General features: G+C 28.1%; 9 protein-coding genes across 14 annotated transcripts; 4 read left to right on the top strand and 5 right to left on the bottom strand.

The window, feature by feature from the left end:
• Positions 1-305: 305 nt before the first annotated feature.
• ths (thisbe) lies at positions 306-64,932 on the top strand. Of its 2 annotated transcripts, none has more exons than XM_035094508.1 (5): positions 306-423; positions 57,829-57,874; positions 59,413-59,545; positions 63,039-63,145; positions 64,125-64,932. In XM_035094508.1, exons 1-5 carry the CDS (start codon positions 410-412, stop codon positions 64,581-64,583), a joined length of 759 nt encoding a protein of 252 aa, XP_034950399.1. In that variant the 5' UTR covers positions 306-409; the 3' UTR covers positions 64,584-64,932. The 2 variants fall into 2 exon arrangements, with proteins under 2 accessions (XP_034950399.1, XP_034950398.1); XM_035094507.1 differs by lacking the exon at positions 306-423 and adding an exon at positions 32,771-32,902.
• Positions 64,933-82,025: 17,093 nt separating this feature from the next.
• ZnT63C (zinc transporter 63C) lies at positions 82,026-88,869 on the bottom strand. 5 transcript variants are annotated; one of them, XM_035094503.1, is made up of 9 exons: positions 86,252-86,297; positions 85,995-86,007; positions 84,762-84,955; positions 84,457-84,679; positions 83,891-84,152; positions 83,468-83,585; positions 82,842-83,057; positions 82,641-82,751; positions 82,026-82,312 (listed from the first exon to the last, which is right to left on the bottom strand). In XM_035094503.1, exons 3-9 carry the CDS (start codon positions 84,936-84,938, stop codon positions 82,139-82,141), a joined length of 1,281 nt encoding a protein of 426 aa, XP_034950394.1. In that variant the 5' UTR covers positions 84,939-84,955; positions 85,995-86,007; positions 86,252-86,297; the 3' UTR covers positions 82,026-82,138. The 5 variants fall into 5 exon arrangements, with proteins under 5 accessions (XP_034950394.1, XP_034950393.1, XP_034950396.1 ...); XM_035094502.1 differs by lacking the exon at positions 86,252-86,297 and adding an exon at positions 85,731-85,855 and having other exon boundaries at positions 85,995-86,013; XM_035094505.1 differs by lacking the exons at positions 85,995-86,007; positions 86,252-86,297 and adding an exon at positions 88,845-88,869.
• LOC118073795 (mitochondrial inner membrane protease subunit 1-like) lies at positions 86,626-88,137 on the top strand. Its single transcript, XM_035094506.1, has 3 exons — positions 86,626-86,860; positions 87,090-87,287; positions 87,394-88,137. Exons 1-3 carry the CDS (start codon positions 86,762-86,764, stop codon positions 87,547-87,549), a joined length of 453 nt encoding a protein of 150 aa, XP_034950397.1. The 5' UTR covers positions 86,626-86,761; the 3' UTR covers positions 87,550-88,137.
• A 134-nt stretch (positions 88,870-89,003) lies between the features above and the next one.
• Positions 89,004-91,848, top strand: egh (beta-1,4-mannosyltransferase egh). Its single transcript, XM_035094524.1, has 3 exons — positions 89,004-89,125; positions 89,655-90,457; positions 90,735-91,848. The coding sequence occupies exons 1-3, from the start codon at positions 89,110-89,112 to the stop codon at positions 91,308-91,310; spliced, it is 1,395 nt and encodes a 464-aa protein (XP_034950415.1). The 5' UTR covers positions 89,004-89,109; the 3' UTR covers positions 91,311-91,848.
• Positions 91,849-92,411: 563 nt separating this feature from the next.
• Positions 92,412-95,857, bottom strand: LOC118073787 (cytochrome P450 6B5-like; the record flags this gene model as incomplete). Its single annotated transcript, XM_035094495.1, has 7 exons — positions 95,364-95,857; positions 93,926-94,092; positions 93,606-93,860; positions 93,343-93,523; positions 93,053-93,271; positions 92,649-92,900; positions 92,412-92,581 (listed from the first exon to the last, which is right to left on the bottom strand). Coding segments are annotated over exons 1-7 (1,548 nt in total), but the record flags the coding sequence as incomplete, so codon positions are not given.
• A 225-nt stretch (positions 95,858-96,082) lies between these two features.
• On the top strand, positions 96,083-101,934 carry LOC118073806 (nose resistant to fluoxetine protein 6-like). The gene is made up of 10 exons (XM_035094520.1): positions 96,083-96,404; positions 96,992-97,358; positions 97,992-98,274; positions 98,348-98,508; positions 99,296-99,464; positions 99,523-99,716; positions 99,802-99,925; positions 99,998-100,187; positions 101,296-101,438; positions 101,516-101,934. The coding sequence occupies exons 1-10, from the start codon at positions 96,092-96,094 to the stop codon at positions 101,780-101,782; spliced, it is 2,211 nt and encodes a 736-aa protein (XP_034950411.1). The 5' UTR covers positions 96,083-96,091; the 3' UTR covers positions 101,783-101,934.
• Positions 101,902-104,248, bottom strand: LOC118073808 (esterase FE4-like). Its single transcript, XM_035094523.1, has 6 exons — positions 103,981-104,248; positions 103,777-103,914; positions 102,981-103,686; positions 102,720-102,913; positions 102,511-102,655; positions 101,902-102,436 (listed from the first exon to the last, which is right to left on the bottom strand). Exons 1-6 carry the CDS (start codon positions 104,194-104,196, stop codon positions 102,129-102,131), a joined length of 1,707 nt encoding a protein of 568 aa, XP_034950414.1. The 5' UTR covers positions 104,197-104,248; the 3' UTR covers positions 101,902-102,128.
• Positions 104,249-104,529: 281 nt separating this feature from the next.
• Positions 104,530-106,977, bottom strand: LOC118073807 (esterase E4-like). The gene is made up of 6 exons (XM_035094522.1): positions 106,710-106,977; positions 106,506-106,643; positions 105,728-106,433; positions 105,476-105,669; positions 105,254-105,398; positions 104,530-105,178 (listed from the first exon to the last, which is right to left on the bottom strand). Exons 1-6 carry the CDS (start codon positions 106,923-106,925, stop codon positions 104,871-104,873), a joined length of 1,707 nt encoding a protein of 568 aa, XP_034950413.1. The 5' UTR covers positions 106,926-106,977; the 3' UTR covers positions 104,530-104,870.
• Positions 106,978-108,591: 1,614 nt separating this feature from the next.
• Tsf2 (transferrin 2) lies at positions 108,592-112,596 on the bottom strand. The gene is made up of 4 exons (XM_035094498.1): positions 112,353-112,596; positions 110,567-112,011; positions 109,878-109,966; positions 108,592-109,785 (listed from the first exon to the last, which is right to left on the bottom strand). The coding sequence occupies exons 1-4, from the start codon at positions 112,423-112,425 to the stop codon at positions 108,804-108,806; spliced, it is 2,589 nt and encodes an 862-aa protein (XP_034950389.1). The 5' UTR covers positions 112,426-112,596; the 3' UTR covers positions 108,592-108,803.
• Positions 112,597-112,621: the final 25 nt, after the last annotated feature.

The raw sequence follows: 112,621 nt of genomic DNA, 5'->3' as shown, positions 1-112,621 counted from the left end.
ACGACGAGGCGTCGCGACGTCAGTAGAGCGCCGCGCTATCGACCACATCACGAGAGAGTTGTCCTCTTGTATGTCCTTACAACCAATGTAAATTGATTTCAATAAAAATTCAAAAAAGTTATCACTTAAATTTAAAAGTTTAATTTTTTTTTTCATTTTCTATTTTTCATGTGATCTCTGATTTATTAAAGTGCAATTAAATTACTTTATCTATTAATTAGTGAATTTATTTAATTTTATTATTTATTTTACAGTTTGTTCATAAATATTATCAACATTGAGAAAATTTGGTATTAATTGTACGCGGCACACGCCGCGTCTTGCGGTGAAGTTGCGTACATCGTCTGACGAAGAAGAAGACTACCCTCTGAGACCCAATGACTGTCCAGCGAGGGCTTACGGGATACACATGTACGTTATAAGGTTAGTTTTACTTTTTATTTATAATTAAAATTTATCAATTAATCATTTAAATAATTACTTCACATAGCATGGCATTTTTTTAACTTAAACTATTATTTTGTTTTTCATTTACATCTCTGTCTATTGGTCGAAAGGCTAAGACTAAAAAGAGGAATTTAAAGTTTCTATGGTTAAGCATATGATTCACATATTGACACCTTTAAAGAGCAAAATTACATAACAATAATAATACTTCAAAGATAATTAGTTTATGATTATTATTATTATTATTGCAATAGTAATGTTCAGTGCCAATCCAATGACTGATTTATTCAGTGATAGGATTGGCATTGGTAGTCAGTGAATATTCACTGATTCGCAGTAGTTTTCACTGATTCAGTTTAAGAGAGTGCTAGTATTACTAGTATTTTTAACAAATACAAAAAAAAACTTTGTATTATATAGGTAAAAAAACGAGAAATAGTTAAATAAGGAAATAGTTTACAAATGACGAAAAAACAATTTTTTTTTTTACATTAAAATGCGTCGCGACATAACCGGCGCCAAAGTCAAGAATTTATAGAGACGTAAGGATTTGAGGATTTAGAATAAGGAAATAAGAAAAATTTATGATTAAATCAGTTGAATGTTTTTCAGCTTTCGTTATTCTTTTAAGTTACTACTAGTTAATTAGATAAAAAAACAATACTATTTGTTAAGATGTAGCATTAACAAACTTTATGAGCTAAAGCACATGATTATAGTTTGGATAAAAGAATGAACTGCAATGAAATGTAGAGGAAAAACAAAAAATTATTCGTGCGAAAATACTGCTTTAGACACACTTGTTATATTCATTTAAATCTAACATACATGTATATCCTTTGCGAAGGTCTCCCTATCCATTCAGCAGTGGTGACTTGTAAAGTTGAGAGAATGCACTTGAGATGTTCAAACCCCAAGTTTAAAGATTATGTTACAGAGGGAGGTATGATTATATTACAAAAAAAAAATCAATGATTAACCAACCAAACAGTGAATTTGAAAGTAAAATAATCGTATACTTGACCTAAAAGATCAAGAAAATTTATCAAAAGTATTAGATCAAAGTAAAAAAAAAAAATAAACTCACCTGAAAAGTCGTAATGAAAGCATCAAGAATTGGCATCATTCCAATGGCGATTTTATTTTCTTCATTTGTACCTGATGCAATCCAAGTTCATCCTGCAATTTTTTTAACGAACTAAAAGCAAGATAGAAATTATATAAATAAATGAAATTTTCATTAAAGCCTTGACTTGGTAACCCCAAAGTTTTGAGACTATTTATTTAATATCATGAGGGTTCGTGACGGTGCATGAAAGTTTTTGTAATTTCGCGTGAGTTACTTCGCATAATTATCTACCTCTCTTCGGCCTATGTCGTGAGTATACAGAATACTACGAGTCAATATCACGAATAGAAGAGACATATAGACATTTGGTCGCCAGTATCGACAACACAGGTTACATTATGCATCTCCCCTTTTACACTTCAACCATAAATCTACTGACAATGGTTATTTATTTTACCTGGAATCCTAACGACTGTTTTATGTGCCGAAAAAATTATTCAATCTCCAACGATTAAATTACAATCAAAATTTTAATAAATTGTGATTATTAAAGATGGATGATAGGTATCTATGGTTGCAAGGTGAAAAGAATAAGTTGATCAAATGTTTTAAGGCGCCTCGAGCGGAAAAATATAGATATATGAAAGTATATGGACGTTTGCGCACTAATTTTAGGCAAATAAATAGATTAACCCTTAAATGCATGATTTTTTAGACAGCTACTTTTTCAAATTGCTGTCCGCCAAAAAGTTTTAGCTGTCAAATTTAAATTTGAAATGAAATTCCAGTACCCCCAACATAAGAATTTAAAAAATAAGTCTGTTCTCAATGGACAGGTGAAATATATTTTTTTATTTCCCGAGTCAAAAAATTGGGACTCGTTTTATCTTGAAGTAAACTATGTAGACGGAATTTGGTCTGATTTAAACATTCTTTTATTCTAAATGTCTCAATTAGTCTTCATAATCCTATTTACATCGAATCTTCACTAGTCTCATTTTGTCCGAAATATTTTCAATCATATTAAATTGATTTTATTCTCAATGTTTTCGATCGTACTATCTTCATTTTGTATTCATTTAACATGTCTTTACCTCAAATGTTTTATTTAGTTCTCATAAGCCATCATTAACCAAATCCCACTTAGTCTCAGATAGGCCTCAATGTTTCTTGTCACACCAGCCTTTTTTTAAACTCATTTTGCTTACTCAATAAAGTCCCAATAACGTTTCATGTATCTCATCCTGCCCTCATTTAATGGACCAAACAATTTTCAAGCAGAACTCATTTTTTCCTCAATAACAACAAAATGAGACTTTTTTGAGGACAAAGTGAGATTAAAAAAAAAATCTAAACTTCTCAAAAGTCTCAAATTGTCTTAATAATGGAAAACCGCGGATAAAATACGACTTTTTAGTCCTATAGTCTCAAATATATATTGAAATTCGATTAAAGACTAATTGAAGACAAAATGAGTCCCAATTTTTTGACTCGGGTTAGGCAAAGGGGCATGAAATTCAGCCATCGGAATATTTTGTAGTCTGCATCCTACATTATGAATTTAAGGGTTAAATAAGAAAATACCTACGGGAAAAGATTCGCACAACAACGATCTATGGAATGAAACGAGATAAGGATGATTGGTTGAAGAATAAGCAAAATAACCGAAATTAGAAGTCTACAGCGATTTGACAGATTGTTTTTCATATTTCTAACTCTCTTGCTCGTTTACATATGGCCGACCAAATACTGTCTAGACTTTTAATTTCGGATATTTTCCTTATTCTTCTGCCAATCATTCTTATCTCGTTTCATTCCATAGATCGTTATTGCGCGAATCTTTTCCCGTAGGTATTTTCTTATTTAATCTATTTATTTGCCTAAAATTAGTGCGCAAAAGTCCGTATACTTTTATATATCTATATTTTTCCGCTCGAGGCGCCTTAAGCAATATTGTTTGTAAGACTATCTTAAAAATTTGATGTAACGGCAGACTTCCAGTTAGTGTCGCTCATTTCCTCTAATCCTAGCCTCCTGCGCCAATTCTACCCCCCACTCCTGCCCAACGTCAAGACTTCTCTTGTCGAAAGAACTCTGCCATTTAAATTTCTAGGAAAGTAAGCCTCGAAAAATGTCAGAGTGGGGATTGTTGATAGGTTGGATATTTCTGAGAACTAGAAGTTGGTATTGGTATTATGTCTTGTGGTATTATGACGGCAAATTATCAATTGATTCTGGGATGGATAATTTGAAAAATAAAAATATCAATTACTGAATAATTATTAATATACATAATAAAATTATCAATTACTGCATTTTTTTTTAAAATTGTCAATTCATCGAGTAATTAATATCATCCTAACAATTGATTAATGATTAATCGATACTTTTTTTTGCTGATCACTAATAGGTTCTTATTAGTACCGAAGATTTTTTTTTTCTCACGAAGCAAAAGTTGTTTTTCCACGAATACATTTATTGATATTTTTAGTTTGCTTTTTATTAATTCTTCAAAACCATATCTTTCGCTCACTTAAATGAAGCATTTAAATTAACTTAAGGAGGTTCTTGCACGACTAATGGTATAGTGTAGGAAAAACCTCTGTTAAAATTTAATTTAAAGATAAATGACAATATTTGATGTTAAATAAAACTCGACACTTAAAAATGATTTATTACAAAATTATAAAACTTTCGATCGTTTTGTTTACAAGAAATCTGAATTATTTGTGCCATTGGGTTTAGTGTTTAACCTAACTTTCAACTCAACTTCATACATTTATTATTGCTAAATTGAACAGTGAAATCTATTGATAATGCGAACTTGATTACTCTGAATTATTAATTATCACTTTTAGAATTTTTATAAATTAATTAACTTCCCAGTGGGAAGTTTTAGTAATGAGTCCGATTTTGCGAATTCAAAATTTTGACATATCTCCATGTTTCAAGGTCCCCAGAGTCGAATACAATAGTTTTTAAGTGGACGTCTGTGTGTGTCTGTACGTATATTTGTACGTGCGTTCGGAATTATTTTTCGTCTCGATTATCTCAAGAACAAAAAATGATATCGACGTGGAACCAATTGCATTCGACGCATAATTACGCAACTTAGAACTGATTAGGTTTTCAGCAAAATTGGTCCAGCCATTTTTTATGCAGAATCAAAAAACTGGAAAAAAGCTCAATCCTATCATTCTTTCCACTGGGAAGTTAATCGTGGAGACTGATTTTGTTTAATGCAAGAACACCTCTTCAATGATCTATGGCACTTAAAAAACAACTTTAATTATTATTAATTAATTGTTAGTTAAAATACTAGACATTTATTCTTAAATGAACAAATTATAAAAGATTTTCTATTATACTAAAGTGCATAGCACGAAGAGAAATCAGCTGCTTTAGTTTGATTGTTCGAATTTGACGTCATTCGTATCATTTTTATTATAAATTTGATTGGCTCTCTAATCGCATACAAAATTTACTGAGTCGAGATAATTTTAGTTAGTTTTAGTATAATAAAAAATAAAATAAAAATGATCTTTGCTCCTTTTATTTCTATCTCTACTCACTACTAGCTATTAATAATTAAAAATAAATACCAAATATACATTTTTTTATAACAAATTATTTTTTGTTCATTTTTTTTTTTATTCAAAAATTAAAAAAAAAATCAAATTTATTATCAAGAAAGTGTGCCTTAAATTTACTAATATGAATATTGAAGTAATGAAAAAATGAAAAAAATTAAGAGTTCATTTTTTTTGGACATAATTGAACATAATGGATTAAGAGCTCAACTGAAACATGACATCTGTTGGAAATTAACTATCTTACCATCACTAAAATTGTTGTAAATCAACTCATAGATAGTAAATCTACATTTTTGGGGCTTGATTATTCATCCATAAAGGAAGTAAAAAATATATAAAATCAAAAAATGAACTATTGAATGTTTTATTTTAAAATTCTTGTTAATTTTGTTACTAAGTCGTACTTTTCTCACGCGTTATCTATAAGCCATTGTAAACGAGTAACTCAGAATTCAAACCTCTAATTATCTCAAAGAATAACTGCAACTGTACAACTTTCTCACGTCTGCAATCATCACAGGTATTAGTTTTCACTGAAAACCTAAGTGTTTGTTGGAAAAAAAACGAAGATTAGATCAAGTTTTTTTTTTTGGAAGTAATCTTGTAAGTATTTAATTTCGAAACACTTCTTGATATCTTTAAAAGGAAAAAATATGAATTAAAAAGATACACTGAAGAAAAAAGATAGATGATATGACTCCACAGGTGCTTTAACGTTCATTCTTTAACTATTTGCCAAGTATCTTATTTAATCAATCAATTTATTTAAATCCCAATTAGGTGAGTTCATATGTAAAACCAACATTGAATAATTATTTGTTTAAATAAGATGTCAATATTAAATTAATCATACTGAGGTCTAGAAGTTGAAATGTAAAATGGATGAAAAGTTGATCAGGATCCATAGGAACATTTGGAAAGGTGTTATAAATTTGTCGAGTGAGAAAACAATTGGGTTTTGAAAATATCTATATAGTCTAGTGACTTTTTTGAGTCTTTTACTACTTGTTCTTGTTCTTCTTCTTCTTTGCTTCCCACTAGACTTTTCAGTAGTTTATACCACGAGCTTTGAAAAGAGTGGGAAAAGTCAGTAAATGCATCCATGCACGCTTATTTTATAGCCACCCTAAGATATTTTCGTGAGAATAAATTCTTTTTGGAGAATACTTGAAACTTGGGCGATTCGTCGTCAGATACTTGGGTTTAAACTCGATAGCAGGATCCCAAGACTTATTGACTTGATACTTACTACTTTGTTCAACAAGATTTTTATTTTTACCAGATAAGAAAACTACCAAAACTTGATTATATAAAATTTTCGTTCAACTTTTTTTCCTATTTGTGATGATGAGTTGCATCATCACAGGTCAAAGACCGTCCACCCAATTGGGCCATCAATATCGAGGAGAATTCCAGCCAACCTAATGTCAGATATCCTACCGACTAGTTCCATTCATCAAATTGATCAAGTTTCAATCAAATTCTTGGAGACTGTCACACATTGCCCAGCTCATACAATCCACATACATTTATTTTTTAATAACTAAACTTTTAATTAATTTAAAGGAGTAATGTTAATAAATACATTATCATATACCCAAGCCAAGCATGATTGGACCCATGACTGGACCTCTATTGGATCATTGCTGAATGATAACACCATCAATCATAGCCTGATCATGTTCACTTCTGTGTGGACAACTGGATCCCTAGCAGTAGGAGATGATTGTCCATTGTTAGCTTAACATCGAACCAATCTTAGTCAACCATAGACCAATGTTAGTCTAAGTATAACTGGTCCTGCTATCCTAGAAGAGTTTTCCTAGCAGGAAGTAAAACTGGCCAATCCCTGTTTCAACACTGTACCAGTTCAAGTCAACCAATGTCCAATGTTAGTGTAGATATCACCAGTTTGCTGTCCTACTAGGGGTATCACAGCTTTCCTAGCAGGAAGTAAGACTGGTTTATCATTGACCCAGCACTGTACCAGTCAATGTTGGACATAAATGAGCTTCTTCTGTTTCCTGCTAGGGTTTCTTGTAATAAATCATGTAATCTTCATCAAAGTCCATGGATAAAAATCGACTTTGATGGTCAATATCTTGAACAATAGCTTCTTAAGTGATAGAAACAAAAATAATCTTATAGATTGTAATTACTTTGACACTCATCAGCACATACTTGGCTTGATTTCTCAACATTGGCCAAAATTAAGACAAGAATTCAACTTTGAAGAACAGTCCATTTGGCATCTCTTGACTGAAAGGCTAATAGTTCCGGTTTCTGTCTCTTTCTGCCAAGAATAATCGTCAACAATTTATCCCAACAGTCGAGAAATTATATCACTAAAGAAGCCAAATGGACTTGCTTACAATCAAGTATCTATTTTTCGAGAATTACGAGGGTGGAATAGCTAGAGTTTAACCACCAGAATTTTTATCCTAAACCATAACACAGCTTTTATAAGTATTTTTATGTCCATAATTAAATGTCTAAGGTCGGAAAGGAAAAAGTCTGAAAGACTCAGTAATTTCAAACTAAAGTCACACGGGACAATGAAAACAGCTCAGTAAATCAATGTAAAAGTAAGATTAGTACATCTCCAAGTACTTCAAGTTTCAAGCTTCTTATGTTTAACCACTCGTAAAACTATACTTTATCACAATAATTTACTTGTTGGATTTTTATCACATCTATCACAATTATTATTGAAATTTCTTTCCCTTTAACTCATTTTCATCTAGACATTTTTAGCTCAACCTTTCATCTATTGATTGACAATGAGAATCACTGGTTCGTTAATGATGACTATAGATTTTTTTTAAGGGATGAATCTCTTTTCCAAGTCGTGCGATCTGGTTAATGAGCGACGACCCAACATTCCATTCTCACTTGGCACTCGTTCTCATACGTGAGTTTCGAAAGTTTTATGAGAAGAGCCTCTCTTTTTTTTTTATTTCACATTCATCACATAAGAATTAAGATATAAAAGATTCGTAAAACTCGTAAATTTAATTTGATCCTTTAGATATTTAGACTATTCAATTTAAATGAATATTTTATTATTTATTATTTAGCTGTGATAATTGATTAGATATTCATGTATTATTTTTTTTTCTTTTAAATATTATATTGTACCTGATCTCCATATTGTGGAGAGAGTCTGAGTCATGTTGAAAAAAGTGTCGACGTATGGAAATCAATTGTAAGTTCTTGGAACATCAACGTTTGGAATGCAACCAGCGCCTTGCCCAATATGGGGTCCAGTGTTCTAGTCGTATAGTAGACACGAGTGTATTCATATCTTACAAAATTTTTTTGCAGGACAATTCGTGCTGTCATCGAGAAACAACGTGAAATCAATTTAAATCCATAATCAAATTTAAAATCATTTTTATCTGATCGATTACTATTTTATATCTTTGGTGATTCATCTAGGGATATAATATTGTTAAATACAGCGAAATGAGAACTTAAGAGATTCATAAAAATTAATTACAAGTTTATTTAATATGAGAAAGACACAAATTATGACTGAATAAGAAATGATGTCGAGACTATAGTCTCAGTCGTCAACTAAACATAAACAAATCAGTCGAGCTTTGCTTACAACGAATTCGAAGAGAAAAATATTTCTCAGTTTTTTTTTAAGGATGTATGTCTAGTCGAATCCCGCAGTACATCTAAAAAATTTTGGAATAGGTTTTTTTTTAAATTATGTGTACCTAAATTCTTTTTTTAAATTTTAAATAACGATTAATTAGTAATAATTTAAATTGTACTGATTTATAATTATTTATTATAAATAAAAGTTTCCATATGACTGCTGTCAGCATCGCATTCAACATGTCGGACCACCCATTATTCCATTTTGTCAACGGTTTTATCTAATTTTAGAAAAATAAACTCAGTAACGCCTATTTTTGATGCATAAATAAATAAAAAAACGTTAAAATTTTCTAGAAGTATATTTTTTTCCATAAAAATGGATGAAACATAGCAAATTTTGTCATTTGCTTCCAATTTCACATACTTCCGGTACAAATAACACGTAGTTTAATGAGACCACTAAGTTCAATTGTTTCATGAAATATATCAGAAACGGTATATATTTTTTGATGAAAATCAATAAAGTATTATTTACTTTATTATGTATCTCAAATTCAAGCTTTAAAAATGAAATTTATAAAAGTGTCATACATCCTTAAATGACTCTAGTGACCAGCTTCTAAAAATCTTTTACTAAATATAATATCAGGATCTAACTTTAAATGTTACAATAAATTAGCTAATAACAATCCCAATTATTAAATTCGTTTCAATGTAATTATTTTTGTATTTAAAAGTCTTTGTTTTATTTTCCCTTATTGATATTTCTTCGATTTTATTTTTTTTTCAATCTCTCTTTTTTTATCTAAAATCATTGCTACTATTTATAACAAAGTACACAATTATTCTAACTATAAATAATCTATTTAATTCTAATGAACACAACACACTTAGGAATTGAAATACTTGATTTATAATAATTTGAGGATTTTTTGTTTTAGTTTAAATAACCCGAGTCAAAAAAGTGGGACTCGTTTTATCTTGAAGTAAACTATTTAGACTGACTTTGGTCTGATTTAAACATTCTTTTATTCTAAATGTCTCAATTAGTCTTCATAATCCTATTTACATCGAATCTTCACTAGTCTCATTTTATCCTAAATATTTTCAATCATATTAAATTGATTTTATTCTCAATGTTTTCGATCGTACTATCTTCATTTTGTGTTCATTTAACATGTCTTTACCTCAAATGTTTTATTTAGTTCTCATAAGCCTTTATTAACCAAATCCCACTTAGTCTCAGATAGGCCTCAATGTTTCTTGTCACACCAGCCTTTTTTTAAACTCATTTTGCTTACTCAATAAAGTCCCAATAACGTTTCATGTATCTCATCCTGTCCTCATTTAATGGACCAAACAATTTTCAAACAGAACTCATTTTTTCCTCAATAACAACAAAATGAGACTTTTTTGAGGACAAAGTGAGATTTTAAAAAAATCTAAACTTCTCAAAAGTCTCAAATTGTCTTAATAATCGAAAACCGCGGATAAAATAAGACCTTTTAGTCCTATAGTCTCAAATATATATTGAAATTCGATTAAAGACTACTTGAAAACAAAATGAGTCCCAATTTTTTGACTCGGGAATTCCATTGCAAATCTCAAACTCATAAGTGTTTCATTTTAATGCACTTGAAACAACGTCATATTCAAACACATTAAGTGCATTAAAACAAAACACTACTATTTTCAGTGCAGAAATAAAAATACTTTGCTTTTAACGATTTTAGAACTTTTTGTATTTTTTTTTAAATGTTATAGTTTCATGAAAATAGCATTGTATGAACAATAATTATTATCCTCATTACTTATTCTTAAATTAACAATTAATTAATTGATATAAAGTATTATTACTTACCATCATAGTCAATTCCATGAAAATAGAATTTTATGAGCAATGATTATCATCCCCGTCATTTATACCTGGTGCACAGTTTTATCAAGCCCACAGAGTTGTTTTTATTTAGATTTTTACAATAATACTTATGTTTATTCTTTCACAATACTTCAATGTTAAATAATGAAAATTTCCTAAGGCTACTTTCAAATGTATAATTAAAAAACAAAAAAAGAGAAATCTTTTTTTTCGAATAAATATTAAATGCTTTTCTTGCATCAATTCTCACCTAAACGACCACCTAAGCGATGAAATTAAAGAAACAAGATGACGATTGTCGGTGGAAAATAAAGAAGAAAGAAAAATAAAAATCATTGACAGAGTGGCGCCAGAATCTAGAGAAAGATGAGAAGTAGACGTAACATGCGACGAGAACGTGTGTGTAAGTCGAAAGCCGATAAGATCGGCAAGGTGTAGCAGTAACAGCAGCTGAAGGCAACCAATATATGTTCACAAACTGATGGGAACCGGACTGAAAAAAAGTCTCTGACTTAACGGAGATATGAGTTACAAAGCTCGTTTCATCAACGATTACTAACGATACAACAACCCTCGGCTTTGTCGATAATCATCCAATGTCTCTCTGATTGTAAAGAATTCTTAGTTGAAAGAGAATTCGAATGAGATATAAAAATGTTTGTGCATTAAAGTTTTCCTTTTAACTTATGTACTTGATAGGATCTGTAATAACCCTTTAAAAGAGTCAATGATAATAACAATAACATTTCTTTATATGTTATTTGCTATCACGTTAGCAAAATTGGTCTATCTTTACTCTTTGATTATCATCCATTACTTTTTCATTTATTTGGATTAAAATTACTTTATATGAAATTATTTTATTCATTTTTGTCTTTCGTACGACGAAGAATAAAACACTGATGGACAAAAATATTTTTTTTGCAATGTTTTCAAAATAAATTACAGATTACTCAGAAAATTTTAGTTGATAAGTGAAAAATGTCAATTAAAAATCAATACAAAATCAGAAATTACATATTGAAAAATGATGGAAAATCGATCCCCAGGTAAGAAAATATAATTGGTTAAGCCTTAAGCCAAGCTTGTCCCAAAGCTGAAGAAAGTTGGGACAATATTGGAAGTAAGTATGGTCGAACATTGTTCCAACCATGGAGGATAACCACGTTCCAATATCATTTCAATTAATTGGGACAATATGTAAAAATAATTCTGACCCAATCCCGAAAAAAAAATCTTCATAATTTTATAATTTTTATTCGTTTATTATAAACAAAAAGTACAAAAGACAAAATTATTTAATATTTTATTGATCAATTAAATTATTGAAATTACTAATTGATGTGCAATGAAAAATGAAAGTTCAGAAATTATAGAATAATTTGATACTAAATAATGAAATTTTGAAATTACTAATTGATTAAAAATAAATAATTAAAGCTCTGAGAGTTTAGATTACTTAATTAATGACTAATTCAAGCACAAAAATTTTGAATTACTGAGTAATTAGTAACATAAAAATAAATATTATAATGAAAAAAATTAATTATTGATTAATTAATTCAATAATATTATTAAAAATACTTTTATATGCACGGGAAAGATTGGGGCAATATGGGACACTGAAACAGTTAAATTTACTTTCATGTTTTTCATAAAGTATCCCATTTTACCCCATGCATTTTTTTATTGGAAAATCAACTGTATTTGTTGGTAGTAACGCTTGATTTATTTGTTTATTTATTTGTAATTTAATTAATTTTAATATTAGTTGATTTATTTATAATCCAAAGGCTTGATTTAGAGCCATTTTGTTTAATTTATTCGCGTTAAAAGTAGGATCAAATAAAATAGAAAAACTATATTGAAAATAAGGTTTCGATAGGAAAGTATAAATTGATAGACACACTCAGGTGGTCGCACAAAATGTAACTGACTCCAATGAGTCACACCAAATTAATCCGACTAAAGTCTTAACTACACACACACATCGAATTATTTGATATCACAAAAGTGTAAACGAGCAAGCATTTAAATTTCAGTGTACAAACGTGAATTAGACTACATCTAACAATTATATCGTCATACCCGAGTAAACATGATCAGTTTTTGGGCGCGCCTAAAGGAGACCCAATTCGAGCCCAAATAATTTTTCAGGCTCTCAACGCGCCCAAATCAAGCCCAAAAATATTTTTGAGGCTCATAGTGCGCCTAATCCAAGCCCAAAAATATTTTAACAATCTAGAAAAGAAAAAAAATTCTCATAAAAACTTATCATCAAATTAACTTTCGGTGCTACAAATTTACATTTGTAATAATTTATTGTCATCATTGTCGAATATGATCTTAGAAAATGGGCTTGAATTGGGCGTGTTTTAGGCCTCGAAAATATTTTTGGGCTTCAATTGGGAGTGTTTTAGGCCTGCAAAATAGTTTTAGGCCTGATTTGGGCCCGTTTTAGACCTGCAAAATATTTTTAGGCTTCAATTAGGCTCCTTCAAAATTTAGGCTTGTCATGGGCTTGTTTTGGGCACTGAAAATTTCTCTAAGTCAAGATTGGACTTCAATCAGGCCTGTATTGGGCTTATTTTTCATTTTAGGCGTGTTTTGGGCTTCTTTTGGGCCTATTTATTTTTTCTCGGGTAAGAAAAAATTATTTTTAATTATTTACATGGCTCCTTTAATTAGAATTTTGTTTGCTTTAATACCATTCTTTGCCCTTTAAATTTAAAAATTAAATTTTTCTTGTCCTAACAAATTTTTTTCTACTTGGAAGATTCGAACCTACAACCACTCTTACACATACGACTTGAATCTATACATTTTAACTCGCTCAACTATTTTGATACTTCTTTTGTAAACAAGAATATTGAAATAAGAAAAGAAAAAACAACGATCGAATTAATTTATCGACACACAGCTTTTACTTTACGACGAGTGATGTTCACTTTCCAATTTCCACGAATCTGTACGCCAATAAAAAATTCTTAGAACTGAATATGAGACAAAACAAATTCCTTTTGGTGCAAAATTTTATTTCAATTGACTAAGGTGATAAACCTTAGAATATTTTTCTGTTATTTCTCAAGGTTTTATAACTTCACAATAATATCAATAATTCTTTAAAGACGATTACAATTCATAATATTTGAAGTAAAATCAACATTACTATTTTTACTCGCTAAGGAAAGCGTGACGATCCTTACTATTTTTCTCCCTCAGACTATAAATTATTATAATTAGGTACTTTATTATTTATTAATTCTTTTTTATAAATTGTTTCATTCCTAATTCATTTTCATTACAATATTTAATCAAATAAAAACACTTATAGGGAGCAGATGTTTTTCTCTAGAAGCTTATAACCATGTTGGCAAAGAAAAAAAGCGGCTTCTTCACCAAATGAAATTTCGCCAAAAAGGGTGTGTCAAAGTTGTTAGATGAACTAGACACCGACACGTCAACCCTACAACTGATCTTTGTGATATTTAGCTAAAGAGGGAGAATGAACACGCCGTCACGTTCTGGACAGAGAACGCTGGCGGTAAATTTGGTTGATTAAAAAGTGAAACGCATCCCAGGAATTTCTATAATGGGTACCGATTAACGGCCTATCCTTACTGCAGCTCAATCTGCCAAAAAATTAAAAGATCCAAAAAAAAAAATCTTAATTTCATTTATTTTAAACTTATTGTTGTATTTCAGTCCTATTATATGTTCTTTCTTTTATTTTTCACTTTTTTCCGCGTGTAAAAACGATGTATAGCCGTGTGCCGGCACTCAAAGAAGCCGAGAGGGTAGGAAGAGAACGAGACCTACGTCACACAAACCGTTCAAGAATGTAATATCCTGTAATTACAGACTCGTATGTACGTGTCCCAATTTATGCCTATGTTAATTTTTTTACTATTTTTTATTTTCGATTTTTCGGCTCTTTTAATATCCAACCTTTTCTTTATATATATATATATTTTTTTTTTTGTATTTTTTTTTAACCAATGAAAAATCTCAATTAAAACTTATTAAATACCGCTAATAAATAAATAAATATTGTAAAATATTTAAATCTCTACACTCTTGAGAGTTGATCTGATGAAGGTCTTATTTGACCCTTTAATTGTCCTGTCATAATTACGATCTTTCAAATGTATCAAAACGTAAAGATATGAAAAATTACGAATTTCAAAAATCGATACCATTATAATAAATTCATAATAGGGAGTTAGATATTAATTACTGAATAATTATTAATGTATAGAAGTAAATTACTAGGTTAATTGATAATTTTGGAAATAAAATTATCAATAAATAAAGGAATTTGCAATTTCATGAGACAAATTATATTTAATTCCAAGGAATATCAAAATACTTTGCTTTTAATAATTATAATTATTAAAAGCAAATTTGAGGATTTTTTGTTTTTTTTTTTAATTTGATAGTTTCATGAAAATAGCATTATATGAACAATAATTATTATCCTCATTACTTATTCTTAAATTGCTAAAAGTTCTTCCGCTTACACTGATAGAAGAATATATTTGGTGGGACTGAATGAATTCATTAAAATTATTTTTCAGCATTTATTTGATACAAATAAAGATTTATTTGTAGGTAATAAATCTTCTTTGCAAAGAGCTGTCTGATGTCATTATATTTATAAAACCATTAAAAATTCACACGAAATTAAATGGTTATGATGTAATTGCTCGTCGAGCTATTGTTTAAAAGAAAATATTAATTTTAATCATTACGAAACCGTTATTTTTTATTTAAAAATTTTCAATAAATAAAAGTTATTTCATAACATAACCTAACATTTGATTATGCTTTACCGTCATTCTACCTTACCATCGAGCCCAATCATAGTATTTAGATGAGAAATAAATATTTGTTTGCAGCTAACAAATCATTCATTGAGCCAAATAAATCTACTCTAATAAATAATTTCTTAACTGTTAACAAATGTTCACTCGATTTCTTTTTCAAATAACATATTTTTTAGCTGCTAATAAATTATGTTAGATACAAAGAAATACTTCTATCAGTGTACACTGCAAATCCCAGGATTTCACAAACGTGTTAAAATAACACACATAAAGTGTATTCAATGTAAAATGCCTATTAACAAACTATGCATGATTTGTAGACTTTTTACACGTTTCGTAGTGTGTGAAAAATCTATAGTTTGTTTATGGCATTCAACATTGAAGAGGCTTAGCGTTTTAAAAGTGTCTACAACTTGAATTTGCAGTGTTTATCTGACCAATCACAGCATACTTCATGTATAAACTATTGCTGACTTATTTTTCTCATGTTTGTACTACTATTATGTATCTGTGCCCTAGTCTGGCCTTGCTGTTGGACCTGTGTAAATGTTTAAATAAATGAATAAATTAACAATTAATAAATTGATATAAAGTATTATTACTTACCATCGTAGTCAGATCTTCGACGTCTCCTTCTAATAATTCCCTCGTTGTTATTTTATCCTTCGCTGCAATACGAAATAAACTAAAATAAGGCAGTTATCAAAATGACGATCAATTGATTAAATCACATCGAGCATTCGTCGTATATTTTTATTTATTTTATTTCGTTGTGTTTTTGAAGTGCGGTAAAAGCCAAAAGAGTTGTAAGACGTATTTTTTATTTTGCCCACCCTCTTTGCTTCACAGTGGGCATATTCGTACAAATTTATAGCCTCTGGTTATTATAGCCGAGGATATTCGGACTACAAATTGCCTATGGGCTTTATATGGTTTTCGTAGATCGTATAACTGCCATATATCAAGTATTATCACCAAAGTAAGAGGTTCCGCAAAAGCCACTAGTATTTTTGAAAGGATTCCTTTTGTTCAAGGCGTCCTGGATATTTTTATTGGTATTGTTTGACTATCGAAAGAGACTCTATATACAGCCAATTATTTTTACAATGTCCTTATTTCAACCAGTATATTTCCTTTAAAGACTAACGATATTGCTGATAGATGTTCAAATATTCCTCTCATCATTACCCCAAGACTCATAAAAAAAAAAAGCTAGTTGATGAAGAACATGAGAAAATGAGAAACACTGAGAAGGTATAAAAATTCAATACTTATAGTCTTAAAAATTCCTCTTTGCATTTATGACACGACACTACTATCGCGGTCTCATTCAATCGAAGGTCGTTGTTGATTTTACGAATATTTATTGAGACGTTTAGTGGTTTGGTTCATTTAATGCTGGTCGCAAGTATAGGGAAGATTTTTGAATTTATTCAATGGTGAAATTTAGAATGCTAAATTTTAATTTAATCTTTGGCAAAATAAAACCATAATAAAAATAAAAGTGAAGAAAAGCTACCCATACTAGTCTGTTCCAATCTAAGTTTACCAATGTTATCAATTAATTATGCATGTTTTGGATTACTTTTACCTCGTTAGCATTCATTTACGATTCGCTTTTTTGCTCGGTAGGTATTTTTGTTATTGAACTAGTATTATTAAATGTAATTAAATCGAATTTATTTATTTTGCACAGTATTGTCTGCATGAAAAGGAAATATACTTAAAATCTATAAAAATTGCCAAAAATTACATGCATTTTTTTTTCCTATAAAAATGTGTGTTAATGACAGAGTAAAAATATTTAATTTATTAAATTAAACATAAAAAAAATTGTCATTCTTTATGTACAAGTGAAAATTTGGAATAATATTTACATTGAAAAAGCAATACTCCTGAATTAAGAATAATTTCATCTTTAAGGTTATGTTGTATTGAGGTATTACCACCTCGAATTTTTTTTTAGAGAGTATAATTGATTCATTGATTGTTTTTATGTAAAAGACGATTATAAATATTCTAAAAAATAGCACAAATGGTTGTGTACAAACTTTTGTGTCAAAATTATAGTCATGGAGTTGTAATAACGATTTCATAATAACCAGCTGGTAATAATCCGGGGAAAAAAGATCAAATCCAATAAGATGTGATGAGAAAAAAAAATGACAGGATAAATCCTGTTGTGTGAAAAAAGTGTAAGAGTACTGCTCCATAGCGACGAATTCAAATAATCAACAATTAAATTATGTCAATAGCTAACAATTCATATTTTGTACTTGGACCCTACAAAAAAGGGTACTTGGTTATAAAGTAAATAAATTAACGCTGCGTTATGTTCAAGTGCAATACGACAAAACTTATGCTGTGACCTACGTGTATTTAATCTGATAATTTTGATTATTAGATCAGATTTCATTGGATCTCTGTATTGGTTAGATCTAAGTAGATCTGATAAGATCTTTTGAGATTTGATTTTTAGATGTGATCAGATCAAATCATGTCTATGCAAATCTCATTAGATCATGCCAATTTCAAGATCTAATCAGATCTGATCATTTTTTCCAGGAATTAGGTTTACCCATGACACCTAGTGGTAAATAACTTTCCATATGTTTTTCATTTTTTTTTAATTACTACAATTCTATTTAAAATGATAAAAACATGAATGCAACCCTAGAAAAAAATCTCGCTTTTTGATGAAGATTAAAATTTTTGCAAAATATTCATTTTTCACAAAGTAATCTCCCGGGAAAAAATAACCAGATCTAATCAGATTTGATCAGATCGGAAACTTTAGATATAATTAGATGACAAAATTGGCCATATCTAATAAAATCCAGATAAATCTGATTAGATCTTAATAGATATGATTTGTCGAGAAGAAGTAATTAAATCTAATTAGATATAATTAGATCTGAAATATTAGATTAGAGTAGATCTCAATTTTTTTATCTAAACAGCTTCAATTAGATTTATTTTGATCTAGAATATTAGATGAAATTATATCTGGAATTGGCATGATCAGAACAGATCTTATTAGATATAGCTGGAATTAACATATTAGATCTAATAAGATCGAAAATTGATCCCACAACTGTGAAATACACGCAGCGAAATGTATAGTAAAAATTACCCTGAATTTTATAGGTATTTGATGACACTGCAGGGTGAGGGTAAAAATTACTATGCAATATGGTAATTTTTAGAATGTGCACAGCAATTTTTACCCTCACCCTGTAGTGTCACTAAATTACTATAAAATTCAGGGTAATTTTTACTATACGTTTCTCTGCGTGTACAAATTTCCCTTTCTTTCGGGTCAAAATTCGAGTACAGTCCAGCTTAAAAAATGAAATTATTTTCAATCTAGGGCCATTATTTCTTTCAGTGTAGCTCAAATAGGGGCTTGAATTATTTTTTTTTTTATATACAATCCAAAAATATTTGAATCTTTTGATAACTGTGTACAAATTACATACTAAAATAAGTTGAGCAAATAATTTTTCTTGTTCTCATGCATGAGTTAGTTATATTGCGGCTGAGCTAAGAAGCGATCAGCTTTCCTGAAGAGAAGAGAGACGAGATAGTTTGAGGCTAAATTCTCATACACAACGTTTTCTCTTGTTCTTACTCCCTCTACTTTTCTTCTCCGGCTATTTTTCCCATACATCATATTTCCTTTCTTCTCTTTTCAAACACATCCTCCTTGTCTTGCTATCTGTCTATCGATCTCCACAAGTTCTTTCTGGTCTTGTCGAACAGTCTTTCATGCAAAAAAAAAAATCTCAGCCAAACTTTCGCAACTTTCTCTTAGACAAATTAATTTATTAAACTTTAAATTGATGCTTTGGCGTTAAGGAACGAGAAAAAGGTGTACAGGTGTCCGTTCAAATGGCGCCAAAGTATAGCTTTTTTTACTCCTTTATTATCGTTATTATCCCTTGTGAGTATTTTTGGCCATTTTAAACTGTAATTGGGATGATTTTCGTAATGCCTTAAACCAAATGTTATCTCAACGTCTTTATTATAACATAAATTTAATTTTAAGATGATACTCTCTTAAATTTAATAAGTAAATAGTTACTGAGACCATCAGTACGATGTGCATTACTGAATTTCAGTAAAAATGTACTTAAAAAGTCAGTAAAATTAACTGGTGAATGTAGGAGACATTTACTGATGTCCAGTGAAACTATATTTTCCAAATTTATACAAAAAAATGACTAATTTTGATTATAAATACTTTTTATTTATTAGATATGAACCACAAACGTGTTATATTTATTATATTAAAAATAGTTTTGAGGTTAAGTCATAATAATAAATAATAAAATTGTTATAAAATGTATTGTGGAGGATCTGAGCAATTACTGTAGTAATAATATGAAACTTAAAAGCTTTGATTGAATGAAAAAACAGTTTTAGAATAATATTCATATATAATAAACAATTTTAATTTCACTGATAATAAAGAATAAAATGTATTACTTACTTATTAAAATTAATTCGCACTTCAATCCATGCTAACCTCAGATAGATAAATATGACGATCAAACAACACTAGCGAATTTCTAATCGGTGGCGAAAAATGGAATTAATGTTACTGCGTAGTTTGTAAAATGACGGAAAACTACTGAGTCTTGAGTAAATTTTTATATTTAAAAGTGTAATATTTAAGAAATTTAATATTATTTAATTGAGATAAATAAATAAATTAAATGGAAAAAAGGTTTGATTTAGAAAATAAATTGTCATAATTGATAAAAATAAAGCTGCATGGATTGTCTGAAATATGAACACAATGGACCACCCATAGCTTTTTAATATACTCTCCCCTATATCTTTTTCAATCGTTTTTTTTTCTCTTCATTTTACTGTCCTTGAAACCATCTTTAGGACTTCCTTTTACTCAAATACATACTGCCTATACAGCGAAAGGAATTTCTTTTTGATAGAAGATATATATCTTTTAACAGAAGGGCGAAATAAACTGCTAGCTGTCGAGAGCACATAGTCGATAGCTGACAGACAATGACAAAGGTGAGCCGCAGTGAGAACTGCAAACCGCATAGAGAATTGCCAGACCAGAAACAATTAACTTGCTATCTTGCCTATACCACACGAGAATTTAACTTTTTAATAAATCTTTTGTATTTTACTTGTATATTACAATTTTAATCATATTTTACTCTCATTTGAAAAGATAAAAAATATATTATTACCCATTTAAATTAATATTGATTCTCTTGGTATTATAAATACCACTCAAATAGTACTTTTATTATTATTTTTCTTTTTTTAACCCATCTTCTGTTAATTAATATTAAATATCCTTCTTTCTTTAATTTTACTTTACTGCCCTAGTAACCAGTACGTACGTACCGTACGTACGTTATTAACATCAGCTTTCCGTACATCTGCTATGTTTCTTGGAAGCAATCGTACGTAAAATTGTCATTGGAATCTTTTTGTGTCCTAAACTTTTATAAAATAAATAAATTTAATAGTGAAAATGAAATGTAATAGTCATTTTGCAGGGAATTTAATTTTCTACAAATATCCGTTGGAATTTATTTTATTTTCCCAACCAATCATCAGATATTAGCGAAAAAGTCATTTTTGCACCGGCAATTTTAGTATATTAATCTACGAACAGTAACGGAAATTTTCGCGTTGGTTGCAGATCATCAACTCAAAATAGCAAAGTTTTATTAAACGCAACGTACGACTAATTTGGACTCTTTCCTTGTCATTAAGACTTTTCAATTGATTTAATAAACGTTTTCACTCTTTTCTTTTTTTTTTACAATATACCTATATAAATGAAATTATTTAAAATAAAATAGCTTATATGTAGAATTTAAATATTAAACACACTTAATATGCATTACTTTAATTCCCATAATCATGTAGTGTGCGTGCAACATAAATTTAATTAGGCATATAATTACAATCCTTCCTCTCCCCCTCTCTTTCTCCTAATTATTCAACAATTATGTTAAACCCATTACAAAGACCCGACACCACAAAAATAAAATAAATTCTAACACTAAAGTGACAACTTAATCCCAAGTTTATAAACCATAAGCTGATTAAGTGTAGATTAGTTTACTCAGCTGGTCAGAGGCTCAGTAGTCTTTAATTAGTCTACCTGAAAATACATTCCCACTTATAATAATTTCATGGGTTTAAAACATTTTCTATTAATAAATTTAATAATATTATGACCTCCCTGAAAAAAATTCCAAACCTCCACCTTCACTTATATAAAATAACTCCGATCGTCAAAGAGGAATGCTCAAAACAATTGGTCCACGCCAGGAGGTCGAAGTGGTAAAACACTAAACTAAAAAGCGTGCCTATTACATTCACTAACAAGCGTCGGTATTCCCCAATTTATGCGCGACATGACGCCAACGGGGTGTAAAGAAAAAATGACAAACATAATAGGATTTTGGTTTTAGGTCAATTGTGTTCATGACTTTAAACTGAATTATTGACAGACAAAATATTAACAACATGTCTTTTACCGAGACAGAATTTAAAATATTTTTTTAACCACAAAGTTTTCAATTACAATTTGTTGTTACGTCTTTTTTTAACAACATTGAGGTTAAAAATGGATTTTATAAAATTCATTTCTAATTTCAAAAATGTATCAATACTATACAAATAATGTTATAAAAATTTATGATGACATTGATGGCCAAAATAAGATTCTTTAGATCACTCTAAGACATCGAAACCTTTAATGAGGTTAGGGATGTCTAAAATGAAATCAAATTATAGGCAGCAATTGGAACATTGAAGGAATTGAAGATTTTGAAGTTGAAACTGAACTTTAAATTTAGTCTAGGGTTCATTATGTACAGTAAAAAATCCAAGTTAAACATCATCTAGGAAGGAAAACAAATTTCAACAGTCATCTTGATTGCCTAACCAAGTTATCTTTTTCGAGATAAAATTGAGATGATTTGTAGATAATAAAAATTAAGTATCTATCGGCATCAATTAGAACAAAAAAAAGGTGTCATCTCAAAGACATCAATTAACAATTAAAAGTTGTAGATAAAGGGAAAACAGTTTGATTAGAGGAGAGGGTAAATAAGATGAAAAACTTGAGAGTTTTGAAAAGTATAATTGAAAGAATTTTATCTAAAGTAGAAAGCTTCTGGACACCCGTTAGTGTTTCAAAGATACTATTATTCATGGATGGACGTTTCTCCATCCCTCTTATTATAGAGAGAAACCCTCGGTTGAGGTCCTTGCACCCGGCACAGGATCGATAATCGATAGAAAAAGGACAGAATTTGTTTACAGTTTAGTAACCCAAATAGCAAAGTGTTCTCTAACGCTATATTCTCATCTCTTTCTCTTTATATTTCGCGTTTATTTTTCCTCTCTGGTCAGAAACACGAGTTTACTCAACTACTTGCTCATCCTTACAGAGAATGCATTTGTCAAAGGGATGAAACAAATTGGTAGACACACAAATACTATGCTTATCTTTCAGCAAAGTTGAAATATACAAGTTTTTGAGTAATGTGTTGTTCCCCGATACGCCTCATATACTTTGACTTTTCTATTATTATTTTTCCACATATTTCGTTATTATGTCAATGCTTTTTATTGTTATTATTGATTATATCATATTTTAACACAATTTATTTACACATTTGTAATCGATGATATTGTAATTATTATTATTTCATTATTACTACACTATTTATTATTTAAATATTATTTATTTTTTAAGTAGTTAATTTTCATGTTTGCGACATACTGGACACTTGTTGCGTCAACGCTTCTAGGAATACCACTAACAAGAGTATGTTTTCATTTTTACTCTTTCAAGAGGATTCTATAGGTGACCGAGAGAAGATAAGTTTGCTCCTTTTCAAGAGTTTAAATAACTGACACATTCAGAATAACATTTTTCTTCAAGACTTAAATAAATTATGAAAACTATTATTTTTCATGTTTCAAAAATATTTTACCCAATATTTATATGAAAAAAAAAATATATATATATGTATATTTAATATGAATATTTTAAGATTGAATATATTAATATATATTATAATAATATAATTATATAATATAATATAATCTTAATAATTAATATATTATATCACTAATATTATTATTAAATATTAATATATTTCATCACATAAAAAATAATATAATATATTGATGATATTAATATATTAGTTGACCCGTGCGAAATTTTCGCACAATATTGTGGTTTAATTCTCCTCCTACACTGTAAATCCCAGTTTTCCAAAATGCATTATTTTAATGCGGATAAGTGTGTTAAATATGACGTCACCCATTTCATTAACATTGTAGTCACTTTTAACGCAGATCTAAGTGTGTAAAAAGTTACTACAATGTTAATCGAATGGATGACTTCATATTTAACACACTTATTCGCATTAAAATAATGCATTTTGGAAAACTGGGACTTACAGTATCTATTAAAACTCATGACTTACTGTCAGGCAAAGAGATACAATTACAAAAACCGTTCGTGTGAATGTAATTAAATATTTATAATGTTTTTTCTTTATAAAATCATAGAGATTAAAATTCAATAATGATAATAATAAAAAAAAATTTTCAATTACCGTAATAAATACCAAAAAAAAAATTAATCAAAGAATACAAAATTAATTAGACCAATCAGAAAATCGTTACCATTTTATTCGTGCGCTGATTGGTGAATTTTATTTCCAAATTTTCGAAATGAATAAAAATAAAAATTAAATAATTTTAATGGTAAAATTATAAAAATGTTACAAGTGGTGTATGGATGACTGAATTTTATATTAAGTTTAAGGATTCCAACTTAAGTAATAAGGCAGTGTTGTTAACTACTCGTATGGGAATTATTGTAAAACGCCATGATTCAATTGGCATACAGTATAAATAAATAAGTTTATTATTATTATTTATTTAAAAACCATTTAAGAAGGAAATATTTAAACGAAATAGATACTGGCTTTGACAATTTTTTTAAAAATTTATTTTAGATTTTTTGTCTAAGTAGAGACCATAACCTTCAAAATGATAAATAATAGATTCACTGTGAATCGTAGTGCTTTAATTTAAAACACTTAAAGTGTTTTAAAATGACGTCACCTATTTGATTAACATTGTAATTACTTTAAATGCACTTGGAAGTGTTTGAAAAGTTTCTACAATAGTTAATTAAATAGGTGACGTCATTTTAAAACACTTTAAGTGTTTTAAATTAAAACACTACGATTTGCAGAGTTATTTATTTTGGTTATGTATTTACAATGATCTAAGCTCTCCAGGAAAAAGCATTTTTTAGACAAAAACTATATGATATTATACCAAATATATTTTTATTTGTTATAAAAAAATATAATAAAATATATTAAGCAGCAAAAAAGGCGTATATTTTAAACAGTAATGAGTTTAAATATTTTTTTTAAAATAAAATTGTGAATTACTGAGTAACTTTTAGTGAAGGAGTGACAAGGATAGACTGAAAGTAATAAAAAAATCAGAAATTTCATATTGAAATTACAAATTGACGAGTAATGAAAAATGAAAGTTCAGAAATTTTAGAATACTTCAAATATTTGCGAATAAGTATTTTAAAATTACAAATTATTTTAAAATAATATATTTTATTTTAAATACCATTGATAATTAAATTAAATTAATTAATAATTAAAAAATGAATAATCAATCAAATTAATAAATAATTAATTTACCAATAAATATTTTTATGCAAATTAAAACAAGAACAATTATTATTTAAACTAATTTATAATTATAATAAACTAAAAAAAAAAATTTTTTGTACTAAGAAATTTGTTTGCAGCTGCATAATAATTTATTTTATTGTAATATCACTATTGTTTGAATAAAATAATATCATGTTTAAAACAAAGTAATTTTTAAAGCCACAACTAATCACTAAAAGGCGGAAAAATAAACAAAAAATAAATTGACACCAATTGACGTGTTTTATCAGGTTAAAAGACAAAACTTTATGACGAAATCAATATCAGTGAGTTATCGAAAGGAATTTTATTGATAAAGGGATTTGTTATTTTTATATAAACATAACAGAAAAGAGTTTAATGAAGAAATGAAAGGTAAGAAAGAGTGAGAGAAAGAAGGAAAAAAACATTAACTGGTAAAGTAGTAAAAATAAAAAAAAAAAAAAGAAAGAAAAAGAAGAAAGATCATTGCACAGCTACATTGGAATGTTTTTAGCAAACATCAATGCAAACAAGAGGCTACAACGTAAAGAGAGCTCGAGGATGACGAAGAGACAGAAAAGTTGGTCCCACAAGCGCTAAAAGTGTTTACACAGAGGCCAAGAGTCGTTCGTCCGCGATATATTGTAAAGTTGTCTGATTATCTTTTATTTCTTAAGAGATTTAACTCAAGAGTTAAACGGAAAACCGGAAGTGCACCAGACACTCAGCGCCACCTGTAAAATATTTAATATTCTTTTTGTTTTAATGATAATAACAATCGTATTAATGTTATCACTATCCGGATATATTTTTTTGCAATATGCACATTCTTGAACGATAATTTGTCTTGATAACAAATTAATCTGCTATATTTAGTTTTAAGTGGACCAAATGGAAAATTTATTGTTATTGCTTATAACAAGGATAAATGTTTATAATTATCAATACATAATGACACTTGGTGTTAATATATTTAATAATAATAATAATATTTAACTTTATTTATTTATTTATATACATATATATATATATAAATATATATATTTTTTGTTTCTTATTTTTTGAGAATAAATGTTCTAGTTGATTTTTATCAATTAATTTTATAAAATTTACTTATAATTGGATTAAAGTCTCACGAGTAAGATTATGTTATGAGATATAAAATTATCATTCATTTCTCAGTGGAATCTATATAAAACCACATATATCTCGATAGTATAAGATATCATTTCTGATATTGGCTTGTTATTCAACGATGAATATGCTCAAGTTTTCCTAGTAAAATCGAAAAAAAAAAAATTTTTTTAAAAACTATCACATACTTATTTTATTAATATTATTAAATAATCACATTATTATTATTTTTTATATTGTTTTTTCTATTTTATATTCAATTATTATTATATATTATTATTTATTAACATTGAATATAATTACATTTAATATATTAATATATATCATATATTATATATCCTTTTTTATTACCAAATATATTTTATTATAAAAATATATTACATATATTTAATAAAATATATAAATATTCAATATTAATAGTAGCTGTATAATAGTAATGTAATATATTATTATAAAATATATATATATATTTAATCTTAATAAATAAATAATATTATTAAATAATAATGATCACATAAAAATATAAACATTAATTATATAATTTTATTTATTATTTATTTTTTTTAATAATTAAAATAATAAATTGATTCCAATTATTGAGAATAATTTTAATTTATTATATAAAAATATATTCAATTATTATCTTTTATGTTTTAATGTTATTTAATGATTATATAATTGAGTTTTGTTATTGAATGTGTTGTAAAAAAAATTTACCACAGGAGTGAAAAAAAATTTTTTTTATTTTTATTAAAAAATTGTAATGATATGAGTACCACTGGTAGGCCACACATGCAGTATTATTGTTGCAGAGTGGATTTCTCTTGTGTTTTAAAAAGACTCCGGCATGTTATTCTCAACATCACATATTCAGTGTTATTGCAACAACCCAATCCTTTAGCCACTCAAAAAAGAATTAAAAATAAATTAAATAATGAAATAAACATAAATAAATTAATCACAAGGACTATTAAGATATTTGTCGTTAAGAATCCAACAGATAAAAGATAAATGAAATGAAAGAAGTGCTAACCGATGTCATGGTAACACTTTGTTAAAATTTTTTACTGATCATTATCATTTCAAATTTTTTACACCCCAATGTCAAGTTGGATCGTGTGTTGATGAGAAATGAAATCCGATCGTCGCAAAAATTAAATAGCCTCACTAATATATTAAATATTCTTTTTTTTTTTTTTTAATTTTTTTTTTTCATTTCCAAAATTTGTAGAATACTGGATAAATTATAAGAAATATAGATACATAATTTTTGAAGTTTAAAAAAAAGTCTAAACGATATTCTTAAATCAAAACATTAATTAAATTTAACCCAAATTTTTTTTAATTATTAAAATATTATTTACAATATTTTATTTATTTTTGATAATTCATTTATTTGATTAAATTATTTTTTGCACATAAAGTGAGATTATATTTTAGAGATTAAAGGTCAGCGTAATTTTGTTTTTAATCTAGTGGAAAAATTACTTCCATTTGAAACCACCAGAGGGCGCTTTTTTAACCTCAAAGTCATTTAGTTTACATTTTTACAGATTTTTTATCCCTTTTTATTTATTAAACTGTAAGTATTTGTTGGTAATTTTACTGCAAATAAATATTTCATGTCAATGACATAGAAATTGCATGGTATTAAGGCTATTTAAGTTGGTACCACTGTCTCTGGAAACTCCAAATGTCACTATTTTTCTCACTAGATCAGAAACATAAAAAAACACCATAGCCCTAGTGTTTTCTTAATCTATTAAATCACATCCTGATTCTTTAAATTTTCTATTTAATCGTTTTCGATTATTTTTTTATAAATAAATTGAAAAAAAAAATAAATTCCCTAGTGAAACAAATTTTTCGTTTCTATAATCAATTGATTCCGTTAGGGTATTGTTTAGTTACTTTTTTTTATTCTTATTACCAATTAATTATTAACTCATTTAAATCGTTTTAATTAACATATTTTATTCCAAATAAAAAGGAAGAAAAAAAAGTTCCAATAATCATTTAATTATTACTTTATTTTCGTATATAAATTTAAACTTGCATAAATCAATTAGTCGAGGATGAACCGTAAATTGTCGATTTTACAACCGCGACGACGGCATCAGAAACAAAAATGAAAAAACCTCACAAGAACTTGCATACTTGAAAAATTCACATCAAAACGGAATATTTCTATTTTATTATTTTTTTATTGTTTAAAAATTACTGGAAAAAAAATGTGTTAAAAATTTTAATTGAATATCATAAATTTATTTTTATCAATTTCTTAAGTCATTGAAACGAGAAAAATAAAATTTGATCATTTCAAAATTAGTTTATGATTTTTTTTCGTTTTTTTTATAACATATATTTATTTCTTTTTTTCATGTAAACGATTGATTGTAACATTTGAAATAGATTGTTGGCAAAGATGGATTACTAACGACCTACATATCATACACACGGCTATAGAGAGATAACACCTGCTGAGAGCTTGGAAAAAAAATTTTGGGGTCTAAGGTCGGTTGTGATAAAGCTATGGAATCCGATCTTCTAAGATAAAAATCCTGAACAAAAATAGTATATATTACTTTTGAAGATGTCTTCATTTTTTCATTTGAAATTTTAGCTTGTTAAAGAATGTATTTATTCAATTAAAAATCTTATTTAATTTTTATTTTGACCAAAGCATAAATTATCTTAATGTAGTCAATTCGTCATAGCGGATGTGGTTAATCCTTAGGATTCGTCATTTTATGAATCGTTCAGTATCATTTTCAATTCACTTACTCCAAACTTAATCAACGATGATTGATTCTTTATCACTATTTTTCACTTATTTTTGACAATACACCCAAAACCCCGAGATTTTAAAAAAAAAATTCATCCACAATAAATCCAAGAAAATTCAAGTGTTTAGTAATAAAACGTCTAAAGTGTTTAATAATAAAATACTCAAAGGTTATAATGTTGAACACCATAAACAAATTTCTCCACTTTACTTAACGTCTACGAAATTACCTAAGTTTGTTCATGGTATTTAACATTGTAAACACTTTAAGTGTTTAATTATTCAACGCTTGGATTTTCAGTGATATTACAGTAGTCTTGAGATTAAGAGTGAACTCGTTGAGCTAACAAAACTATTTGTCTTTTTCTACACTGCAAATTTAGACTTTGAAAGTGTCTTATTTTAATGCACTTAAAGTGTTTAGATATAAAGTCACCGATTTAATGAGTATTGTAGTCACTTTTTAGATACTTTAAAGTGACTGGAATATTAATCGAATGGATGAAGTAATTTTAAAACACTTTAAGTGTGTAATAGTCACCTCACAAACTGTTTATTTGCTGAAATTAAACAATGAAACCGTCGGGATGTGTATAGTCGGTATTGTAGATTCTAGTGTTATTTCCTAGTGACAAATCCTGGACAACTGAGCTTAGTAGCATAAAAGGAGACAAGAAAACTGTGTTTTACAATTAAACTCTTTTCTATTACAATAATTAATAATAATTAATGAGTAATTAAATCATCTGATAATTGAATTTTTAACATATCTAAATTTTCACTGCTTACAACTAGGAATAAACCGTCACAAATGCATTAAAATAAAACACTTAATTATAATTACTTACTAATAATAATTATTACTAAATATAAACAATTAATTTGCATTAAATAAAAAAATTTCACTTCAATTGCTGTTAGTTTTTGACTGACTGATCCTTTTGTTTTTATTATTTAATATTATTATTTTTATGTACAAAATAAAATAAAAATATCTAGAATTACAAGACCTCACAGAATTCTAATAAATCCGTCAAACTAATAAAAACGTGTAAAAAATTAGCATAAAGAAAAAAATATGCAGAAATGTAAATTTGAGTAAAAACTGTCGCCTGATTAAGAAGAAGAAGAAGAAGAAGAGGAGTAAGGGAAAAAAAGAGAAACTTAAAGCCTCCGAATTTGAACATGAGAAACTAAAATGTAAGAGATGTCTTTGTTATCTTAAAAGTTAAGAGATACAGCACCTGTATATCATCGCGGCTGATTTATCTGTGAAGATATCCAGGCAATCCAGTAGGTGCGAGGCTTGTTAAACGGAGTTTAAAAGAAGAAGGAAGGGAAGGATAGAAAAAGATGTGTGCGTGTGGAGGCTAAAGAGATCCTAAGTAGTTAGAAAGAACAAAAGAGTCGGAGGGACTATTGTTCTATGATTTAGTGTGTAGAGAAAGAAGATGACCAGGTATGTTTAAACGTTTACTATATACCTACTAAGAAGCCGCTTGTCGCTTTGACGATGGAGTAATTAAGTCTCACTAGACCCTACCGACTTCCTGGCACCATTCAAGATCTTGAACTCTTTGTCAAGATCACTGATAAAAAGATCTTTTCATTTGATCAAAAGTTCCGATCAGTTTTTTCGGAAGTCTTGACTTGTTAAAGACTTAACGAAACACGAAAAAGATATATATATATTAAAAAAAAAACACACACATTTTCTAAAACCAATGAATTCCACTAAATCTAAAAGCGTGCGTCAGAAAAAAAATAGTCGGGCGTCGATTGATAATTAATTATCTAAGGCTTGTGTCGAGTATACACATATATATAAACTGAGAACATGCTTTTGTCACCAGATTCATTGGACTTCGTCTCTCGTCACTTCACCACCTCTTCACTTACTTTTAACCTCGACAACATTTTTTTTCTTCTTCCATTTCCACTACTCTTTATTATACTTCCCTATGTATATCTATATATATACACACACATAAATAGTATATACATTATAATTTGCAATAATATATTGTCATACGACCACACAAGCGTTCAGTAATACGCCGGTGGCTTTGCCGCGCGGTCAATCATCATTTTAAACTGACATTGGTCTTTTTCTCAGTTGCGCAATCGCTTGAAACATGACAAACAATGAGCAATCACTGGCAAGATTAATTTACTTGAGTATTCAAACAATTTTTTTTTCTTTTATTCACAATAAGTGACAATTTGTGAGTGATCCGTTAATTCAACAACAAAATTTTGATATTGGTTTTTTTTAAATAAAAATTTCTTTTTTTTTTGTGTAATAAATATTTTATGATGTAAAATTGGATTAAACCAATATATTCTACGTTAAAAACTGAACAAAAAATTCCTTTACAAAAATACAATCGGACAAATACTTTCTGAGATATAAGCATTTGAAGTTGACCAATCACGTGTGAGTATCTAGTGAAAAATGACGGTTATTTTATTGAGATAATTTTTTTTAGGTTAATTGGAGCTGATTAACTGAGACAATGTGTGAATAAATAAATATAAATGATTACTAAAAGAAAAATCCCTAGATGAATAGTTTGAAATAAACTAGGAAATTGAATAGAGTTAAGCTTGTCAACAGCGACACACAAATGTAAGGAGGATTTTAGAAAAATGGGATTTCAAATGTAATAATGAGACCAATTGGAGCCACCCTACAGGCGCCAGGAGGGGGTGAATCATCTGAATGCTAATCCCGGCACGCGTCTATAAGCCCGTCTACTATAACGGCACCAGGAGTTTCTCTCTGATGCAGCAGTGGGATAGTGAGTGGTACACGCGTGCATTAGCGTATGCTGTGAGTGGTGGGGGAGAATTTAATACCGACTGGTGGGGCAGTCTCGTGTATGATACCGGTAGAGGGATGTCGAGAGTACAAGAGTGGGGATGGAGTCGTAGAGAGAAGCAAAAGCCGCCAGGTAAGACTAACACTAGTGGGGCTGACTCATGCGCCTCGAGACTTACTGAGCGCCATATCCTGTAATTTTAAATAATTTCGTCAAGTATAACAAAGTGCCAGAAGCTCGAAATTATTATCAAAAATTGCATTTCTACAGATATTCATTTTTTCTGGATTATTTGATTTTTTTTTACAAGAAAATAAATTTTGAAAAAAGTAAGAGCTTTTTTTTTATAGACAGCCCATTTTCCTGAATGTTGGGCCATAGATAAGGGTGTGAATCTCAACGATGAAATTGGCACGCGGCCAGTTGTTACCAAAAGAATGTACAGGAATGAGTAAAACGTTCACGTGTAACGATTGAGTGGTGTAGAATCAAGTCGAGTGGAAGACACAATTTTAGGTCGATAGGGGATCGACCTCGAGAGGTTCGATAAGGGGTTGATTTTATTTGCGAGTCTGCGCAGATTATCAAGATTTTTTTTTTTATTTAAAATGAATTGTGCTAAAAGTGTTTAATTGTGTGACAAGAAAAAAAAAAATGAAAAAAGTGAAAATCGTTAGTTATTATTGAGAAGAATATTGAGAATTGTGAATAAAGTTATCTGCTGTAAAATGAAGATAATCATTTTCATTACAATAATGAAAACAAAATGAATAAATTAGTGAATTAATAGTGATAATAATTGTGAAGGTTGTAAATAATATATATATATATCAAAAATTGATCTGTTAATGAGACTAGTGTTTTAATGAAGAAAATTGACCATAAAGGTCGACTTTGGTGGATGTGAAGATTTTAAAAGTAGTTTTTTGAAGGCCAGCCCGACGCAATGCGTCGACGCTGCTGACGCAACGCGTCTGGATGCGTCTCACTCTAAGCACGTGAGTTGAAATTTTTTTTTTTCAAAGAATTTTTTTAAATGAAAATAAATAAATTTCTTTTTATATAAAACCGAACATTAGAAAATTGATTAAGGTGTGAAATTTATGTTTTCTATACAGTGGTAAATAACAAAAAAAAGAAATTCAAGTCAATAAAACCCCCTGTTGAGTATCGACCGTATAACGACTTTTAAAAGAAAAAACACCCTGTCTTAAGTTAACGGTTGTATTTAGGGTAGAACTATTATACGCAATTTTATCCATTCTTTTTTTCTTATTCATTTTTACACTCGGTATACCAAAAGATTCTTTTTATTTTTTTTCGTCTAATTTTTTCAACTCTTTCTCTCTACTACTTTGTATTTTTTCTCTTTTATTCTTACAACAGACTTTGATCCTTACTCCTCAATACATCAAAAAATTTCGACCCCTTTTTTTTACCTGAGTCTTCAAGTGTTATTTATTTTAGGCGGCTTTTTAAATTCTTCAAATTCATTTATTATCAAGTGAACCACTTAATTATGATTGTGTTAGAAAAAAAAAAAAATGATCAAAAATTTACTTTTCTTTTAAAATTTATTCAAGAAAGTGACGACAGTTTAAAAAAGATATACAATTTCCGAGTAACATTTTCATTTGTAACTTTCTAATCGTTAAAAATTTTATTTATATAAATATTTTTCAAATAAATTTAGATTTTTTTCTCGTGGGAAAAAAATATGTGATTATATGTTTGTAGCTAATTTCATACATAGTGAAAATTATATAGTATTTTTTTTACTATTAAATAAATCGCCACAATAGTGTGTTGTTTTTGAAATATATTCAGTAAAATTTGGAACAGAATCGAAATAGTTAAATTCACTATGCTGTGTTAATTTTTCATAGTTAACTATGAAATGTTAAATAGAGAATTAACACTGCATAGTAATTCCAACTATTTTGATTATGTTTAGTGATCCTGGAGAAAACATTCTTCATCTTATGAGACAAAAGACAATTAAATTATGAATCAACTATGAGCCTTCTAGAGTCAAATATTCTCTAAAAAATTAATAGTTAAATCCCATAGTTGGAGTTATCTATCCTATCTTAATTTCGCATTTGACAGAAAATAGTTGAGTCTTTTTCGAACTATTAATAGTAAATGCAACTATATATTCCTATAATATTATATTTAAAATTACATAGTTAAGTCTTTTAATAGTAGAAAAATAACTCAACTATGAATCGCATAGTATTTCGATTTTTTTTTTTTAGTGTAAATATGATAAGATAAATTTAGATTGTTATATAAAAAATTAGATTCATTTAAATATTGATAAACTAAATACTACACGGAAAAAAGGATTTATTTATAGTTAAAATTCTACATTAACTGTTAGTAAATCTTACTTTAATTAAACATGATCTTTTTTAGTGTACATACAGATCCATAAAACATTAAATACTATAAGAAGTAATGCTTCCAATAAAGATCTTGTCATTTTTCTAAAACAATGAAGTAATTTTTACCGAAGTAATAATTCTCACTGCACAAAAAAAAATCAAAATAGTTAAAATTACTATGCTGTGTTAATTTTCCATTTTACATTTCATAGTTAAGTCTTTTCATAGTTAAAAAAAAACTCAACTATGAATCGCATAGTAAATTCAACTATTTCGATTTTTCTCAGCATGCTTTAGTGACAATAAAATTAATACTTCTATCATTATTAATCTCATTTAATAATAAACAAATATATTTTAATAGTTTAATCTCATAGTTGGATTTACAATCCTCATTCAACAAAAAATAGTTGAGTCTTTTTTAAACTATTAATAGTAGATGCAACTATGCATTTCTCTTCGTGTATCCAATACCTACTATTACAACTATTACACTATGTGTTTCAATAGTTAATATGAAGGAATTTCAAGCACAATTTAAGTAGAATTATATTTACAATTTTATTTAGAAAATATTCAGAACAAATCAAAATAAATCTTGTTAACTATTAAAAATGTCTTCTATCTTGAACTTTTTTCATCTGAATATTTTCCTTATAGAAAAAATTAACACACATATATATTTTCGACAAATATTTCTTCCCCATGGAGGTTAATTATTCAAAATAAATACTATGCTGATCTAGAAAGTCAAGTGAATTAATCTTTTCTACTTACATATGTGTGTGTGTATTTCTTCATTCTCTATTCAGCTTATTGTGATGTGGTTTGAAAATGACCTGTTGTTTAATTTAGCATCATTAAATAATTCTTTTTAAATCGTTAATCAGAATACCAATGAAAGATTTATCAAGTTATAGTCCGTTATCTTGACTCCACATGCGTGACAACTCGTACCTAGAATAGAAGGACATTGATCTCGAAACGACATTTCGACGACACGTGGAGATGAAATTTTTATTTCCAACTAAGATGAGAAAGAGAAATAAATAATTGAGATACAAGTTTATAGTACATCTTATGATAATCAATGAAATAGTTTCAAAGTAAACATTTGATTATAAAATTCTTGTATTTGTTATCGAACTTGGTCCGATTGTCAGCCGGGAAATCAGTCGATTGGTGATCATGATAACTAAAAGCATCCGAGATAAGAAGAATACGCAATTAAAATACCATGTTGATGAGTTTAATTAATTAAACTCTCTCTCGAATTAGTCTTTATAGGAATACATATTTTTTTGTTTTCCTTCCTTTTTCTTTCCTGAATATAAAATTATCGTGTTTTGATGACGTCTTTAACGAGGACAAGACCTACGACATGAAAATATTGTAAATTTCATAGACGCATGTGCTAATTTGAATAACAAGCTAACATAGGAAGGATTTTAGCGTTAATCAATATACGATGTTGTAATCGAACATTTTATATGAAATATTTCTTTCAGGATGTAGGGAAGTTTTTATTCACTCTTATGAGAAGATTTCTGGATTAGAGATGATTGCTATCCATGGGGTAAAATGAATTTTAATGAAAAATTACTATAGTAATTGCAGTCATCTCTGAGGCAGAAATCTTTTTTAAAAATCTCTACAGGGATTCTGAGTACACGCAGAGAAATGTATAGTAAAAATTACCATGAATTTTATGGGAATTTGGTGACACTGCAGTGTGAAGGTAAAAATTAATCAGGGATGATTGCAATTATTATAGTAATTTTTCATGAAATAATTGTTCATTGAAAATTATTTTACCCCATGAATTGCTATCATTCCTGAGCCAGACATCTTCTTCAAAAATCCCTATAGGGATTTTGAGTATACGCAGAGAAATGTATAGTAAAAATTACCATGAATTTTATGGGAATTTGGTGACACTGCAAGGTGAGGGTAAAAGTTACTCAGGGATGATTGCAATTATTATAGTAATTTTTCATGAAATAATTGTTCATTGAAATTTATTTTATCCCATGGATTGCAATCATTCCTGAGGGAGAAATTTTTTTTAAAAATCCCTACAGGGAATTTGGTGTCACTGCAGTGTGAGAGTAAAAATTTTTACAATGTATATAGTAATTTTTTACCCTCACACTGCAGGGGCACTAAATTACTATAAAATTCATAGTCATTTTTTTACTAAAATTCGTTTCCCCACAATCATGCCTGAGTCATTTTCATTAACTTCTCTCTGTCACGTCACTTTAAAAAACCCTGTTATATTTCAAAATTACAAAATTTCCATAAGAATGTATGTGAATTTATTTATTTAATATTTCTCACACTATTCTCCTAATGATCGTGAAATTTTGTCAACATTTCTTTTAAACAAAAGTTTGATTGTTTACAAAGTTTTATCAAAATATCTCTGTTACTTTCTATGGTGTCAACCTTCTTAAAAATCTTCAAAACATTTCTTATAAAATTCTGTAGCTGCCAATTTCTCTTTTTTATTGTTTCTCAAGAAACATTATAATTAAACATTCCATAATTAAACATTATAATTATAATGTTTAATTATATTTACATAGTACATTAAAAGCTCTAAGCTAATTATACCTTCCAAAAATACAACAAAAACATTAAAATAAATAAATAAATAATAATCCAAAATTATATTAAAACATTTATAATTTTATGTCGAAAAAATTTCTATTAAAAAAAAAAAAATTATTCAAACAAATTTTATGTCACCATATCAAACTGTATTTTTTATTAATTATTTATGTTTTGATATAATTACATATAAACAAATATGGCCAACAATTTTATATATATATTTTGATATATTTACCAAAAATTGTATAAAATTTATTATTTTAATACATTTTTGTACCAATTATTTTGAATAATCAATATTTAATTTGTTTGCAGTATTTATTCAATTATTAAAATATTTCATTAATTATTAAATAAAGAATTTTCAGTCCTGATAAATATTTTGAGAGTAAAATTTTTTAATACAATTTTATGAGTTACATAAAAAAAATTTAAAAAAAAAAAAAAAGAAATTTTCGATGTTTCCTAATCATAATTTTTGTAATATATAAATAATAATTTGCATTAAAAATTTAATTATATATTTTTTTTGTAATGATTATTACCCTTTTTACGACAAAAATATTTAAGCTAAAATCCATAAATTGTTTGAATAAAAAAAAGGAATGCTTACAATTTCATTAATCAACATTATTCTTGCTTTACATTATCAAAGACTGTACTTACGTGATTTTTCAGCACACCAACAGTCTCTTGTATGTAAAAATACTCGTGTTACAGTGAAAGAAACGATAAGAGTCGAGTTACCTGTTTATATTTGTGACCCTTTTCTTCCTCTCTCTTTCTCTTCACATTTCTTGTTTTGATGCTAAATCCTCTAGTTGCATAATTTAATGGACTTAAATGTTGCAGTTAGTAGGTAATTAGTGGAATTGATATGCTGCAAGATGAATGTTTCGAGTTTTCCATCGGACACATTAGATGAGGATGAATACCTCACCTAAAGAAGTCCAAGACGCTCAAGATAGCAGTAATGGATTTTCGATTAACGACCAGTTGGTTGCCAACTGTTTCTCTACGTTTTCACCGCCAAAGACAACATTATTTATTAGTTTCTTTTTTTTTCTCTTTTCTCAACCTATAATATTATGTTTTCGAGTAATTCGAACATCATTTCCCAAAAGAAAAAAAATATATCCTCAATAATCATTTTCTTTTTTTAAACCTTGAAGTCTCGTTGGTGTTTTTATGGAGATTTTTCATTTATATCATTAATACAAATGTCATGAGAAATGATCAATATTCTTAAATCATTTAAAAGAAGTTCCTTCAGATGTATTCCAATCCAATTAGTTCAATTTATTCATAGGAAATTTTATTCACCAGTTTTTGGTGATTATTATTATCATCATTTTCATCATCAACATTACCATCATCACCACCAACATTATCATCCTTATAATAATCATCATCATCACCACCACCATTACCAATCATTATTATTAAAGCTACCACTACCATCATCATCATCATCATCATCAACATCACTATCATCAAGTGAACTATCCCTTGTAGCCATTAGGAAACAGACTGTCTTCAAACTTACGTATGTTGCTGTCTTTTGATTTCTTAACGTAAGATCAACGAAAGATTGGACGTCAGATGCTGCTGCAGAAAGGAAGCAAACGTACGTAAGGCTGTCGAAAATTCTAACGTCAAATCTTTGGTTACTAGGGTATGAATTCATGCATTAAGTTGCTTTACATTAACAGCAATCTTGAAAGAAATAATTATATTAAATAATCTCATGTTGATGTTAAGCCAATTTGTTGGAGCAATATATAGCATTGTTATCAAAGAAAAAAAAAAGAAGAAATTTAATGCATTGTGACCAGGAAATGTTGAACAGCAACAATTGGATTCAAGTGGTGTTCTGATATGGATTTTATTTAATCTTGAATGCAGCCAAAATTGAATAGATTGAGAGAAGAAAACATTGTAACCTTAAGAGATCAGAGGCTATTGCACTTTTAATGCTTACTTCCTGGGTATAGTCCAAAAAAGGAGCATATGTAGCAAGTATTTACTAAGAAAAGGATCCATAAAAGGAACACTTTAGCATAAAAGAGTATCAGAAATGGATCATTTTAAAAAACATTCATTCCCAATTTCTCTCTCTCTCTCTTTCTCTAGTTGTCTTTTGATCATTTAATATTGATCATTCACTTAAACTAGTCAAAGTTTTGATGGTAATTCCTGCTTTTGGATACTTGTTTGAAGATGATGGAAATACCACATAGAACAAATTTATGATGAAAGTAGTAGAGTGTTGAGAATCAGTTGGTAGATAATTACTGAAGCTGGTTCAATTAAAAAGTCAATCAGGTTGATGGTGAGGTTGTCTCTGATGATGGAGTCTTGGTGATGTAGAACACGTATAGTCCGACGCTTGAACGTGTGATGACTACTCTTGATCATCATATATTTCATGGTTGAGATGCTTGTCGTGGGAAATTGTCAGATCGATCGATCAATCTAAGTAACGAGTATTATCGTCTTCACTCTTCTTTCTCATAAGAAATTTACCATTTTATCATGATTTTAAATAAAAGTATCTTCAGCCACTGAATTGATGTAGGACTTGGACTAGAAAGATTAGTTGAAGCTGTTGTTGATGATTTGGATGATGAGAAAAAGGTTATATTAATTTTAATTCTAAATATAAAAATATTACAAGTAGCTGGTAATCTTGATGTTAATAAATTGTTGATAAATTAAGACTTTGGTGATTATGTTCACAATGATACAGCATTACATGACCATATAAGATGGTGAGTCAAGAGACCTGTGAAAGTACCAATCTTGACGTCAATGGACCAAAGCCTGGTTTGAAGGCGAGATAACGATCGTCTGATCTTACGGCGGATCGATGAGAGTCTCTTACGTTAAAGCGAAACGCAGATTAGCGTTGATGTAAACACTTGTTGGTGAAGGAGAACGTGAGATGCATACGGATTAAATATATATCGCACCTTCATTCCTTGTTAATAATTTTTTTTTTAATGAGCATCCAATTTATCTCCTTTCGAAAAAGATTGTCATCAATATTGACATGGAAATACTTTGTATTTAACTTCAAAATTTTATTACCCCAATTTTTGAATTTAATTATTTACACTGATAGAAGAATATATTTGGTGGGACTAAATGAATTCATTAAAATTATTTTACAGTATTTATTTGATACAAATAAATATTTATTTGTAGGTAATAAATCTTCTTTGCTTAGCTGTCTGATATTATTATATTTATAAAACCATTAAATATTCACACGAAATTAAATGGTTATAATGTAATTGCTCGTCGAGCTATTGTTTAAAAGAAAATATTAATTTTAATCATTACGAAACCGTTATTTTTTATTTAACAATTTTCAATAAATAAAAGTTATTTCATCATATAACCTAACATTTGATTATGCTTTACCGTCATTCTACCTTACTATCGAGCCCAATCATAGTATTTAGATGAGAAATAAATATTTGTTAGCAGCTAAGAAATCATTCATTGAGCCAAATAAATCTACTCTAATAAATAATTTTTTAACTGTTAACAAATGTTCATTCGATTTCTTTTTCAAATAACATATTTATTAGCTGCTAATAAATTATGTTAGATAGAAAGAAATACTTCTATCAGTGTAGGATTAGTTTCTGAAGTTGGGTTTTATGTCTTTTAGAAAATTCTGAGGTAGGGAAGGGACTCATTAATTAGGCTATTTGCAATTATATCCACTAATTTTGGGATCAAAATAAAGTTTGTTTCATGTAGAATACTGCTAATGGAATTTTAATTTTGTTAATTAATATTTTGATAGAATTTAATTGAAGAGAAAATTGGTATTGAATTATCGTTAGGTTTTTCATGATTTATAATTGATTATTTATTTTATATTGAAATTTTGCTAAAAATAATTGTCTACCATTTTCTAGATTATAAATAAAATAATTTCAAATATGTGAATTTTGAAATTAAATTTCTACCATTGTTGATAAATAATTGAGTCTATTTATTTTAAAAAGTAGTCAGTGGTTTAACAAAACTAGGAATTTTCAATTAATAATAATTAATAAAATAATTATAAATATACTAAGAAAAAAATTAACTGTGAATAAGATTTTTTTTAATCATCAAAATTTCAAATAGTCGTGATAACTTTTTCACGGCATCTGAATGATTTTGGATAGAATTGTCTAGAGTGTTGGTTTGTTATCATTTTTTTATTGGATCCAATGTATTGATTACTTCCGAGTCAAGTCTTTTCTAACATCAAGGAAAAATAGATCGATCGAGTTGAAGAATTAATTGAATGAATAATTATTTATTAAGACCCATGGAGTCTGGAAGAATAACAATCAAACATCATTTGTATCTAAACTTATCATACTATTTAACTAAATATCTTTTCCAACCAATTTTATTGCCAATATTCGACATTTTTTTCATGAATTAAATCAACAATTTTTTCATCTAACGAAATTTTTATCTCACTGTATATAAATAATAATAAATAACAATAATTATTATTATTTTTATTATTTATTATTAGTATTATTTAAATATAAAATTTTTCATTTAACAAAATTATCATTTCACTATAAATAAGTAATAATAAATGATAAATATAATAACATTTAGTTTCATTATAAATATTACCAATCATAATGATTATTACTATTGTTATTTATTATTATTATTAATAATAAACTATCAAGTATTATTGTAAATAAATAATAATAATTAGCAATAGGAATAATAATTTTTTTTTTTTTATTATTTATTATGAATATTATTGACCATAATGATTATTACTATTGTTATTTATTATCATCAAGACTAATCGATCATTCATAATAATAAATAGAATGAAATTGCTCTCATAATATAATAAAACACAGTAATCAAAATATATTTAGCAGAATTTTGCAGTTCATCTTTAAATCAATTTTCCATGATTCGTTCAATCAAATAAAAAGAATGAATAATATTTTCCCCTGAAAAGAATGTATAAACTATTAAGCCAATTGAAATGCTTAAATTTCGAAAGCGTAAGAAAAAAAGAATATCCGAATCGGCGTCTCGAAGTCGTCTATAGGTCGCTGAGTCATCGCATTTTCCAGTTTGCAAACACTTTTCTCTTTTTCTCAAGCAATTCAGAGTACTACAGAGTAGTTCATGTCACTATTCGCCTTCCTCTTGACTCCCTCTTTTGCCGAAGCTTTCGTCACATTGTTCGGAACTGTATAAAGCTTCGTCGGGTGTAACAATCTTCTATTATTGAGAGACCTGTTTACAAATTGAACTTGTGGTGATATCACATCTAGTCTAGGAGTAGGTGATAGTGGTAGTAGTTGTTGTTGTAGTAGTAGTAGTAATAGTAATAGTAGTAGTTTTGCAGTTTTACCAACTTTTACGTAGTTGGCTTTTCATTCTCATACCACCTTAACCCATCCTACCGTTAACTCGACGCCGGGAAAAACTTTATTCCGCTGACTTGTCGCGAGAATTTCGGTGTTGTTTTGTCGGTTGGTACTTTACTTCCATGTTGTCTGGTCGTCGAACTCACTTCTGTCATCTAACTCCCTTTCTAGAGCTTTATCAAAGTGATGAACAATCCGATAGACTTGATTTCATTCAAACTTTCTCTTGTTTTTGAAGTTTTAAAGCATTGATAAAGAAGAAATGTTACCTCCTTCAATACTCTTTAACTTTATCATAGACGTAACTTAAATGATACTCTACTTCTTACAAAGTGTATAGAAGATATTGGCTTTGCAATCATAAATCTCTTAAGTTGATGGATAAATTGGTCCAACTTTTATCCTATTTTTTTTCATCCAACCATAAGGGAGGGTATGCAGAATACAAATACTTTATAATACTAGTGTCGTGAAACTAAACACTTAAAGTGTTTACAGTGGTAAGTTTTATTAACAAATAATAGCAGTTTTGTTTTGATGAATTTGAAAAATTAGTAACATAATATTCTGGTAATTAAAAATTCCTCCTGTCATGCTTTTTTAAACTGAATCAGTGAAAACTACTGCGAATCAGTGAATATTCACTAATTACCAATACCAATCCTATCACTGAATAAATTAGTTATTGGATTAGCACTGAATATCAGTGGATATTTACTGATTTTTAATACCAACCGAATTACTAATTCATTGGTAATTGGATTAACACTGAAATTCAGTGAATTTTCACTGATTTGTCAACATGAGTTTAGCCACAGTATTAGGGTAATATAAATTCCGATAGACACTCTAATAGGGAGTTTTTTTTGACATACTTTTTCAAACGAATCAGTGAATATTCACTGATTTTTAGTCCTAATTCAATTATTAATTTATGCAGTGATTTGATTGACACTTAAATTTAGTAAATAGTCATTTATTCACAATAGTTTTCACTGATTCAATTTAAAAGAGTAGGAATTTTTTTTAGGGATATTATGACTGGTTAACCAATTTATCCCTAGATAAAATAATTATTTTATCTAGGAATAAATTGTTTTATTCTTAAACATTTTAAATATTTTATTACTAAACACTTTTTCGGTTATATTTTTAGTAAATTTATTAGTTATTTTTTCCTTATAAAGTTACCAGTATTTTAGTTATAAAAATTTTTATTATTTAAATGCATTTTCTGCTCAAACTATTATAGATATAAAAAAATTGTTTAGACAAAAAATATTTCTTGTTTTAAGACGAACAATTTTTGTTTCAACCATTTTTACGTAATTTTGATTATTTTGAGAGTTATGAGTCATAGTTTAGTTTTAAAAAAGGGAATTTTTCATTTTTTTTTTTTTAAAAAGTGATTTTAAAATTGAAAAAATTAATAGGTTGAATAATGAAACGATGTCATGAATAATTTAGACTCTCACACGAAATTACCGACACTACAATTTTCCGTACGATTCATTTCACACGTATGATTATTAGCAGTTAGAGAACTGATATATTGGTTGGAGAGGAATGATTATTTTATAATTGAATATATAATTGCACAAAATAACAGTCTATTAGTTGATCACAGTGTACGAGACTACTTTGTAATCAGTTAATATTCGATTTATGATCAAAAAGTAGCTATTAAAATGAATTCCATTTGAGAATTGATCGAAATTTTATTGAAGATTCAACTTATCAAAAGAATATTTTTTTATTTCATTCGAGAGATGACAAGAGTACAAGCTCAAGATGTTTGTTTGGCTTTCCCACGAATACTCGTCAAGAATACTCTAACGTCAAGGCATTCTTGTCAAGTGGACAAGCATTTAGGACTCTGTCATCTTTTAGAAATGTTTTTTTTTTCTTCTTACATTTATACAACTATACATCAATTAAAATTAATGGCAAATAATTCTAGAAAAAATTATTAATTTAAAAAAAATTAATTTGAATTTTAAATTTTTCTACTCTCTAAAAAGAAATTAGTAACTATTTAGTAATTCCAGGTGAATATTTACTATTTGTAGCATTGCTCAGTGACGCGATGGGAAATAGTAAAATTTCACTGGTTGAACCAGTAAAATAATACTTTACTAGTTGAATTAGTCTATTAATAACAATCGAACGAGTAAATTTGACTAATTGGAGTAGTGAATAAGAAGATATATCTATACATTCATATATGCACCAATACATGGACATAATCCGATGATTAGAGATTTCATTCATTCATTCTTATTTATTTCATTTAAAAATATCCATAATTATTCATCAAATGACAATACAACTTATCTCATCTTTAAAATATCTATCGAATAGGAATATTATTTATCTTAAAAAAAAGTCACTCACAACCTAAGGATTATTCTGGTGATTTCATATTCATCATATTTACATGCAGAGACGACACACAACTTTTTGTCTTGATGTTCATCTTGAAAATATATTTATCAATGAATCCATAGAAATAATTTCATTTCTTTGGGTAAACTATACACACTCGAGACTGCACATTGATAAATAATCATAAAACATCACGAAATGCGTGACATCATCAGCCACAACCCTGGAATGAATTTTCAAGATTTTTCCAGGCTTAATTAGTAAATGGGCCCGAAATAACTAATTTTCCAGTAAAATTATAGCTCACTGGATGAACCAGTAAAATTTTTACTCATTCTTTGTCAGAGAGTAGTATTTTAATAAATAATTATTTTTATTTGTCAAAACAACACTAAATAAATAAAATTTCCAAAATATGACCTTATTTATCAAATAATAATTTAATATAACTGATATTGATAAAAAAATTGATATTAAACGATTATTAACACAGTCACATGAATAAAGATAATTCTTGATAGAATGTAATACCATGCAGTCTGTCAAGTGAAAGATATAGAGCATGAGAGAAGATAAGATTTGAAGATGTTTTAAGACCAAGCAGTACAATGAATATTTAAAATATCAATATCTGTAAAGAGTAAGTGTAAAAAAAAGTTAACTCGTGGCTTATGAATTGTTGATAGCTTGCAGGTCATCGTCACGAGTCGATATTTTCTATGTATCTACCATAAAATATATCTCAAGATCCATTTTATCAAACCCCATATTTTATGGTGAGACATTTTTTGGACCAACTACATATACCATTGTACTAATAAAACACCATTGGCATTTTGATTATAAATCAGCAAATACATCATAACATTGATTCTTAGAAATCTCACGATTGTAACGTATCGAATTGCAGGCCATTGCCCGTTATCACGCGATCAATAGTCTTAATATTTAGACTAGAGAACTGACCTGTCTCAATTCAATAAAAACGATGTTAATCTATATTACTTTTCCTTCGATGTTAATAGATAAAATTGTTAAACATTTTTATGTCATCGTTTTTATTTATTTAATCATTTGCATCTGGAAATGAGCTTTGGTTTCATCTAACTTTACGACTCTCTAAAAATGGAACAGTGAAAATAATGAAATGGACAGCAGAATCAGTGAATATAATACAACTTATTTAATCAGTGGTTCAATTTACATTGAAAAATTAATGAATATTCACTGATTTTTCAGTGTATTTCGTTTTTTTCATTGTTTCATTTTTAGAAAGTGTGGAATTAATGAATGTAATTCAAATTATAATTGAATAATTAGTAAACATTCACTGATTTTGAAGTCATTTTGATGATTTTCTACTGAATATTTACTAATTTTAGAGTCATTTTTATGATTTTCACTGAATATTCACTGAATTAAAAATCATTTTTGTAATTTTTCACTGAACATTCATCAATTTTAAGGTCATTTTTATATTTTCATTGAATATTCACTGATTTCAAAGTCATTTTTATAACTTTTCACTAAATATTCACTGAATTTGAAGTCATTTTTATGTTTTTCACTGAATATTCATCAATTTTAAGGTCATTTTTATGATTTTCACTAAATATTCACTGAATTTGGAGTGATTTTTATGATTTTTACTCTTTCGTCTCAAGAGAGAAAATTAAATGAACTTGAATTATACTCTGATAGCGACTATCAACTGATTTTTCAGTGTTAATTGGACTATTGATTCCCTCAGTGATACGTTTTAACACAGTATCTTATCAAAAATTGAAAAGCCAAGTGGATAAAGATGTTACGTAATTAAATCGAAATTTTAGAAAATTTAAAATAAAAGTATTTTCTGATTGTACAAACTTCTACATTATATGACATTTTTCATATTCAGTCAATATCTAAGAAAAAAATTGTATGTAATTGTAAATTCAAACTTTCTTTTCATATAAAAATATTTATTGCAAAAATTTATAAATAAATAAATAATAATTTTAAAAAATTTATTATGTTATAAATTTTCATACTTTTTTCTATAAATTCATAATTTTTAGTTAAATATTAATAAATATTAAATATTAATATTATAATTATTAAATATTTATTAATATTAAATATTAATATTATATTAACCTTAAAAAAAGAGCTACAGTTTAAAAAAGATATTTATTATTTACTTATTTATATTTTTTTAATAATATTTCGAAATAATAGAAATAAAAAAAAAGAAAAAAAATGTTTCTCCATTTCTATTTCTCACAGTAATTAAACCTGACATTTCATTGAATAATCGAATGTATTTTTTTCAAATCTTATGAGCATTAATTAAACGTGGTTTAGCACGAGTCTAAAGGATCATATTCCTAGTGGTCTGTGTGATACATAACAGAGGGATCATGATGAAATCGAGAAGGATCAAACGATCCATCTAACGAAGGTCATCACTCATCAGTATTTACGGCAACTGCATCAGTCATGCAAGAGCAAAAAATATTCAGAAAAAAAAAGTATAATCATGACAAGAACAAATGGATTACTTTCAAAAGGTCCTAGACATTCAGGATCACGCGCCGCTGACTCAGTAACTCTTCAAGACTAAAAGGAGTTGTATGGGGGTAGGAAGAAGAGGCATTGAACATAAATAGAGAACAGAATAGAGAAGAGGGAAAATTAAGTTTATTCAATGGTAAACAGTATAAAGTAAAAAAAAATATAATTAAAAAACAATTAAATACTATTATTTATCTTAAAAGACTATCGATGCGCTGTTTGTTCATTTTAAGTATCAAAATAAAAACTTCAGGTATAAATACCCATCGAAATTGCTCACTCGTGCCTGCGTATTTTCCTTGTAACTACCAGGACGTATATCACTACTTTATCGTAGCCATTAAGACGACATTAAGACGCACGAGAAGTTCTGATACATAATTCTTAATGAAAAAAAAAAAATCAATTAAAAGATGCAGCATCAATGTCGATAGATTTGTTCGAAAATAAATAAACATGTTAGAGAAATAATTATATTTAAATAATAATTGAAATTAATTTAAGTAAAAAATAATTAAATTAATAATAATTGTGAGAGATAAAATATAATACGCAGTTTAAATTACTTATCCTTAGAGGAATATGTCAACAACTTTTTAATTTAACTATTTTCTTAAACGACTCCATAGATATTCACTGAATTTCAGTGCTAATCCAATTACTGGATAAATTAGTAATGAGATTGGTATCGGAAATCAGTAGATATTCACTGATTATCAGAATCAATCCTGTCACTGAATAAATCAATAATTGGATTGATGCTAAAAATCAGTGAATATTCACTGATTCGTAGTGATTCAGTTAAAGAAGAAACGATAAGAGGAATTTTTAATTAGTCCAAAATTTTTAACGAATATTTACTGAATTTCAGTGCTAATTTTATCACTGGATAAATCGTTAATTCATTTAGTAATGAAAATCAGTGGATATTCAGTGATTATTGATGCCAACTTTATCACTGAATAAATAAGCAATTGAATTAGTATTGGAAATCAGTAAATATTCACTGATTGTCAGTACTAATTCTATCACTAAGTAAATCATTAATTTGAGTGATAATGAAAATCAGTGAATAGTCACTGATTATCAATGCCAATTTTATCACTGAATACATTAGTAATAGAATTAGCATTAAAAATCAGTGAATATTTACTGATTGTCAATGCTCATTCTATCACTGAATTAATCATTAATTTGATAAGCAATGAAAATCAGTGAATATTTACTGATTTTCTGTGATTTTCACTAATTCAATTAAAGAAAGTTGAGAATTCTTGCAATAAAGACCACATTGTAACGACATAAATAAAATTTTCAAATCATTTCAATCAATTTTATCATGTTTATTATAAAATAATCTTATTCTTAACAATAATTAATAATAATTAGTATTTAAATAAATTGAAAGAAATGAATTGACTATTATTTGATAGTTATTAGGATAACAAAATAAAAAATATTCACGTTATAAAAAAAGGAATGATTTTTTTTTTTTTAATTCATTTCTTAAAGAATTTTAATAATGAAAATAATAAAAAACATAAATGGAATGTAAAGATAAATGTAGTGAGAAAGTTGATGATGATGAAGAGTCAAAAAGGAAAAAGTGAAGCAAATGCAATAAAATCTTCAAGTCAGTTAATTAAGATCTCAGGCTAATTCAATTATAATTTATACCTCGAAGATGTTTTTATTATTATATTTTCACGTGCATTATATGAAACTTACTGTAATCAATTATAATTCCTAAACACCATGTGTCGGTTATAATTCATAATTATTACCAATTTAAAATGAAAAAAAAAAAAAATAAAAAAACGTTCTTTTAAAATATATATTAATTTTCGTAGAGTAAGTAATTATTTATTAAATCATTCTGAATGTATTATCTGAAGAGAAAAATGTTAAATTTTGATTTAATAAAGCATGTATACATTGTTGACCTTGAATTCTTCAATTAATTATGCAATAGCACGCACAGTTGTCAATAGACATGGTAATTATAAAGCCAAGTAGTAAATTCCACATTGTCTGGCGCCTAAAGGACATGAGATTGAGCACAAGTAAACTAGTAATAACCTTGAAAATGTTTTTTTCTTCCGTTAAAATAATAATAAAGGTAAAAAAATAAATAAATGTCATATTTGATTCTCTATGATGTTATTTGTTTTCCATTGACAAATTTGTTTTTGTTAATTATTCAATTCCATTAAATAGTTTTAGAGATAAGTGTTAGAATAAAAGTGACAGGAATATAATTACATATACTTATAATATTTAATAAAGGTCATCAAGATCAAAATAAAGTATTTAAGGAGTAGGGACTAGTGAGGTATTGAGAAAGGAATAAATTATTATTAAGTCTGTGTATTTTCAACTCTATCTATTTTTAACTTATTCAGCCTAAAAATAATCACAATAATCATTATTGATAATAATGATTATTAATAATATTTATTTTCATTATTATTATTATTATTATTATTATTATTATTATTATTATTATTATTATTATTTTAGTGTATTTATCCCAATCCATATTTTGTCCTGATTTTATTAAAATACAAGTACTTAACGTCGTAACATTTGAATAAAATTGATTACCATCTTCTGGTGAACGGAAATGAATGAACAATATTTAAATTTATTACAAAATACTAATTTATAATGTAATTGTTTTGTAATAATTAACTTACCCTTGAACTTTGTTTAAAAAAATTCGATTCTTTTAGAAATATTCTACAGAAAAATTATTATTATTATTTATTTATTTACAATAATACTTGATAGTTTATTATTAATAATAATAAATAACAATAGTAATAATCATTATGATTGGTAATATTTATAATGAAACTGAATATTATTATTTTTATCATTTATTATTACTTATTTATAGTGAAATAATAATTTTGTTAAATGAAAAATTTTAGATTTAAATAATACTAATAATAAATAATAAAAATAATAATAATTATTGTTATTTATTATTATTTATATACAGTGAGATAAAAATTTCGTTAGATGAAAAAATTGTTGATTTAATTCATGAAAAAAATGTCGAATATTGGCAATAAAATTGGTTGGAAAAGATATTTAGTTAAATAGTATGATAAGTTTAGATACAAATGATGTTTGATTGTTATTCTTCCAGACTCCATGGGTCTTAATAAATAATTATTCATTCAATTAATTGTTCAACTCGATCGATCTATTTTTCCTTGATGTTAGAAAAGACTTGACTCGGAAGTAATCAATACATTGGATCCAATAAAAAAATGATAACAAACCAACACTCTAGACAATTCTATCCAAAATCATTCAGATGCCGTGAAAAAGTTATCACGACTATTCGAAATTTTGATGATTAAAAAAAATCTTATTCACAGTTAATTTTTTTCTTAGTATATTTATAATTATTTTATTAATTATTATTAATTGAAAATTCCTAGTTTTGTTAAACCACTGACTACTTTTTAAAATAAATAGACTCAATTATTTATCAACAATGGTAGAAATTTAATTTCAAAATTCACATATTTGAAATTATTTTATTTATAATCTAGAAAATGGTAGACAATTATTTTTAGCAAAATTTCAATATAAAATAAATAATCAATTATAAATCATGAAAAACCTAACGATAATTCAATACCAATTTTCTCTTCAATTAAATTCTATCAAAATATTAATTAACAAAATTAAAATTCCATTAGCAGTATTCTACATGAAACAAACTTTATTTTGATCCCAAAATTAGTGGATATAATTGCAAATAGCCTAATTAATGAGTCCCTTCCCTACCTCAGAATTTTCTAAAAGACATAAAACCCAACTTCAGAAACTAATCCTAAATAATTAAATTCAAAAATTGGGGTAATTAAACTTCTAGTTTTGTTACCCCACCTTCCACTACTTTCTAAAAAAAAATAGACTCAATGATTTATCAACAATTGTAAAAATTCTATTTACACGTAGCACAGAATGACCAACGCGGGTGGGACTTGGTCATGGTCGAGTAATCTCACATACACGACCGGTATCCAATCATAATATAAGACTGCGCTAATTAACATTCGATATGCTCCAACGATCATCAACTGTTTATTCCAGTGGTTTGATAGGTTCTTTCTATTCCTATCCAGCAAAATGGAAGTCGATAATCTGAATAAAAAAAAATCCAAATGAATCACGATAATATATGTCATGAAGTCAATAATTATTCCATACTGGTTATTCAATTATCTTATTTTCACATTCAAATGATTAAGCAAAAGGATAAAGGATACTTTTCCTCAACCAATCAATTCAATTTCTCACATTTTATTTCCCAAAGTTATCCCAACTTTCACAACTACATTGACGCCTTTGATTTCAGTAGTTAAACCTCAGAATAGTCAGACAACAGTTAATCTACATTAAATACTACCAAAATCTCATCTTTATTATCTATTAAAATATTTTATGCGAATTGTTTCTTGAAAAATATATACAAGAATCGACTTTTGGCTCAAATTGCTCTGATAGAGACACCCTAAATGTATTTTATGTGGTTTCATAACAAGTTTCGTATAACTGACATTACAGTGACTCATCTCAAGTCCAACTTTTGATATAAAATAAATAAAATCATCTGCAAAAGATATTTTTGCAAATATCTTCATTTATTATTATTATTATTATTAAAAAAGATGACCTTTATTTTTTTTTAATTTAATTTAAATTTAATTAATTAAAAATGTGCTGATATTTATCATCACATCTAGGAAGAACAATTAAAATCCTTGAATAAATAATCTTTCATTTCGTGCATAATTAATGAATCATTTCCATCAAAAGTACCTGATACGATGAGATTTACTGGAAATAAAGATGTATACAGAGAAAAGAGTATGATACATAAAAGTTTATCATTTTCCCACGTTTTTTAAGATATAATAGATAGTAGTACTAGAATTAGTCAACGAGGACGAATAGAAATAATGTATTAACAAAAACTATGACACCAATGTCTCTTGTTTGAGTGAGTAGACCAATTATAATATCTAGTTATATGATGACGTGTTCAGTGAATGTCTGACACACTCATCAACATTGCTAATTCTAATTATTTCATCAAAATTATCAATTATTTCAACAAAGAGTCTATTTTATTTTAGAAAAATTTATTTATCATCAATTATTTTATGATTAAGTTAAATTATTATTATTATTATTATTTTATATTAAAATCTTGCAATGTGCATAATTTTCTTCTCATCAACTTCCTGTTCTTAAATTCTGTATGATAAAAAAGAAAAAATTTCCAAAGAATACCCGCAGCTTCTTCAGACCATTCCGAAGCCCGATATCTTTCTTAAGAATTTTAACGTGCCATTCAATTCTTTTAAGTCCCAGAACTCACGTACTGATCTTTTCTATACAATGTAAGATGATTCATCGGCTTCCTTTTAATCTCATCTTTCATACATAATGTACTAAAGACAAACTACTACTCTTCTTTCTACAATGTACATACAATATATGTGGATAGATTGAATAACTCTCTTTTATTATTATTATTTATTCTACACTCAAGCTTTAATCAAAACTTTATTCTAAAAAGATTGATTATCACACTAATTTTCTTACCTTTACTCATTATGTAACATTTTTATTCATTTAATCGTTATTTGTGTTTATTATTAAAATAGCTAACAATACTAAATATACTTGGTCTCCTTTTTTACTATTTTACTACAGCTACTAGCACGTGATTGGTCGACTACAAATGCTTATGTCTGAGAAAATACTTATCGAGTTTAATTTTTACAAAGAAATTTTTTGTTTACTATTCTTTTCCATAGTCTTTATTATTTTTTATATTTACTGCAAATCTCCAATTTACAAGTGTTTCTTTGTCAATGCACTTTAAAGTGTTTTAATATAATGTCACTCATTTGAGTGACGGTAAAATCTACTTTTTAACCGCTTTGAAGTATACTTAAACCAACTATTAATGTTAATCAAATGAGTGACGTCATATTAACACATGTTTGATGTGTCACTCATTTTATTAACATTTAGTTATTTTGAATTCACTTCAAAGTATTCAAAAAGTCTACTATATTGTCACTCAAATGAGTGATGCCAGATTAAAAGTGTTTTATTGCAATGAATTTCATAGTGTTTTAATATAATGTCACTCATTTGAGTGACAATATAGTAGACTTTTTGAATACTTTAAAGTGAATTCAAAATAACTGTGAATATTAAGAAAATGAGTGACATCATTTTAAAACACTTTAAAGTGTATTGAAGTAAAACGCCTTTAATATGACGTCACTCACATGATTAACAGCACAGTAAATCTTTTGAACACTTGAAAGAGCATTCAACTCAACTATTAACGTTAACTAAACGAGTGACGTCATATCAACACATGTTTGATGCGTCAACATGCATTGAAATAAAACATAACAATGTTCAGTATTGACATAAAGTTAATCTTTACCGTATTTCGTATTTTTTATTATTTTGTCTCCACTGCAAATCGTTAACCTAAAAATAAATTATTTTAAAGTACTTCGAAGTGTTTTGGCATAATGTCACTCACTTAACTGACAGTATAACAAACTTTTTTAACTTCAAACTGTTTAAATGCACTGCAAATCCAAATTTAACATTCTTTGTAGACACTTTTAATAGGCTCAGCTTGTTCAATATTAAATGCCATCAACAAACTATAGATTTTAACACACTATAAAGTGTGTAAAAAGTATTTACAAAACATTTACAGTTTATTCATAGACATTTTATGCGTGTTATTTTTACACGTTTGTGAAATCTTGGATTTGTAGTACATGATGTCACTCACTTCACTAACACTACAGTCCACTACTCAAACACTTTGAAATGTTTAAAAATGACTCTAAGGTTAATCAAATAGATAACGTCTTATTAAAACATTCTTGGTGCATTGAAATAAAACACTACGGTTTTAAGGGAATTGATATAATCAATATTCACCATTTTTTTCACACCCTGTGTTAGCAAACGTATTTATTACAACATAAAAAAAATTGTAACTTTAATAAATATTATTATCTTTTGATAGATAACTGTTGAAATAAAGTAAAACAATTTTTGCATACACATTGATGACAGATATAAAGAAAAGTTCAAAGAAGAGAATTAGACGGCGGCTGATCGTCGCCACGTATTTATAACAAAAACTATGTCGCGTGGCTGTTCATCTACACATTCTGGTGTTGAAGATGGTTCCGGGACCACTTGATGCGGCACCAGAGAAGTAGAATAGCCGAGACATCAATTCGATAAAGTTCAAGTTATTTTTTTTTTTTGTACTTAATATAATATATGTAACATATATTTTATTACGTCTCTTAGTATTTTTATCTGTTTTGCACTCCTTTCACCTCTCACCTCATCTCTTTAGTCAGCAGTACACCAAATAGCCTTTCTCACTCTATCATTTACCTACAAACCCCAGCGACAATACAACAACTCTCCTTTTGCTCTCTGTCACGTATATAGTAATGGCATTCTCAGTGTATACGACCGATAAGAATCGTCGAGTTCGACAAAGTCGACCGTGAGTTGGAATGAAAGAAGGGAAATTCAATTTCCTACATAAGTCAGAATGATCCGATTGTAACTTTTTTTTTTCTCTTTTATCAAAGAACGTGACGATGCTTAGCTTTGATTACATTCAATCAAAACATTGTATTAATTTTCTTCTATCTATTTCAATTTCGAACGTTTCTCAATTATTTTCAATTAAAATTATGAATGTGATTATGATTTTATTCATCAATTTTTTATATATAAACATTAATCATCATTTTTAACCTCAAAATATTCAATTACAATTCGTTGTTACTTCTTTTTTTAACAAAGTTGAGGTTAAATATGGATTTTATGAAATTCATTTCTAACCTCAAAAATGTATCAATACCATAAAAACGATGTTGTACGAATTTGTGATGACATTGATGACCAAAATAAGGTTCTTTAGATCACTCTAAGACATCAAAATATTCAATGAGGTTAGGGATTCCTAAAATGGAAGCAAATTATAGGCAGCAATTGGAACATCAAAGGTATTGAAGATTTTGAAGTTGAAATTGAACTTTAAATTTAGTCTCGGGAATTCAATAATGATGAAAAAATAGTAGAAATGCTAGTAAATAATATAAGAAGTTGATCTGATGACAAAAAAATGTTTTTATTAAGGATTATGTGTTAAAATTAGTTATTTTTCAAGTATTCGGTTTATTTTTAATTGCAAAAATTGGAAAGCATGCAAAAAATTGATTTAATATTCCTTGTCTTATGTTTATAAAGAGACTCTGTTCATATATACACTGCAAATCGTAGTGTTTTAATTTAAAACACATAAAGTGTTTTAAAATGACGTCACCCATTTGATTAACATTGTAATCACTTTTTAAACACTTCCAAGTGCATTAGAAGTAACTACAATGTTAATCAAATAAGTGACATCTTTTCAAAACACTTTAAGTGTTTTAAATTAAAACACTACGATGTGCAATGTAAGTATATTTGTTTACTAAACATTTTATAGTGTTTATGAAGCTTACCAGATGACATAAAAATATTTTTTTTTTTTTAAATTGATTTTAACTTTCGTTTGTCTAAATTGTTCTTTTTTTCATGCAGATTATGATAAAAATTGAAAAAAGTTGATCCAATGACGCAAAAATTTTTTATCAATATTTCTTTCAAAGAAACTCATTTTTTTTTTTATTATTTAAAGCCATAAACTATTAGAAATCTTTGATCCAGGAACTTTTGTCAATTTTTTTCATAATTTGGCGGTAAAAAAAAATAATTTAAAAAAAAACAATGACGAAATGTTGATTTTTTGATTTTTCATCGCCAAAAAAAAACCAGATGACCGTGAAAGTGTATAATTACTATTTCGGTAATTCCAACATTTTTTATCCGACTTATTTATTCATTTAAGTGTAATTTTTTTTTACTACATACAGCACGATAATCCCCACTAAATTCCTATTAGATGACTCCCCACGTGCCACACATGAGGGTGTCTGTATCGTCTTCTTTCTCGTCAACTGACCAGTTCAACTCCGATTTTTCGATATGTCACATCATCAATTTTATCACAAATTTCACTAATAATATAAACATCACCACAATTAAAATTAATTTTGCAGTAAAAACAAAAAAAAATATATAAAACTAAACAATTAAAACCTTTGTTTACATTAAATAAAATCAGTTATAAAAGATTTATAAAAATAAATTAGATATATTTATTGGTTTAATAATAAATTAATTACTTAATGTATTTAAAAATCATGATCAAAATGGCTTTGTACATATTACGGCAGTCATGAATGACTTTTTCCGGTGAGTCTCTTATTTATCACTTCATATTTTTACCTTTATTATTTTTATATATTTTTTTTCTCTTCACTTATCAACTGTCATTGGAATTTTGTTCCTGGATTACATACGACACATATTTATTTACGTGTTTCACATTCATAAATGTTGATTATCACTTTTTCGTTGACGAGAGAAAAAAATATTTCACTCATATTTAAATAAATATATTTTTTGTTTTATTGTTATTATTACTATTTTTATTTATTAATTTATTTATTATCTATTTTAAAATGATAAAGATTTATAGATGAAATTATTTTTAATATTAATTGAATGATGTAAATTTAATTTAAATGTAGACAAAATAAGAAAGATAAGAAAAAACTATTAAATAACAAAAGGAGATCGACATCACAAAACGTTTAGTTCTCGACTCGTATACACTATTACATTGCATTCTACTGCACATTCATCATATATATGTACGCAGGCTCCGACACGCATCAAATTGTAATACGCAACGAGTTGTATGCCGCGCTAAGCTCAGGTTTCGAAGTTTAATTGCACTACGTACAGCTCCGTACACTCAAATCTAACAAAAACATTATGGCTTTTGTATATTTCTCTCTGTGCTCATGGATGTAATATTCAAGTAGAATAAATGATAAATTTACAATTGTTATTTGTTTAAAATATCCATTTTAAATTAATTGAAAAATAATTTAAAATTATTTAAAACAAAACAAAAATTATTCAAACAAGAAAATTAATAAAACAAGATTCAAACAAATCGGTTTTATTTTTAAAAAAAGGTATAATAAATTATATTGATGAGAAAATAAATTAATAAGCTTTTTTTTTTATATAAAAATATAAATTGAGTTTAATTATTACTTAAAGTAGATTATTAATCAAAATATTAAACTTGTCGAGATTTTCTCATCTATGTCTGTTATTTTTTTTTTTCTCTCTTTTACTTAAGAGGTAACTTGAGATGCACTTTCATTGCGCAACCAACACACAACTATACCGCAATTGCAGTCGCGCAACTAGGTTACTATAACTTATAATCCCTGACGATCTATGATACACGCTATTGATTATACCTTTACTCTTATACTTACTTTAGATATATATATATATATGATTTATAATATTTAATATTATTCTTTTTTCTACTTTCAGGTTACCACAGCTTGCCGTCTTAGCGAAGATTTTGTGCCTACTGATGGTAAGTTAATATTAATTATATTTTACTACACGGAGAAAAAGGAATTGTAAATTTTATTATGAATCAAAATTTTAAATTATACAAAAATAAATATAAAATATTGCAATTTGAATGTGCAATAAAATTTTTACAAGAAAAAATTGTTTTGTATACTATTCAAACAATTTCTTATCGCCATTTTTGTACCCAAAACGACAGACTACTTTTTTTTTGAGTAAAATTTACAATTCCTTTCTCTCCGTGTACATGAATCAATCCTTTAATTTTTACTGGAATATCCAGCAAGTTTTATTGAATAATGAAGCAAAATTTTATTTCACTCTTTAGTTAGATTTAATATGAATTATTAATAATAAGTCCTTGTTTGAATCATTCAATTCAGTGCTTAAAAATATTCTTGTAGGAACAATCTAATGTAAGGTTTACATTTTTAAAACAGTTTTTGAAGGACTAGAAAATTCGTCTTTATTCACTGTAAATTGTAGAGTTGAAACACTTAAAAACGTTTTAAAATCAAGACAATGTTAATCAAATGGATGACGTCATATTAAAACACTTTTAATGTTTTAAAATAAAACACTAAAGTTTACAGTGTTATCACAAAACTAATTTTAACTTCTTCACAAAACCGCAATTTAGGAAAATCCACAAAACTTTTTCGTATAGTAAAAAAATAAAAGAAAGTTTTCTTATAAGGAGCAAAAAGGATAACATAACCTCCATTGTATCACCTCAAATTTTTAATAATATATATACATGATTTTAGACAGTATAAAAGAAAAATATCCATATCTTACAATTTTTAGAAGTGCACAATTATTTTCTACATTAAAAATCATCGAAAATTCGTATAATATATATTCGATTTAAAAAATGATGAATATTAACCTCAAAATTACACTGTACATCCAACATGTGTTACAGTAACCTTATCTACACGTGTTATTTTAACACACCTTCGATTTACAGTGTACTTCTTCCGCAAAACAATTGTATATCAGCACGTGTCCGTAATAGTACATTTCACACCTAGGGAGGGAAAGTAGTCTAGTTCAAACCACGTGTAAAATTACAGCCTGAGCCGAAGGCGAGGGTAGTAAACACGTGGTTTAAGCTACTCTAATTATCCTCCTTAAAGCTAAATATGATTTCTCATCATAACTACGTGGAAAGTTCAACCCCCCCTCTTTGATGGAAAAGTGAACTTTCCGTGTGAGTATGACAAAAACAGATTTTTATCGCAAGTTTTAATCACATCACAAAACTGGTGTTTTGGCGTTACAGAGAAACGTTTACTGCTCGTAGAAACACGTATTTATCTCATCAAAATACCGACTGAGTTAAAATAAACTTTTCCGGTCCTATAAAAGCTGTTTTTTCAGTGTAGTTAAACCCAGTGATTATTAATGAAATTTTTTGTTCTAATAATTAATATTATTAAAAAACTTAATTAGACAATTGGTGATAATTTTTTATTATTTATTATAAACAAAGATACTTTATAAAAAATAAATATTAATGAATGGATTATTTTTTAGGTGGTGATGTGCGGGGCGGTGCCGGCAATGGTGCGCTCCGTAAGTCTCTACTCGACTTGCAGCAGCGGCAATATTACCGTGATTGGACGCACGATTAAAGCATTAGCTCGTGATGAAATGATTGCACCTTTTCGTAAGTATTTTACTTTCTATTCTTCTTAATATTTACCAGTAACAAAATTTCAACTAGATAAAAACAAACCGCCTTAGAGTCTAAACTATTAATCATTCTCAAGTATCCCATGTCAATTAATCAAAATAAGTCAAATCATCTTCCAAAAACATTCATCGATTAACGTTTAAAATTTCTCAACCTTTAAAACACGATGGTTATGGATTTTTCAATGTACTCTTGGTGTGAAAGCATCAAAAAATGATATTTAAAAAAAAAGAAAGAACAAATTTAAAAAATATCCTAGAAAAATTCAAATGAATTTCTAGATGATAAAGAGAACCCCTGCTGAAGCAACTGGTCGGCATCATGAAAGTCATAATACAAAGCAAGAAGATGAAATGAGCCTGCGTGGAAAGCTGCTCTTGTTATGAACGTGTATAGTGACCCTATCATTAACACCTAAACGGACGATTGGCTGCTGTGGTTTTATTCTTCTTCTTATTCCATTTATTTTTTCTTTTCGCTTATAAATTTATTTTATTTTCTCAAACTCTCAACCAACATAAACCATCACTTTATGTATATGTTATTACACTATACGGTCTTGAACTCAAACATGATGCTAAAAGAAGTACGACAGGTGAAGTCTGGTTTACTCCACTGACATGATAATCATAGTGTTTGGTACTAGATTAATTAAATTCCAACTTCGTGATGATTTCTACGTCATCGTCATGTCTATCCGGCTATTTGAAGGCAAATCGAAAGTCATTAAGAGCCATTTTCTTATAATAATTATTATGAAAGTATTTTTAAAAATATCCTTTACTTATTTTATTTTAGTTATTAATAATTAATAGGATGAAATAAAAAATATTGATTCAACTAATTCTATTTTTATTCATAATTAAAAGAAGATTTGTTAAATAAATGTAAATAAATCAGTCAAGTGTTGTTAATACTCTTTGGATCTACCAAAAAGATTCACCTAAGCCACGAAGTGATGATTTCTGGAAAATCCTTTGAACAAATCAAACTCACCATCATCACAATTACTCATTGTCGTTTCATGACAGATTGTAATTTATAAATAAATAAAGAAAAAAGTGTTGCTAACAACTAATTCAGTCGTTTGTCAATTAACATATAGATGGAGACATATAATTAGTTAACGATATAATTATTTTAAAATGTCTATAAAACAATTGATAAATATATGAAAGAAAAATGACAGCAGACCACACAGAATGAAAAGCACAGGGTGGCCAATCGATTCTCGTTAAATAAAAGTTGTCTTGGAAACATCAAAATCAAGAATTCCTATAAACAGCCTCATAAATGCAAAAGATTGAACATTTTATATTCATCACACACGATAGTTTTTTTTTTTTAATTTATACCATGTATTGGATCATTTACCACCAACACTACCACCACCACCATCATCATCATCATCATCACTACCTGATGAGTCTTATTTAGAAGAGAAAAAGCAAGTATCTTAATCTGAACTCAACTCATCTCAATGAGTTGACTAAGGTGGCTTGATTTGATGTTCTACCAGGAGCACAACCCACCAATTAATTGTGCGGCTTCCATTAATTAATTGAATATATTCTCGCGATAGGATGCCGATTGCTATTCCCTTACAACACAACGTAATTTATTTTCTCGCCTTGAAGCTAGATATTTCATATTTTTATACAATATCTCATTATTTTTATTGCATTTATTTCATCATAAAAATTGGCATCGATTAATGTAATTAAAATCGAAGATGCCTGTACGATCAATTTGATTATTTTGATTATTGCTACCATGATAACATCTTCGACATTCTTCATAATTTACATCAATTTAATTTTTACTATTTTATTCCTATACTTAATCAATTAAATTATTTATATGCATAATTTTTAATTTAATTCTTTATCGATATCATTATTAATTAGCTTATAATTAACATTAACATCAATTTATGCTGGATGAGGATTCTTACACTGAATCAGTGAATATTCACTGATTTTCCAGTGATAATTCAAATATTGATTCATTCAGTGAAGACATTCAGTGAATATTCACTGATTTTTTTAAAGGAATTATTGAGAGAATTTACTAATATATACTTTATGAAAATAAATCAGTGAAAATCAGTGTAAAATAGTGTATGATTACTGATTTGCAGTGATAAAACAATCACTGTTGGAATCAATGCCATTATTATCACTGAAAATAATTAACATTCACTGATTTACAGCTCTAAAAAAATTAGTGCTATTATTGGCACTGAAAATCAGTGAATATTTTTAGAGGTACAGGATGTGATCCTTGCAGCAAGGCTGCTCTAATTGACTTCAAAACTGTTCACATATTTTAAATGCTTTCTTAAATTAAATCAGTGAAATTACAGCACTTCAGTAACTATTCACTGATTTTCAGTGTCAATCCAACGACTGATTAATTTATTGATTCGATGGGCACTGGGAATCAGTGAATATTCACTGATTTTCAGTGTCAATCTTATTATTAATGCATTATGTGATTGGATTGACACTGAAAATCAGTGAATATTCACTGATTCTTTGAAAAAAGTAGGATAGGGAATTTAAGCTGCACGTTAGAGTGTGTGTAAATGTGTTTATTATATTGTATCTCTAATAATGATGAATAAAATCAAGAATTAATTTTCGGTTTTTGATAAAATCAATTTTTCTGGGTAAATTAAAATAGGACAAGTTATTGTTGAAGATGTGAAATCATAGAAAGTTTTACATCTGATCGGAACGGGTTCAAGATTAAAGGCTGGCGAATGAATTAAAAGCCAATTTTAATCAAAAGGGCACCGGCTTTTAGATACGATTACCACCGATGATAGGCTTGGTAGGTGGGGCTCATGAATATCAGGGGGCAATCAGGTCACGTGTGGATACAAATAAAAAAAAAACAACATTTTATCTATCTCACTATTTAGGATTATTTTATTTTTATATTTAACTTAAATCGAATTATTTAACAAAAGGCCTCTATTTACAATGACATTATTTTTTTTTTTTATACTTAAATAAAATGAACAAAGGGTATCTACCGTGTATTTCATAATTCTCGACATGAGAAAGGTTGAGTGGCAGGTACTCTGAACTGTTAAGTGGTAGAGCACACACCACACAGAGTCTGTGTCTCCTTCATTAGCACCAACTAGTCGCGGCTGGCCAGTCTTTATTCTCATCTCTTGACTTGGCACGCAAGTGCTTGGAAAGAGGGTCCCCCGTCGATGTAGGTACAACTCAAATCGCCATAAACCTCAGAAGAGTTCTTTTCTAAGAAATACTCTTTCGTACTCTATTCCATTCTTCTGCAAAACCATTCGCACATACCATAATATATTTTTTATTTTTTAAATATCACTTCCGGGATTATTATCACTAAATTTCTCTATTATATATTATAAAGTATAGATGATTGGTTGAGACAAAAATAAATTAATCTTATTTATTCTAACTTTGATTTACAGAAAAATTGACGACACAGTCTGATGACTTCAGTAGGAAGTTGTACATCTTTGCCGAGAAATCTCAGCGGTATATTTGTTTCAACAAACGCTGGAAACCTGTTGCTCTGGTAAGATAAAATATAAGTTTTATTGACAATTTTTTTTAGTCTTATAAACCAAATATAAATTGATACAAAGGTAAATGTCAAGATGAGGGTACTGACTCTTGAAAAAACCAAATTATTGATTAAAAATTTGGTTAATTCATTTATTTATTTATATTCAAGAATAAATGCTACAATAAAACCATTAGCAGGGCCACAGAAGGTCCATTAGCTGAGCCAAAGAAATATTTATACACTGGATAAAGTATTTTTTTTTTTCAATTCAACTATTCAAAATTTCGATTTTAATGATTAAAAAAAAAATCTCTTATTTACGGTAAATTTTTCCCTTATGGAGGTTCTAAACAGGGCTTATTTTAACTGTTTGATTGACTGTAGGCCTTAAGGAGCATTAAAAAAATATATTAGTTTTCTACTATGCTATAAAAAAAAAAATGAAACTATGAACTAGTAAATAAATGCGTAATTTGCGTGATAAAAGTGACAGCGAAGGGTATAGGAAACCTCCTCACAGCACAAAATGAACGATTAAGTAAAAACCACACTTCTGTGTTGGGTAATTGTAGCTTTTATGCTACAATAACCAGCTAGGTGTTATTATTCCGTCATTTTCCAGTATTAAACCAGTATAAGTCCTGTTTTTCAATAACAGGTCCGTTTTATAACCTTGTTTAGGCCTACCTTGTTTTTTTAAACATGAATCAATGAATATTTACTATTTTAAATGATAATAGTAGCACTAATTTAAACAGTAGTGGTTTTATAACTGCAAATCGGTGAATATACATTCTTTCTCACTGATTTTCACAAATAGTAAACTCAAAGCAGGACTTCAAGAGAAGATAACCTAGTATTCTTGACATTTACCATCAATAATTTTGAAACAATTACGATGTAATTATAAATTTTCTTGCTCATTAATTTTTAAGGAAATGATTATTACTTCATGTGACTAATGAAAAATTATTATTATGTATTTTAGCCAAAAAAACAGCGAGATGCAATGTGCCAGTTCTACGAGACCTACAATGGACCTTACCTAAGATACAAAAGTGCAGTAGATAGTTCGAAATACCTTGGATTTAATAAATATGGGAAACCAATAAAAGGTCAACGTGGCAGAGCAGAATGTTTCAATTTTATGAAATTTAATCCAAGTTTCAGCATTAACGATCACAACGATTGGATGACTGGTAATACCGATCACAAGAAGCGTGATTTAATTCACAGAAAACACCAACAGATTCACGACCATCAGTATCAACATCATCAATTAGGATTGGTACGAAAGCGAAATTACCTTCAAGCTGATCAAGTGCCAAGAGAATTAACGACACAACATCGTCATCGACATACGAATCGATTAAAGCATGACGATTTATTACACGCTAGTCCACGAAGACGACATCCTGCTCATTTATCGGATTTGAGTAAATATTGAGCCACTATTTTTTCAGGATATAAAAAAAAAAATAAATAAATAAAAAAATATGGCTCGAAGATCAAGACTGCCTCTCTTAAAAGTTTAAATAAAATGCGACTGCTAAATGTATGTTTACTGGGCCTGTATGATAAACATTGGCCAAAGTCGCGTTTTATCGCCCTCAAATATGCCTGCGTAATAAAGCCTATATATTGTCGTCTGTATGTATATATAATTACATACAAGCTGCTAAAATCGGTACATAGGGGGTGTTATTTAAGTTTATTCCTTTGATAAAACAATTATTAGATAATTTTCTACATTATCGACATTATTTATATTATGTGTACACAATGATAAAGGAATAAACTATGTAGATCATTTTTAATCATTAAAAAAATTTAGATTTATTTAATTTATTGTCATTATTAATTTTTTTTTTTATATAAATAAATATATTATAAATATAAATTAATTTAAATAAAATAAAATAAAAAATATCACCCTCTTTGTATATTTAAATGCCCAAAGTATTTTTTAATTTTTCTAATGAAAAAAAAGTAATAAAAAAACCATTTTTTATGGAAAAATGCTTTTTGTTATTAAAAAGAACAAAAAACAAATGATAATAAACAATGAATAATTGAAGAAATAATAAAATCACAATAGATATAATCAATTTTACAAATGACTGTATGAATTATGTACGTATGTATTTTTGTATGATTGAATAATTGAATGTAATTATGTTTTTATTTTTATTAATTGTCATTAATTATTAATTAATTAATTATCAATATTATTGATATTATACATTTTTGTAAATTAATATTATTATTTTAATTAGGTATAATATTGTGTGAGCATGTGTAATATATATATAATGATGAAAAAGTATACATTTAATTAAATACAAAATGGAAACTTAATTTTAATCTTTTAGTGAAAGAAAAAATAAAATTAATTGCATAAGTAAAGAAAAAATACTGCAGACTGTATTACTAGATTATAGGAAATAAAATAAATTTTTTGTCAATCCAGGAGCATTTGTTCCATTGAAAGAAAAAAAAAGAAAAAAATAAATAAAAAAAATAAGTAAACAAGAAGTGTAAAAGAATTGAAGAATTTTTTTAATTGATTAATTAATTATTTAAAAAAAAAAAGTCTTCTATCAATTTATTTTCGACTTAAAAGTACTTATTGTCTTGTCAATTTTATTATTTTTAATAATTTAATTTTACTTGGCCTTACTTGATGTTGTTTTTTATTAATAAAACATAATTAAAATAATTTATTAAACAAAACAATGAAAAAAAAATATTTAAAATTTAGCTGAAAGAAAAAAGGGAAAACAATAAACGCACATTGAATAAAAACAAAAATGTCAGAAAAAAAAATATGAATAAATTGTTATATTATTATTAAAAAATCATATACAATTTGACGCTTATAATTTAATAACAGAAAACTAATATAACGTATGATATATTGTATTGTAATAATGGTATTATAACTTGACATCATGTCCGATGAGATAAAAAAAAACCAACAAATAATTAAATAATATTGTAATGAACAAATAAAAAAAAAAATTCATTCATCTTTTGTATATCTTATAAGTCTAATCTCATATGGCAGAATGTTCCTTGACTATTTAGTATTTGTATTTTTCACCAAATTGCCACGTGGTTTGTGAGAAAAATAAACTACAAGTGAATTCAAACAAATTAATTATGTAATTATCATGACCTAAATTAATAATATTCCTCAAAAGTAATTTATTTTATATTTTATCGAATTAAAAATTTATTCTACATAATCTGAATTGTTTTAATAAACAATCAAATGAGACTCAATAGAAAAAATAATTAACGTACTGAATAATAATCAATCTTCGAAGGATAGTCATTTAATTTATTGTACTAAATATACAGTGAAAAATAAAAATAAAGATTATTAATTCAGTGACAGGATTAAAAGTATAAAAAATGAATCTGACTACTCCTTTATAGATAGTAAACATAATAAACTAATGAAAAAACTCAAATATAAATATTATATATATATATATATATATATATATATATATATATATATATATGTATATGGATATATATATATATAAATATAATTAAAAATAAATAAATATATATATAGAAAAATGTGTATTGTAAAATATTTAATACTTATAATATTTAGGCACACTAATATGAAAATTAAATAAATTCAGAATAATAATATAGTAAAAACATCTAATTATTTAAATAATAAATTAATAATGACTATTATTCGCTTTTAATTAGTTAACAAACAGAAATATGAGAGTATGCTTCATAGTCATTTTTGCTGAAAAATTGTATAATAAAATGGGGGAAAATAATAATTATGAGAAATGAAATGTTAAGCCAAAAATCATGAAAATTGTTTTTAAATAGAATTTTTTTTAGACAATTTTTTTTTTTTAAATAAAAAATAAACAATACAATTGTCAACTTATCATCGCTTTTATTCTTTTTTATTTCACCTTTAATTCTTTTTTTTTTTTATTTTTACCATCAATAATATTTTTAAATATTATGTAATTAATGAACATTTTAATTAGAGCGATGATTTGGTAAATAATTTTATTGCCAAAGTCAAAATTAATTATTTTCATTGTAATGTAACAATTAGCAATAAAAAAAGAAAACCATTCCAAAGTATGTAATTAATGAAAATGATTAATCGAATCATGAAATAATAAATAATTACATTAAAACACATTTGTACGTAAAAAAATTTACTTTAATTGATAAAAGAAAAAAAGGAAATATTAAAAATGTGTGCCGTTAATAAACACAATGAATGAACTTTAAATAACAATGAAGAAACAAAAAAATCACTGTCAAATACACGTTGATACAATGCTAAATTATTTTGTTATTATTATTTAAATCCTTATTGAATAATTGTTGTTTGAATATTCAAACAATTATTTATGATATTCTTTGAAAAAAATCATCCTAACATCTTAGTAGTATTTTTTTTTTTTTCTTAAAGTAGATTTTTTAAATTTTTCTATGTAAATTTGAGGAACTTAACCAGACTGACGGATATTTGATAGACGTCGGTATAATTTCCGGGAGTTTATGAAGGAAATAGTAAGCGAAATTCGTTACTTGGGTCAATTCTAGCAAATTAGCAAAATCAATTGAAATAAATAATTATTATTTTGTATTCTACTTTTTTTTTTTTATAATAATTAAAATTAATAATTTTTTTTTGACAGGATTATTTAACAACACATTTTTTAATTATTTAATAGGTTGTTTATTTTTAAAATTAATTTTTATTAAAAAATACAATTACATCACTCCTAAAAAGTGGCCCTATATTTGCGAAGATGGGGTAAAATAGAACACAAAGATCCAAAACAAATTAACCAATATATTAACAAATATTAATAATTTTTAATGCATTAATAAATTGAAAAATTGATCAATAAAAAGCGCAAAGAAGTTTTAAAGTTATTTTAATAAATTAGTCTCAACACGCTGAGACTGTTTAATATTGAGTGTCGTACACAAAGAGAAATTTTTCACTAAATGTAAGTGTAAAAAGTGACAATTTCACATTTAGAAATGTAGTATATTTCTTAACAAGGGAGTAAAATATAGTATTTCTTCAGTGAGAAAAATTGTAATAAAATCTCATGAATAGAAGTACTATATGCACTGTAAATTTCAGTTTTCAAAATGCATTATTTTAATGCAGATAAGTGTGTTAAATATGACGTCACCCATTTGATTAACATTATAGTCACTTTTTACATACTTAGAAATGCGTTAAAAGTGACTACAATGTTGATCAAATGGGTGACGTCATATTTAACACACTTATCTACATTAAAATAATGCATTTGGAAAAACTGGGATTTACAGTGTGTTTATTCCCATAATGTGAATACATCTTTTTGCCATATTGTCACGAAAATTTCGATTTTATTCTCAGTTTAGAGGTTAGTAAAGCGAGACGTTCTGCCTTGTAAAGAAGAACAACATGCGCATAGACATGCGCACAAACAAATATTGTCATTTTATGCAAGGAAGAAATGTCGGTCTTTACGGCGTCTGAACAGGGAGTAAAATCGAAATTTACGTGGGGGTATGACAAAAGAAATATTTCTGTTCAATAGTGAATTTTGGGTTGTCATAAGTAAACTTGATACTTAAAAGGTGTCTTAGTGAAATAATTACTTCGGATAACTTGAAAATTACTTATTATAAGTGATGGAGATAAACAGGATAATTAAGTCATCTCAAACCATGTGTTTACCGTCCTTGTTTTCAGTTTCTGTGGCCATTTTTCTCGTCGATGAATCCAAGCCATGTTTCTTTTCCTAAAGTTGAATAGATTGTCTTTAGTCAAATTTCGGTTATTTTCTTCTTGTTTAATTCTTTTTTTTTTATTTATCCATATTTCACCGATGAAGGCAGTAGTTGATAATGAAATTCCTGTTGCCAATATTATAAATGCAAATTTCAATGATTCAAGATCAATAGGAGTGATAGATACTTCTTTCTTCTCAAGTTCCATTTTATATTTGATAATATATTGTCCATATTCCTCATCCTTAAATCGGCCATATATTCCTGTTTCATAACCTCTTAAAAAAATATTGTTAAAACGAGATCTTAATGGAGACTTAAAGTTCATAAGAAATGAATGACGTGTTAGGCCGAAAGAGTTTTTCGGCATATGGAAAAATATATTATATTGTTCACGCATTAAACTTAACATAACTACATTAAGATATAATTCATCAGTAGATGCAATACAAACAGTTGATTCCGAATGATTAAGTGATGCTATACAATTTTTTATGTTCAATACTAGTTCATATTTTTCATAAATTCGATGAGTTAATAAAAATTGTCCTGCGTCCAAAGGGCCCATTATTTTGGTATATCGAGGATCATCTAGATCGTCAATTGTTTCAGGATTAGACTGAAATTCACGGTGTGTTAAAAATTCAGCTAAATGACCGTTAAAAGTTGCATGAAATACCAAAAAATACAGAAAAATCATCATGAAGAAAATCCGTTTTGATGTCCTGTCTATTTTCGTTTCAATTCCACAACTAATATAAAGTCGTAGGATTTCAAATCCTGCGAATGACAAGTCCTTCGTTATCAGCCATATTACGATGAAAGTTGCACATGAAAGAATAAGTAGTGATATTAGAGTCCAAATACCGTAAAAATCTCTTATTTTTTCAAGAGGTGTCTTATAACCGCGATGACGAACCATAAAATTCAAATATGAATCATGAACTGGATATAGAGGGTTATAACAAAATCTTTCAGAACTATAACCGGAAAGCGTTATAAGATCATAATCACATTTATTGTAAAGTGACAGCATTGTATCTCTATCTGAAAGATCGAAAAAAGTGAAATTCATTTTTATTTTTGTTGCAATCATGATACTTTGCAGATACATTTTTATGACTGGTGGAATTATCCAATTCATATCACTGCTATCATAAATGTTTTGTATTCCTTTTATACCAGTAAATCGCAAAGGTGCTGCGACTTTAATTGTATATCCATCAAGGTCTTGAATCCGATTGAAGTAAAAATTTTCACATATATTATCTAAAAGATTAGAAAAATTTAATAATTATATTTAAGGTTAGTTTAAATAATAATACATTTCACACCTAGGGAGGGAAAGTAGTCTAGCTTAAACCACGTATAAAATTAAAACCCGAACCGAATGCGAGGATAGTAAACACGTGGTTTAAGCTAGTCTAATTGTCTTCCCTAGGGCTGAATATGATTTTTCGTTATACTTGTGTGGAAAGTTCAACGTGAATTCCCTCTCCAATGGAAAAGTGAACTTTCCGCGCGGGTATGACGAACAAATATTCATCGTTTTCGAGACAAAACTTACCAGCTTGCACGGCAACCGAATCTTGTCGATCGTAGCCGAAGATTAATTCTGAGAAAAGATCATTTTATTCCTGTATTAAAACACCAAATAAGTTCGTTTTCTTTTATTGCATAATTTTTTTTATCGACAACTATCCTTTTAAAAATAAGTGTCGTTTGATCAATTTTTTAAAATTGTATATAACAAAAATTTTTAATCATTAACCTTTGCCTCAAACATACAAAACTAAACGACTTCGGTTAATAGTACATTTCACACCTAGGGAGGGAAAGTAGTCTAGCTCAAACCACGTGTAAAATTACAACCCGAGCCGAAGGCGAGGGTAGTAAACACGTGGTTTAAGCTAGTCTAATTGTCTTCTCTAGGGCTGAATATGATTTTTCGTCATACCTGCATGGGAAGTTCAACCCCTCTCCAATGGAAAAGTGAACTTTCCGCGCAGGTATGACGAAAAATCCTTTTTTTTTTTTGAATAACTTCGGAACAGTTCGGATGCCGTGCCAGCTGGTAAGTTTTGTCTCGAAAACGGTAATTGTCAACAGTTAATACTTACTTTTATATAGTCGTAAAAACATGGTTAATGGTTCGTCAATTATTTTGAATAGTGGAATCCATGGCTTTGGAGCTTTTTCGGAAAACGAATGTAGTGTCAAAATAAATACTCTACGTTTTAAGGGTGAAAAGCAAATAAAGTACGATTCAATTGCACCATAGTAAAGTAAGTAACTTAATAACAACTGAGCCATTTCTTCATCACATCCAGGTCGATTTTTGTCGATTATATAAAACGGTGCTTCCGGTTTAGAAGGAAATTGAAACACTAGATCATTTAATATTTTTCCAGTCTCTTCAATTGAATCGGTAGCGAATAGAATAAAAGCATCGACTTTGGCTTTCAGTTTGAAGAATTTATGCGGGTCGATATTTAAATATAAAAGTGGTCTTGATGTATGAGACAAGTGGTTAATTAGGGGATCCTCATGGTCATCGTGAATGAAGATGCTGTGTACATTTGATCGGCACTGCATCACAAGTTTTATCTAAAAAATAAGTAAATCAAATATTGGATGATATTTTGCTAAAAATTAAATTTCAGATGAAAAGTTATAAATCGCAGGGTATTGGGTACTCTATGGTGTATCGGGTAGGTAGGGAATGGGTGAGTTTGTAGAGGGGGGATAGGTAGATAATAACGTTTATTGTTTAGACAGTTAAATTCAAATCCATGCTTCCCCCGCCTGAAGGACGGAAATTGAGTACCTCGCCTCTTTGGGCATAAGTCTGGGAAATTATAACTCTACTCTCTTTGCGATGGCATTTCCCAGGACCAGGTATACGTGCACCTTAGAACAGGCACAGGGATACACGTAACAAGCCCGAGGCCTTACGACATACCACTACAAGTTCGACCTCAATTGGCCAGTTGTATCTAGGCCTACATGTCATATTTTGACTTTGCAGCCCCAGGTACAGGGCTTGGAATTTGGCCTCCCGTAGTACCAACTTTATCCGCTTTGGTCGGCGGTCGCTAACGCGTCTTACGCTCGGCGTGTTCGAAGTGCCCACATTCAGACTACCATATAGGGCAATACGAAAATGGGACACGACGAACTATAATCTGCCCCCGTTGTTACGCGACATATCTTAAAGGACAGAAACATCTATGTAACCCCGGAGGCCCGTTTAGACAGTTAAATCCTTGTTTCCCTGTCCTGAGAAGGACATTTTATTTGAGTACCTCGCCTTATAGGGCATAACTCTGGGGACGACTCTACTTCTAGTGACGGCGTTACTTGGGGCGTAATATTCTTGTGCCTTTAGAAAGGCACGCATCTAGCCCAAGGCCTTGCAACATACCACTACGAGTCCAACCTCAATTGACCGAAAGCACCCGGTTCCTACATGTCGTTTTTCGACTTTGCAGCTCCGGATGCGGGCTTGGATTTCAGTCTCCCGTAGTACCAGTTTTATCCGCTTTGGTCGGCAGTTTAGACAGTTAAACAAAATATTACATGAAACAGGAAAATGACCATAGATACAGAAAATTATTGGCACAGCGCAGAATAATAGTTCTTAAAATTGCACCGCCATTCACACTCTCAGCAAGTACATGTTAGCAAATAAGATAAAAAGTAGAAAAAATAAAAAAAAAAAGAGAGAGAGAGTTTAGAGAGGGAGTATGCATAAGGCCCCGACCGAAGGGGCAGAAAAGGGTGTATTGTAAAACGCTAGGAAGACAACTGGCATATAATTAAAATAAATGAATGGGCTACTATGTTTTGGTTTTTATATTATGAAATTATATTCGTTTAATTATAATCGATTTCTTCGTTTTTTGCAATTGCAAACATTAATTTAAGATATCTTTATTACCGAAACATTACTCATTTTTCGGCAACTCTGCAATATATGATTTTCAGTCATTTCTTACAATTATCCGATGAATTATTTAATTTGTTACTTCTATTATTTGTTAAGTCGATAACTTAACTCACTAAGAATACTCACTACTGCGTTGTACATAGTTGTGATTTCAGCAGGTGATGCAACTGGTCCGCTATTACCACATCTCGATATAACTGCCCATAATAAAGTCGTCAATAATATTTTAAGCCGACTTTTCATTATTTGTTGATAGAGAGCTTGAAACACAGTTCACCAGTACTATTTCTGTAATATAACGGTAAATAGTATATGCCGATTTATATCCCGCTGTTAGGTTTTGCAGATGGAACGTCTATGAAATTTCCTCTGAATACCAAAGATGGTTTCAATGGCTAAACACATAAAGTGTGTTATTACTATGTTGATAATATGTTGTGTTATAACACGAAATTTTCCTAATTTCTATACCCTTTGTTTCTAATAGGCCGAAAAATTATTTTTTGAAACTTAAAGTTTCGTCCCGGTTTTGAGGGCCGAAAGAGATCAATTTCCTCCCCAGCTGAAGTCAGAAAAATCATCTGCGCGCGCGCAGACGCATGCTGTCTTTCTCTGTGGGAGAAAAATAGTCACCTTTCTAACCTCAAAACTGGAAAGAAACTTTAAATTTCAGGGACGTTCTGATAAAGAAAAGTATACTCACTGTAGGAATAAAGTGAGATATATTATACCACGTGTTTGCCACTCTCACCTTCGGCTCGGGTTGCAATTTTACACGTGGTGTGATATAGCTCAGTTTCGCCCCGTGGTGTGTAATATACTATTCCCGCTTTTCATTTACATTAATGTGCCATCACGTAGTTAATTTTTTTTAAGGGATTGACAACACATGTTGCCGAATACTATCATTTCAATATCTCTCAGTATATTGGTGACCCTGTTTTAGCATTTACTATCAAGCCGTTTTTAATGTCAAAATTAACAAAAAAAATCATACCTTAGAAATAGATTATTTATTGTTAAGTTCAATTCTGAACCCTACAGTCGTTTTGAACAAAATCCTTTATCGTGCCACTTGATATCCAACTTGACTGTGAATTCATCCTTATATGGGCTGCTACTCGATGATATAATTTTTTATAATGATACATAATTATCCTGACGTGGCTCATATTTTATTATCATATAATACGCAACCTTATATTTTATTTATTTAAATCAATAATGTTGTTTTACGAGTTATAGATTCTGATATACTTGTACTTTAGGTCGCAATCTTTTATACATACCTGACTAAAAATGATTAGTTTTTGTATGTACTCAATGTAGGCCCTATTCAGGCTTAAATTTTTCTCAGCCCCAAAACGCATCTGATTCAAATTAGAATTATTTCTTAGGCCTACAAGAAGCCTTCTTTAAGCCTGGAAATATTTTTAAAATTAAAAAAAAAAAATATCAGTGCTCTCTAGTAGTCTGAGTGCGTTCGGAAAAGCTTACATTACTACCGTCCCAGTGGAAAGGATGGAAAGGTTTGTTTTTTTTTTTTAATTATTATTATCATAATTATTATAATTATAATTATCGTTACGAGATCAAGCGTGAATGTTTTGCATAAATTACAAAATTCGGTTAGTTGACAATTTTTTTTTAATTTAATAAAACGCAGTAATTAGGATGTATTTTGTCATATCATATTTCAGGTGCTTTCTCACTGCAAACCCAAGTGTTTATAAACTAAACACTTAAAGTGTTTACAATGTTAAACATTATAAACAAACTATAGCAATTTTTTAATCGACTTTTAAATCATTTTTGCCTTTTACCAAAATGCTATAGTTTGTTTATGGTGTTCAACATTGTAAACACTTAGGTGTTTAATTATTAAACACTTTAAGTGATTTATCACTAAACACTTGAATTTTTCCGGATTTGCAGTGCTAGCTTTGACCAAAGAATTCTTTCTTGATTTATATTGATTAACTTTTTCTACAATCTTCAAATTAAATTGGCGCAATTTTCATACACCTACCAAATTGCGATTGTATTCAAGCTGTGAAGAATAAAAAAAAAAAGGTTGTCTCACTGTCGAAAATCTGTGGGAACGTGTGCGTTTTACAATGTCAAGCTTATTAAAATTCCAAGTTGTATTTTATGTGAAGGAGGTAGTATATATAACGTCAATGGGAGGAGAAGTTTGAAGTGTAAAAGGATGATAAGTTCAGTGAGAGAATAAGCGGAAGGTAAAGAGAAGGAGAAGGTGGAGGAGGCCACGCGACTCACAACTATACACGTAATCTCATCGCATCTACACCCACGCGTATGTTACATCCAGTTATAAACCTCGACTTTCTGTCATTCTTTTTTTTTTTATTCAACATTCGATATCAAAATCAAAATGTTTATCCAATTGATTGGAGTCAGTTTCAAACAGAGGAATTTTTTTTTTTTTGATGTTCTTCATCAGCTTGGGTATCTTAGCATGATTTCAAATTCAATTAAATCTAACGAGCACTGATTTCATTCCATTGAAGGTTAATTTCAGATATTTCTTTTATTTCAGCCCAATCCAATATTTTACTCAACTGTTAACAATTACCAAGAAGCAATCTTTTGGAGACCACACTATAAATCAAAGTGTATTAAAAAGGAACACATATAAATGCGTTTAATGTTAAAAATCGTAAACAAACTATAGAAATATGGAGTCGTTTTATACACACTTCAGGATGTATTAATATCTATAGTTTGGTTATGGTGTTTAATATTAGATGCTTTCCTTTAAGGTAGTTCTAGCACATAGAAGTGGACTTTATGGAGGCTTTGAGGAGGCCCTATTGAACTTCTATAAAACGAATGATAATTCATTGAATTATTGATTAAAGTATTTACTGGATAAATTACATAAATTTTTTGTTAATTATTACTATAAATTTGATAATTAATTTTAAAGGTAACTATGACTTAATTAGTTAATTAACTACACTACACGACATGAATGGTGTCTTAATTTGGTATAGGAGAGTATGGGAAATCGCATGTATAACCTCAAAAAAAAACTAACAAAATCGGACGACATTTTTGTCGCGTAGTGTAGGTAATTATGATTTTGACTAGAGCAACAGAAATTTGCAGTGCACTCTAGCGGAGCTAATTGATAAAAAAAAATGAAGAATTACCGTCAATTTGTTTTAGAGAAACAAGCTGTATGGTGTTATTATTATATAGGACACCGGGTAGGAACGAAGTTCTTTACGCTATTCGACAAATATTTCATTTATAAATTTTGATCAAGGTATTTTGCAAAAGATAATAATAATTTGCGTATAAATATTATCTTATTTTTTTCAATAAATTCACCATTGTTTATAAATATATGTATCAGTGATATAAAAAAAGAAGAATTTTTTCAGTTCATTACATGCCGCAGTTTATTAAATCACATGGCTTTTTTTTCATTAAAAATTAAATAACTTGAAAACTATTGATTGCAAAAAATCCACACTGGTCTCATTCTTTTCCTCGTAAAAATCTCTAAAAATCATACACACCATGTCTCGATCTCCAATGCATTGTTTTCAAGTTATTTAATAAAAAATGAGCTGTGCGAGAAGATGAATTACTTTCTCTCTCTCTCTTTCTCTGCAAACAGTGAGTCTAGAGGAAGAGAGATAGCTACTTAATGCTTTTTTGTAATGAACGGTTTTTGCTACCAAGCACCTGTTCCCATAACATCCCATAAAGAACTTCGTTCCAAAAAAAATAGTATAATTTTTTTTACTAACAAAGTAATTATTCCTCCTGTACTCCAAGGCTTGGGTTCAATTGATATACAAGATACCGATTGAATCTGAATAGCAGAAGTATTGACAAATGGTGATATAGTATATTTCACACCTAGGGAGGAAAAGTAGACTAGCTCAAACCACGTGTAAAATTACAACCCGAGCCGAAGGCGAGGGGGGTAAACACGTGGTTTAAGCTTGTCTAATTGTCCTCCTTAGGGCTGAATATAATTTTTCGTCATACCTGAGTGGAAAGTTCAACCCCTCTCCAATGGAAAAGTGAACTTTCCGCGCAGGCATGACGAAAAATAAATTTTCATTGATTTGAGAACTAATTCTAAGAATTCTTTAACTTCCAAAATTGACGATAAATAGTTGATAACCTTAAATGGTATAAATAAATAGTATAACCTTAAATAAATCGTTCATATTGTGAGGCAAGATCAAAGAAGAACTTGAAATATTATCGAATAATAATTAAAATGTTTATTTTTAATGATATGAAATCTTAACGACGGAAAAAACGTCTGGTCAGTTCAAGTCTCACTCAGAAACTGAAAATAAACACATCAGTTGTGCGTTACGATAATAAAATAATATAAATAATAATAATATAAACAAATCCGTAGATTGTCAACATACAAATTTATCTAGATAACGATATATATTTTACAGAATTTACCGTAAACTTACCGTCAACTATCTGTCCATCTTCTTACAGTTAAGTTTATAGTAAATTTTTGATTATTTAATTAAAAAAAAAGAAAATAGTTAACTCTGAATATTATTACTTTTTCCATGAACTGTAATTTTTATTTCAAAAGAATTTAGATTTAACATATCTTATCTCAACTCGTTTATAACAGTTATCGACTTCTTGTGTTTTTTAGTGACTTATAATTTTTGTAACATGACAGACTTGATAATAAAACTACATATTATCCAATTAATAAGACGCTAATGAGTAACATAATTATAAAATCCAAGAAAAAGGAAATCAACTGTTAATTAATTTGAAAACCGCACGGGCCAATTGTAAAAATTGTTGAGATTATTAAATGAAGTGTCATGCTATCCCTAACTAGTGAAATTTATGTTAAATGTGGGTGGGCTGAAATTGTGATGTTATAAAAATTCATTTCACTATCAACGAGTTTTGTTTCGATAACTTTAACATCAAAATTCCTCAAAAATTATCTATTGGCTAAATTATCTTCATTTATTCCACAGACCATACAACAATTTATCTAAACCATAATAAAAAAAAAACAAAAGATTTTAATTCAATATTTACTGTTTATAATAAATAGTCATTGTTATAAACAAATATATAAATAAATTTAGAATCTCGTAAAGTCATTTATAATATTTTATTATTATTAATCAAATCTATTAACAAAAATCATCCTTCAATGGAGTATAACGATTTTAAATTGTTTATAACAATTGAAATTTGTTATAAACAATTATAAAAGTGTTAAGAGTCATATATTGCCATCAACAATAATATTGTATTAACATTGACCTTTTTTTATTAATATCATGCATTTTTTTAATTTAACGAAAGAAAAAAAACCGGAAATACGTACATACAAAAATACGTACGTATAGATATATGTACATTCAAAAATGCGCACGTACAAAAATATGTACTCACAAACTCACATATAAATAAATAAACGTAACAATATACGTACGTACAAAAATACGTACTTACAAACTCACATATACGTATAAATATACGTACATTTAGACATACGTACATTCGAACATACGTACTTACAAACATACATATACGTATAAATATATAAACGTAAAAATATACGTACGTATAAAAATACGTACGTACGTTAATCTTTTCAACTAAAATGTTTTGAATATCTTAAAAGATATGACAATATTAGGAATTTTAAAAATGAACTCCATCGCAATTATTTAAATATACGTACGTATAAAAATACGTACGTAAAAAATACGTACATACAAACATACATATACTCATAAATATACGTAAATTTAAACATACGTACATTCGAACATACGTACTTACAAACATACATATACATATAAATATATAAACCTAAAAATATGCGTACGTATAAAAATACGTACGTACGTTAATCTTTCTAACCAAAATGTTTTGAATATCTTCAAAGATATGACAATATGAGGAATTTTAAAAATGAACTCCATCGCAATAATTTCTCAATGGGATATAAATAATAATTATAATGATTAATTATTAATTGGAAAATAATGTTGAAGTGATGAAAAAAAATGTAAGATAATTGAATTTCAAATGAAAAGTGTTAATTAAATAAATCTTACATCAATAGTAAATTATTTTTTATTAACTCTATCTTAGAAATTTAATTAAAATCTTTGATATACGGTAGCAAGACCCTGTGTGATGATTTTTTTTTTTTCCTATATCCAGTGCCACAGTGGTACAAGATAGGCCGCAAAGAGACCAGCTCTCTCACCCAATACCAGTTCGTCCAGTGATTTGTAATTACTGCTGTTAATATGATACACTTGATTGCAGTGACTCTCACTAAATATTTTATTTCTTTCTTTGTTAAACTCAAGACAAAGCATTCAAGTATTTCAAATGATCAAGAATATTCATACTAATAGCCTCATTTTATATCCTTTCAATTTTATTATCGTCTTCGGCGCCACAGATTAATCACTCGTGATTCCTTCTTTTTATTTTTCCTATTTTTATTTTTAATGTTTCAATTAATATTTTTTCATTTTGTTTGCATTTCTTTTTTTTTCATTCAATTCTTTTTTCACTCCTGAAATCATTTACCTTTAATGCTTTGTGATATTATTATTAATTATTATTATTATTTATATCAAATCATACACACATTTTTTTTAAATTATAAATAATTAAATAGTAATGAGAGCTGGAAGTTCACCAAAAGTATTAACTTTTAGACTGACTTGGAATTATAATAAAGACACACACACACATATGTGAGGATTGCAATGACAGCAAGAATGACCTAAGATGCAATAAATTTGAAGTGTGAAATGTGCCCATTATCCAGTGTGGATGAAAGAAGGTTTTCGAAGTGAGAATGAATACAATGGAGAAAAGAAACTTTGGAAAATAAAAAAAACCAAAAAAAAAATGTGATAGTAGAGTGAAGGTTCAACTGACTGTGCTTTAGTCGTAAATTGACGTATTTCTATGTTCCAAGATTCGAATTAAAATTAAGAATGTCTTCTACATGAAGATTGTCTTCGAAAAATGACACCATACTTCTACTTCCGGTTATATATTGATTAAAGAACAGAAAGTCGCATTTTTTGCTTCTCCAGCAAGTTTGGAGTTCAATAACTCGGCTGGAAGTGCATGGATTTGTCATTTTCGGGGTTCAAATGAAACCTAGGACTATCTTCTTTCAACTCGATCTGGTGGAATTGTTATCTGATCATCCGTTCGCCAGATATGAGCTTTTAAACAAATAAACTTGATTTATTTGTTTATTTATTTTTTTGTGTTACTTAGAATTGAGATAATTGAAAAATCTCAACGGATTTCTTTTTGGGACATTTATATCTATTTGTCTACAAATTTACGAACTTTCAGGATCAATGGAACATAGAAATCTGGAGATCACTCGATGCTGGCCACTTTTTAAAACTTTTTTTCTTTTAAATATTGGAAAAATCAATCTTTAAAAATTTCTATCTCACCCAAAAATGCACCGATTTGCATTTTCGAGAGCTTGAATGAAAGCTGAAAAAGTTCTCTACAAGAATATCATTCTCTAAAAATAACACTATGATCATACTTCCAGCAATAATTTAAATAACACCCAAATGTCGAGATTTTTCCCTTTTCCAGCAACTTTAGATCTTAATAACTCAGCCGGAAGTGCATTAATTTATCATTTTTAGCTCTCAAATGAAAAATACAACTGTATTCTTTTAAATCGATCTGGTTTAATCATTGTGCAGCCTTTTTTCCATTTTTTATGAGCTTATAAACAAATAAACTCAATTTTATTTATTTATCATTTTTTTTAAATTATTTTTGTCTTTTAATTAGTTATCATCAATCAATGGTAAATAAAAAATACTTACCTCAAGTTAGTCTTAAGTCAAATTCCCATTTATAATTAAAAAATTCTCTCACCCTTTCTATTTTCTTAATTATTTTGCATTCTATCTTTATTTTTCAATAAATATAAAATTAATCAATAAATTTATTTAATATTATTTGATTTTTTTTTTTCAATTGAGTTCTATAGAATGTAAAATTTCATCTCCAACAATACAATTCATTTAATTTTTATCTTAATTTTATTAGCAACATTTATGAATATGAGCAAAAAAGACACAAACAATTTCAAATAATTAAAAGTATTATGAATAATGAAGCAATATGCTTTCATTTTGTGATAAAAAAATTAATATTAATCAATCATTAATTATACACATTATATCAAATGTTTACAATACTACAAATGCTATCATTAATAAATATAAATTCCGGAAATACTACTTTATGCGTTATTATATTATTTATAATATTATTACTGTGCAAATTTTTTATCTTATAATAGATAATTTCTACATTTTCCTCTTTTATTTTATCATTTTAACTAAAGAAAATCATTTCTGTATTTTTTTACACTTTTATTAACTATTTATTTATTTATTTATGTTTTTTTTCTTTATATAAATTCCTTATTTTAAGTAATTATAATACTATAAACGGTAATAAAATTTTTTATCTTTCAAAAATACATTTATAGTGATGTAGTCATAATGAAACACTTTAATTAATTCTTACATAATTATTATTGCTATTTATTAATGATAATTTGATATATCGAAAACTCAATTGAAAAAAAAAAATTAATATTTGATATAAAACTGGAAAAACTTTCACAATATTTTACATGAAAAATTAATACAAAAAATTTAAATTTTATTTATGATTTATTATTTCTATATATTCATTTTTTGGTTCATGAATTAATTGCATTTATTTTTGGTATTTAAATGACTTTGGTTAATTCAATTGGAGCAAGAAACAATTTAAAATGGTACATCAAAATTCTGTCTTTATTTAAAAGATTAATTATTTTCAACTTTTGTTTCAATTAAAATCACAAAAGTTTAAATGAATAATTGTTATCAAATAGAAAATTCATAATCTTATAAACTATTTTATAGTGATTGAATTTAAAAATAAAATCTCATTTTGATGTCATTTTCTTAATAAACATTGAGAATAATTTTTTTTTTTTTTTCATTTTACAGAAACAAACATCTTGGAGGTAGGATTTTTAATAATTAAAGAATTTTTTTTTTAATTCAACATTTGCACTTCAACTTCTTTTTTTTTTTGTCTATAAAAAATTTTCGTAAATTTTCTCCTAAAGTCGTTTTGTTTTACTTCAATTTATTTTTTACTATGTAAATTTATTTTGTCTTGAATTGAAATTAAAACTAAACAGGTGGTTCAGGTGGAGCTGATGGACGGAATTGTGATAATAAAAAGCCACGTTCCATCTCATTGACTTCTTGTTGCTCCTGACCGTCTATAACAATATTAGAACGAGCTAAGCTGTTCCTTTGACGACACATATATGGTGTCTCAGCAGGTGATGGAGTTTCTCGACCCTGAAACAGTTATATTAATTATCAATCATTAAAAAATATCTCAAGAAATTAATTTAAACTAATTTCAGTTAATTAAAATAAATTTAAATGATCTAAAAAATGACCTAATGTACTTGATTCTGAACAAATACCGTCCAAGCATTGATTGAAACAGGATTTCCATGGAGCTTGAGAATTATTTATCTTTAAATAAAACACTTGGATTTTATATTAAGGACGTGGATATTTGGTAATTGTTAAAAGGAATAAAAAAAAAATAAAGGAAAAGGAATATTTTGAAATTATTTTTTAGGTGATCTAATTGATGCTAAGTTTATAAAAGAATTACCTGCTTTGAAGGGCCACAGCATGTAGCTTGATTACAAGGCTTATCAGTTTTAGGACAATCAAGTACACAGTCTTCTGTTGGAGTTTCTTTTACTTCACTATTTGTGTTGTACTAAAATATAAAATATGATTAATTAATAATACTAAATTATAATATTAATGATAGTCTTGTTTTTTCTTTTGTATATATTCAAATATTTACTTCTATAAATTCTGGTTGAATAGTTGTAGAATGAATGCCTTCATTATGGAAGAACTCTTTGACTTGTTCAGCAATTTTCATGTATTCCGATAAATTACGACATCGTATATGAGCAGAAGCAATTATCCGATCACCAGCCAATTGCCAAACATGAAATTCATGAACTGCTAGAACTCCGTCGACATTTTGTAGCAATCTTTGTTGAATGGCATCTACCTATAAGTTGAAAGATTTCAAAAGTATCAGTCTAGTGGTCTGGGTGCGACCTGAAAAGTCCACACGACAAACTTCCCAATGGAAAACATAAAAATACCATCTATTTATCATTATTTTTAATTAAAGATAATTACGTAAAAGAGACAATCGAATAAATGACTTGGTATTTTTTGTAAAATTTTCTAGATTCAATTTTTAACAATACTATTGACGCAAAGTGACCTTGTTTGAAACTAATGAGTTTCATTATGTCATTACGTTAATTTTAGATTTTTTTTTAAGTAAAATTTAACTATTAAAGATTTTTTTTCAATTTTTAGATTTGATAAACAATTTTTTAATTGAATAAATCGATTCTTTAATTTAAAAAAAACATTAACATTCTTTTAAATGATAAAAAAAATAAATACCTGAATATGTGTTGGAACTGTTTGTAATAGAATTAAGGCTGACTCTTGGAGTAGTGGCCATACAGATCGTAAAATAAGAATGACGAGAAGAAGTGAAAGCGCTGGATCAATGTAATATCTGAAATATTATTATTGTTATTTTGTTTTTTCGATCTAGCTCTATTTTTTATCATAAATGCGCCGTAAAAATGAACAAAATGAAAAAAAAATCATAATTTTTCGATTTTTTATAACAAAAAATAGGGTGGACCCCACTTCCGAATAATTACCTTGTTATTATTATCAACAAATAACAGATATTGTTTATGTTAATTTAATTATTTAAATTATCCTTTTAATCTTTCATAATAATTCTCGAGTTATCATTTCATTTTTGTTACAATATATTATTAAATATTATAATAATTTAAAAAAATACATTACTTGTACTTCCAGTTAGTCAACCAGACTATAAGTGCAGAGACAATGACTATTACTGAACCAAGAGCATCAGACAGAACATGCAAAAAAACTCCTCTCATATTCATTTGACTGGCATCATGGCTGTGGCCATGTGCTTTTTTTACTGGTGTCGGTGAAGGTCGATACGCTTCATCATTTTCATTGTCATCAGTACCAACAAGAGTACTCAAACGATTATGACTTCTAGTGATTCCATGTGAATGACCATGAACATTTCCGTGTTCTGAAATCATTTTAATTGTTAAAAATTGTTTTTTTTCAATCAATATCCATTAAATAATAATAAATAATCGTCGAAGTAACACTAATTTAATTCAAAACAAGGTAACATTGAAGCTTAAAAGACCTGGAAAAGAAGCAGATGTTGATGGATGAACGAAAGAACAAGTACACGATAGGGAAGAGGATGGTGAATAAATGTTGGTTTCTTGAGGTTTAGGAATTATTACTTCTCTTTTGTGACCTTTATATGATAATAAACTTTATCAATTGATTTTGAATAAAAACTATTTTTCTATCAACTTTACCGTGAAATAAACAAAGTCCAATTAAATTAACAAAAAGCCCAAGTGCTCCAACAGCTACAAGAAGTTTTGATTCATGAATAACTTCTACTTCGATGAATCTTTTACAAGCTTCTACCGTTATACTGAAACAGAGAGCAACAAGAAATACAGCATTGACCAAAGCTCCTAGTACTTCAGCTCTTGCCCATCCAAATGTGTTCTTTGACCATTTTTTTGGTGACATCTGGAAATAATTTAAATTTTATCATAAAATTCATTAATGATTTATTGAAAAAAAATTAATGAATAGATGATTAAGTACTGACCTTCACAGACAGAAATGCAACAACAAGTGCTGCTACATCCGATAACATATGAAAACTATCCGCAATCAATGCCATAGAATTCGTCACATAACCCACAACTATTTCTACCAAGAAGAAAAAGGCTGTTAGCCATAACATTGTTAGAAGACGACATTTTTTTCCAGTATACCGTCCCATTATTTATTCTCTTCAATCTGCAATGAACAAAAATGATTATTAACAAAAGAAAATAATAGATAATTAATTAAAAAAAAGTAAAATCTAATTTATTTAATTGATTTTTGAATTTTTAATCATTATTATAGCAATTGAAAAATGATACTTTTAGTAGTAGATGTTAGATTTAATGAAGAAATTAACAAAAAAATTTTCTTAATACTAACAATTGATAAAAAAGAATTTTTGGAACATTCCAATTATTATCTTAAGCCTAATAGTCTACTTTACTCTAGCTTATCTCCAAGTTTATGCGGATTTTTAAACCAATTCTATGTTATCACCATCCTTAATCTTCTCTTATTTGTTTAATAATTAGCACACTATATTACTCGTTTTTGATATTTATTTATTTATTAAAATAAGAATAAATAAGTCATTGGATCGATTAATTCTACTTTATTAATTATAAATAGTAATATTAATATTTTTTATTGGTTAAAAATATTAAGTTTATTTTTTTATATTTATTTATTAAATTCATCTAATAATTATGATTTTAAATTGATCATCAACTGTATTATTGTTATAATAAACATTATCACTTGAAGGTTTTTTTCCTGAACTTAACAATCTTCTTGCTTCTATGCAAACTTAAATAAACAAATATTTTTATTGAATTGAATTTTACTAAAAATAAATTTCCCAGATATTAAGGAAAGACTTTAAGGAATGGAGAAAAATGTTAAGCTTAACCTTTAATACTTGTTCGTCTTTATAACGACATATTTAAACTCTTATTCTCACATTTACCTCTATGGTATCTTGGTCATTTTAACTATACAATAGGAATAAATCACGATGAATCATAGTTTTTTCCATACTAAATAGCTTATTGATTTGTCATCATCCAGAGAATGAGGAAAAGAGTTTTTCTTCTAAAAAAATAGAATTAAAGAAGATTCGAGAGGGTCCAATGACCTTTTTTTGCCATAAGAGGAGAAAAAATAACCTAACAGTGCTATAAAAAATAATAATAAAAATTATCAAGATATCAAATGAAATGAATGTTATTACCTGCTAAAAAATACTGATGAAAGTTTTATTTAATGATGAATTAATTATATTTAATTTGATTTAAATTATTTATTTTTTTTTTTAAAAAAAACTAATCACTAAGATATTTCAAATAAAGGCATTATATGTTTTAAATATTTGAAACTATATAAATGTTTTATAATTCACTATTTCGTTGATATAAATAAAAAAAACTGAGCTTGAATATTTTAAAGTCATTTGAATTACGTTAATATTTGTTTAAAATAATAGTATACCATGTTTTTCTTTCAATTTAATCGTAATGATAAATGCATCTCAAAATACACAACTACATTTGCGTGAAAATTTACTTTCTATTTTATTCTATTAGTTACAAGTATCGCCGCCTAAGCGGCGTCTCATGTTCATTACTAAATATTTGGCGGGAGATGTGAATAATTGTTTAAAAAATATCACTGATAGATTAATAATTAAAATGGTAGACTTGTATAGTATATATTGAATTATTTCAATTATTTATAGACTTATATAAATAAATTACATTACATTTCATCATGTTTTTGGCGTTAATTACGATTCACGTGATAGCTCAAATAGAAATCTATCTAACCAATTGTGCAGAATTGTATTGTTTTCTGCTCAGTAAAAATGATTTCGTAAAATATGTATAGTGATTTATATAAATAACATATCTTTATTAAATATTTATCTAATGATAATAGTAAAGATTAAAATTCAACCTTCCATTATTTAGTATTAATTTATTTGCAAAGTGTGTGATTATAATGAGTTTTGGTGTGAAATTTTTTAATGCAATTGGAACTGTAATACAATATTCATGTATAACACATTGTATTTTAGAATATGTCGGTGATTTTATTGTGGTAATAATATAATAAAATTAAATCATTATTATTACTGTTTACATTTTTAGTATTTTTACAAATATTGTGAGTTAGGTTAGAATTGACTGTAAACAATAGAATTTAACTACAGCGCCATCTACTTTTGTTTAACATCAAATTGAATTTAAAATAACTGTTTTTGTTTATAAAATTTATAGTGAATGTTATTTTATTGTCCAAAATAATTAATAATCAATCATTATTCTAGTGTACGGGGCCATCAATGGAGCCAACATTATACAGTAAAGATGTAATATTCACCGAACACATAAGTCATCGTTTACAGAGGTTAAAAAAAGGTGACATAATTATTGCCAAGTGTCCCATAAATCCGCACCAACATATTTGTAAACGAATTATAGCAGTTGAGGGGGATAAAATTCGTTATGGTTTCAAAAAATATGTTGTAAGGATTATTTTATTTTTATCCTTGATATAATAATTGTAGATTACATATTATAATGATTGTTTTTTTCTTTTTAATTAACTAATAACCTTGAAATAATTGACAGGTACCACCAGGCCATTTATGGTTAGAAGGAGACAATCGAGATAATTCAACTGATTCTAGGTTATATGGTCCTGTACCTCAAGGGCTGATAAGAAGTCGTGCTGTTTGTAAAATCTGGCCTTTAAGTGATTTTACTTTATTCACCCATGATGATTGACAATCTTTTTATAAAGGAGAGGCTTCAAAAAGGCCCCATTATCAGTCTCTTTGTCATTTTTTGTGCTACTTGATAGGATCTTTATGAAAAGAACTATTTAACCTCATTTTTGTTTTTGCAATCTTTATAAAGATCATAAAGATCAATTAGATAATTATCTAGTTATTTCATATACAACAAAATTGAGTAACAAAGCGATTATAATATAAATAGTGCACAAATACATAAGCCATTACATACATAGAAATGGTTGTTTTACCGCACTGCTCTCATGGGGGCCAGTAAAGGGTCTTTTCAATACCCCTCCTTTGTATATATTTTAAAATCATCAATGTGATAACTTAGTAAATATTCTAAATAATAACTTCATTAATTAATATTTCCTGCATACATTTATATTTATATAATAATATTCAAATTCAAAGGCAATGTAAATGTCGGATTGTACACTCACAATATTGGTTATGTGCAGGAAACAAGGTGACTAAATTTGAAATAAATTAAGACAAAAGATGTTTGGTAATTAAAGATAGGCTGATTTATCAAATGATTAAGAATAAATAATAATAAACTTCATTCATATAAAAATAAAATTAATATATTATATAACTTGATCATACTCGGAGAAAAAACTTATTTGTCTTATGTGAACCATGTTGTCTTTTTTGAACAATTTATTTTATTTTTATAAAAATAAATTAAAGTAGAGATAAACTATTGTCTCTATGTCGTGATACCTTCATGTTTTAAACTCTAATTTTTATTACAATTAAATATAATTGTGCTGTATTTTAATGTTAACAACCAACTCCAACCTTCATAGCTTCTAGAAAACTGTAAAAATGTTGGAATCACAAGATATCTTCACGGTAAATTCATGAAACTTTTAAAAAAAATATACAGTAAAAAAACTTGATTCTTTACCGTATTTTTACTGGAAATATTCCATTTTTCGAATCCGTGAGGAAATACACGAAACCTTGATGAACAAAGTTCATTAAAAAAAAAATAATAAGAATCATATCACATTGTTTTCAGTACACCAATTAAGAAATACACTGATCAATGAATATTCCATCATTTTAATAATTATTAAAAATCACTGATTAACATCTTAATGCTTTTTAAGTTTCGTCATAGACATAATTAAGAATCAAAAACCAAATTTTATCTTGAACTGTAATACTATTCTAATTACCAGGAATGTTGATTCTTGTAAAAAAAATGTCGATAATAAAATGAAATGATTACCATTTTTGTTAAATAAATAATTTGTTAATAATTATTGTACTTACCTAATTGATGTAAAATTTATACTGGCATGTTTCGTGTTGGGTAAGAGATTATCTCAATCCTCGCGGGAAAATAAAGCTCCTTCAAATACGTCATAAGGATTTTTACCACTAGCGCTATGCGTCATTTGTGGTAAAAATATGCTTTTTCTCCCACCATTACTAAGAGGTAGCATTTTTAATGTTTGCTTAGGTACAGTAGTTTCTGTGGAAATAATAACGCCGAATAGAAGAAAAAAAAGTAATAAATAGATAAATTAAAAGTTTTATGAGTTTTTTCACTGGTAAGTAAACAGTAGTGAATATGTAATTATTTCACATATCAACTTGGTTATCTAATATTTATTTAAAATCATGAAACCAGTATATTATGCTAATAATGAATTTGTTTTCATGATTAATTATTTTTCAAATTCACTGAATACTTAAATCTTGTGTTCTTTTATTTTGTTCTAATTTGAAGGTAATATTTTTTATTCATTAAATAATTAGTAAGTGTCGCAAAAAACTACATAATGACCGTGACATTGGTTGTTTTTTGATTTATATCCATTGTTACCTTGATGTTAATTTACACTTACGTGCATTATAAGGCGTGGCGTGATGAATTCAATGATAAAAATTAATATTTTCTTCTTTTTTTTCAATAAAACAGTCTACCATCAATTATTTGTCATTCAAAAAACAATAATGCCAAGATTTAATCATTCAAAGATCTCTATTAAATCCTAATTTTTGATTTTACTACTGTATAACCTGAAATTTGAATTATTCAATCATAATTATTGGACTAATTGACTTTTCTCTTTCCAGGAATTATGCTCAATAGCACAGCAAAGCATATATTCCACTGTTGTTTACTGATATGTGTGATATTATTATTCGAATATATATCAGGAGTATTCAATTGGGATGTCGAAAACCAAATAAATCCATGGGAACTATATGGCTACCTTGGTACAACAATATTATACTCACTAAGATTATTAACACTATTATCTCTTCCTCAAATTATCTTCAACTTTCTTGGCCTAACATTGTATAATGCATTTCCTGACAAAGTTGTCCTTCAAGGATCACCATTCATTGCTCCATTTATCTGCATCCGAATAGTGACTCGTGGTGATTATCCACAGCTTGTTAAGACAAATGTGAAGAGAAATTTAGATAAATGCCTTGAAGAAGGTTTAGAAAATTTTCAAATTGAAGTTGTGAGTGATAAACCAATAAATATAATGTCACATCGACGAATAAGAGAATTAGTTGTACCATCAAACTACAGAACAAAAAGTGGTGCTTTGTTTAAAGCACGAGCTTTGCAATATTGTCTTGAAAATTCAGTAAATGAATTAGCAGATCATGATTGGATTGTTCATCTAGATGAAGAGACTTTATTAACAGGCAATTCAGTAAGAGGCATTTTAAATTTTGTATTAGATGGGAAGCATCAATTTGGTCAAGGATTAATTACTTATGCTAATGAAGATGTTGTCAACTGGATCACAACATTGGCTGATAGCTTTAGAGTTGCTGATGACATGGGAAAATTAAGGTTTCAATTTTATATGTTTCATAAACCATTATTCAGCATGAAAGGATCATTTGTTGTTACTCAGGTTTGTTTTAAATATTTTATTAATTTTTTATCTTTAAGTATTAAACGATCAACATAATGAGGAGTGATAAGGAAACTGATTTATTGAAGAGTTACTTTTGGATAGAGATTAGATAAGGATAGTCAATATTTAGTTATTATACCTATTCAATAGTATGATTCGTGATTTAAGATAAAAATTGAAGTAAGACAAAAAAAGAAAAAACTATTAAATATAAAATAAAGATTTATTTTATGAGTTGACTATAAACAAATTACATTTCATTTATTTTTTTTAGATGGGAGCTGAAAGACAAGTGTCATTTGATAATGGTATGGATGGTTCAGTAGCAGAGGATTGTTTTTTTGCTATGAAAGCTTATAGTCAAGGATATACATTTAATTTTATCGAAGGAGAAATGTGGGAAAAATCACCTTTTACTCTATGGGATTTTGTACAACAACGTAAACGTTGGCTCCAAGGTATTTTACTTGTTGTTCATTCGAAAGCAATTCCATTCAAGAAAAAAATCATGCTAGCTATTTCTTGTTATTCATGGGTTACTTTACCACTATCAACATCGAACATTATTCTTGCTGGATTATGTCCAATTAATTGTCCACGATTGATGGACATGACGTGTGCCTTTATTGGTGCAATAAGCATCTATATGTATGTCTTTGGTGTTATTAAATCATTTTCACTTTATCGATTTGGTTTAGCTCGTTATATCATATGTATTTGTGGTGCACTAGCGACAATTCCTTTTAATTTGATTATCGAAAATATTGCTGTTATTTGGGGTATTTTTGGTAAAAAGCACAAATTTTATGTCGTTAGTAAGGAATTAAGACCTCCTGTTATTACAGTTTAGAAAAAATTAAAATATTTTATAGCTTTTTTTTAAACATTCTTTTTTCCATTAATGCACGAAAGATAATCTCTATTATTTTTTTATTCATCAAGTACAATTGATAACATTATGATTAATGGTCAAGTACCTGTAACTCAATTTATTAAGATCTGTTGTAATATATATTTTGAATCATTTAAATTAATTAACTTTTGTAAAGTAAATTTATGTTAAAAAATAAGATCTGAATAATTTGAAATGCTGAATGACAATCGAGGAATGATCTAGAGAAGAGAAAGTTGTTTAATATCATGATAAATATTTTATTAAGTTAATTAGCGTTGTGCCATGTAATAATTATTTTTTTTTTTTTCAATATAGCAAAAAATTTATTCTTGAAATATATACAAATAATAGAACTCATTTTTTTATTATCTAGTCAATACAGTGCTTATTAATGAATCAAATGTAAAGATTAAAATATTAATCATCACAATAATAAACTTCCAGTTTAAATATTTTGCATATTAATTAATAGATTTTTAGTACAGTATTTACAAATAAACTATTTCATGTCTTCGCTAAGTAATTTAAAATATTTAATAATAAATAACAACAGTTAGTCAATTATTAAATCAATCAATTTAGATAGCGATTTATAAAATTTTTATTTGTGTAAATTAAAACGACTTTCTCTTAAATCTTTTTTTTTTTACCAAAGTTTATAGTTATAAGATTTTATTTATCGTATCTATAATTAATACTTAACGTAAATTAAACGTACTAAGAATATTGGACTGCCAAAAGAAGGCATTAAAAATCATATCAAGTAAAAGTATTGTTATTTATGAGCAATAATTGGAAATGTTTAAGCAAAAAAAGAAAAACTTATTTGTTGAAGAGTGACGAATTTTAAGATGAAAAATGAAAATTTATTAAGATAATAATAAAACTTATTTGTATTAATAATTAATTTTTTATTTTGTATAAGTAAAATATTGTTTAGAATAATATTTACTTAAAAAATTATATAATAAGTAGAAAGTCAAAGTATTATTATGCAAAAAAATTTATGTAATAATAAACAAAAAAATTTTTTTTTAATTATTTTTCTCTGTTATTTTTTGAATTTCTCCATCGTATTTTCAACAAAATTCCCTGTTTATTTGTTAAAATATTTGCTGTAGGATCATATTTAAGTTTCTTCGTCATTTTAGAGTCCAAAATTACTTCATAATCCGATAATAAAGCTATCAAACCAACTTTAGTTTGTGTATAAGCAAATTTCATACCTAAATAAAAAAGAAGATAAAATAAAATTAATTTTATTACTAATAAATATTTGAATTCAATGCTTACCAATACATTTTCGTGGTCCAGCACCGAATGGCAAATAAGTACAAGAATCTTTAAATTTTTTATTCTTATCCAAAAATCTACTTGGATCATATTCTTCAGAGTTTGGATAATACTCAGCATCATGATGGATAGCATGAATAGGAATCAATACCTTCAAACCTTTCTCAATTTTCACATTCGTTCCCGGGATTAAATAATCTTTATTACACACTCGTGGGACTACACCAACTGGTGGATGTTTCCTTAGTGTTTCTACAATTAAATACAATCATTTCAATACTTATTAATTATCAATAATTAAGATTACTGTCCCGACTAAAAAAATAAAATTTCCATCAGGAACAATTGGAACATTGACTTTAAATAAGATAAAATGCTTCCAGAAATTTTAATATTTTTTTTACCTTTTATAACACAATCTAAATATTCCATTTCACTCATTGCTTCATAAGATAATTCTCCATATTTATTAATTGTATCTTTAATTTCATTATAAACTTTCTGTTGAATATGAGGATTAGCAGCGAGTTCGTACATGGTGAAGCTCATTGTTGTAGAAGATGTTTCAAAACCAGCAAGAAGAAATACGTAAGCTTGGGCAGCAATGATATCATCATCAATTACTACAATAATAATATCAATAATACATTCATTAATTAAATGATTAAAAAAAATTATCTTAAGTAATAATTACCAATGTCATCATGCTCTTGATAATCTTTATCATCAATCACTTCCGTTTTGCTTTCATTTTTATTTATTCTTTTATCATCTTTCAATTGAATAAGTAATTGCATTATGTCATGACGAATGTAGTTATTTGTTTCTCGATATTGGATCATATTTTGTACTAAATTGAAAAAATAAGCACTGACCTGTAGCAGATATTAACAAACAATTAAACTGAAATTCAATTTTGAAAAATTAATAAGTAAATGAATGAATATAAAATGTTACTTCTTCTGGATTTAAACTCATTCCAAAGTATTTAAAAACTCCTGGTAGATACCAACGAATCGATCTTTTAAAACTCATTATCCAAGAAGGATCAAGGATTCTTTTACACATCATTCTGAATTCCGAATCACTGTTTTGAATTGAATTAGTTTCTAATCCGAAACAACATGTGCTGATTACATCTGTAGCAAATTTAGCTGCTAAATCACGCATTTCTACTGTTTCATTGCTGTCAGCATATTTAATAACAAATTTCTGTAATAATTATTATGATTATTATAAATCAAAAAGGTAAAATGATAAGTGAAAAAAATATAAACCTTAAATTTCTCAGATGATTCAGCCATCAACGGAAACATTTGTTTTAATTTGCCAGAAGTGAATGCTGGAGTAAGTTTTGATCGTAAGATTCGCCATTTATGTCCAGTAAGATTGATTAAATTAGCACTTAGTGGATCTGTTTCTTCATTTATGACAATGCCTCGGCCTGAAACAAATTTAATTCATCAGTGGTTTGAATAACATTGAAACAATAGGGTAAATATAGCAGTGGTCAGTTAAGTCTAGAAGATAAACAATCATCCTTTGGATCATTGTCAAATTTTTTTGCAGGTAAAGGTAAGTTAAAATGATATAAATAAATTGAAACAATGGAATTTTTGTTTATTACAGTCAATCATGGTGTTCAACTAATAATTGATGTTTCATTTCAGGTTTAGTGGATCAAGATGTAAAATAGCACAACTCTATCACCATCCCACTCTACCTTTTATTGTTAACTTCAACAAGTCAGGTGCTATATTAATTGCAGTCCTATATTTTATAGCCTTATTTAGCAGCACAACATTTTTTCAAGTTTAATAATCATTAAATTAAACCTTTAAACAGCTCTGTGGAGACTCTAGAATAATTTTACCTGCGTAAAGTTTGACAATGAGCCATTTATTGCAAGAATTGAATGTTTTTCTTCAATAAACTAGACCTTACTTCAAAGAATAAAAAATGTATTAAAGTATTTTATGGCTTTAACCATTTGTCCATGTTCTAGATGATGGTTATCTATCCCGAGTCAAAAAATTGGGACTCGTTTTATCTTGAAGTAAACTATTTAGACTGACTTTGGTCTGATTTAAACATTCTTTTATTCTAAATGTCTCAATTAGTCTTCATAATCCTATTTACATCGAATCTTCACTAGTCTCATTTTATCCTAAATATTTTCAATCATATTAAATTGATTTTATTCTCAATGTTTTCGATCGTACTATCTTCATTTTGTATTCATTTAACATGTCTTTACCTTAAATGTTTTATTTAGTTCTCATAAGCCTTTATTAACCAAATCCCACTTAGTCTCAGATAGGCCTCAATGTTTCTTGTCACACCAGCCTTTTTTTAAACTCATTTTGCTTACTCAATAAAGTCCCAATAACGTTTCATGTATCTCATTCTGTCCTCATTTAATGGACCAAACAATTTTCAAACAGAACTCATTTTTTCCTCAATAACAACAAAATGAGACTTTTTTGAGGACAAAGTGAGATTTTTAAAAAATCTAAACTTCTCAAAAGTCTCAAATTGTCTTAATAATGGAAAACCGCGGATAAAATAAGACTTTTTAGTCCTATAGTCTCAAATATATATTGAAATTCGATTAAAGACTAATTGAAGACAAAATGAGTCCCAATTTTTTGACTCGGGATTGGTCTAGTTGAACTCTACTGTGTTATCAGAAGAAAAAAAAAAGAAAATACTTACTTTGAAAACAGTCAAAATTTTTTAGCATCACCAACTTGATAAGATTAGGATCTCTTAGAATAAGAGCAGGACTTCTGAGTTCAAAAATTCCTACATATGGAAATCCATGATAGCTTTGATAAATTTCCCGAATTCTTTCAGCAATAGTCATTTTTAATAATGTTGAATCCTTGGTATTACCAAAAATGAGAGAAGGTTTTGGTCCAGGTACATTTCTGACTTTCCAATAATTATAATTACAAATTAAATAATAATAAACAACAACACTGATGGTTAGAATTATAAGAATTATAATTAAAAACATTGTTTAGATAAAAAATATTTTGAATTAATTTAAAGCTTTATTTTTTTCACACAATTTTGTTGCTAGATTTTAGCAAACTGATGTAAGTCTAGAGCAGCTAGAGAAATGACTTTCTTTCAGTACATGATATTTTTGCTTTCCCAGTGGAAAGTTACACTACTGGTTCGACGATTAATTTAATCAATTTTTCTACAAACTAGATATAAAAATAAAATAGTCTAACATTTATTATCAATGAAGGAAATGATATATTTTTCTAAGAAATTATTTGACATAAATAAAAATTGATATCTCATTAAATCATACATGATAATGAAAATATCAGTCTGCACAAAATCGTTATCACTTTTAAACAATCGGCAAGTCATCATCTTGTATATAATCAATCAACAGAGATACAAATAATTCATTTTCAAATTGAATCATGTCTTTCACAGATACAACGTTTATATTCATTGTTATCACAACATTATCCATTGTCTCGTTAATAAACGGTCAAATATTTACGAATAATTATCATAGTAATAATAATAGTTATGATATTTATAATTTAACACGTCATGTTGATATTGTTGATATAATAAATGGAGTACAGAAGACAAAGTTTAATGTTTTGGCAACGGATAATTTTAAAAGTGTTCAAAAATTGGTCGCATCAACAGCTGATAATGAGTGCAATCAACAATTGGACCTTTTTAAGGCTGGCATCATGAAAAAGGAATTTTGGGCTCTAAAAAGTATGATAGTTAGAAAATATTTATTTTAAAATGATTTTATTTATTATTTATTTTATTTTATTATTTTATTTTATTTTAAAATGATATTGAAAAGTTAAAATAAATTTATTTAAATCATTTCTACATAATATTCATTAAGGTATTTCGATCGACTTAGGTTATCTTTCAAGTATCAAGTGAAGTATTCATCACAAATGTATTTACACTGTGTAATTTTTTTTTACAAAAATTTAAACAATTGTTTTCGAATTAATAGACAGACTTTTATATTAAAAAAAACCTGTTAAAAATTTTACGTAATGATCTTGAAGAAAATGTCCAGCTCTGCAGCAATACCATACTGCTTTCTCATTTAAGCATATAAATTTTGTGAAAGAATATATAGAGGATCAGGATCAAACTTTGAACCTGCAGATTGAGTGCAGAAATGGATATATAAAGTCAGATTTTTAATCGAAATGCCTTAAGTAAATAAAAAGAGGCTGGTAGTCAGAGTTTGGTTATTTAAACATTTTATCTAAAAAGTAGATAATAATATGATGATAATAATGAGTCTACTGGTGTTGATTTGTAATTGGTTGTAATAGTGTTGGATGCATCATCGAAGATTCCAGCAGGAATACTCAATGGATTTAGCAAAGATCTAGGAATGTATGACGAATGTTTATCTATTCAAGAAGTTAAAGATAATTTTACTATACGTGGGCGTCAGTGCATGTATAAACCTTCTATTGGATTACCAGGATTAGCACAAATACCATTCCAGTTATCTTTATCAGTTTGTGTACCGTCTATTTGCACTCCTGAACAAGTTAAAGAATTCTTAGAATCAATTCTCAAATCAATGAAAATTTATTTATCACCATTTGTCAATACTTCTGCTATTCAGATTCAATCGGTATCTTGTATATCAATTGAACCCAAGCCTTGGAGTACAGGAGGAATAATTACTTTGTTAGTAAAAAAAAATTATACTATTTTTTTTGGAACGAAGTTCTTTATGGGATGTTATGGGAACAGGTGCTTGGTAGCAAAAACCGTTTATTACAAAAAAGCATTAAGTAGCTATCTCTCTTCCTCTAGACTCACTGCTTGCAGAGAAAGAGAGAGAGAGAAAGTAATCCATCTACTCGCACATCTCATTTTTTATTAAATAACTTGAAAACAATGCATTGGAGATCGAGACATGGTGTGTATGATTTTTAGAGAATTTTACGAGGAAAAGAATGAGACCAGTGTGGATTTTTTGCAATCAATAGTTTTCAAGTTATTTAATTTTTAATGAAAAAAAAGCCATGTGATTTAATAAACTGCGGCATGTAATGAACTGAAAAAATTTTTCTTTTTTTATATCACTGATACATATATTTATAAACAATGGTGAATTTATTGAAAAAAATAAGATAATATTTATACGCAAATTATTATTATCTTTTGCAAAATACCTTGATCAAAATTTATAAATGAAATATTTGTCGAATAGCGTAAAGAACTTCGTTCCTACCCGGTGTCCTATATAATAATAACACCATACAGCTTATTTTATTTTACCTTTATCATATTTATTTGTATTGTATTTTTTTGTAGGTCAATATTAGGAATTTTCATCGGCTTCTTGACCATTTGTACCATCAATGATATTTTAATGAGATCAAATATTATACAAAAGACTGACAATGTAATAATGAATGGTCTAGCACAATTTTCTTTTTATTCAAATAGTCTGAGGATACTTAGTACCAAAACACCCAAGGGTACATTACCATCGATAGCTGGATTACGATTTTTCAGCATGGCTTGGGTTGTTTTGGGACACAATTATGTTATGCCATTTGCTGGAAGTATTATAAATTTGGTTGATATTGGAGAGGTACAATGTTTTGTGATAATTAATTTAGTTAAAGTTTGTGTAATTTATTTATAATTAATTATTTATTCTTCAGTGGGTTCATTCATGGGACGCAGTGTATATTCTTATAGCTCCATTTGCAGTTGACTCTTTTTTTGTTATGAGTGGATTTCTAACAGCCTACTTATTCCTCAAGGAAATGAGCAGTGGACATAAGTTTAATATTATTACTTACTACATACATCGTTATTTAAGGTATAAATGTTGATTATTTTTAGTATGTTTGATTGTTATTCTTCCAGACTCCATGGGTCTTAATAAATAATTATTCATTCAATTAATTGTTCAACTCAATCGATCTATTTTTCCTTGATGTTAGAAAAGACTTGACTCGAAAGTAATCAATACATTGGATCCAATAAAAAAATGATAACAAACCAACACTCTAGACAATTCTATCCAAAATCATTCAGATGCCGTGAAAAAGTTATCACGACTATTCGAAATTTCGATTTCAATGATCAAAAGAAATCTTTCTTGTTCACAGTGTAGAGTTGAATTATTAATTAGGAATTTTAATTAGGTGCTAAGACTTTGGAGTGTTCAATAGAATGTGATTTAAAAAAAAGTCTTAAAATCCACTTATAATATCCTGTTGGTATGCCATACAATCATTGTACACTACCTAGTTCTGTCTAGTATCCTGTACAACCATGACACAATGGTCTAAACATTGCTTTGTAAATGAAAGTAATGATAAAATCAATTAGAATGATTTCTTAAACTCTCCTAAAGCTTGAAGGCATTGGAGATACTCTGTACCAATTGTCAACTTTTAACAACAGTAATTTTAGTTCTAAAAACAATCTCGTAATCTAAGACATCATAACAAACCAACACTCTAGACAATTCTATCTAAAATAATTCAGATGCAATGACTAATTAAAAAAAATCTTTCTTGTTCACAATTAATTTTATCCTCAATGCATAATCAACCTTTTTTCAAAAACCTATAAATTAATATCTTTTTCATCCATTTCAGATTGACACCAGCTCTAGGAATATTAATATTATTAACAATATATATTTTTCCACACTTCGGAAGTGGTGCTCTTTGGGACGAAAATATAAGTAGCCAATCGGAAATATGCTCCAAGAGTTGGTGGAGACTTCTCTTGTACATACAAAATTATTCCGCGGCAGAAACTATGGTAAAAAAGAATTCAAAAATAATAATAATCAATCTTTTCATGAACATAATGATTATAGGGATGTTTAGGTCACACGTGGTATTTATCAGTTGACATGCATTTCTTTTGGTTGTCTCCAATCATTTTATATCCACTAGCAAAGAGACCTAAAATTGGTCTGTATATTTTATCAAGCTTCATAGTGGCTTCTTTTATTGTCCCTGCTGTGATTGCCAATATGAATAAATACTCTGCAGCATTATATCCTACTGAGTAAAATCATTTTTCATATTTCTATCAATTTAAATCTATTAATTTAAATTAATTCTTATTCATCAGTTTACTTGATAATTTTCAGCCTACAGCAGCTACAAGATATGATGATTAATTTCTACGTCACCAGTCATACGAGAGCTGGACCATGGCTACTGGGTGTTTTCTGCGGTTACAAGCTTCATACTACCAAAGGAACTTATTGCAAAGTAATAAAGTGTACGATTTTTAATTTATATTCAAGGTGTTCTCTAAATATAACTAATGGAAATATTTTTCAGAAATTCATTATTCTAGGATGGATCCTAGCAGTTTTAGCATTTGCATTTTGTTTCTTTACATTGAGGATTTTTCAACATCCAGACTATAAATATGATATTTATTGGGAAACTTTTTATGCTGGTTGTTCTAGACATATTTGGGCTTTTGGAGTTTGTTGGATTATTTATACATCAGCTATTGGATATGGAGGTGATAGTTTATTTAGATTAGATCTTTATAGATTTGATGAGATCTTGTTTGATCTGATTATTTTGATTATCAGATCTCACCAGATTTTATCAGATCTTATTAGATCTCTGTATTCCTGGAGAAAGATGAAATGGATCTACACAGATCTACATTTTTCAGATCTACTTAAATCTTATTTGGATTGATTTATGTATACCTAGTAAGATTGCCAGGGAAAAAATAAAATAGATCTACACAGATCGACATTTTTTAGATCTAATTTAATCTACTTATATCTAAAAAACTAAAGAAAATTTGATCTAAGTAAATCTATATAAATAGTGATCTAGTGAGATCACTGTACATCTACACAAATTACTGTATGTCTATGGAGATCTCCATTGATCTCGATGATAAGGAAAATTTAATACATCTACAGAGATCACAGAAGATCTAAAATGATTAAAACAGATGTATACAGAACAAAGTAGATCTAATTGTGCCAAAAAATAGATCTACGTTGATCAATGTAGATCTATTTTATTTTTCCCTGGATTAAATCTATTTTGGATTGATTTTTTTATACCTATCCCGGGAAAAAATAAAGTAGATCTACTCTGTTTTGTGTACATCTATTCTGGTCACTCTAGATCTTCTGTGATCTCTGTAGATGTATTAAACTTTTTTTATCATCGAGATTAATGAAGATCTTCATAGACACACAGTAATTTGTGTAGATACACAGTAACCTCACTAGATCACTATTTATATAGATTTTAGTGATCTATATAGATTTATATAGATCACTATGTATATAGATTTACTTAGATCAAATTTTCTTTAGTTTCTCAGATATAAGAAGAACAAATTAGATCCAAAAAATGGCAAAAATGTGGATCTGTGTAGATCTATTTTATTTTTTCCCGGGTAGTAAGATTAGGGTATAGAAAAATTTAATGCATCTCTAAAGATCACCGATGATCTATGAAGATCAAAGCAGATGTACACAGAATAAAGTAGATCTAATTGTACCAAAAAATAGATCTGAGCAGATCTATACAGATCTATGTTATTTGTTCATGGACTGTTATAATTAAATAAAAAACTATTTTTCTTCTTTATTTTCCAGGAATTATCAAAAACATATTATCATTTTCAATATTCCTACCTTTCAGTAGGATATCATATTGTATTTATTTGATTCATTTCATCAATGAAGCCATGAAGGCAAGTGCTACAAGGGTACCAGGATATTTTTCAGATTTTCAAATGGTATTTAATTTATTCTTTAAATAATAAATTCATTTAAACAGTTAATTCATGATTTTTTTCTTTTAAATACTTTTTAGATCAACATATTTTTTAGTGATTTTGTGCTAAATATATTAGCAGCATTCGTTTTCACACTTTGTTTTGAATCACCTTTTTTAGTGTTAGAAAAAATGATATTAAAGGGTAATAAACAAAGACAAAGTGCGAATATTATTCAAAATGAAGGAATGAAAAATAGTAGTGTGGAAAATGGAACTGATAATTATGCATTCAAGGAAGATGAGGCATCACACAGTAATGATTTACTTCAGAAGTTGGATGACAAAAATGACAATAAAAGTTAATGACTCCTACTTTCAGGGTGAGATTAAATTTAGTTTTGTGATAAATTAAGAATTATTGATTGTAAAATATTTATCAGTTGAGATTTTTTATTGATATTGTAAGATAATGGCACGACAAATGAATAAAAAGATCAAAAGTTTATTAAAAATGACAGGAAAGATTTAATCATTAAGAAAAACGTCTGATGTGCTTTAATTTTAGTCGTCAATTGAACATGAACAAATCAGTCAAGCGTTACTAACAACAAATTCCGTTGATTGTCTGTCAAGATATAGATGGAGACATACAATTATTTTACAATATAATTATTTCGAAATATTTATAAAACATGAATTAACTGTAAAATTATTTAGGAACTGGTGCTAGGGGGAATAATTTCTCCCACTCTTCCATTCTATCTTGATAAAGCCCACGTTTCATGGTCATTTCACTATCAATTTCCATGTAAGCTTTATTTTCTGGGGTCAAAGGTGTCCAAGATACACCAGCGAATTCTTTTTTATCCTGAGGAATCGGCTGTCCAGTGTAAGCAAAGTTAGCCCACATTGATGTCATCTTCTCGACCATGGGGACTTCAGGTGCATTGGAGTCAAAGAAAGGAAAGAGTGCTTTGATGAAGAATAAATACTGCAGATCATCCTGATGACAAACTCCTAAAAGAGAACAGGATGATTATTATTATTTTGATCCAATGAACGATGAAGATTCAATCTAAAAAAGATATTACCAAGTGCAGTTTTGTTAGACCAAGTGAAATAGCTGAAGCGACCTTGATAAGCAAACTTGTAGTAATAAACCGGTTGGTTAGAATATTGACTGATCAGGTTTGCCAGTCTGTGTACTCCAAAAATAACAGCGCCATCAGAATTGAGCTGAAGAGATATAATATTATCATATTAGAAGATATTTGAAAAAATGAATTCAAGATATGCCAACCTGTCCAAGACGCTGAATATTTTTCAAAGAAACTGGTTCATCATTTAAATAAAACCGTTTGAATTCTCTACTTATTTCAAGAGATCTGGGGGTATCACGTTCGTATCCAGCGATAAATGGAGCTAGTTGTGTCCAATTAGCAGAATAATTATCAAATATTGATGTGTTCCCCTTTTCAGCTTGTTCAATAGCACCTGAAATAATGATCCAGCTATGAGAAGATGAGAAGATTTATTATAAGATATAAATTATGAGTCTTACCAGCAAGAAAACCAGCAAACTCATCTTTAGTTACTCCAACAATAAGTGGAACTTGGGCAAACTTCCTTTGTCTAATTAGATCAACAGGTTGTGCTGGTAAAAATCGTTCAAGACCAGGAAGATCTGGTTCTACAACTGGTCTCCATTGTAATCCAAGATACCCATTAGATTCAGCAAACATGGATAAAGTGTCAGCAATCTCTTGAGCTGGTTTAGTTTTCAAACAATCAATAATTGCTTTACTGGATTCAGTAGAGCAGTTGAGAAAACGTGCTTGCTTTTCAGCAAGATGTTTCTGATGAGATGGTGCATCAGTCTGGAATATTATAGCTCCACTCATGGAGATAACTCGGTGGAAAAGACCTTGAGACATTGGAGATACTAAGTGAGCTGAGACACACCAAGCTCCAGCGCTGTATCCAGTGATGGTGACGGAGTTTGGATCACCTCCGAATGATGCAATGTTGTCTCGAATGAATCGCAGAGCTATAACTTGGTCTTTGAGACCTAGGTTACCTGGAGCATATTCATCTCCAGTGCTCATGAAACCTAGAGATGCTAGTCGGTAATTTACAGTCACCAGGACGATGTCTTTATCTAGGAAATATTCAGGTCCCCACATCAGACTTTGTCCAGAAGAGACGACAAAAGCTCCGGGATGAATGAAGACTATCACTGGCTTCAATATGCTATTGCGAGTAGGGAGCTAATAATGTGACGAATTAATCGAAAAACAATGTAGTGAAGTATTGAACTATGAATTCGTTTATTGAATATAATAATTTTAATTTATTACTTGGGTTGTGTAGATATTCAATCGCAGGCAATCTTCAGACATTGGATCATTTCTGTTAGGATCTTTAGGTTGGGGACACATAGGACCTTCTTGGGTAGCATCAAATGTCACAGTCCAAGGCTTAACTGGAACTGGTGTCTATCAAGAAAAAACAATGATATCCAATTATATTGGTAGATATTACAAAACAATTCATTCGCTTACCTTGAATCTAAGATCATCAACTGGAGGTTCAGCATACCTAACACCCCGGAAAGCATAAATCTTCCTTCCTAGTCTTGATGTCATTTCAGATCCCCGAACCCGACCGAGATCACAGCTAACGTTGACCTCGACAGTTTCATTGTGATGTGTAGCATTGATGCTATCAATACCACAACTCAATAACAATCCACAAATTAAAATAACAAATGTTCTCATTCTGATACGATGTAGCCACTGTGACTCAACTCACACGACTGACCAAGAACTAGTTCGTCGCTGATCTTATATTCTTCCTAAATGAGGAAACAATTGCAGAATTTCCAAGTAGATTCCAAGAACTGTTGAATTATACAATGATAGCATTTAGAAAAATAGTAAATCATTGCTTGAAGTTATCTAGTGTATTGTAAAATAAGAAATAATAATAACTCGAAAATTAACTATAAAACATTCAAAACGTTTATTAGATCGATAAAAAACTCTTGATGACAGGGGAAATGCTGGTCAGCTCAAGTTTCAGTCAGAAACTGAATACAGACAAGTCAGTTGTGCGTTGCAATAAACAAATTCATCGACTTTTAATATAAAAATAAAATACATAGTCATATATTTTACAATGTCTATTATATAACAAAGGAAATAGTACATTGTTAACCAAAGAAGCAGAGTATGATTTCCTGACCCAGGTGTAAAATTGCATCATGAGCAGAAGGCAAGGGTGGCAATCACCTGGATGTTTTTTTATTTATTTTACACCCAGGTCAGAATATCATACTTTTCTCCCTTGGTTAAGAATGTACTACTTAGGACATGTTTTTAATACATAAAAAGCTTCCAATTACTCCAATACTCATCAGTTGAGATTATTTATTAACATAATTATCATAAACTTATTTAGGAACTGGTGCTAGGGGGAATAATTTCTCCCACTCTTCCATTCTATCTTGATAAAGCCCACGTTTCATGGTCATTTCACTATCAATTTCCATGTAAGCTTTATTTTCTGGGGTCAAAGGTGTCCAAGATACACCAGCGAATTCTTTTTTATCCTGAGGAATCGGCTGTCCAGTGTAAGCAAAGTTAGCCCACATTGATGTCATCTTCTCGACCATGGGGACTTCAGGTGCATTGGAGTCAAAGAAAGGAAAGAGTGCTTTGATGAAGAATAAATACTGCAGATCATCATGATGGCAAACTCCTAAAAAAGAAAAGATTCAACAGGATTTCTTGATGACACACAAGATAACTAATTGAACAGAATAAAAAAAATTACCAAATGCTGTTTTGTTAGAATAAGTATAAAAACTAAAACGGCCTTGATAAGTAAACTTGTAATAATAAACCGGTTGACTAGAATATTGGCTGATCAGGTTTGCTAATCTGTGTACACTAAAAATGATAGCGCTGTCGGCATAAAGCTGAAAAAATATGAATCATCATCATAATGTAAATACTTGAAAAAAAAGAAAGAAAATAGAATTAATAAACTGCGTACCTGCTCGACACCTTTGATATTCTTCAAAGAAACTGGTTCATCATTTAAATAGAATCGTTTGAATTCTCTACTTATTTCAAGAGATCTTGGAGTATCGCGATCATAAGCAAAACTGATTGGAGCTATTTTAGTCCAATTAGCAGTGTATTCTTCAAATATTGCTGTATTTCCTTTTTCACCTTCTTCAATAGCACCTACGATGAAAAGACTCATTTAGGAAAATATTATTATCAACAAACGTCTTCATCTTACCAGCAAGAACACCACCAAACTCATCCTTGGTTACTCCAGTAATGAATGGAACTTGGGCAAACTTCCTTTGTCTGATCAAATCAACCGGTTGTGCTGGCATGAATCGTTCAAGGCCAGGAAGATCTGGTTCTACAACTGGTCTCCAGATTAAAATAGGATCTCCATACCACTCAGCAAATTTAGATAGGGTATTAGCAATCTCTTGAGCTGGTTTAGTTTTCAAACAATCAATAATTGCTTTACTGGATTCAGTAGAGCAGTTGAGGAAACGTGCTTGCTTTTCGGCAAGATGTTTCTGATGAGATGGTAAATAAGTCTGGAATGTTATAGCTCCACTCATGGAGATAGCTCGGTGAAAAAGACCTTGGGACATTGGAGATACTAAGTGAGCTGAGACACTCCAAGCTCCAGCGCTGTATCCAGTGATGGTGACAGAGTTTGGATCACCTCCGAATGATGCAATGTTGTCTCGAATGAATCGCAGAGCTATAACTTGGTCTTTGAGACCTAGGTTACCTGGAGCATATTCATCTCCAGTGCTCATGAAACCTAGAGATGCTAGTCGGTAATTCACAGTCACCAGGACGATGTCTTTGTCTAGGAAATACTCAGGTCCCCACATCAGACTTTGTCCAGAGTAGACATAGAAACCTCCAGGATGGAAGAAAACTACCACTGGTTTCAGTGGACCTCTTCGAGTTGGTATCTGATAGATCATAATAAATTAAAATGGATGCTTCAAATTCATCTATTGAATATAATAATTTTAATTTATTACTTGGGTTGTGTAGATATTCAATCGCAGGCAATCTTCAGACATTGGATCATTTCTGTTAGGATCTTTAGGTTGGGGACACATAGGACCTTCTTGGGTAGCATCAAATGTCACAGTCCAAGGCTTAACTGGAACTGGTGTCTATCAAGAAAAAACAATGATATCCAATCATATTGGTAGATATTACAAAATAATTCATTCGCTTACCTTGAATCTAAGATCATCAACTGGAGGTTCAGCATACCTAACACCCCGGAAAGCATAAATCTTCCTTCCTAGTCTTGATGTCATTTCAGATCCCCGAACCCGACCGAGATCACAGCTAACGTTGACCTCGACAGTTTCATTGTGATGTGTAGCATTGATGCTATCAATACCACAACTCAATAACAATCCACAAATTAAAATAACAAATGTTTTCATTCTGATACGATGTAGCCACTGTGACTCAGCTCACACGACTGACCAAGAACTAGTTCGTCGCTGATCTTATATTCTTCCTAAAGGAGGAAACATTTGCAGAATTTCCAAGCAGATTCCAAGAACCAAGTATTTTAACAGTTAGAATGTATCAATAATTAGTCTTATCAGAATGCGATTATATAATTCTTAAATAACAACACAAAATATCAAACGTTTATCTAATTATACCACTCTAGCATTTGAATGAATACAAAACACTAGTTGATCGTAGCTTAATGATTCATATCATCCGATAAAAAAACATTATTTTATTTATTATTATATTCCGATCAATTATGCAATTTATTATTAATTCTTTTTTGTCTCCTATTTCCTTTAAGGAAAGTCATATAAATTACAAAACAATTCTCGTATCGACTTCATTATTTTAAACTATAAATCATTGTTTTTCTTTATCTACTGCTCTACTAACTCATCTCCATTTACAAAATAGAAAAAAAAATGTTTCAATATTTTTAATACAAATTTATCTAACAATTGATAATTTTTTCTTCAAAGAATAAAAATTAAAAAGTAGATTAATTAATTTATTCATTCTTAATCTAAAATAATCAACTTAGAACCAGATTTAAAATGAATTGTATAATATTCGAATCAATTTTAAAAAACACTTGTTCCTATATTCTATCAATAATTATCACGTTTAACAATGCTCCAGATAAAATTCAATTTGCAAAGAAATATAAAATGTAGTCATAAGTATTGTTCGCAAAAATATTTAATTACATACAAAAATACAATAAAAATAAAAAAATATAGATTTTTAAATAATTAGTCAGAATTAATTATTCAATGGAGAATGTAAAAAAAGAATGATTACTACCTGGTAGCAACAGTCAAAAATGTCCTTTAAATGACACTCTAATTCCAATTGCCAAATTATCAATTTTATTAATGAATTTAATTACTTATTATTTTTGAATAATTAATTGTGATAATACTTATAAAATTAAAAAGAACACAATTGAATTTAATATTATTATTTTAGATTAAATTAGTAATTATATCATTTAATCCTTACACCTCTGATGACCTTGAAATTTTAGGATGTTGTAGAAGTAATTAAGTTAATTAATTTAATATGCATAAATAGGGCGCAGAAAACATATCTTTAGATAGTTTTTTTTTAGGTTGAAAATTCTAATAAAGACACTGATTCCCTTCTATAATATTTGTTTTAGAATAACTTTGTTCAATGACAATGACATCACCATTAAATGATTAAAAATCAGTTCTAAATATTTATTTAAATATTTTTCAAAAAGAAATGAAATCTCGCGTTTAGTAATTAAATAAATGTATTATGTAAATTTACAATGATTTAATCTCATTATTTTTTATCTTAAAATTAAAGATTAATTAATTTATCATTTTTAATATCATGCAACAACTTTATACTCCATCCTAGCTATTACACCAGGTTTAAACTAAAAAGGAGTAATTGTTTAGATGTCTTTTTTAATAATTTATGACATCACATTATCATAAAAAAAGTTTATTAAAAATACATAATAACTATCTTAAAATTACAAAAACGTTGTAAATGATTTAAAAATTCAAAAGTATTAAGTCAATTGTAAATTTCTTTCACTTTCTTGTACTGTGATCATTTTTTTAATCTATCATTATAATTAATATTAATATTAATACTTCAATAAAAAATTTTATCGGTATTTACAAAAAAAAAAACATAAAAATAATCTAGGATTTGTTAACAAGATTTGATTTTAACAATTGGACGGATTGTGAGATTCTATCTTATGAATAACTTTTTCATATAAAAAGAATATTTATAAATATGTTTGTTTTAAAAAAAATCTATCTACTTAGCATCATAACTAGAAAGAATGTTACAATTATATTAATTAGTGAAAAAGCAATTTCACTAGCTCCGGCATTACAGTCAACAATTCTTCTAGCTCTCATAAAATCTGAACCCAAATATCTGCTGTATTCACGTTCTTCAGGTGGAATAACCACCAACTGTTGAGCAGCATCTTGAAAAATGAGATCTGTATATGGTGGATTACTGTAGAACATACTAAAGCTGAACTCATCTGTTTCTTTTCTTCCATAAAATTGTTGTGCATAAATAAATAAGTTAATATAAGCATTAATTTCTGTCTCATTATATCCTTCATAATTTCCTCTAGCTACAATAGCATTAGCTTTAACTTTTCCCAAATTGCAATCACGGTATTGATACGTGGCTTTACGAGTTCCATCAGGACATAAAAGTTGAAAATCTTTAGTAAAAGTATTTCTAGCCCATGTCTCTTTACGTTTTCCATCAGTGATTTCAAATACTGTGGTATGTTTGACAAAGGCAACATCACCACCGCCTTCAACAAGACACCTGATGGCACCAGTATGACCATAGAAGTCTTCAGTAGCATCACGACGACAATATCGATTGCTAACACCATGACAAAGACCACACATATTTTCATATGGAATACCAACATTATATTCAATGCTATGAGCACCTGGAATGCAAGATTTCATAAAATATTCAGCTGCTGCGCGAATTGAATCACATCCATAACCACGTATCCATCCATTTGATAATAAATAAGCCATTGGGTAGACCCAACCAGCGGCAGTGTTGATTCCTGTATGGCAACTATTTTTATTTTTTAAATAAGTTATGTCTGTTGAGTTATCGTTCTCTTTTGCTACTGCTACCACATAGTATTCTGGAGTTAGAAGATTGTACATTTCAGCCATGAAAGGTATTAAATTGTAAAATAGACCTGCTGTATAAACATCACTGGTATCTAGTACAGCTACATCTGCTTGACTGAAAGCAATCAAAAATATTTTGCGTAAACATCATAGTAATAATATTCAGATACTTTATTATAATTAAAAGTTTCTCTTTAAAATACTTACCCATCTCGGATAGCTTGCATACAATTTATTTGAGTGTATCCCATGAAACAAGAAAGCTCTGGCTTCAAAAGTTGAGCTTTTAAAGCAACCTAAAAAATAATAATAACATTGAAAAATTGTTTCTTTGTTCAACTTAAAAATGTTTTTGTTATTTTAATAAACTTTTATTTATTTTTAAGGAAGTATCGGAGGTACAGAAAAAATCAAAACTTTTATCGACAGTAAATATGTAAAGTAGGGTTAAGAAAAATATGAATTATATTTTTTTTGGGTCTGTAAAAAATGGTTAAAACAGTAAAAATGCCATTTATATTAAACTTGAAGCATTTTTTTCTTCATAAATCAGTTATTTTAACTATTAAGTATCGAAAGAAATAACCAAAATATTTAAAACAACAAATTGTTTAATTTTTCACATAATGGCTGAACTATTTTATAGATTTAATATATTTTAATTAAACTTGTTTATATTAATAACGAATCTATTAAATGTTGCTTTTCACAAACATGGCGTAAATATTCCAATTTAAAACTACCAATCCTACCATTTGACCTTGAGAACCTTTTTGATGTGTCTTACATCCAATTTATTTATGGCATAAAAAAAAATTAATATTCATCATTTGTGATAACCTCCCATACCTCCTTAATCATTTCTTGAGTTATTATTTTACAGCATTATATTTTACCTTCATCTTTTCGCATTTATCCTTTTCCGGTGTTGAAGTGACACAAAGTTTCATTCTTCCAACAGGACAATCCCTAACTCCCATTATAGCCTCCATTGAATGTCCTAAATAATGTTTATACGTCTGATCTTTATCTCCAATAGGAACAAAATCTCTAGCGGCATCAGAGAACAGTAAATTATGTCTAGATCCATATTTTGGTACAGATTCAAATATGTCAAAGACCTCCAAAGGTTGAACTGATGGTGGATTTGATGGATCATAGGCCGAATATTCTCGATCACGATCATAATAAGTATTATTTGATTCATGATTCCACTGATTATTATAATTATAATTTTCATTATAATTGTAATTATTATTATTATTGTTATTATTCTCATTGCCATCAAAGCTTCTATCATACGATTCTCTATCATTATTTCTCTCTTGTGTATGACCTCGATTAAAGTCATCAGTTCCGTTGAAGTTGATTGGCGTTTTGCTGAACAATTTAACAGCTTTTCCTAAAAACTTTTGATACAAAACTCGATTTTCAACTTTAGTTGCCGATGACACAACAACAGCACGTGATGGAATTCTTCCCCAATTACAGTCTTGATAATCATCGATATTTCGTCTTCGAGATCCATCTGGACAAAATAGCTCAAAGTCATTTTTAGAAATAGAATTAAAATCAAAACTCATTGATGTCATTTCCTGAACTGTTGTATGAACTAAAAAAGCTATTTCTCCAGCTTCTACAAGGCACTTAAAGGCACCTTCATAGTCAGCATAAGGATCTTTATTGGTACAAATACCTCCAGGAATGTCTCCAATGCAAAGTTTACATAACTGATCTGAATTATCTCCTAAAGGATTATACCGATCAACTAGAGAATTCACAGCGCAAGATGGTCCGAAGAATTCTATCGCTGATTTGACGTGATTATTACAGTCAATCACTTCTAATCCACCTCTTGTCATCAGAGTATGAATTGGAACAACCCATCCAGCTAAGGTACCAACACCAGCAAAGCATGCTTTTCGTCCACGTAATTGATGTAATGATGTTACATCTAATAGTGTGTTGTTTTTAATAACAGCAACAGCATACTGATAGTTTACACCAGTTGTATAAATCTCTTGCATTATTGGAATTAAACTATGATATCTTCCTGCCACAAAGACTTCACCAGCATCAAGAGTTGTCATGTGGGCTTTCTCTTGATCCAAAAGAACCATACATTCATCCTTGTTGAAAGCTTGGTGACACTGAAGACTGATGTAGTAACGACCAAATTGAGATATCTCACGGTCAATAGCCTGTACAAATGCTTTACATTTTTCTTGCTCCTCTGGAGAAACTGTACACCATATTGCCGTGTGATTTTGGCTTGTGTATACAGGCTCAGTATTTTTGTTATAATTGTAATTATAATTAGTGTTATAATATTGTGCTGAAACTAAAAAAAAGGAAATTAATAAAATCCTAACCTATTATTTAATTTTTTAATTAATTAAATATTTGTATATTTATAAATAAAATTTAAATGAATTAATAATGATTAAAAAATAAAAGATCAGTCAGTGAATGATTCAGAATTTAATACAACCTATGCCACACCCATCCATATTAAGATCAAAATTAAATATTACTTATTTTATTTCAAATTCATCATACATTGATTTTAATAAAGATAATTAAATTAATCATTTAATTACTTTTTTTACAAGTTTTAAGATACTTTCTATGTATATTTATTGCATTTTTAATGCAAAAAATGTACAAAAATTAATTATTTACCTGTTACTCTCTGACATAAAACTATCAGAGTAATAAATTTTATTAAACAAAACATTTTATCCACACAAGCCATTTTTTTTTTCTTTAATTATTTGAATATAAATAAAATAACTTTCACATCTGATTGTTTATCAACAAACTGGATAAAATATTAATTATTTATTTTATTGACATCTAATTGAAAATAATAATTATTGTATGACTTGTCAACGGGCGTCACCAGTCCGATGATGAGGGCGCTGCAATCGCTCAACACGAACTATACTAAA

The sequence above is a fragment of the Chelonus insularis genome, unplaced genomic scaffold (genome assembly GCF_013357705.1).
Source record: "Chelonus insularis isolate UGA/USDA-ARS -01 unplaced genomic scaffold, ASM1335770v1 scaffold_367_pilon, whole genome shotgun sequence".
Taxonomy (NCBI): domain Eukaryota; kingdom Metazoa; phylum Arthropoda; class Insecta; order Hymenoptera; family Braconidae; genus Chelonus; species Chelonus insularis.
This window is presented reverse-complemented; position numbering and strand designations above follow the sequence as displayed.

What these genes read in the sequence shown, in the direction of transcription:
- ths (XM_035094507.1), top strand. Translation starts at nt 32,883, where the DNA reads ATGCGTCTCACTCTAAGCAC. An exon ending in ATGCGTCTCACTCTAAGCAC is followed by an intron (nt 32,903 to 57,828) that starts GTGAGTTGAAAT and finishes TTCTACTTTCAG; the next exon opens with GTTACCACAGCTTGCCGTCT. An exon ending in GCTGGAAACCTGTTGCTCTG is followed by an intron (nt 63,146 to 64,124) that starts GTAAGATAAAAT and finishes TATGTATTTTAG; the next exon opens with CCAAAAAAACAGCGAGATGC.
- ZnT63C (XM_035094505.1), bottom strand. Translation starts at nt 84,938, where the DNA reads ATGGGACGGTATACTGGAAAAAAATGTCGTCTTCTAACAATGTTATGG. An exon ending in TTCAACCAGAATTTATAGAA is followed by an intron (nt 82,752 to 82,841) that starts GTAAATATTTGA and finishes TTTATATTTTAG; the next exon opens with TACAACACAAATAGTGAAGT. An exon ending in GCTGTGGCCCTTCAAAGCAG is followed by an intron (nt 82,313 to 82,640) that starts GTAATTCTTTTA and finishes TAACTGTTTCAG; the next exon opens with GGTCGAGAAACTCCATCACC.
- LOC118073795 (XM_035094506.1), top strand. Translation starts at nt 86,762, where the DNA reads ATGAGTTTTGGTGTGAAATTTTTTAATGCAATTGGAACTGTAATACAA. An exon ending in ATGTCGGTGATTTTATTGTG is followed by an intron (nt 86,861 to 87,089) that starts GTAATAATATAA and finishes TCATTATTCTAG; the next exon opens with TGTACGGGGCCATCAATGGA. An exon ending in ATGGTTTCAAAAAATATGTT is followed by an intron (nt 87,288 to 87,393) that starts GTAAGGATTATT and finishes AATAATTGACAG; the next exon opens with GTACCACCAGGCCATTTATG.
- egh (XM_035094524.1), top strand. An exon ending in GATCATTTGTTGTTACTCAG is followed by an intron (nt 90,458 to 90,734) that starts GTTTGTTTTAAA and finishes TATTTTTTTTAG; the next exon opens with ATGGGAGCTGAAAGACAAGT.
- LOC118073806 (XM_035094520.1), top strand. Translation starts at nt 96,092, where the DNA reads ATGTCTTTCACAGATACAACGTTTATATTCATTGTTATCACAACATTA. An exon ending in GGAATTTTGGGCTCTAAAAA is followed by an intron (nt 96,405 to 96,991) that starts GTATGATAGTTA and finishes TGGTTGTAATAG; the next exon opens with TGTTGGATGCATCATCGAAG. An exon ending in ATTTTTCAGATTTTCAAATG is followed by an intron (nt 101,439 to 101,515) that starts GTATTTAATTTA and finishes AATACTTTTTAG; the next exon opens with ATCAACATATTTTTTAGTGA.
- LOC118073808 (XM_035094523.1), bottom strand. Translation starts at nt 104,196, where the DNA reads ATGAGAACATTTGTTATTTTAATTTGTGGATTGTTATTGAGTTGTGGT. An exon ending in TGAATATCTACACAACCCAA is followed by an intron (nt 103,687 to 103,776) that starts GTAATAAATTAA and finishes TCACATTATTAG; the next exon opens with CTCCCTACTCGCAATAGCAT. An exon ending in ATATTCAGCGTCTTGGACAG is followed by an intron (nt 102,656 to 102,719) that starts GTTGGCATATCT and finishes ATATCTCTTCAG; the next exon opens with CTCAATTCTGATGGCGCTGT.
- LOC118073807 (XM_035094522.1), bottom strand. Translation starts at nt 106,925, where the DNA reads ATGAAAACATTTGTTATTTTAATTTGTGGATTGTTATTGAGTTGTGGT. An exon ending in TGAATATCTACACAACCCAA is followed by an intron (nt 106,434 to 106,505) that starts GTAATAAATTAA and finishes ATGATCTATCAG; the next exon opens with ATACCAACTCGAAGAGGTCC. An exon ending in GTTTGGTGGTGTTCTTGCTG is followed by an intron (nt 105,670 to 105,727) that starts GTAAGATGAAGA and finishes TTTTCATCGTAG; the next exon opens with GTGCTATTGAAGAAGGTGAA.
- Tsf2 (XM_035094498.1), bottom strand. Translation starts at nt 112,425, where the DNA reads ATGGCTTGTGTGGATAAAATGTTTTGTTTAATAAAATTTATTACTCTG. An exon ending in TTTATGTCAGAGAGTAACAG is followed by an intron (nt 112,012 to 112,352) that starts GTAAATAATTAA and finishes CCTTTTTTTTAG; the next exon opens with TTTCAGCACAATATTATAAC. An exon ending in ATAAATGCGAAAAGATGAAG is followed by an intron (nt 109,967 to 110,566) that starts GTAAAATATAAT and finishes ATTATTTTTTAG; the next exon opens with GTTGCTTTAAAAGCTCAACT.